General features: G+C 44.1%; 3 protein-coding genes across 3 annotated transcripts; all 3 read left to right on the top strand.

Moving 5' to 3' along the window:
• The first annotated feature begins 69,218 nt into the window (after positions 1 to 69,218).
• On the top strand, positions 69,219 to 73,798 carry NPVF (neuropeptide VF precursor). The gene is made up of 4 exons (XM_056118702.1): positions 69,219 to 69,356; positions 70,659 to 71,059; positions 71,821 to 71,884; positions 73,703 to 73,798. Exons 1-4 carry the CDS (start codon positions 69,219 to 69,221, stop codon positions 73,796 to 73,798), a joined length of 699 nt encoding a protein of 232 aa, XP_055974677.1.
• A 15,186-nt stretch (positions 73,799 to 88,984) lies between these two features.
• Positions 88,985 to 126,707, top strand: SPMIP4 (sperm microtubule inner protein 4). Its single transcript, XM_056118594.1, has 10 exons — positions 88,985 to 89,079; positions 90,104 to 90,261; positions 102,736 to 102,906; positions 107,558 to 107,629; positions 110,416 to 110,445; positions 119,309 to 119,493; positions 120,522 to 120,610; positions 125,041 to 125,215; positions 125,453 to 125,544; positions 125,877 to 126,707. Exons 2-10 carry the CDS (start codon positions 90,128 to 90,130, stop codon positions 126,705 to 126,707), a joined length of 1,779 nt encoding a protein of 592 aa, XP_055974569.1. The 5' UTR covers positions 88,985 to 89,079; positions 90,104 to 90,127.
• A 9,156-nt stretch (positions 126,708 to 135,863) lies between these two features.
• LOC130027497 (cytochrome c, somatic) lies at positions 135,864 to 138,316 on the top strand. The gene is made up of 3 exons (XM_056118312.1): positions 135,864 to 136,007; positions 137,050 to 137,226; positions 137,348 to 138,316. Exons 2-3 carry the CDS (start codon positions 137,058 to 137,060, stop codon positions 137,494 to 137,496), a joined length of 318 nt encoding a protein of 105 aa, XP_055974287.1. The 5' UTR covers positions 135,864 to 136,007; positions 137,050 to 137,057; the 3' UTR covers positions 137,497 to 138,316.
• Positions 138,317 to 144,179: the final 5,863 nt, after the last annotated feature.

The following is a 144,179-nucleotide window of genomic DNA, read 5'->3' as shown; positions in this document are numbered from 1 at the left end:
TAGGTCACATCTGTGAAAAACATTAAAAACTGGATCCTTTTTCTCTAAAATATCATCAACACTCCCCTACTCCCACCATTATTTCCACCATTATACCTAAAAATATTCTGACTCTTCTAGGAAAATATCACTTTTCAGATCTATATTACTATAAGCAATAGTCATTTCTTCTTTCTAATTTGGTAGAAGACAAGGAATTGAGACTATTCTCCAAAGACTGAAATCTCAGCTGTTTCTAGATAAATAGGTAATATGGAGACATATCGCATGTTCACATTTTGACTGGGAATCTAATAGAGAAGAAATTTTCTCAGTTTTAAAAAGAAATTCTCTTCCTGTTGATTGAGATTTATATATCTTGGTAGTAAAAGCACAGATAACAAATTTAGAAGCTGTAAGGACTGGCTGGATCTCTTCAGGAGAATGAGTTAATATCTCTGCATCTTAGATCTTGTCTCCCCAAGAAACCTCATGATGTTTCCCTGCATGAAGACAAGGTACAACAATGGTGACTCATCCCCGGAACATGAGTTCTGAACTCTTTCTAACATGATTAGAGCTGAGGAACCTCTGAGGATCTAATAAGCTAAATGACATCTTTAAGCTCATGTAGATTATGTACATGACATCTTTTGGTCTCCTCAATGGGTCTTCCATCCCAGCCCCATTCTTCTCACCTCTTTGCTCCACTTTCAGCTGAGTTATCTCTGCTCTCACAAAGTCTCTTTGGTGAACTGAATGCACAATTACAGAATGGCTGTTCGAGTTGGCTCCTGGCCTTGGCTTTGTTCTCCGGAAGTCAACCAGCTCCTATAGGACTGATTTGTGGCTCCCCAACTCATATTGCTTTTTTGTGTTGTTATACATTAAATGAAGTGCACGATCTCAGAGCTCAGATCCGTGAAGAATATCTGCCAGTTCATCTGGTAGCAGGTGTCCATGAGCTCCCGGGCCAGCTCCATGTGCTTCACGGGCAGGCCTTGCTGTGCGCCCAGCGCCAGAGTCCCTGGCAGTAAGCACACTAGGTGATCCTTGACATTCACGTCCTTCTGCATCTTCTGAGGGTACATGGTAATGGCTCGGGCTCCAGAGGGCAGAGTCAGAAGTGAGAGGGATTCAGGCTTGAGAGAGAGAAGCAGAAGGGGAGTGAAGATTGGAATAAACTACAATTGATATGGACCAGCCTGACCCTCGTTCCTTCCTTCACCTGCCCATCACCATCGACCTCCCCAGGGTGGGGGAAGCGGCACAAGACCACCAAATGCAGGTGGTAAGAGATATAGAGCACTGCTGGACTATTGAAAACACACAAAGTTCGATTCCTTCACCCCTCTTGGAGAGCCGGCAAGCTACCGAGAGTATCTCGCACACACAGCAAAGCCTGGCAAGCTACCTGTGACGTATAAGATATGTCAAACACAGTAACAGCAAGTCTCACAATGTTACTGGGTCTGCTCGAGCAAATCGATGAACAACAGGAGGACAGTGACAGTGACATACACTAAATAATTATTTTATTTTATTTTTATAAAGTTGTTTACAATATTTTATTACATTTAATATTTGAACACCAGTCCCACTACCATTACACCTTCCCACCACATTTCAGTCCCAAACTCCACACTCTGCACCCAAAGCAGAACTAAAATAATTTATTTTGTATTGTTTATTATGAATAATCAGCTAAAAATGAGACACAAAGGCTTTCTTAGAGGAAAGGGTGTGAAGATTGTTGTATTTCACCCAGGAGCCATTAAGCTCTTCTATTAGTAACATGTTGTATATGTAAAAATTTATTTCCCCCGAGATCGGTTGCCTTCTAATTTAAACCCCATCAAATGTGGTGTGGTACACTTGGTGTATCAGTGGTGTAAAGTATGAGATGTCCAGGAATAGATTGACTCATGGGTGAGGCCCGTCTGAGCATGTGGAGAGCAGCTATGAGCATGGTAGCAGTTGAGTTCTGGAGGTTTCAGCTGCCTGGGCTGACTCCACTGGGGCAGTCACTCATCAGCCCATCAGCCTCATCAGCCCATCAGCCTTATCAGCCCATCAGCTCATCAGCCTCATCTCCGGGTTACCCTGAATGAAATAGCCTAGCATGGGGTCTGGCAACATGGCTATGGTGCATCGTTTTATGCTCTCTTCAGAGAGATTTATAATGAGTCTCTGGAACATGACCATTGAAGATTAAATAATTTTAAATTTTTTTAAAAGACATAGATTAATCATCCACAAAATTCAACTCTAAGTCAAGTGAGTGCCAAATATACAGGCACGAAAGTTGACTTCTTTCTCTTTCCAGTAACACAGCTGAAAAGCTAAAATAATCTTGGGACTGCAAATATGTTTAAATGCTTTGTAAAGCAAATGCTTTGTATGTGAGGCCCTGGGTTCAATCCCTGGACTATGCCCCCCAAAAATAGCACTGTAGCACTCTAGCACTGTCCTCGAGTTGTTTATCGATTTGCTTGAGCGGGCAACAGTAACATCTCCATTGTGAGACTTGTTACTGTTTTGTTTTTGGCATATTGAATATGCCACAGGGAGCTTGCCAAGCTCTGCCGTGCAGGCAGAATACTCTTGGTAGCTTGCTATGCTTTCCGAGAGGGAGGGAAGAATCAAATCCAGGTCGGTTGTGTGCAAGGCAAACACCCTACCTGCTATACTATCTCACCGGTCCCAAAAATAAAATTAAATAATCTGAAAATATTTTGAACCATCCACCTACACCCTCACCTCAGTATTTCCATGAGATCAGAAGGGGTAGACAGAATTCAAATAAGGTTTTGCTATCTGAAATCATACCCAGACTGGAGAAGGTTTTGGAAGTCTGAGGAAGGGCAGCTGGGAAGGGTTCAGTCTGACCCTCTCTCTGGGCTATCTGCTCCATGCTGCATGTTCTGGTAGGAGTACACTTTGTTTTTTAAATATGTTTGAGTCTTTTCCTTTCTGCCACTTAGGGTTTTAAGTGCTTCCCCATACTTGTTTTTCAAAATAATCACCCTGTCTCTTCCAAAGCCAAAAAGCACATTTTCCCCTCTCTCCCCAAAGTGGCACTAACTTCTGGAAAAGTGCCAAGCAGAATGGCAGAGTTCTGCCAAAAGAGGCCATCCAAGCTATGTTGTGTCCCTAAAGGGAAGAAGGCTGTCACAGTCCCATCACCCCTGCCCGTTGAGAGAGTAAGTCTTTCCAGTTTTCCTAAAGTTGCCTTTCTGATCAAATATTTATTTGGGATGAGTGAGACGCAAGTGGTAGATCGTGTGCCTTGCATGTATAAGGCCCAGGGTTTGATCCCCACCACCTGGACTATCAGTCATACTGTGGGTCTCGCTACCACATGTGGAGCTGTGGTCTTTCCTGGGACTTTCTGTGTCTGAGAGTTGAAGCAACCAAAAAGGAGACCAACCACAGGGCAGAAGTTCACTCTTTCCTGAGGCCCACTCTTATCAATGGCCTCACTGATGGTTTGGTTCTCTAGCAGTCTCTGGCTTTTAGCCACCCCCACGCCCACCGCCCAAGTTTCTTGGAGGTCAGCAGTGGTGTTAGCTTACAGCAATAGCAGCAGTTTCTCAGGACCCCCTGCTCTCCCTGAACTGTCTCAGTCAACAGCTGGTCCTAGCAGCCTCCTCTGGCAGCAGCATCCTTGATGGACTGCTGTTCTGTCATGCTGTTCTATCTCTTACTGCTCTGCTGACCACTGTACTGCCTCACTCAGAGCAGCAAACTCCTCCACCATCCCTCTCTGGGCTTATCCCTGAGGGCAGCAGTTCTGAGTCCAGCCCCCAGCAATGCTCAGGCCTTACTACTGGGTCTGTGCTCAGGGATGACTCCAGACTTCCAGTGGTGCTCAAGGGATCAAAGGAGAATCTGTCATGTGCAAGGCAAGAGCCTTTGCTCACTATACCATCTCTCTGGCCCCTCCATACAGCTTTCTTTATGGTCCCTATTTGGAAGTCCTTCTGTTAGGCTCAAAGCTATGATCACTTTGGGGTTGGAGCGATAGCACAGCGGGTAGGGCATTTGCCTTGCAAGCAACAGAGCCAGGTTCAATTCCCAGCATCCCATATGGTCCCCTGAGCACCGCAAGGAATGATTCCTGAGTACAGAGCCAGGAGTGACCCCCGAGCATCGCCAGATATGACTCAAAAAGAAAAAAAAAAGCTATGATCACTTCGGCTTCCTCCCTGTCGTACAGCTCAGTGTTTTCAGATGGAGCACGAAAAAAAGGATGAGAGCAGTTCAGCAGTTGTCAGAAGGAAAGAACAGAACAGAAAAGGATAGTTCTTGTTCAGGGAGTAAAGCTAATAAAGCAAAAGATCCATCCCGAAGTCATACACCAGGTCTGGAACTGACCCCTCTTCCCTCTCACCTCCCACCTCATCCCACAGTTGTAAGAATGCCCACCTCCAGCAGTCTACAAATCCACACCAGTGAAACCACAAACAAAGGTCTTATGCGTTTTCATGCACAAAATTTTCATCTGTAAAATTAAGACATCAATAGTCAATGCTCTACCTGAGGATGCCAATCAATCTTTGCTTTTCCAGGCATTAGGATAGGAAGAGAAAATTTAGGGAATTTTTATCCTCCTACATAAAGGCAAGAGAACCTTGAAAATGATTTTGTTCTTTTTGTCATGCAATTAATTGCATGTATTCCAAAGATTCACCCCATGCACCAATTGTTTGGAACTCCAGTTCTTAGTTCTCTAGGTTTGACATTAGGCATAAGGAGTAAGTTCACAGGCTAATGCCTATGAAATAACATAGTTACAAAAAGAAGGTTATAAATATTAATCCTAACAATATAAGTAATTAAACAAAGAAAACTTAAATTAAATTGGGAGGTTAATTCTTTTGTTAATTTGCCCACAATTTCAGCTAGAGGAAAAATTGTTTTAATAAAAGCAAAATGATGAGGTAGAAAGGAGGATTTAGAAAAACTAGTAGGGGTTCTGGATATTTTCAAGGGCATTTGTGGTCAATTATCTTTAATTCCATTATGAATTTATGGATTTTTTTCTCCAAATGGGGTAATATTTTTATAGCTCTTTACTGCTTTCAATAGAATACTCACTTCAAACTTAAAACCCTAACCCTAAATTCCAGCTGCTTTCAACACCAACTTTCAATTGTGAGAACAGCAAATGAGTGGAGAGTTTATCAGGCAACCACACCAGATACATTCCAGCAACTGATAAATTAGCCTTTGGGAAGAGGCTATTACTGATCTCTCAGACCCTCCCCACTCACAGTGTGTTCTGAGCATCTGTATCACCTGGGAGCTTGTTAGAAATGCAGTAGCTCAGCTTGACCGGACTTCCTGGCATCCGAATCTTCCTTTTAACAAGAACCCCGGGGGATTCCCATGCACATCAGCATTTAAGAAGCAGTGCTTCTACCAACCAACGTATAGGTGTATCTTTCTAGCCAAGGGGAAATACCCATCAAGAGTGCAGATTTGATTTTCAGTTCCAGCAGCATTGCAAATTTGAGCTAAGATCCTCTTTCTCTTTACGAAACAGATACTGGCTAAATGACAATCATTTTTTAAGCCAACCCCAAAAGACAAAACAGGAAATTTCCAGTTTCCCAAACCACAAAGGAGCTGAGTTCAGCCCATGCATATAATACCCCAGGGAATAGCAGATTTACTGGAGGATCTGATGGAATACAGAGTCATAAAATCCCATGGTTATCAGAAATGAGACCTTGGATTCAAATAAGTGTGATGATAGAACTCAGAGTCCTACATGAACCTGCCCCCTGTAGGTAAGGGAATTAGGCGACTCCCTATGGGGAACTCAGAAAGTAACAAAGCCCTACTTTGTGCCAACAACAGAGACACAGCCCACATAAATATAATTAGCATGGTGGCAGAATCTCAAATTAACAAGTTACTGGCAAAGTTCATCCTGTCTAAGGTAAATCATTGAGAGAGTCAGCCATGCAAATAGAAAACTTTTCTATAAAATTCTCCTAGGAGCCAAGGCTCATGTGATTCACACAGTCACCCCACCTGAGAACAAGTTCACCATAAACTCAAACTACATAAGAAAGAATTTACTCTCTAATTTTTAAGGGAACACGAACAGAGAATTATCACTCCCATCCTCCCAAGCCCCCTGTCTTACCCCCACACAAGAATAAGAATAAGAGAATTATTCCAAAAGGGATCATGGTTTTATGTTAGCCTCAAAGCAATTTGCTAGATAAGAAGGATGAGAAAACTAGTGCAGGGAGCTTAGGGCTAATAAGCATTGGTAGTTTACATCGTCCCAGTGCTCTTTCTTCATCAATGTATATAACTAATTCAAACTCACGAGTTGAGTCAATTCTTACACTTGGAATGATTAGAAAGAACAGATTTCCTTATAGTGAGAAAAGCGAACTCTCATTCAGTTCATTTGAAGGCAAGCCGTCCTTGTAACACAGACAATGAAGTGAGTACTTAGGTGCTTGGGGATTCTTATTGAAAATGAAAAGGAAGTGACAAAGTTAGAATTTTGTCCATGTAAATTTCCAGAATGCTCAAAGGATAAGAATTTATACCTTGGCAATTGTCTTTATTTTTCCAAGGCAGGATGTTAAGTAATCACTAGGATTTAAACTAAGAGGCACTCCTGCTTTTATACCTGGAACATCGTTGTGGCATCCCTGAAAGGTTATAACACCAAACTTCATTTGAGATGCTGAAGAATGAGTATATAGCTCAGGCAATGCTGCAAAGCCATAATTTCTCATTTCATACCCCTTCACTAAATTACAATTTAAATTCCATCATTCAAAACTGCCTGATCTTGAGCCAAATGCATATATCATATGAAGGCATTAAAATCTGACCTTTTCTATCCCCAATAAGAAATGTCACGAGTTCATCACAGAATCATAACTCCATCTTGAATTAGAGCTAAGAAAGGTTTGAACTTCAGGAGGAACCTTCCAATTGTAGGCAAATCTGAGTACTTTCCTAGGGATGTCTTAAAATAGGGAATTCCAAAAGAAAAATAAAATGAGATGCAAAAGAAGGAGCACATTGTAGGCGTAAAAGGATGCTACATTCAGAAACAGGGGAGAGGCATTCAGAGCAGCTCTTGGGAGTCCGTCCTAAGATACTAGAAACTTGACAATCAGAAGCATTTCAGCAAAGGCCCTTAAACCCAAAACAATTATCCACTGGCTCTTTTGCTGGCTAAGATTTACATCCAGTGGCTTCATCAATATAGAGACCGGAGAGACTCTGCAAAGAGTATTGTGGGGTTTGGTGACTTCAGAGTTTGCACTCAGAATATTTATCATTTTAGCTCAGTAAATAGCCAATCCTTGGCCACTCGGGAGAGAAGCAGGCAGCCTTATCAGTCTTTCAAGAGGTTTTCATTGCACAGCACATGGTGGACCACTCTCCATTGACTATTTGTGCCTATGAAAGGGAAAAGTAGGCATTTAGATGTTTGAAAGTGGAAAGCAGGTGTTTAGCTGTTTATTTAAATAAGAAAAAATGCTTCACTGAATATTAAGAAAAGGTGACTTTGGAACAGGGAGTATTCAGAGACAGAGTCAAGAGGTGGTTCTGTTGGGGCTTGGAGGGTTGACTGGGAGGCAATTCTATTTGCAGAACTTAGAGGTCTGACACAGCTTCTCCTCTCTAGCCACACAACCTACTTAGTGTCTAAGGGCCAGTAAAGTAGGATGGATTTCCCAACTGTCATTCATGTCTGCATTTCATACCTATTTATTGAGCTCCAACTATGTGTGATTATATGTCAGAGATATAGCCTGCTATAAGAAGTAAAATAAGGGAAAGAAAGATGGCAGCCGCTTCAGAGCTTTATGGAAAGCCAGGTATGAGCCGGTCGTGATGGGGCGACTGAAACCTCTTGGGAAGGGAGGCATTCCCGGCTCGTCTTACACACCCTACCGAGGTCACGAGTTGCCCCCCATGAGCGGCTCTCCAGCATGGCCATAGCTCCAGAAGCACATGGACTTAATGCAGAGCCTGGCAGCTTGTGGCAGAAAAGTGAATGGACTATGTGTTAATCCACGCCACCATGCCTCCCCGGAGGGGAAAGGATGTTGCTCCCTTCTGCCTTTTTCCCTCTGGAAAGAAAGATGGCAGCCGCTTCGGAGCTTTATGGAAAGCCAGGTATGAGCCGGTCGGGACAGGGCGACTGAAACCTCATGGGAAGTGGGGGACATTCCCAGCTCGTCCTTCACGCCCTACTGAGGTCACGAGTTGCCCCCCACGAGGGGCTCTTCGGCACAGCCATGGCCCCAGAGCACAGAAACCAATCTTATAATTATCTGACTCTCAGCAGAAACACTTCCAGGCTTAATAAGTAAAATACCAGAAATCCAAAATCGCGCGGCTGCTATCGCGGCCGCGCAACATCATTTGATTCTTGTAACCAGCTGTAGAAAACAAATTATTTCACAATGCCTTTTCAGCATGTCTGATTTGGGGGGGTCTAAACTCTAAAGAATAATGGTGCATCTTTTGTCGAAACAATGAATCTAATCAAAGTAGATAGAATGTTAACTAGAATTCATCTGCCTCACAGGCATTGGGAGGGTTGGGAGGTGGGGTTTATTGGGGTTCTTGGTGGTGAAAAATAAGTATTGGTGAAGGAAAATGTGTTTGATAATTGCATGACTGAGACTTAAACCTGAAAGCTTTGTAACTTTTCCCACAGTGATTCAATAAATAAAATAAAATAAAAAATAATAAAGTGTGTGTTTGCTGGCTTAGAATGAAATAGCAGTGATTCAAAAGAAAAAGATATTCCAGTCAAGATCAGTACCAGGAGGATTACTCCATGGCTTAGAGGCCAGCCGGGCACTCTAGGGGAAAGGGTAGCTCAGATAGAGAAGGGAGCACCAAATAAAGGGTGTTTGGAGGATCCTCCCAGGAAGGGAGATACATGTTGAAAGTAGATTATGGACTGAACATGATTGCCACTCAATGCCTCTTTTGCAGACAACAACACCCAAAAGGAGAGAGAGAACAAAAGGGAATGCCCTGCCACAGAGGCAGGGTGGGAAGGGGGGATGGGTGTGGAAGGGATACTGGGATCCATGGTGGTGGAAAATGGGCACAGGTGGAGGGATGGGTACTTGATCACTGTATAATCGAAACCCAAGCACACAAATTTGTAAATCTACAAGTGTACCTCATGGTGTTTCACTAATAAAAAATTTTTAATTAAAAATAAATTAATTAATTAATTAAAAAAGATATTCTAATGATAGAACTATGGGGTTTTGTGAAGAACAAAATATTTGAGTCAGACCATAAAGAATAAGTTATATTTGAACACACTGATACACTTTTTTCTTCTTTTTGGGTCATACCCGGTGATGCACAGGGGTTAGTTCTGGCTTTGCACTCAGTAATTACTCCTGGTGGTGCTCAGGGGACCTTATGGGATGCTGGGAATTGAACTGGGTCAGCAGCGTGCAAGGCAAACACCCTACCTGCTTATCGCTCCAGCCCCACTGATACACTTTTGGAAGTACAGTTATCTTCTCTCTACCACAAACATGAAATTAATTGAATCACCCAGATAGCTGTTTTTCAGTCTCCCTATAAATCACCTGTGAAGGTTTCAAACATATTAATGTAGGAAGGCTGAAGCAATAGAACTGTGGGTAGGGTGTTTGCCTTGCACACAGATGACCGGGGTTCAATCCCCAGCACCACAGATGATATCTGCCAAGAGTGATCCCTGAGCACAGCGCTGGGAATAACCCTTGAGCACTGCCAGGTGTGGCCCACAAATAAAGAAAAAAAAGCAACCAAGGAGGGCAACAAGGCAATATGTTCATTTGGAGGCTAGAGCGATAGTACAGCGGGTAGAGCTCTTGCCTTGCATACAACCAACCCAAGTTCAATCCCCAGAATCCCCTATGGTTCCCTGAGCACTGCCAGGAGTAATTCCTGAGGTCATGGCCAGAGTAAATGGAGCCTTGCCAGGTGTGGCTCAAAACCAAAAATCAATAAAAATGAAAATGTGTGTGTGTTGGTGTCCCACCCCAGATTTTTATTTAATTAATCTGGGTATCTGATCGAATTGGGACTGGGGCCTCCTCCACCCAGATCCCCCATCTTCAGTATGTAGGCTTTACACCCACCAACTGCCCCAACGCTGTGTAATCCCATCAACGGCCAAGACCCAGAGACTATAAAACCCTGCTCCTGGAAGCTTATTATCTCTTATTATCTAGTTCTTACTCTGGAGAAACTGGCAGGCTACCAAAAGTATCCTGCCCACACGGCAGAGTCTGGCAAACTCCCCATGGCGTATTCAATATGCCAAAAACCAGTAACAATGATGGGTCTCATTCTCCTGACCCTGAAAGAGCCTTGAATGTGGCACTTTTTAAAATCTCAGGACTAGGATGAAGGAGATGTTACTGGGGCCTGCTCGAGGCAATTGATGAACAACAGGATAACAGTGATACCGTGATAATCTGGGTAAAGCCCAAGCATGAGTGGGTTTTTGTGGATTTGTCTATTTTAACATTTCCCAGATCATTCTAATATGAAGCAAGTGTTGAGAATGCTGAACTAGAACAGAGCAGGCATGGAGACTGGCATTTGGATTCAAAGTTTGTACCAAAGTTTTACAAGAATCCCACCTGCCAGTGTGCCATGACTCATGAGTTGATTGGTACAGCATTCCACAGGATGAGAAACCCAAATAAAATGGGATTCAGGGTAGTCATCATTATTTGAGACCATCCATTTACCAGGTGAAAACTCAATGGGAACATACAAATTTAATGGACATTATTGGATGTTCTGGTCAAGAAACTCTCAGAACTGCTTCCATAGGAGACACTCAGTAAGGAACTGCACACCTGGAATCATGAGTGTACAAGCTCAAATAATGTATAAAAAGTTGTCATAGAGTCTGGGCTTGACAAGAAACATTGGATTATTTTACCATGTGAGGATCTCTGTGACAATTTAATACAGCAAGCATAGGCTTCTCTCAGTGAGAAATTACCTTTAGAAGGTAGAATGTCTAAAAAAATGGGAATGGATTTATACATCTTTAGAGTGATCTGCTATGGTAAATAAATGGAGTAACTTGTGTCCCAATTATCTACTGCTATATAACAAACTACTCAAAAATCCAGAGACTTACCCAGACTGAGAACTCTGGCGTTCTTTTCTTTGGAGACAGGTGGATGGCCTCTCCCCAACAGCCCCAAGCCTCAGCAGCCAAGCCCACCTCACACAGATGCCACCATGTCAACTCATTGACCCAGACCATAGATCCTGAAGTCTCTGAACCATGAAGCCACATATGTGGTCATGTAACACCTAAAGCAACAAAAAGCTTAAGAAATTCTTAGACAAGGACTTAACAACCCTGAAATTATATATAAAATTTTTCACATAAATGTATTTTCTATATCTATTGATTTTGATATCGCAGCTTTGTTATATAATCAATTTTAATTCAAAAAAGAAAGAACTGTTTAAAAACTAAAAAAAAAAAATCCAGTGACATAAAACCATTTACTGTTCTCTTTATCTCTCTTTCTCTCTCTCTTTCTCTCTTACTCTCTCTCTCTCTCTCTCTCTAATAGCCATCAGTTGTCTGACTGAGTTGGCTGGTTCCTCTTTTGTTCTCTTATTTAGCTGTGGTCAGATAGCGTGGCTGAAACCAGTTGAAGGGTCAACCGGATTGAGTACCCAAGGTGGTGCACTGGCATGACTAGCAGGAAGTTCAGCTAGGACCTCTACTTTAGTGCCTACATATAGCATCTCTGTGTGGCTTGACTTACAGGCTGGTGACTGGGTTCCATGAAACAGGAGATAGAAACTGCCAATCTGGCAGTCCGCTCCTGAAACTGGCAAATGCCACTTTAACCATCCTGTTGTTCAAAGCAATCAAGAGTTTGCTCATGTCCACAGAGATATATTCAACATTCTATACTTGAGCTTAAAATAGATATTTTCACATTTATTTGACAGCAATTTCCACAGCAAAATTTTTCAAGGGATGTTATATTATACACTCCCAATGAAAAAGGGTAATACTATACCATACTTGGCTGCAGACTCATCACCTATAAGTTTGAGCTGTTTGTGGCCAACAGTCAGCATGAGTTTTTCCTACCATCTATCAGGCTGTCCCCTTGGTGACCAAAAGCATGTGTCTTCGAAGACTTCTGTAGAGACAGGGTGAGAAAGACCATCAGTAGACCAGGGCAAAGACTAAGGTCACATATAAAGATCAAGTCTATAATCGTGTCTTACAGTCACTCTAAATTTTTTCCCACAAATTGTGACTGCTGGAGTTCTGCCAACAGCAGCCCTAGGGTCCATAATGACCCGATGCCCAAGAGCTTCTGCATTGCTAAATGTTTGTGGGGCTTGGAAATCAATATCTAATCACACTTAGCTGGAGCCCACTATTCTGTACACTCAGCAATGCACGTTTTTGGATGTTGGGTATATAAAAGTTAACATGGGAAGCAGGACATTTGTTGGAATGAGCTACATTAAAAATATTACCTGCATGGTGCAAATCACTTAATGACATTTATCGAGTGCTCATTTTGTGAGGGTCTCACTCTACCAGCGGTTTTAAAAAATGACATACATAGGAAATAGAAGAAGACACCTATGTTGACCCCTGAAACTGATATTACTCTTCCCTGCCCCGAACACTTCACTAGAAACATTAGAGCGAGATTACTTCTCAAAATGCCTTTGTCAGCTTTAAATTCTGTTTAGAGAATGAGAATATTGGCTGTACTCGAATATAGGAGGTGATTCCTAATCTTTTTGCAGTGGCATATGTTGAGAAACCAAGTGGGCCTTTTTCATAAACTGTCATGGGCCCATATAGGGGCTGAGTCCCCACCATGCCTTTCTGTCCCTAAGCTGCCTCACTCACTAAATTCACAGCCAGATCCCTGATCAAGAGTCCAGGAAATGCGGTCCTTTTCATTCTCCATAAACTGCCTTCCTGTCACCTAAAGAAGCAGTGAGACTGAATGTGAATGCTTGTCACCTCTTCATTTGCACGTGACTGTCCCCAGGACATGTTGTCACCATCAGATTGTAAATCGGTGGTTCAAAATAGGTCTGAGATTCTGCATTTTTTAAAAAGCAACATGATCTACAAAGTTATTCATGTTTCAGTTTTATACATACTATGTAGCAGCACCCATTCCACCATCAGAGTCTTCTTCCCTCCACCATGATTCCCAGCTTCCCTCCCTCCCACTCATCCACCCACCCCACCTTCACCCCCAGCCTGTCACCTTAACAGGTACCTTTTTCAGTTTGTTTAAGTTTGGATGTCTTGTTTTCAGTGTTATTAACTCTGTAATTTGGATATTTAGCTACACCAATCCTTTTCCTGTACTCGAGTGTACTCAAATTCCCTTGATTCCTGCTCCCCGTTGCTTCCCATCTATCTCTTCTTTCTCCCTCAATTTCTTTTCTTCTCTGTCCTTCTCCTCCCTATACTCTGGGGCTAAGGGACATTGCATTCCCTTTTCCAGTTATCCTACACACCACATAAAAGTGAGATCAGCCTGTGTTTGTCTTTCTCCTGGCTTATTTTATTTAACATGGTATCTTCCAGTTCCATCCATGTTGCAGCAAATCTCATGATTTCAACTGTTCTTACAGCCCCTTGTGTATATATACCACATCTTCATGATCTACTTATCTACCCTTGGACACCTAGGGTTGATTCCATATCTTAGCCATTATACTAAGTGCTGCCATCAATAATGATGTGCATATTTCTTTTTAAATGAGTGTTTTTGTGTCCTGGGGGTAGACACCTAGAAGTGGAATTATTGAGTCCTGTGGCAACTCAATTCTTGGTTTGCTGAGATATTTTCATACTGTTCTCCATAGAGATTGAATCAAGCAACATTCACACCAGCAGTGAATGAGGGTTCCTCTTTCACCAAACTTCCTCCAACACAGATTGTTCCAAGTATTTTTCATACGTGCCATTCTCAATAGTGTGAGATGGTATCTCATTATCATCTTGTTTTAGATTTCCCTAATAATAAGTGATGGGGGCCAGAGCCATAGCACAGTGGGTTGGGCATTTGCCTTGCACATGGTCAACCTGGGTTCAATCCTCGGCATTCCATATGGTCCCCTGAGCACCACCAGGAGTGAGTCCTGAGTACAGAGTCAGGAGTAACCCTTGGGCATCACCAGGTGTGGCCCCAAAACAAACAAACAAAAAAAGTGATTGTGAGCATTTTTTCATGTGCATTGGTCTTCTTCAGAGAAGTCCCTGTTCATTTCCTCTACCCATTTTTAAGGGGATTTTTGCATTTTTTGATGTTGTTGTTGATCTTTGTATGCACTTTATATGTTCTAGATATCAATCCTTTATCTGATGTGTTTAATACAAATATTTTCTTCCATTCAGCTAGCTTTCTTTTAGTTTTAACTCATGTTTCATCTGCCAAGCAAAAACCGTTTAATTTGATGTAGTCCCATTTCTTTATTTTTGATTCTAATGCCTTTGCCAGTGGAATTGTAGATTTTGAACTTCTAAAATACTCCCAGGAATGTGACAGAACTGAGCCTCCAATCCTACCTCAAGTAGGCAGCATTCGGTGTGACCTTCAGCTGTTTCCCATGGTATTTAAAGATACAAATGCCCTACTGCTGTACTATCGCTCCAGCCTTGCACGTGGTCAAACCGGCAGACCCGAGTTTGATTCCTCTGCCCCTCTCGGAGAGCCCGGAAAGCTACCAAGCGTATCTCGCCCACACAGCAAAGCCTGGCAAGCTACCGGTAATGTACTCGATATGCCAAACACAGTAACAACAAGTCTCATGATGGAGACGTTACTGGGCCTGCTCGAGCAAATCGATGAACAACGGGAGGACCATGATGATGATGATGATGATGATGCCAAACACAGTAACAAGTCTCACAATGGAGACGTTACTGGGCCCACTGGAGCAAATCAATGGTAGGACAGTGCTACAGAATATCAGTAAGAACCTCAAAATTCTCTAAATTGGATACATAAATTTAATTCCAACAGTGACCTCAGGGTTAAAACATCAGCCCAGCTAACTGATATTTACAAACAGAAAAAGCAAAGTTTTGAAGCTCATAGTCCTGACAATCAGAAAATTCCTTCCAGTTAACTGTCTTTTTTTGAGGATACAAAGAAAAAAGGTGTGTGAGTGGGAAAGGGGTACATATTTGAATTCTTTATTGGTCCTCAAATGTGCATAAAGATTAGAAAGTAAGAACTGAAGTCTAAATTAACTATATTTTTTTAGAAGCTAAGGGGGCTATATTTTTTATTTATTTTGGTTTGAATGATCTCAATATTTGCCCTAGCTCCTCAAATCATGGCATCAACTTATATTGTTGTGTTTTTCCCCCAAGTCTTTTATATTCCTTCCCATATTTCATCTTCTGTCACCATGTCCCTTAAGATCTATAAAACCAGCTCAGCCTTCTGTTCCATACTCTCTGGAATGCCGGTCCAGGATGTGTTATGTTCTCTGGTCATTTAAAATTTGAGGTTTCTACCTCTAACAGTCTGAAAAATTCTCTTGAAGAAATTTTGTTCTCTATTTTGCACTTTTTAGCTATTCTGGGGGGAAGAACTTCTCCAGGATATTTTTTCTTCATGTTTGCTCCAAACTCAGTCCCTTCTCACCTTTATCTCAAGCAACAATACTACAGCATTCGAGCAAGAATATTACAGTATTGCAAGCAATAAACACTTCAGAGTTCTTTTATTTTGAAAAGCTTTTCCTGAAAGGTCACACCTAGTGGACTATATTGCTGCACTAACTAACAAATCTCAACTACATATGTCACATCATTGTTCTTGAACATTGTACCAGAAACTGTTCTCCATTATATTTCTGAACCTCTTATCTTCTTGCTGATTATTTCTTTTTCTCCTTCCTCCCATTTCTTCCCTTTCACCAATCTCCCCCCAAATATCTATAAGTAGTCCAATTTTATAGGACTTCATAACAGTTGATGCAGAGCAACTTGGCTCTGTGCACCATTCCAAAATTATGCCAAGTTCAGGTTTATTATCTCCAGCACCCAGCAGTGTAGGCAAGTGTTTGAAGATTCAGCTCCTGTATGTAAGAGTCACTAGCAGATTGTCACTGGTTTTCTTTATAGGGCTCCACTTTTTTGGAAATAGCATTTTGTGTGTTTGTTTATAAACATGATCTCAATTAGCCTACTAATGCAGAAATGGGAAAAGAAAATATTAGTATGATCATTTGGGACAAGGACACTTAAGTCTAAAAACTCATGTTTCTATAAAGCGTTTTTATTTTTATATGTAATATCTGTAACAAGTAGTCAGAGATATTTTAATGATGACACAATATTTTCTAAGAGAATCAACTTTAGTAAGGACACCAGGAGTTTAGTTGTGAGAAAAATTTTATTTTTCATTGACTGGATAATTTTTAAAGACAGATGAAGAGTAAGATACTGTTAACTATGAACAGCTTAGCTATTCACATTTTGGTCCTTACTATGTGAAAGTAGCTACTTTCACAGCCACAGTTACATGTACTGATATGGAACCAATGGGAGTGCACTCATTCTTAGAAACTGCAATGCAAAATGTTGTCTTTTCTCTATAAAGGACGTCCTGACATCCAAGGAGCTGACTGTTATCTGGCCTTGTTCTCCTGTTGAACACAAATAATTTCACACACACACACACACACACACACACACACACACACACGCACACACATCCATCAGACAAGAATATTCTGTGAACATGTAGAAACAAAACAAAAACAGGTCCACTTGATACCGTACCTAAACATGAAGTAAGAACATTGTCCCAGACACAACTGCTAAAACTTCAGTTCGTAGGAGAAATTACTGCTTCTTTGTAAATTGCAGCTCTAGCTTAGCTGTTATCAACAGAGATGAGATTTACTGAGATATTCAATCATAGGCTTGTCCTTGTTTTCAGATCACACCCAACCCAGAGTAAACTCCACCTCCTTTGCTCCTTTCCCAACTACCAAAAAAACCTACAAGTCCTTTCCAACATTCCTTGGATCCCCATGGTGTGTCTTTTCTCTGCCAAGTAACACAAACACTTGTTGAAATACAGATGTATTTCTAGAGTCACAGGCAACATGAAAAGGAAGAAGAGAGAGGTACAGTTTAGAGACATGGGACCATCAACTTCTTGTCTTTGGAAGAACAGGATATTAATAATAATGCAATAGAAGTGGAAAAGAGGGTGTGTGGCCACTTTCTTCCAGACCGCATAGCCATTTTGTGGCTACACAGAAACTTGTCTCCTATCACTGCCAGAAGACTGTCAATATCAACTACCTCGCTAGAATCTGCCTCCATACCTGAAAGTCAATTTTCTCTCCAGTCCAAGTTCACATATAATTCCCCCTCCCTTTCATACTATAATGTATTTTTATGCTCGAAGACTTCCACATTTTTCATTTTGAAAACACAATAACATCCAGACTCTCATTTGAAGAGAACTGGCAGGCTAGAGCACCACCTGTTCCTGACTTTTTTCTTCAACCAATGAAGCATTTAAATTGGTTCTCAATTAAATTTAATTTTCCTTTATTATTGTTTTTTTATCCTTTCTCCATTCTGCAACCATCAACTATATCTCGTAAACAATAGTTTAATGTCTAAGGAAACAAAAAATGGTCGTCAGTAGAGACAAGAGGTCGTAAGGAGCAGTGGTGAAGGAGAATTGGAACCTGGCACTAGAGCAGGGACTTACTGTGCCTGAGGTGATCCTAAAGAGTCACTTTACCTCTTTGTAACTTGGTTTTTCTCCTCCACAAAATGAAGTTGAGTTTCTCTAAACCCTTACAAAATAAAACTGTCACCATGTCCTCCCTACCAATCTTCTTTCTGAGACTCTTTTCCATTTGAAATTTGAGTTCTCCTTCCTGACTTCCAACAGAGTTCTTTGTCTTGAATCTTCCTGTTTTCCCATTAACTTATTCTCTTTTTCTACCAAAAGTCCTTCCCGCAATTCACTCTCACAAACCACTAATCAGTGACTTTATGGCTCCTTTCTCCACATTTCAATTAGTAGATTTCCCATGGATATCATACCCCTGTTTTTGCAATAAGTCTACTCTCAACCATCAATTTTTCAAAGGATATGAAAAATATGTAGGAGCGATTTGATGGCCCAATATACCCAATAATGGTACAGCACTCTGTTTTTAAAGGGTGATGTGCTAGAAATTGTTAACACCATACTACAAGTCCCAGCAATCTGTAGACAACTATATTTAATAATTTGTTTAAAACAGACCCTATTTCTATTTTCCTATGAAATTCATCAGAACTGCACACAAGAACCTTGACATAACACATGATTTACCTGAATGTAATTTTTACTGCATTAGCATTTACTACATTAGCAATTGAGCAAATGGCCTCGATTGTTTTCAGTGAACTACCAATTTATTTTCCTTGGCTATGGTTTAATTAATTTATCATCTATTTGTTAGACTAGAAAAATGTATAAGAAGTCAATTCTCCTCTAAAAAATGCTAGAGGGGCAGGGGACAGTGAGATAATAAAGAGCTTAAAGCATTAAAGCATGCCTTACATATGGACAACTTCAGTTTTATCCCCACCACCACATAAGGGCCCTTCCCAACCTTAAGCAGCACCAGGTGTGATTCCTGAGCATCACTGGATACGGCCCATAACGCCTCCCTCTCCTGCCTTCCACCCAAAGAACCTGCATTAAAGCTATGTGTTGATGAAATACAACCAAAAACCAGTTTCTGAAGCTCTCCTAGAGAGCTTAGCGTTAAGACACTCTTTTTCCCAAAATAGTAGTCAAGGATCCCTGGGCTGAGATCTCCAAGCCTGCTCAGACCGGGGCCGAGCATCCTCCACCCAGATCCTCCAAATTCCAGTAAACAGGGGTCACACCCACCAACTTGGCGCCGTGTAATTCCATCAGCGGCCAAGACCCAGAGACTATAAAACCAGCTCCCGGAAGCAAATGCGGCCGCTCGACACCTTATCATCTCATTCTTACTTTGGACAAAATGGCAGGCTACCGAATGTAAACTGCCCACACGGCAGAGCCTGGCAAACTCACCGTGGCGTACCCAATATGCCAAATACCAGTAACAATGATGGGTCTCATTCTCCTAACCCTGGAAGAGCTTTTAATATGGCATTTTTTAAAACATCTCAGGGCTAGGACAAAGAGAGAGACAGAGACAGAGAGACAGAGAGAGCACAGAGAGATCCCATGAAGGCAGGGATCCGGGCAATAACTTTAAAGCTACTGAACACCAAAGGTTTCCAGCAAACTGAGAAGCCCTCCCGCCGATCCCACCCCCTAACTCAGAACAAACCCAAATCCTCAACTCCTGCCAACACACCAATGGCTTCACCAAGATTTCAGGGAAGGCATTGTGCAAAGGGCATGGATGTCCCACCAAGGGAGACATGAGGCAGAGTCAGTGCCCTTTTCTGCAAGGACATAGCTGCTTCCTTCCCCACCACTCAGTCACAACAAGGGAAACAGCAGAACTGTTTCCCTGAGAGCACTCCGGGGTGTTAGGGGGATATAATGGTACCCCCAGAAGGAGTGCAGCCAAGTAGAAGGAAAGGGAAATCTGCCATTTGTCTGGGAAAGCGAGCAAGAGCCCCTACCCCCAGCCCAAGGGACTCCCATGAACACACTCGGGACCATTAGCAGGAGAACAATTCCCCCCAACAAGAAAAGCAGAAGTCACCAAAATGAGTTTCATCTGATCCACATTTTCATTAAGAAAATGACCCATAACTTTGAGTTCTCTGCTAGAATTGCTCTGTGTGCCTTGGGAGAAGCAGCATGCTAGTGCCTCCCCTGTCCTGAAGATGTCATGGTTAATCACTGTGTCTGTAGAACACAGTCATTGGGCAGGATAACCAGGAGGAAAGGAAGGAAGTGGATTCAGAAGACATTAGCCCCTCCAACCAGCAATTTTAACCAAGGGTCAAGTAGTGTTTAGGCCTCAATTACAAAGAGGAAAATGGAAAGTCAGATGAAGAAAGATAGGAGATGGACTCAGTGATTTTTTATTTTCTATGCAGCCTAAATCAGAGGTACATTTAATCACAAAATTTTTGTTGGATTACATAGAATCTTGTCCTTTTTACTAAGTCTGTTAGAGTCAGTCATATAAAGGGGTGCCAGAAAGATGAAGAAGGAAGTCATTTGCTATCTAAACACTATGTATATAATTTAGATTTCCCAAAATGGTGTCTTTATAGCAAGTTTCATGAAGAACCTAAGACTATTTGTTACAAAAGATACAAAAGAAAAGGTAGATCCTGTTACAAAATAGTATAGTATCTATAAAATAGTATTAAAAGTATAACATTACATAGTATCTATGAACTATATTAATTTAAAGGCTATTTCAAATTATGTAATTATAATTATATAATTAATTGAGCTAATTCACAAGTTAGCATCATTGATATTTTCATAATCCCGAATTAACAATTATAAATAAGTGTAAATTCTAGACAGTAGAAATATGTTAGGTGCATGTTTTCTATATATCTAGTACATATATACATATATATGCCATATGTTAGTTATTACTTGCCTTTTTCTGTTTCAAAAGTATTTCCATGACTGGAACTGAAGTGATAGTATAAGAGTAAAGGTATTTGCCTTTCACATGACTAACACCCTGTTCAGTCCTTAGTACCTGTGGTCACCTGAGCATTGCAAAGAGTGATTTTTGAGCAGAGAGCTAGGAGTAAGTCCTTAGAACTGATGAGTGTGGTCCAAAATAAGCAAACACACACACACACACACACACACACAACTTTAAGCATCTCCAGTTGAAAAAACAACAACACAAAAACATTTATCCAACAACTTAGCTGGCTATAGATCGGATATTAGCACACTGTGAATATGAACAAATGCTTTACACACTCTCTTTCTCTCTCAGAACTATTATCCCATCTACAAATTAAGATTCGTCGCTGTACAAGAATATGCAAGGATTAGATGCACAGTAAGTACAAGAATTTAGTGGTGATTATAAAAAGAGTTGTACTTTTACTCCTGCAAGATATTCTCTATGATATCTTTACTCCTGCAAGATCACGATCGCAATCATGATCATTCTGTTGTTTGTCGATTGCCTCGAGCAGGCACCAGTAACGTCTCCTTCACCCTAGCCCTGAGATTTTAAAAAGTACCATATTCAGGGTTAGGAGAATGAGACCCATCATTGTTACTGGTATTTGGCATATCGAGTACGCCACGGGGAGTTTGCCAGACTCTGCCATGTGGGCAGGTTAATTCGGTAGCCTGCCAGGTTGTCCAAAGTAAGAATGAGATAAAAAGATGTTGAGCTTCCGTGAGCTGGGTTTTGTAGTATCTGGGTCTTGGCCGTTGATGGGATTACACAGCGCCAGGGGGTCAGTTGGTGGGTGTGACCCATACCTACTGGAAGATGGAGGATCTGGGTGGAGGATGCTCAGCCCCGATTCGAGCAGGCTTGGATATCTCAGCCCCGGGACCCGCATGCCTTTGTTCCTCTGCTGGTAGCTTCATGCGTGTGGAGAGTGGTCTCAGCATGGTTATGGCTGGTTCTGGAGGTCTTCGGCTGCTGGGGCTCTGCTCGGGGCAGTGGGGGGGTGGGGTAACTGAGCCCACCCCCCTCCAAGGGGCCCCGGCGAAGACAGCCAGGCACGGGGGCAGGAGATTCTGCCTGCAAGATATTCTCTCTGATATCATTACTTTCGCAAGATACTCTCTCTGAGTTGTGATCTTCCAGAGCAATTATCAAAACTCTGATAAGGAAGTTGCCCCACTACCCCTCCCTGCCAGAATATTTTTTAATTCCCTGTTTTTAGGAAGTACAGAAAAGAATTTCTCTATAACCATCATCTTCAATCCTAGCTTGGTCTACATAGGCAGCTCTGAGGTGGGAGGAGGGGAGGTGGAGGGTTGGGGGCACACCCAGTTGTGCTCAGGGTTCACTCCTGGCTGGGCAAATGGGATTATATGGAGCACCAGGGATTGAACTGAGGTCAGCACATGCAAGGCTGTGCTGTGATATCTCTCCAGCCCCTAATTCAACTTCTGTCACTGTCACTGTCCTCCCGTTGTTCATCGGTTTGCTTGAGCGGGCCCATCTCCATCGAGAGACTTGTTGTTACTGTGTTCGGCATATTGAATACATCACGGGGAGCTTGCCAGGCTTTGCCAAGTGGGCGAGATACTCTTGGTAGCTTGCCGGGCTCTCCAAGAGGGGTGGAGGAATCTAACTCGAGTCGGCCATGTTGGCTGCGTGCAAGGCAAACACCTTACCCACTGTGCTATCGCTCCTAATACTTCTAATATTCTAATTCAACTAAGAATATTTTATTTATTTCTCCCTATCTTCCCCTCATCTCCAAAGCTTTTGTTTTCTGGATTAAAGTACTTTGAACTCTCTGCCTTCCTAAATGAGATCTAATTTTGTTCTCCTGCACCAAACTGATGAGTTTCTTCCAAGAATGCCTCTACTTAGGTTTAGCTTTTATTAAAATTTCAGTGGCTAAATTTGAGATTAGAGGACTCATCCCCTATCCTATATCTTGGTTCTAGATCATGGATGGGAAAATATTTAAAACAAAGGTGACATGTTTACCCACCAGAGAGCCTCTGAGCAATTACTGACTCTGACAGTTGTTGCACAGAAGTAGCTAAAAACACTGATTCAAAGAATGAACCTGGGGGTGGACAAATAGTTCAAAAGGCTAGTGTGAATGCTTTGCATAAGAGAGGCCTGGGTTTAATTCCCGGCACCACATGTTACAAACACAAAGCTGGCAATAGCTCTGAAGGCACTACTGGGTATAACTAAAAACCAAAGGTTGGGGACGGGGGGATTGGAGAATGGGCACGGTTGTGCACTGATAGAAACTTTTTTCTTTTTTCAAAATTTAACCAAAGAGATGGTAGCCAACAAGTCATAATTTGCTGGTCTCTGTTTAGATGATAGTCCACTAAAGGAAGACTTACTTTCTTTTTCATAACTTTTCTCCATGACTTCCCCTCTCTGTGAAGTCTTTATCACAGTGTCAGTAAGCAGTATTTTAAAGAATATAGCATAAGGACATTCCAACCACCCAACTCTTCTGCTTCACAACTAATCTCTGCAGAGACACCAAACCTATGAAAATTCCATGTTCACCATTTTTCAGGCTGAGAACTCTGGGGTCTTCTCAGAGGTAGGCAACCTCCCTCCACATTCCCATACTTCCAGTAGCCTCGGCAGCCACAGTCACATTGATGTGGGCAGGTAGATAGGGAAAGGCCTTGGCAATGAAACTCAGGTCAACAAAATGTCAGGGAGGAAAATTCTAAGTCTGATCCACCCTGTGGATATTGATAAGATCTCACCAGCAAAAGATCCTGAGGAGATTGGACTCCTCCCCATGAAGGAAATTCCTCTAATACCCTCGGACCTCTCCCTTAATCTGATTAACTTTAGTGATTCAGCCCAAAGAAGACCATCACTACTCCCAACCCTCCTATAACCTCCTTAGCAATGAACTTAGACCTAGGTAGAAGCCCCACATGGGGGCAGGTTGGAGAAACCCTATAAAGACCACCTTAAACAGAGGAAGGGTGGGCATATGCTGCCTGGGCCCATGTGCTGCTTGCGCCCATATGACTGAGCATATGTGGTGCCTGAGCACATGTGTCACCCGCATCTCTCCTCTTGAGATGTGTACTTTCATACTTTTGTGTCTAATGCTAGGATGTGTATAGGGGCTCTCTCCGCCCTTGGAAAAGCTGGTGTTCTCTCTTGAGTTTCTCTCTCTCTCTCTCTCTCTCTCTCTCTCTCTCTCTCTCTCTCTCCACACCTTCAAAAACCCTCCAAATAAAATCTATTTTACTGCACTACTTGTCTACTTCTGAAATTCCTTTCTGCGAGCAATTCAAGAACCAAATAACCCTGGGTCATGGGTAGCAGAGGCAGATCAGAAAAAAAATGATCATCTTCTCCTCCCCACTTCACATGAGTCACCCATGGTGACATCAACATCCCACAACCCAGCTCTACAAATTATTGGCTAAATTTCAGAAGAGATGAAAACCAAGCCACTAAAATTCATGGGTACACCAGTATTTCAGCTGCAAACTATGAAAACTCTCCCCTCAACAGGGGAGTAGACTAAGTCTCTGGCCTACCAAAGTCCCAGCAACAGCACCCACAGCCCACAGCTGCCACCATGTCAATGGCCCAACTCCATTGCTTTGTGCCTAATATCTGCAGAGATAGCAAACCAACAAAAATTCCAGGTACATGGGTTCCCAGGCTGAGAAATGTGGGGTCTTCTCAGAGTAGGAGCAGACAGCCTTCCCCCATTACTTCTTCTGGAAGTCCTGGTGTCCACATCCACATCCCAAAACCAAATGCTATGAAACCTCATCAGCCCAGTTCTACAGATCCTGGGCTCCTGGAGTGGATGGCCATGTACAAGGTCTTGCAACACCTCCAGATTCCACAGTACTACATCCCAGTAGGAGCACACCAGATTTAATGGAAAGTAACATCGAGCCAAACTAAACTCAATAAACAAAAATTACAGCACAGACAGCTCCACTAGCAACAAACACTGTAGTAAACCCTCAGAGAAGGACTTGATGGCATAATTTCCACAAATTTTCTTTCACTGAAGTATTTTTGATAATTCCATTAGCCATTTAGTTGTAACAAGCAATATAAAATAAATTAATTTGTGCCTGCTAAGAGATCAGGCTTGGTGGTTGGTTGGGAAAATAGGACAATGGTGGATTCGGAAGGTTACTGGTGGTGGGATTGGTGCTGAACACTGAATGCCCATACAGATGTATTACAAACAACTTTGTACACCACAGTGTTAAAATAAAGGGTTTTTTTGTTTGTTTGTTTGTTTTTGCTGTTGTTTTGGTCACACCCAGCGATGCTCAGGGGTTACTCCTGGCTCATGCACTCAGGAATTACCCCTGGCGGTGGCCAGGGGACCATATGGGATGCTGGAAACCAAACCTGGGTTGGTCGCGTGGAAGGCAAACACCCTACCTGCTGTGCTATTGCTCCAACCCCAAAATAGTTTTTAAGAAAAGAATATAGCATGAAATTGAATAGCATCCCAGGTGCAAAGATACAGACACAAGAAGAAAGTGTAGCCAGCCCATTCTTTGGGCATACAGCAGAGAGAAGCAGGTTGGAATACAGTGGAACAGATTCTTATTGCTACTTCCTGCATGGACAGCAACAACCAGTGTACTCATGCTCATTCAGGTGCCACTGGAACTGTGCTTGGCATGGAGAGAAGTTGATGTCTCTCTTGATGGAAAAATGTAAATTTTATACAGAAGCACAGCAGATTTAGATATCCCAAATGGAGCACTCTGCCTTTGTCTGCAGTTCATATTATCTTGAGAGATTTAGCTCACCTCTTCAACATGTTGGCTACTTTTTTGGCTTTTCGTTTTACTATTAAATGTGTAGAGTTACATCTGCTCTTTCCTTTGTTTTTAAATCATTTTCTCTTTTATTCATAAGATATTTGCATAATAAGGCATTTACATGGTAGAAATTAATTAGCTGCTAATGAGGCAGGAAAAAACTCGCAATTCCTTTCAATGGTGGTTTGATAATTCAGTCCAATATTTTTGGCTTATGCAGACTCAGGAATGACCTTAATTAAGATTTGTTGGAATTTCCTGCCTTGACACTTCCGTGTTGAGAGAGTCACCACGCTATTATCAGCACTAGATGAAAAGTGTGCGAATTTAAAAAGAATATTTGCTTTGAGTCAAAATGCAAATGTCCTATTTCTGTTACTTTTTAGTTTGAGAGCTTAACAAATAAATTTTCTTCTCTTTGTCTCTATTTTTTCATGCATAAAATAAAGAAAATGATACTTTCTCTTCCTACTTCATAAGGTTAATGTAATTGTCAAATACAAACATGAATTTAAAGGTCATTTTCTCTGTATATATAATACATTTAGAATATAAAATATATTCACAATATATTGTTAGCAAGAAAGCTTGTAAAAGAATATTATAACCTATAATCTCAGTTTTTCCGGAAGGAGCCCTACCAAAAAGTTAATATTAGAGTTATGAATGACACTTATTTTGCTTTGTATTGTTCATAGGTAGTTCCTGTTTTCTATAATAAACAAAGACTACTTGCATCCAGGGTGTGTTGCTTTCTTCTTTCCTCAGCTAGTAATCCACTTAGACAGTTGTAGTAAATCTACTTCTAATATTTCTAGCAATGTTATTCTGTATGAGCACAGTAAGAGATTATATCAACTAAAGTTTGGTTCTTCCTGAGGACATCTCACTATATATTCCAGACCACAGTCCTCAGACCAGGCTAGTCTTCCTAACCCCAGCATAGTCGTGATCTCATCGTTACTTCTGGATCACAACAGCATTTGTCCATGATCATGTTCTCAATTTATAGTTGAGTACTGTGGCACTTTGGCCTGACCCATTTCAATGCCAGAGTAGCTCACAACTTGCCCTAGGTCCATTCAGTTCCTTGTCAGGACTCTGTTTTGGGGGTGCTAGAAACCAAGGGCAACTGAGTCAAGAAAGCAGATTCCGAGGAGTAAATATTATTCAGAGTCAATCAACTCCCAAGTTACAAGAGCATAATATTAACTGTCTTCCTGTGTCCACACAGAAAGGACATTGCTTTAAGGTAAACTAAGTTCCCTGCGACAAGGCTGAAAAGGACAAACCCAATGTTACCCTACACATAATAACGTCACTGTCACTGTCACTCTCCTCCCGTTGTTCATTGACTTGCTCGAGCTGGCCAAGTAACGTCTCCATTGGAGACTTTGTTGTTACTGTGTTTGGCATATCGAATACATCACGGGTAGCTTGCCAGGCTCTGCCATGCGGGTGAGATACTCTCGGTAGCTTGCCGGGCTCTCCGAGAGGGGTGGAGGAATGGAACTCGGGTCGGCCATGTTGGCTGTGTGCAAGGCAAACGCCCTACCACTGTGCTATTGCTCCAGCTGTAGAGTCAAAAATTTTAATAGTTATTTATTTAATTACATATATGTTAATTCTAGAACACTTATAAATTCAAAGAGGTTGGGGGCAGGAAGGGGTTGTTTTTTGGGTTAGACCCAGTGGTGGTTAGAATTTGCTCCTATCACTGTCCTAGTGCTCAAGAGACCGTGTCAGAAATCAACTCAGGATTAGCCGTGTACAAGACAAATGCCTAAACCCCTGTACTATTTCTCCAGCCCCTACAAGGACGATTTTTTAATTCATATTCCTCTTTCTAGTCATTCATATACTGGTGAGCTTTATGGGGTAAGGGGCAAAAGGGATTGGGACCACACCAGTTGTGCTCAGGACTCACTTCTGGCTCTGTGAGTCTAGATGAAGTGCCAGAGATTGAATCAGGACCAGCAATGTACCAGGAAAACATCTTAACCCTTGTGCTATCTCTCTGGCCCTACAAAGAATATTTTTAAAGATCATGTACATTAAGACATTATTTACTGGGGTGCTATTACCCATAAGAAGAGTTAAAAAAAGAAAGAAAAGTTGCAATAAGGCATCTTAAGGTTGGGTTTATACATTTTGTGGATTCTTGGTACTCAAAGAATTCTAAAAAACAGCTGAATACCTCTATGTACAGGTAATATTTATGGCATGCAAGTTTACATGGCAATTAAAACAAGAATCAAAGTGTCTATAGTCTATGTAATTTGGGATGAATTATGAACAGCTCTTTCCATTGGCACTATTTAAACTTAAATGTGATATTTTAAAAAGTAACAAATAAAAAGATTGGTGAAATTCTGATTTTAAAATACCAGAGTAAATAAGATTTTTAATTCCTTTAAAGTGAAGTAAGTTAGAGAAAACCTTGGAATGGTCAAATCTTTCATTTTGCACTGGAACTCCTTCAAATGTCTTTCAACTCTGGAGCACAAAGTTCAGTTATTCCATAAAAGTCACTCTATATTAGCTTCTAAATTTTAAATATTAGGGGGAAAAGTAAGGATAATGTATAATATTAGGAACTTATATATTATATAAACAGATTTCCTTCTTCTCTTGCATTACCACCAAATGGGAAACAGAATGAAAATTGTGACTGAGTTTTTATACAATGAGCACATTTTTCATTCTTCCTAACATGAAGTTACATATAAAAACCCCTGGATAGGATTGCATAGATTTCATAAAAGCAGATTGCACCAAGCAATTTTTAAAATTCTTTTTGGAAGGCATTGTGCAATGGCTAAAACTGTTAAGTAAAAATAAACTCAGTAGTGGAAAATATTTACAAATTAAATATCTAAGAACAAATTTGCATTTAGGATATAAAAGAACATTTACAACTCAATAATGGAAGGATGAAGAATAACCCAAATACGAACAAAGAATATGAACAAATAGCTCTTTAAAATACATATAGCTGTCTAGACCGAACATGAATGCCACTCAATGCCTCTATTGCAAACCACAGCACCCAAAAGGGAGAGAGAACAAGTGGGAATGCTCTGCCACAGAGGCAGGGTGGGATGGTGGGGACGGGGGGGTGGGCGGGATACTGGGATCATTGGTGGTGGAGAATGGACACTGGTGGAGGGATGGGTACTCGATCATTGTATAACTGAAACCCAAGCACAAAAATTTGTAAATCTACAACTGTACCTCACAGTGTTTTACTAATAAAAATCTAAAAAAAAAAAAAAGTTTAAAAAAAATATATAGCTGGCCAGAAGTATGGTGCATAAGAAACTTGCATTGCAGCCAACCCTGACCCTATTCCTAGCACTATATATGATTCTCAGAGCCCAGCCAGGAGTGATCCCTGACTAAAGAGTCAATAGTAAGTCCTGAGTACTGCCAGCTCTGTCCCCAAAACAACAACAACAATAATAATCATAGATATAGAAATGGCCAGTATGCACATGAAAAAATGTTCAATATCAGTAGCCATCAAGAAAGTGCGTATGAGGAACTGGAGCAATAGTCGAGTGGGTAGGGCATTTGCCTCTTGTACCTGGCCAACCCTGGTTTGATCCCCAGCACCCCATATCTGTGCACTGCCAGGGGTAATTCCTGAGTACAGAACTAGGAGTAACCCCTGAGCATTGCTGGGTGTGACCCCCAAAACCAACGACTTGATCACTTGACTTCCTGTTAATCGTCGATTTGCTCGAGCGGACACCAATAACGTCTCCATTTGTCCCTGTTGCGTGCTAGTGTAGCCCAATGGCGTCTGTTCATTCTAGGAACACAAAGAGCCTCAAACTGATCATTCAGGATCTTGATGAAGAAGTCTGACCATCTGATAGGTGGGCGGCCAAGCAGTCTTTTGACGTCCTGTGGAATCCAGCTGGTAATGGCTCTAGTCCAGCGGTGGTCGGTCTCCAAATCTCATTATGTGTCCAGTCAATCTGATTTTTGACGCCTTGGCAAACGAGACAGCATCCCTGATTCTTGATCATCGGTGGAGGTCGGAACTCTGGATTCTTTCTCTCATTTGAGTGAAACGTGATACTCCAAGTATAGCTCTTTCAATTCCTCTTTGGGAGACTCGAATAGAGTTCTCATCCTGTTTTCGAATAGCGTTCTCATCCTGTTTTCGTAGGGCCCAGGTCTCTGAGGCATATGTTAATGCAGGAAGAACAGTGGAATCAAAGAGATGTGCCCAGAGCCGAAGGTTCTTCGTCCTCTTAGCTGTTTCTTCGACGCTCTTGAAGTTTTTTTTTTTCTCCCAAAACCAATAAATAAAAATGTTTAAATTTAAAAAAAAAAAAAAGAAAATGCAAATCAAAGCCCTAATGTGATACCACTTCATACTCACCAGGATGGTCATCATCAATACTGGAAAATAAGATGTTGGCAAGAATGCGGGAAAATCAGAACCTGTTCACACTAGTTAAGATGTAAAATGGAGCAGCCACACTGAAAAACAGTCTGTCCATTCCTCCAAACACTCAACATAGAGTTGCCAGATATGAATCAGCAATTCTACTTCTAGGTATATGCCTGACAGAGATGAAACTAGATCTCCACACGCAAATCTGATGTGTGGCCTGTAGCAATATAATAGGACTCATAATAGTCAAAAAGTGTAAGCAACTCAAATGGTCATCAGGTGATGACTAAATTAATAAATCATGTAGACATTCAATGTAATATTAGGTGAATATAAGAAAGAATGAATTACCAATACATGCTAAAGCCTGAATGAATGCTGAAACATGACACTAAGTGAGAGTCACCAGAGGTCACATACTATATGAGTCCATTTGCATGATATATTCAGGATAAACTCATCTGTTACAAAAAGTAAATTACTAGTGATTGCCTAGAGCTGGGAAAGCGTTGGGAGGGAAATAGGTATGCCTGCTGACAGTACCTGCCTCTTTTGACTTTTTGTTTGTTTTGCCTTTGTTTTCTTTTGAGGCCACACCCAGCTCTGTTCAGCGCTGACTTCTGGCTCAGTGCTCAGGGATCACTACAGGTGGGCTCGGGCAACCACATGGTGTGCTGGAGAGCCAAACCCAAGTTAGCCGAGTGCGAGGTAAGTACCCAAATACTTTCTTCCCAGTCCCACCTGATTCTTTTAAGAGTGACAGTGTTCTAAGACTGATTGTTGCAATAGTTCCACAGTTCCGTGATGTAAAAACATCATTCATTTATACACATTAAATTGTTGAATTGTAAGGTATGTGAATTGCATCTCAATATGACTAGAACAAAAAACAGATAGGCAGACAGGCAGACAGATGGAGATAGACTACCCCCAGACAGGGCTAGCGAATACTGGCTTCCAGATGTGGCTTAGGTCGCTGGAGTGGAGCAGAGAAGATAGTGAAGCCACTCCTGGCTGACAGTGTCTTTCTCTTGCTCTCTCTCTCTCTCTCTCTCTCTCTCTACAAGCCACCCAATCAATGAAAACTGAAATGCTTAAAACTTCTTCCACAACTCAACTCTGGCTTAAAAAATATCAACTACTTGTTAACAGATAGATACCATACCTTAAAAAAGTATCCAACGTTTTTAACTACTAGCCTTTATTTCCTTTATTTCTACCTCTATATTGAAAAGTTTCATCCTACTTACCAACTATGAAGACTTTAGGATTTAGGAAGCCAGGAGTAACCCCTGAATGATGCCAGGTAACACCCAAACAAACAAATATAACAAATCCAACTCGATCCACTCTGACTGAAAGTTGAATTGATACCTGAGCACTTCCCAAACTCTCCCTGTCTGACACTGATTTAGTGGTATGACCACAGGCAGCAACCATCCAAAGCAAATGGCAGTGATCTTAACTCACTGCCGCTCTGATGCCTGGAGATGCATTTCACATAGGCTCCCTGCCTTCACGCCCAGCGTTATGACCCAGTTGTCAACCTCTTCCTGCGGGACCTGAACTCCCACCCCGCCTCCAAGCAGCTCTCCCTTGCTTTGTTCTTCCCTCCATTGGAGCTTCTGAGGCTGACACTGGTCATCTTACCATGCAAACCTCCCCTGACACACTCCTGCCTCAAACCTCTTCCTCTTTCACCCTGGCCCTGGATAAAATCAAATCTCTTTACTATAATTTTCTAAGACCCGATAGCACAGCGGGTAGGGCATTTGCCTTGCATGCGGCCAACCCGGCTGACTCAGGTTCGATTCCTCCGCCCCTCTCGGAGCCCCGGCAAGCTACTGAGAGTATCTCGCCCACACAACAAAGCCTGGCAAGCTACCCATGACATATACGATACGCCAAAACACAGTAACAAGTGTCACAATGGAGACGTTACTGGGCCCGCTCGAGCAAATCCATGAACAACTGGAGTCCAGTGACAGTGACAATTTTTTCATTAAATCACAGTGAGATACATAGTTACAAAGTTGTTTATGATTGGATTTCAGTCATATCACATTCTAACACGTGTCCCTTCACTACTGTACATTTCCCACCACCAGTGTCCCCAGTTTCCCTCCTGCCACCCATCCCTCCACCTCTCTATGGCAGGCACGTTTTCTCCCCCCAGCCTCCTGCCTCTCTCTCTCTCTCTCTCTCTCTCTCTCTCTCTCTCTCTCTCTCTTCCCTATCTCTGTCTCTGTCTCTGTCTCTCTCTGTTTTCTCTCCCTTTCCTCTTTTGGGCATTATGCTTTGCAGTATAGATATTGAAAGGTTATCAAGTATATCCCTTCACCTACTTTCAACATTCAGGGAAAACAGGAGCCAGGAGGACTGGTCAGTGGATGAAAGCTTGCCACATTGGAGGGGGCGGGGGGGAGCACGAAGGGCAGTTAGGATAGACCAGTATGACAATAATGATTAGGTATGATCACTTTGGACAGGATCTGAATGTTAAAACCCTTTTTGGATGTGGGCTCTGCTGACCACACGGAGTTTAACTCCTGCTGCGTCCCTGTCCTCCCAGTCCCCAACCCCTGACATCACTGTACCCATCACCCTCCTCAAACCCGCCCCCCTGCTCTGAGCCCTGCAGCACCCAGCACATGGTTTGGGACAACGATCACTTCCTGAGGCATTCCTTTGCCTGAAATATGGTTCCTGGAGGTCTCCACGGGGCGAGATCTGGCACTGTCTGCCAGTTTCCACCTGAGGTGGTGGCTTCCCCACCCTCAGCCTAAGGCTGCTCTGCACCCCTGACTGGGTCCTAGAAGCATCTCAGAAGCACCCACACTGATGCGTTTGAATGCTGCTTCTTCATCAAGACTTTGCCCCTTTTTACTCATTTTTTTGCTTTTTTCTCGAGTGCTTTTTCGTAGATCCCAGTCCTGAAAATGGTTGTGAATAATTGAGGGAGGGAAGGAAGGAATGAATGAAGTGTGATGAGATCACCCCGGCAGGAACATTCCCCACAAGCCAGTGTGAGGGGAGAGATTTTATAGCCCTGGGGGTGTTGAAAGATGAAAAATATGGCCCTTCTCCCTGGTTACAGAGTGTTTTACATCAGAGCCTTTCTGAAGTGTTAAAAGTTAAATCCGTTTCCAGGAAAACATGAGGCCGATGTGAAATATGTGCTGAGGAGGGTATTTCCCCCTCCTAATACTTTCCACACCCATGGACCGGGCACCCACCCACAGGCCCGGGGGTGTCGTCTAGGAGATCGGCCTGCGTTCCTGGCCAGTGATCAGTCTGTGCATGGAGTTGGCTGTGTAACCAGGCCTCTCCCTGTCAAGAGTGTGGTGCCAGACCAGGAGAAACCAAAAGGATGCTGACCAGTGTGGGCTGAGGAGCATCCAGTCCACTCTGGCTGACAGAACAGGTTCTCAGAGCACCCAGGATGGCGCTAAAGGGGCCTGGAGCCTCCATCTAATAAGTCCCAATGTGAAGAAACATTGATGAGCCAGACATCTTGTGTACATTGGTGGAGCCCCTGGTGAAGGCACAGGCAGATGCCAAAGGCCGTGCAAAGGTCATGGTACAGGTTTCAACTGGACCCAAGGGAGCAGAAAGAGAAAAGAAAGCCATGTTACCATTTCCTATCTTAAAAAAAAAATTTTTTTAATTGACTGAGTTTCTATGATCTACAATACTGTGATGGTTTACCATGCACATAATCCCAACACCACATCCACCACATGTGTTCCCATCTCTCTCCCCGGGTTCAATTCCTGACACTCCGTATGGTCCCCTGAGCACTGCCAGGAGGGATCCCTGAGTACAGAGCGAGAAGAAAGCCCTGAGCATAGCTGGGTATGCACCCAACCCTCTAAAAGAAGAAGGTAAGTTTATGTTTTCCATCACTGCCATTATCTTTCCTCACCGTTCCCTATCCACATTCAGCCTTCTGGTCTACAAACAACAGCCATGAGGCTGCCAAGCACTAGAAGTCCTTCTCTGGGGTCCTCCTGTTTAGTGAAGGGGAAGGGCAACCAAGACCCAATTACCTGTCATTACAGAAGCTGACAGAGGCCTGACTTCCCTAGGGGTTTGTTCCCCCTTGAAACTCAAGCAGAGATGAAGCTCTACTTCAGCCTGCTCCCTGGGGGACCACATAATGGTCCTGTGTAATTAGCCTAAAGACATCCCCTGCTGTTCGCTTGTCACGAAAACAAGTGGAAAGTGCTACAAAGGGTTGTTATTTAGAGGTAAATAGCAAGGGAAGGTTGGAAATGTTTGATCTCATATATAGATATGGCCTTTGTGTTCCCCAAGTAATTACTTGAGTTTACTTTTTCCTAAAAGTGCATTGAGATTTGAAGGTTAGTAAGAAGGAGCAATAAAATTAGGTACTAAAAACAAAGGAGAATCTCAAGGGATAGAACCAAATAAGAAAAAAAAAAGTTTTGGTGGTTCACTTAATTGCAAAAAAAAAGACCCAGCACATTTTGTCAGCCCTTTGTAGCTATGAGACCTTCTCAATGACAACAATTAGCAGGAAATTGTAAAGTTGGAGTCAAAACTTTGGATTTTTGGATCAGAGAAATTTCAGAAGTCCTTATATTGTGTCATTATTAGATAAACCTTCTCCTACGTCTATATTGGTGAAAAAAAATTAATCGTGGCTTCTGTAGGGTACAAATGAATATTCCGGATAAAGAATGTGTCCAAGATTTCATTTAAAAATCTGATTAAACCACAGCAGTGGTGGCCAAACTGGAGAGGATGGTGATCCCCTCCCACCTTTTTACTGCTGCAAAGAGAGGGACCAACAGTAAATCACCCTTAATAGCCCTCTTTTTTAAAAAGAAATCATTTCAGAAGGCAGTTCCTTTCTGTGTGCTTTTCTTGCCAGGACTTCCTAACATCCGTATGCAGTTTGTGAAATCAAAAGAACAGAGCCCACATCCAGAAAGCATCACTCGGATACCCTGGTTGACCTGGTGGACCACTGCAAGGATGGGTGAAGTGAGTGTCCTGTTGGTTCAGAAGAAGTCCCATGATGCTGCCAAGATGCTGCTCTTCTCATAACAGAATTGCAGGCCTCTGCTGCAGAACAGCAGCTGTGCTTCATTACTGTCCCTCCTCCTCCTCCTCCTCCTCCTCCTCCTCCTCCTCCTCCTCCTCCTCCTCTTCCTCCTCCTCCTCCTCTTCCTCCTCCTCCGCTTCCTCCTCTTCCTTCTCCTTTTCTTCTACTTCTCCTCCTCCTCCTCCGACTTCTCCTTTTCCTTCTCCTCCTCCTCCTCCTACTTCTCCTTCTCCTTTTCCTCCTCCTCTTCCTCCTCTTCCTTCTCCTTTTCTTCTACTTCTCCTCCTCCTCCTCCTACTTCTCCTTCTCCTTTTCCTTCTACTCCTCCTCCTCCTCCTCCTCCTCCTCCTTCTCCTTCTTCTTCTTCTTCTTCTTCTTCTTCTTCTTCTTCTTCCCCTTCTTTTCCCTCTTTCTCTTCTCCCTCTTCTTCCTCTTCCTCATCTCCCTTTTTTCTCTTCTTCCTCTTCTTCCTCTTCCTTGTCTTTCTTCTTCCTCTTCCTTGTCTTCCTTTTTCCTCTTCCTTGTCTTCCTTTTTCCTCTTCCTCTTCCTCCTCCTCCTCCTCTTCTTCCTTTTTTTTTTGTTGTTGTTTTTTGGGGGGTTTTTTTGTCTTTTTGGTACAAATCCAGAAGTGCTTAGGCTGTACCCCTGACTCTTCACTCAGGGTTCACTCCCAGCAGGCTTGGGGCACCATATTTGATGCAAGCACCCTGCCTGTATTTCTTCTTGTGCCACCAAATTGACCAGACAATCTGAAGTAAATCTTGCATACCCACACATGCTGAATTTTATTGCTAACTGAAGCATTGAGAAAAGCAGAGGACTCACAGAGCCAGACTTTTCACAATTGTTCCATTTTGCGATACCTGGTGTTTTTGAAAAGGGTTTTGGGGTAAAAAGTACGGCAGCAAGGGCGCACACCTCATGCGGGTTCAATCCTGAGGAACATCTCCAGGTGCAGCTTGGGAGGTCCCCAGAGCATTCTGGGCTGTCGCTGGACTCACAGTCATGGGCACTCACATTGAACCTCCTGTGGGTGTCCAGGCATGACTCCTGGTCAACCTCTTGGAAGGCCCCTGCCCACAAACAAAATAATCATAGTATTACCTAGTATGATTTTACATTTAAAAAAATGTAAACGTTGTAGAATCACAAAGTTGCATTTTTTTTTCTCGACCCTCTTCAACCAGGAGAGAGAGTACAAAGTTCTTTAATATTCCTTTCCAACTTGCAGATGGGATTCGGGATCTCAGAGGCCCAATCACCATTTCAAAGACGATATTTTTTTAAGAGAGATTCTATTCTTAATTGACTACTTAGAAAGTCAATTTTGAAAATGCACACAGTCGCAGGCGTTAACTTGATCTATATGGTTCAAAAAAGGGCAAATCTGCCAGAAGGAAAACAGCGTGGGCAATGGAATTGCCAATAATATTTAACCACTTGGGGGCTGGAGGAAGTGGATCCCCTTTAATATCTCCGCTCAGGCTTCAGTCCCCTAGCGCTATGCGGGTCACATTATGTTCAGAGCAATCTGAAGAAAAAAGCGACAATGGCTTTTTAAGCACCACAGAACTAGCTGCGGTAATTTGGGTGGTTTCAACCATTCTCTAAACAAAAACATCCCCGTACACAAAAGTTAATGGATTTTTTTTAGTTTTTTTTTTTTTAGAAACTAAAAATTACAATTGCCATGCAATCTGTCACCTTATATTAAAAATAGAAGCAGGGAGGATCGAAAAGGAGCTGGAAGAAATTAAGAGCGTTTCCAATCTTTCGAAATGCCTAGAACAATAAAGTACATTTAATGTGCATGCCTGCCGTCATCCCGCGCGGTATGGAGAGAGAGAAGGCCTGCAGAAAAGTTGGGGGGGAGAGGGGGCGTTGCACATTTTAAATAATAAGGTGAGGTTCGTTAAATGAGGCGTTTGGGCGGCGTTTGGGAAGAGTCGACTTTTTGTTTCGTTCATTCACTGTATTGTCGTGCCCAGAGATAAGACTAAGGAGTCCCATGCCTGGGGTGCACAGTGAAGGATGCGCGCGGGACTCATCCCTCCGCCCACCCAGAAGATAGGTCACCTGGAGCCGCCGCAGACTCCTCTCTCGCGAGGAGAGGCTGCCCCCTCGTGGCGGAAACGCTAGGCTGCGCTTTCCTTCCAGAACCTCTTGCTGGTCCCTGGCTTCTCAAGTCCATAGGAAGGAATTTTAGCAGCTGGCTCTCCAGCACCATTCCCCCTTAAAACTGCTGTCCATTGCTTTTCTCCCCTATGTCCTCCTTCCCCCTTTCATTCTTTTTTTATCCGTCATATTGACTACTTTTTTGCTTCCCGGCTATTTACAGTTATTATTTAGCAGCTTGGTTGTAAGGGCTGAAACTAACGCAGACCCTCTCAGGAGAGAGGATCTAGACTCCGATTTAATGAATTCAGACACCGACTTTCATTGATAATGGAAGGTTAAATAAATAACCACCCTTGGGTCAGGGAGTAGGGCCAACGGACTGGAGTGCATGCTTGCACTGGATGGTGCTGGGAGCACCACACCCGGAGCACCACCCCAGCTCTGCCAGGTGTGGCCCCCCCAAAACATCACCACCCCCACCACCATCACCATCATCAACACCTTAAGAAGTAAAACCATGACATCAAGAAAGTTTTGTAAATACTGAAAGGGAGAGAAATGGGACTTGGTTTCTTTGGCCTTGACCTAGTCCCTTGAACATGAAGTGAATGTATTAAGTTTGTAGGAAAACCAAGAAATGTGTGGACATCTTCCTGGAAACTCAAGCATCACTAAGACAAACAGGATCTGGGGCAGAAGTGACAGTACAGTGGGTTGTCTTACATGCAGTCAACCTGGGATCGATCACTGGCACCCCATAGGGTTCCCTGAGCTCGCCAGTAGTGGTCCCAGAGCACAGAGCAGGAGTAAGCCCTTAATACCACCAGGTGTGGCCCCAAAAAACAAAGAAAAAAAGAAGATGACCAGGCTCTCTGGCCTCTGCAAAGAAAGGCAGAAAGGGACCCAGTTCCCCACAAGATCGCCCTAACTAATGCAACTAGAGTAACCAAAAGCAATGTGCATTTGTGGAGCAGCCTCAGGATAAAGCCCTTCATTCCTCTTATGGGGCACTATTCCAGCCTGCTTGCTTTGACCCTAGGACCATCTTGAGAAACCAACAATCCCGTATTTTCTTTCCTGGTATCACATCTATACACAGAGAGTCTGAGTGCTCTATTTCCTCAAATATACCTTCAAAGGTATCAATCCTCAAAGTCTATCTTATGCATTCAGGACAACCCTCTTATGCCCTCCACCCCCCCCCCCATCTTTCTCTTTCACACACACACACACACACACACACACCACACACACACACACACACACACACACACGTGCACGCACACGTACACACACCCCTTGACCTACTCTTACTACTCTTAGTTCTCTACCCCAATCATGGCTCTCCCCAGGGTGTTCACCAATACGCATCTTACTGTTGTAGTTTCATGTTTTTGCATTTGTGGTTCCCAGCCTAAGAAGACTGGACTCAAGATCCGCTGCCTTTTTCCCAAGTCCGTCTGGAAGGCCCATCATATTTTGCAAAACTGAAACTGCATAAGTGCACAGAGCAAGCCCTCACCTAGGGAGATGCAAGTTGAGGGGCATTTTCATACCCATATAAAAGCCTCATATGGAGACATAATGCATATATTTTAATAGAAGTGTAATTTACAGAGCTATTAATCTTCCACGGCAGGGGAGGACCTGGGGGGCAGGACAAAGTGTTCATAAACTAACAAGGTAGAATGCAAGTGGCTTATACTATTGCAAGAATCTTAGGATGGAATTATGGCCCCATAATTCAAAGTTTGATGGCTCTTTCCATTCTCTAATGGATGTATAGGAGACTTCAGTTCCCGCTCACTTCCCTGCTGGCTCTCTAGCTTCCATTCCTGTCAAGTGTCACCAACATCCCCTAACTGCCTTTGATCTGCCTCAGTAACCGCAAGAGTAACAAGTTCTTTGAGCTGTATCTTTACTGAGCAGATGCTATAGTCTCCCAATGTGAGGACCCTGACTACAGGAGCTGACCTCACACTGCACATAGAGAAATGCCATAGATGGGACTGGAGACATAGTATAGCAGAAAGGAATTTTGCCTTGCAAGTGGCCAACTCAAGTTTGAACCCCCGGCACCCATAGGGTGTGAGTTTGTCAGGAGTGATACCTGAGCACAGAACCAGGATTAAGTCCTGAGCACTGCTGGGTGTGGCCCAGAAAACAAACAAAATGCCATAAAACGCCACCCATGGCTCTCCAGTTGGCCAGCTTGGCTCACAATGCATTCAATACCCACAGGTAAAAGAACAGAACAGCATCCTAATGATGCCCCATTGGGAAGCTTTCAGGGGACAGTCTAGTCTGGTGGCAGGGGTGATCCCTAAGTCTTCTGCATCACAATCACCTGGCTTTCAGGGAAATGCAGCTGCAAGACAGCGTGCCCCACCTACACCCTCAGAAACCTTCTTGAGCCCTGTAATCCCGGGGTTTAATAAGTTATTGAAATCATTCTTCTCCAACCTCTCTACCAAGTATTGGCTTTTGTCATTGTTTGCTTTGTCTTGGGGTTACACCTGCAGTGCTCAGGACTTGATCCTGTCTCTGTGCTCAGGGGTAATTCCTGGTAAGATTCAAGGCATCATATGGCGTGTCAGGGACTGAACCAGGTCAGCTGCGTGCGAGGAAGGTGCCTTGTCTCTCGAACCTCGTGTCCTGATTTTTGTCCACTCTGCTGTATGATACAGACTGATCTTCAACAAAAACATGGACTAGATCAAAATTTTCCAAATTCCTGCTTTGTGGAGCGAGCTCAGCCCCTTTTGGCCTATTGTCCAAATCACAGCTTTCTCCAAATCTCAGCCTGAGAGATGGGTTTTTGCATTCTCCTGAATCCTAGTTCAGAAGAGATGGGAAGGCTGGGAAGAGATCTTAATAGTCAAAACTGACCCTTCTGAATAACTAAGAATGCCAACACCACATGTGGTAACATATTCAAGAGACTTTTCCACAGCCTATATTTCAAAATAAATGAGCTCAAGCCTTCACCCTCCAGACTACACGAGAACACTGAAGCAGACCCCCACGATAGCCCCTGGGTAGGAATCAGGCACCCCCTGGAATTTTAAGAAGTGCTAATTGAAATACAATGCACATATTCTTTGGCCTGAGCCAGGGAGAGAAATCTTCTCAGGACCGGACAATGCTGTCAAATAAATATGACGCACAATAACAACAGCGGCCATGTGTGCCCAGCCCCACAAATTTGAAAACCAAATCTGAGAACATTTGGTGGCGTGATTAATTTGTTTGGCCTATCTGCCATCTGTCGCCTCCAGGAGCCCGGATGGGCCGTGCTGCCTGGTGCTGCTGACCTGGGCCAGCTGGAAACGCTCCTGCATTCGGGACAGGAGGACAGGGGTCTATGAAAGAACAAAGGTGGCTGCCCCCCACCCCTCACGCAGGGCAGCTGGGATGTCAGGGATTGCACCCGTCACTCCGAAACCCTGGTAAACAGCCTTTCCTTGGCTGTCACAGCTGTGCCAACTCACAAGTTCACCTGTTCTCTGTCTTTCCGTGCTGATAGCTATGAGGTCACCTGGTGACAATCACGTGTTTGTTCCTGTTGAGCTGAGCCAGAGACTCACATTTGAGCAGTGGCTCCTCCCCCGTTTTTTTTGTTTTTTTTCTTTTTTGGTTTTTTGTTTGTTTTTTTTTGTTGTTGTTTGTTTTGTTTCTTTTTTCTTTCTTTTTTTACCCCTGGCTTTGCAGCTGGGATGTCAGGGATTACTCCTGGCAGTGCTCGGGGGACCATATGGGATGCTGGGAATCGAATCCTGGTAAGCCGCGTGCAAGGCAAATGTTCTACGCACTGTGCTATCGCTCCAGCCCTTCCTCCCCCGTTTTGTGAGGTGAGGTTGGTTCATTCACAGGAAAGCCTTCCATCAGGGTCTCACCCAGGCTGGATCTGCAGAGCCCTCAGAAAGCATCACGTGGCTTCTGAACTGAGCTAATGAGACTATCACTCATCCAAACCCACATCCTGCTCCTCCGAACTGGTTTTTCTTTCTTATTATTATGTTATTTTGTCCATCCCCTAAACACGCTGCCACTTTAATTCTGCCCTTCTGATCTGGGGGCCTCGGGCGTCCCTGAGCCCCAGACCCCAATCTCTCACTGACCAAATCAAGCTGGGACAGAGACCAGATAGATGCGAGCAGGGCCTTAAGCCCCCAGCCCAAGCCTTGTCTTCGCTTTTCTTTCTAAGCAGCCTTCAGCTGTGGCTTAACCAATGTCTTCTGTGCTGAAAATTCCTTAGAAGAATCATGTTTTTCTGGGGGAGGGGGGGGGGGGCAGGGGGGGGACCCATGCCCAGAGACACAGGCACTGAGGTCCTGCCTTTCTGCTGGGGCCGCAGGACTGCCTGCTTATCCCCTAGAGCACCACTTCCTCTGCCCAACAACCAAACAGGACTTTCTCTCCCGAAAGGGAGCAACATGACATTTGCCATAACCATGCCACCAGACCCCGCGCCATGCTGTTTCACTAGGGGCACCCCAGAGGCGGGGGCAGGTGAGACCCCACCCCGCCCCAAGGGACCCAGACCCAGCAGCCAAAAACCTGCAGAATTCAAACACTGCCCTGCTCACGGCCGTTCTCCACATGCTCGGGCCGAGCCTCACCCATAAGTGAAACTTTTCCTGAACTTCACAACACTTGACAGAACGCATCTTACCCATAGTCCAAAAGTACCGCACCACACTTGATAGAATTCAAAGTAGGAGGCAACCAACCTTAGAGGGAAATATTATATTATTTCAGTTCTGCTTTGGGGCAGGGATTGGGGTTCGGGATGGAAACACCCAAAATATGGTGCTGAAAAGGTGTAATGGTGGTGGGATTGGTTTTGAATATTAAATGTAATCAGATATTGTGAACTACTATATAAAATAAAAAAAATAAAAATCAAGCAGGAGTTGGTGGTTTATTTAGTCCTTTTTTTTTTTTTTTTGTCCTAAGAAACTCAGCTTCTCAGCGTTCATTTAACTTGGATGTATTACCCAGTAGGACAGAAGGACAGAGGGATATCCTTTATGGAGCCCCCCTGCTAAGCCCCTCCCACCCCAATGCTTCATCAAGAACATCTGGGACTGGAGCAATAACATGGTAGGAAGGGCACTTGCCTTGCATACAGCTGACCCAGATTCAATCCCCAGGATCTCATATCACCCCCAAGCCTCAAGGAGTAATCCCAAGTACTCAGTTTTGACCCACAAATATAATTGCATTGTAGCACTGTGATCCCATTGTTCATCAATTGGCTTGAGCAGGCACCAGTAACATCTCCATTCGTCCCTGTCTGCTCACTCCAGGAACACAAAGTGAGACTTGTTACTGTTTTTAGCATATCAAATACACCACGGGTAGCTTGCCAAGATCTGCCATGCGGGCAGGATACTCTCGGTAGCTTGCCAGGCTCTCTGAGAGGGACGAGGAATCGAACCCAAGTTGGCTGCCTGCAAGGCAAATGCCCTACCTGCTGTGCTATGGCTCCAGCCTCACAAATATAATATATTACATTATATATAGGTAAAGGTAAGGTAAAGGCCCTCCCGTTGATCGTCGATTTGCTCGAGCGGGCCCAGTAACGTCTCCATTGGAGACTTTGTTGTTACTGTGTCTGGCATATCCAATACTCTTGGTAGCTTGCCAGGCTCTCCGAGAGGGGCGGAGGAATCGAACTCGGGTCGGCCATGTTGGCCGCTTGTAAGGCGAACGCCCTACCCGCTGTGCTATACATATATACATATATATTAACCCCAAGAAGTATTCTCAGCTCTCTGAACCCAGTTCACAGAATACATCTGTCCTTCCTCTGCCAGAAGTCTCTGGAAGCATTGTCACAGCTGTGATTTGATTGTTCGTAAGCTATGAATTAACCTAAGCCAGTGCCGAAGATGCTTGAGAACTTGGGTCCACATATGTGAGTCCTCCCCACACAGCAGCCTCCTGAACTTCCTTTCATTCACAGACTTTCCCTTGCCCACAACTCACACCCCATTCTGTGAAGGCTGCGTAGACTCAGGATTCCTGCCTACGGAGTGGATTGTGTTATAGGAGAGGGGCCACCAATTTGTTTGCAAGAAGTAGGGACTCCTGCTCTTTGCTCAGAAGACACTGTCTCTTATTTCCAATCTGGCATAGAGAGGCTGGGGCCTTAGGCCTTCGCAGTAGCCAGCAAAACAATCAAAAGCATGAGAGAGCTGGAAAGGAGATTCTCCTGGTCCCAGTCAGTCTCTGAGGAAACGGTCATGATTTTAAAGGGACTGCATGTTACCGTGTGCCAGTCTCCTGATTTCAGTGGCCCCCTCCCCATGCTAGCTGCCCTCCAGCTGCTGCAACCTCGCTCATGTCAGAGCTGGGGGCTGGTGCACTGGCCTGTTTATTACAATGCTTGCTTGAATCCGCCACTGTGGGGATTGTCCTTATCTTTGTTTTTTTGTTTGGGGTGTTTTTTTTGTTTGTTTTTTTCGTTTTGGGTCACACTCGTGTTGCATAGGGGTTACTCCTGCCTCTGCACTCGGGAATTACTCCTGGCGGTGCTTAGGGGACCATATGGGATGCCAGGAATTGAACCTGGGTCAGCCATGTGCAAGGCAAATGCTCTGCCCACTGTGCTATTGCTCCAGCCCCAGCTAATTTTTTTTTTTTTGCTTTCTGTCCTTGTCTTTGGAATGGAGCTCTAAAGCTTATAACTTCATCTCACATACTACTGTTTCGAAATGTTTTCTTGCATAACAAATGTGTAGTATCAGCTCTTAATAGTGTTTGCATGACAGAACAAAAGCATCAGAACAACCTCTGAGCATCGTGAAATAATTTCAGGAGACGTTGAAAGGAGAAATCTTGGGTTATGATCATAGATAAAGCACAATACTGAGAACTGGGTGTGATAGCGCCCACTTCTGACTATTGACCCTCCCACATTCTTCATGTATCTTTAATAAGCCATTAAGCCACACCCATAAAAGCACATAAATCTGTGTTTCTAAATGTCTGAGTCAACTGTCTTATTCTCCTACATTTTTTTTTAAACAATACTATTTTTCCTGTTGCTGCTGCCTCACAACCTCTAGGGTGCAAAAACAAGATGGGCCCAAGAGATAGTACAGCAGCTAAGGCACTTGCTTTACATGAGCCCAACTTGAGTTTGATCCACTGCACCATATGTGTTCCCCTGAGCCTTGCCAGGAGGGATCCCTGAGAGCCAAGTCAGGAGTAACTCTAAAAACTACCAGGGGTGGCCCAAAAACAAAACCGGAAGTAACCTGCCTCACTTTACTCTCAGCAGCTAAAACAGTAAAGACATGAAAGATGCGATAAATATGCACAAGAAGCTGATTCTGGTTTCCTCTAATAGTTTGGGGGTAGTAGGGAGTAGTGAAAGGGTTAGGTCACTCCTGATGGTGTTCAGGAAACTATATGCAGTGCAGGGGATGGAACCAGGGTCGGCCACATGTAAGGCAAGAGAGTCCTGTTGTGCTCTGTACTATCTATCTCTCAAGCCCATCCTATTTTTGCATGGGCCTGGAACATATTCAAGGGTTAAAATTAACTCCTTGAACATATTCCAGAACATCTCACACCCCAGTCCTGCCATCACCTAATATGTGAAACCAAACAAGTCATTAAACCTTTCTATGCCCCAGTTTTCCCACCCAAAGTATTTTAGGATCTCTTAAGACTGCTGGCCGACTTTGACCGTGAATGTGGAAAGCGGCTTGGAACGCCTTCAAGAACGTCGAAGAAATAGCTAAGAGGACGGCACTTCTCTTTGATTCCATTGTTCTTCCTGCATTAACATACGCCTCAGAGACCTGGGCCCTACGCAAACAGGATGAGAACGCTATCAAACAGGATGAGAACGCTATTCGGGTCTCCCAAAGAGGAATTGAAAGAGCTATGCTTGGAATATCACGTTTCACTCAAATGAGAGAAAGAATCCGGAGTTCTGACATCCATCGACGATCAAGAATCAGGGACGCTGTCTCATTTGCCAACGTGTCAAAAATCAAATGGGCTGGTCACGTAATGAGATTTAAAGACGACTGCTGGACTAGAGCTGTTACCAACTGGATTCCACGGGATGTCAAAAGACCACGTGGCCGCCCACCTACCAGATGGTCAGACTTCTTCATCAAGATCATGAACGATTGGTTTGAGGCTCTTCATGTTCCTAGAGCAAACAGACGCCATTGTGCCACACTAGCACGCAACAGGGACAAATGGAGACGTTACTGGCGCCCACTCAAGCAAATCGACGATTAACGGGAAGTTAAGTGATTAAGTGATTAAGACTGTTGCCCTTCTCATTGTCTCTGGGGCCATGCGGGATGTATCGATGACACTGTGGGTCTGACTCTAATGCCTTCCTCCCCTGTGTAGAGGGGAATGACTGTTCTCTTACTTTTCTGTAACCTGTTGGGCTGATTCTGAAATTCTGAAGATTCTTTCAGGGCAATTTCTCGGCTCCTCCTTTACCAGGAATAAGACCGTGATTCCAACAAGTTTCCCAGACTCATCCTTCACCAAGATGTTTGTCATCTACCAAGCAGGGCTCATGCTGCCCACCGAGCTACAGAAATGATGAAAGCAGCTCCCCTGCATCAGTGGTCCTCCACGTATACTTCTTGGCCCTGTGGCCTCGGAAACACATACAGCCTGCTAGGAAAGCAGAGCGTTGTCCACACCAAGCCTGCAGAAGCAGATCAGTCCTGCCTGATCTTAACGCATCTTCCAGGCTCTTCTGATGCCCACTAAAGTTGGAGGATCACTGATAAACAGGAAAGCCACTGATGACTGTGGTCTGATGTCAGATGTCTGCTTTTCACTGATTTGTTTAGATTTCTTAGTCGCCTAAAGTCATCCCAGCTAGGCTGCCCATTTGGCAGATGCAAACAACAATGCAGAAGGCAGGGGAGATCGCTCTGCACCAAAACCCAACAGCCCTCAAGGACTTTTCAGCCTCCTCCCCACAATGACTGTATTTCACCAAGCAATCATCACACCCAGATAGATGCTCCAGTCCAAAAGTCTATTTATACCTTTTTTTTTCTTTCTTTCTTTCCTTCCTTCTTTCTTTCTTTCCTTCTTTCTTTTCTTTTCTCTCTCTTTCTCTCTCTTTCTTTCTGATTTTTTGGCTTTGTGGGTGGTTTTCAGGGGTTATTCCCGGTAGTGCTCAGGGGACCATATGGACTGCCAGGAATGGAACCTGGGTCAGCTACATGCATGCAAGGCAAATGCTCTCCCCTCTATATCACTCCAGCAACTATAACCATTTTTTTAAAGTTTCACTTAATGGTCACAGCTGACTTTTTTGAAAAACAATAACAAAATTCACATAAAATCTGCAATGGTGGGACTGGAGCAATAGCACAGCAGGTAGGGCGTTTGCCTTGCACACGGCCAACCTGGGTTTGATTCCCAGCATCCCATATGGTCCCCTGAGCACTGCCAGGGGTAATTCCTGAGTGCAGAGCCAGGAGTAACCCCTGTGCATCGCCGAGTGTGACCCAAAAAGAAAAAAAAAACAATCTGCAATGGTTGTATGATAAAGTGTGATATTGTTACTTAATGAAATTTTTCTCCTTGCATATATTTTTCTTTCTGTTTGTCCAGGATCTGTTTCAAGCAACCATTCTAAGTATGCATGAGTAACAAGATGGTCACCTGCCAGGGCAGATTCAAGGAGACCAGGAATGTTAGGTTGACAGAGGGAAGAGCAAAGACTTCAGGATCCTTCGGCCCTTGACCCCGCCATCTGGATGGCACAAGACAAGTTAGTCCTGGTGCAGTCAGAGTTTTTTGGTGGAAAATATATTTTTTAAAAAAAGAACAAAACTTCCCTTTATTGAGTGTTTTCTATGTGCTAGGCACTATATGTGACATTTAACATCTGATTTTTAGTTGTTCATTTAAGCCAAATACTTGGATTAGGTGTTTTCAAAAATACATATCCTATTTAAATATTTCTAACATTCTCAACACGATTTTACAACATTCAAGCCCCAGCATTTCCCTTGGCACTTTGAGGGGAAACATGACTTAGTTAATAATTAGCTTTTCAGAAAACTCTGTTCAAAAGTCTCAATCCCAGTCAGTGATAACAGTTAGAAAAAATGAGACCTATTTTGGTTTAAAGTAGAAACAACCTCTGAACAGTGTCGTGTCTCTGCTTTGCAGTGGAGGTTCTCAGTTCATACTTAATTGAAAAGGCAAGTTGCTGCTGAATTTTGAAAATCCTGGAAGTTTTTTTTAAGCAATTTAATGTAGCATTTTATGGTTGCTTTTGTAGTTTCGAATTCACGATGAATATCCAGGGATGTGTATGCCTTCTGATCCCTTAGATTTAATCAGACTTCTCGCTTGCTTGCATAATGGTTTATGGTACCTTTGATGATTTGCAGTCAACCTAGTACTTTTAATAATTTACTGTAAAAGCATTTAATTTTTAATGGACAAGAATGGGTTCGAGGTAACTTTTGCATTGGTAAGTGCTCTCCTGAAGACTGGGGAAAATGAACAGTATATTTAAATTCCAAACATTATTGAAAAACACGAATCCTTTATTACCAAAATCAAATGCATAATTGAAGAATATACCTAACCCCAAATTATTGTTCATGCTTTATTTAACCAGAAGATAGTACTGCTTTCATAATGCAGATCATTAGAACCTTTTTTTTAAATCTTCATTTTTTTTCTTTTCTTTAATGCTGTTTATTCCCCTAGATAGAGCTGACCTGCCGCAGGATGAGAATCCATGTCATCTTATTACATCTTACTAATCGGAAAAGCCCAACAAAAGAATGGTTTGTAATGTCTGCTACATAAAAGAAATATTTCCTTAGTTCTTTTTTCTATTTTCTTTAAGAGTTGTTCTTTTCTAAAATCTCCGATATAATGTGCATACCTACAAATGATTTCACAACGAGTCTTAAAAATAGCCATTTCCATTTGGAAAGAAAAATGGGAAAATGCCAGGATAAATATTTTCTAAGACTTGATGAAGGACAAAACATATCTTGCCTTCAGAGGCACATAAAACAAAAATGTTGCAATTGCCAAATAATCCCTTTTTCAGATATGCCATATGTAAAAATAAGAATGACTTCACAGGATTGCTTTCTGGGGAATCAACCAACAGCCTAGAGCCCTGGAAACTTCGTCTATTCTTCTAACATTCCACATCTGACTCTCCCAAACTTACCCTGAAATGGGCCACAGGGAGAATTCTGGTGGTCAAGGGGCCAAGTCTGAGCTCTGTGTTAAAGCACCTTTGGAATTCAGACATCAGAGCAGTTTCAGAGCATGCGATACTCATTCTCTTTGTTTGGGCTTTCAAGTAGTCTAGGGTATAAAGCATGCTACAAAGGATTGGTTCCCCGGAATCAAGGCTCTTTGGCCAAGGAGTTCATGCACGATAAGAACTCTTCTATTTGAAGGAGGATCTAATCACTACTTCCATGCTTGAGCTCCCCTTGCAGGTGCCAGACTGATGGACCAGGACTCTGAACTTAAGACTATCTTTTGGCTTCCTGGCAGGGGTGTACACAAAACAGCTCTTTTCTCTACTAGTCATATTCTTATCTCCACCCCAGCTAATGAAGGGATTCTGTCTAATCTGTGCCCTAGATTTGAGGATTGATCCTGGGCAGACAAATTCAGGGACTGCTGAGTCAGGTAAATTTTATGCTGTCCTCGCCCCCCCCCCATGCACACACACAGACACACACACACACACACACACACACCTTTCATTTTCTCCACCTCTCTCAAATTAGGGCGTTCGCCTTACAAGCGGCCAGCATGGTCGACCCGAGTTCGATTCCTCCGCCCCTCTCGGAGAGCCCGGCAAGCTACCGAGAGTATTCGATACGCCAAACACAGTAACAACAAAATCTCCAATGGAAACGTTACTGGGCCCGCTCGAGCAAATCGACGATCAACGGGAGGGCCTTTACCTTTACCTTTTATTTAGGGTCCACACCTGGCAATACTCGGGGGATACTCCTGGCTCTGCACTCAGGAATCAGTTCTGGTGGTGCTCAAGGCTCCATATGTGGTGTCAGGGATCGAACCCAGGTGGACTACGTGCAAGGCAAGAACCTTACCCACTATACTATCTCTCCAGCCCTTCTCTCAAATTCTTTATCTCACATCAGTAGCTCTAATTCACAGTGGTAGAGACCCCCTAGCCACCACCCAGCAATCTACAAACTTTTTATGGGAAGACACTTGAGCTAGAGAACTTACCCACAGTTGCACACAATTTGGAAATTTAAGTTTACTAAAATATGTGCTATAGGATTGGAATAATTTTAGAAATCCGTTTTCTAAGGTCAATGCTCTTCTCATGACATCCTATAGTCTCTTTCTTGTACGGTTGAATCCCATTCTCTACCCTCCCCCACTACTTTCATCCTGTTTTTTGTTGTTGTTTGTTTGTTGTTGTTTTGGTTTGGTTTTTTGGTCTTAGTCCTTCCCATGGTACCAGGGGCTTCCATGAGTGACACTTGCCTACACTGGTTAAACTAACCTTTATGGGACTGGAGCAATAGTACAATGAGAAGGGTATTTGCTTGCACTCAGGCGACTAGGGTTCAATCCCCAGTATCCCATATGGTTCCCCGATCACCGCCAGGAGTCATTTCTGAGTGCAGAGCCAGGGGCAACCCCTGATCAGCACCAAGACTGGTGTAACCCCAAAAAACAAAACAAAAATAAAATAAAATAGCCTTCATTGGAGCCAGAGAACTAGTACGGCAGTTAGGGCATTTTTCCTTACACGCAGCAGACCCAGGTCCTATTCCCAGTATCCCATATGGTCCCTAGAGCACCACCAGAAGTGATCCTGAGCACAGAACCGGGAATAACCTCTGTAGCCAAAAAACAAACAAACAAAAACAGCCTTCATTGGTTTGTTTAAAAAAAAGAGGCAGGGGTCCTGGGGATCAGGGTGAGCGGGAATTCCTAACAACCATTCTACTTGAACTCTTGTCCTCTACCTCATCTAACAGGTGTGCTGCCTCCTTGACAGAGTCTGATAGCCCTGCAGAATGAACTGACTTAATCCTAATATACCAGCACAGTTTCTATGTCAGAAACATAATTTTCTTGAGCATGTTAATTCCTCTTAATGGCCTTAGTAAATTGGGACTTAGTGAATCACCTTCAAAAGAGAGTAGACAAATGTGTTTTGAAGGCGGAGGAGGAGAAGGAGGTGGAGAAGAAAAAGGAGGAGGAGGAGGAGGAGGTTATAAACATATAGACGTAGCTTTTGAGCTTCTGGCCTGGTCTGGCTCACCATATTCCCCCCATATTTGTGCAACCTAAGGCATATGGTGATAGACTGCAGTGTGATGTCACCCATTTGTCCACTGCATGGGTAGGGAACTAGAGCGGGGGAAGCCAAGCAAGGGAGATCACTGTCTTTATTCTAATATCTCCTTTAAAGATCTTTTTTAATAATAAAGGAGGGAAGAGAGAGGGAGGAAAGCCTGTCTCATTCATAGTACAGTTTGTCTAAAACCAAGAATCAATCAGAAAAAAAGTCTCAACTATTATAAAGAGGCTAAAAGCATAATACAGTCTAATCTATAACAATGTTTTTAACATGTAATTATTTAAGACTCAAATGTTAGGGTTTTTTGTTAGCAGTTAAAAGATCTATTGATTCCATTATTTTTCTCTAGCAATTAAAAAAACCTTGGAAAATTCTGTGTTGTGGACTGATTATAAGTCTAGCTAAGAAAAATGTCTTTGCTATGACTGGCTGCTAGAAATTTTTTATATACACCATTTGTGTCTGTACAAAGGAGAAATCAACTGAGTAATAATAGTCAGCCTTGTGCTTTTGGCAGACTGAATGATTAACCATTTCATCTCAGAGTCAATCTCATTCCAATCAACGGTATGGAAATTAGTTGCTCTAATGGAAAAAATACTTAACTCAAAAGGGTTTGTTCATTAATCACGTATCAACACACCAGAAAGATAATTTTTCTGCTCAAGTTTCTAGGCCTTACTTATTCATTCCTTCAGCAGATATCACTGAACTCCTAGAATGAGCCAGGTACTCTGAAGTGCACCTAGATTTCAGAAGTCCAATGTTCTACCCAATGTGTCACAGAGTCATCTTCATCTAGTTTTTTTTTTAAATACTCCTTAACGGGGAGAACAGTGGACAATAAAAATAAATAAAAATAAAAACACTCTTAAGCCATGTCAGCTCATCCACCAGCCCTGCTGTACAGACTCATGACTAAATCTCCAAGGAGATGCAAGCCACACTACTAAAATTCATGGATACACCAGTATCCCGACTGCAAACTCTGTGATGCCCTCAGAATAAGGGCAGGCCAAGTCCCCGTCCTTCCAAAGCTGTGGCAGCCACGCCTAGACCTCACAGCTGCCACCATGTTAATGGCCTAACTCCACTGCCTCACGTTTAATTTCTGCAGAGACACAAAACTGTAAAGGTGGGGGCTGGAGTGGTAGCACAGTGGGTAGGGCATTTGCCTTACATGCGGCTGACCTGGGTTCAATTCCCAGCATCTCATATGGTCCCTGGAGCACCGCCAGGAGTAATTCCTGAGTGCAGAGCCAGTAATAACCCCCTTGCATTGCTGGATATAACCCAAAACAAACAAACAAAACTGCAAAGATTCCAGGTACATACATAATACATCACTCTTCAAGCTAAGAACTCTGGAGTCTTCTTGGAGGCTGCCTATCCCTACATCACCCAGTCCAACCTTCCAGATGTCCCGGTAGCCATGCCCACATCCCACAACTGCAGCCATGTAAACTCACGGTCACGGTCACGGTCCTCCCGTTGTTCATCGATTTGCTCGAGCAGGCCCAGTAACGTCTCCATCATGAGACTTGTTACTGTGTTTGGCATATCGAATACGTCACGGGTCGCTTGCCAGGCTCTGCCGTGCGGGCGAGATACTCTCGGTAGCTTGCCGGGCTCTCCAAGAGGGGTGGAGGAATCGAACTCGGGTCGGCCATGTTGGCCGCTTGTAAGGCAAACGCCCTACCACTGTGCTATCGCTCCAGCCCATGTAAACTCACAACCAAGTTAAATATTCTGGAGTTTCTTTGCTTTGTGTTGCTTATTGTTTGTTTGTTTGCTTGCTTGCTTGTTTGCAGGCCACATCCAGCAGTGCTTAGGGGTTACTTCTGGCTCTACACTCAAGAGTTACTCCTGGCAGTGCTCAGAGGATGATCTTGGATGCCAGAGATCGAACCTGGGTTGGTCATGTGAAAGGCAAAAGCTCTATCCGCTGGACTATCTCTCCAGTCCCAATATCCTGGAGTTTCTGGAGTGCTTGGCCGCATTCATGACTGAGTGACACCTCTGAATTCCACAACGCTGACATGTCAGTAGGAGCACACCAAATTAGATGGGAAAGTAACACGGAAACCAACTAAGCTCAACAAATAAATAAGAGTAACACAGAAGGCTCAACTAGCAGGAAATGCTTAGTCAATCCTCAGATAAGGACTTAATGATCCCATGGTGAAATATGTCAATTTTCAAATGTTTTCTTTTGCTGAAATATTTTTATAAATCTATTAGCCATTTAATTGTGACAAGCAATATATAAAAATTGTTGTGTGTCTGCTAAGGGGACAGGCTCGGAGGGTGGTTGGGAAAACGGGGACAATGGTGGAGGGAAGGATACTTTGTTGATACTTTGGTGATACTTTGGTGATGAGTTTGGTGTTTGGACGTTGAATGCCCAAGACAATCATATTATGAACAACTTTGTAAACCATGGTATTTAAATAAAGTTTAAATGGGGGTATGGTGCTGCCAGCAGGTCAATCTGTACCTGTGAGGCGAGTGCATCAGCAGCCTGATGGTGCCTTTAGACTTCCAGATACCCCAAAATTGCTGCTGTGCCTTTGGCCAGACCCCAAAAACTTGGGACAAAGTTCACCAAGAAAGTAAACAGCCAAAAGTTAGGTATGTGGGAGACACACCCACAAAACACCTCCGGCTCAGCTATATAATTGGAAGCATGGCTTCTCTGGTTCCTGATCGAACTGCTTAATAGCCATGATCCCAGAGACTCAGAAACAAATCTCAAAACTCAATGGCTTTTGGCAGAAATATGTCCAGTCTCTGCAGTAGATTACAGGTACTGGGCCACCCCAGGTGGGAATAGGTTTCATGCCTGGGCCTGTTCCCCCTGGCAGCCTCGAAACTCAGCAGCTTTTGACAGAAATGTGTCCATACCCACAGTAGGTTACTGTCACCAGGCCATTCCAGGGGGAAAGGGTGCTGTCCCTCCGCCTGCTCTCCCTTGGCTGCTCAGCGTCCGTCATCCTCCAGAGACCATTGGACAGTCAGGTTTGGAGCCTCAGTGATGAGACACGCAGGGCCTCATGGGATGGGAGTGGAGCAGGCCCTTTCCTCCCCATCCCAACGGGACACCGAGTCACTGTCCACGAACAGCCTCTCTGGCTTCTGATCAAGCTGCTTAACAGCCATGATCCCAGAGACTCAGGAACAAATCTCGGAACCCAGCAGGTTTCGGCAGAAATTCCTCCAGATTTAAGTGTTAAAACTTTGGAATTTCAAAATCGCACGGCCACTACTGCAGCCACGTGACATCATATGTTATTCATAACCAGCAATGGAAAACAAATTGTCTAAAGTTGCCTTTTCAGCAAATCTGAGTGTTGGGGTAAAATCCCAAATAAATAATGGTGGGTCTGGTGTCAAAATATTGAATGTAATCAAAGTAGAGAGAGAGTAATGTGGAAATCGTCTGCCCCACAGGTAGGGGAAAGGTGAGGAATGGGGGTATACTGGGGTTTTGGAGGGTGGAGAATGGGCACTGGTGAAGGTACAGGTGTTTCACTGCATGACTGAGACTTAAACCCAAAAGCTTTGTAACTGCTCTTGCAGTGATTCAATAAATAAAATTATAAAAAATGAAGAAAAAAAAATGTAAGTTGGAGTTCATGCCCAGTTCAATCAGCTAGTCAGTGGCTGAATAAATAGCAGTACTCCTACATAAAAATAAATAAATAAATAAATAAAGTTTAAAAATAAATAATTTTGAAAATACTACTAACACTAAAGGAGATTGTAGATTCAAAGAGGAAAATGGAAAATAAACTATTTTTGATCTAAATGGTAACATGAACTTGAAAAAATAAGTTATCAGGTCAGGAGCAGAAATTAATTTTTTAAAAAATGATATAGTCATTCTACAGTACATAGAGAAATCTTCCTGGAGGAAGTGATAGCTCAGCCAGGATTTGAAAGATGAGTTGGAGTTCATCACAAAGTTTCCAAAGAAAACCAAACCTTGGGCCAGCAAAATAGTACAGCAAATCTAGGGATTTGCTTTGGTGACTAAATTTGGTTTGGTTCCTGGCATCACATGAGTTTCCCCAAGCACCAGCAGGAATGATCCCTGAGCACAGAGTCAATAGTAATTCCTGTGAACAGCCAGGTGGAACTCAATATTCAAAAACAGACACCCCACCCAAACAGAATTTGACAATAGAAGTCTACAAATATCCCAAGTCAGTATTTCATACTGTGTTTATCGATCTTATTAGGAGGATTAGAAGAACTCAGTGTCCAAAATAAGATTTAGGAGATGTTAGAGTCTAAATTAAAGTTTTCATTACAGCAAGACTTCTCAGAACCTTCACACCTTTAGAATCTATGCCAACCATATACATGAAACATACACCAATGCGTGGCCATCAGTCACTTGAGACATGCAGAGCTGAAGTGGAAAGAGTCCGTGCCCATTATAAAACTTAGACATATACTTGGTGAGGAAAAATAAGAGAAACGCCCTCTTCTGCCTGGAAATTTGAGGTCTACTGATATGCTGATTTAAAATCTAGGTATTTTATGTCCCTGTGTGTGGTCCCTGCACATAGATCTATTATCCTCCATGTTTTAGTCTCAGGAAAAAGGTAATTATATACTCCACTAAGGTTCAAGTTGCTAAAACAGAAAATCAAATCAAACTAAAATTGGAATAAATGAGCAGATAATTTTTATCATTTATTACTACTGCTCTCAATATCACAAACCTTCTCATCCCTGAAAGCCTGTCTTTTAGAATTCTTGAGGGGCTAGCTAGCCCATTACTCTGTTTGATGTCAATGCTACAAAACAAGAAAACCCAGAGTGAGGTGGTTGGTTAGTACCCACACACATGGCTGATTAACTAAAAAGAAGATAACAAAACCGTATGCAACACACACATATCCCCAATTACTCTTCTTTGTGCCACAGGTTAATAATCTGCTCTTTCCTCTCCCCTCATCACAGGTAGATGGAAATAGTGTGTGTTGAATTACGTTTTTTTCTATTTATGAAAAAAGTACTACCTGGGTATACTTTAAGAAGCACTAAATATTAATAAAAAGGGGAGAAACTGCAAATGGCCTAGATAGCACAGTGAAAGATGGATGATGTCAGGGTCACTATTCCTAAGCACAGACCTTAAAAAACTGAAGCTAGAGAAAAGATTGCTGTCCTATGACTCTATTTAAAGCAGGTGATACCTTTGTAATAGGATGAAAAAGGACTATCCCATTGATGGAAGGAGATGTAGATTGATGACTCACATTATCGTGATAAATCCTATATTAATATTAAAGTTCTATCCATCACACTGGAAACTTCCCTACAGTTTTTAGCCTTTCCCACGGAGAGCCAGAATACGTCCTGAGAAAGCAGTGTGGAAGCTCAGCTTTGCTCGGTGACGTTACTCGCCACCACACACACACCCAATTTTATTTCTTAACAAAACTGAATCCCCTTTCGCCTTTAGAACAAAAGATTTTGCCTTGTCTTCTGATTACGTGTGCATTGTTCCACATCCCCCTGGTTCGACTGTTCCATGTTTGTGTCCTATTTCCCTTTTGGTTTCCTGATAGTAAAATTCACAGCCGTCTGCTCGTCAGACTTGGGAAACTTGGCTCAAGCAGTTAGCGCAAGCCATCCGTGCAGGCCAGCCTGTATTTCGTAGGCTGTAAAATGTTGGATGGTGTAGCTCAGATTCTTTGGTCCATGGCCACAGGCTGCAAATGTCACATTTCATCAAAATCACTTCAGCAACTGCTGGTCACAGGCCTGTCTGAAGCAGAGGTTGCGGGGGTGGCGGGGGATGAGGCAAAGGGCTCTCACGGGAACAGCGCTGCCCCAGATCTTCAGTTGTGACCAGAATCTTGGGGTCCTCTGAAGCCTAACTACAAGATGTTCCAAATGCAACTGCTTTGGAACTGGGGATAAGGAGGAGGGAAAAGAGTAATAAACTGAGCAAGAGTCATCTGTGGGGCCTGGTTCACTTTTCCATGAAGAAGAGAAACTTAGAAAAGGGATAAAAGGCTTCTTCCACCATACTTCTGAAACTGCTCTCCTCCCTTCCGCCCTGGGCTTCACTTCCTCCACCTCCAACCCCACTGTTCACTTTAGAAAACTCTGAGATGAGCAGCGGCAGGAGCTGCATCCAGCAACCGACACTTAGGCATGCTCTCTGGGCAAAGGATGCAGTCAGCCCCTCTACGGCCTCTCCAAAGGGGCCCTTGAGAAACGCTAACTGGGTCACTCAACCCAGAACACGGACACAGTTCATGACTGTCCTTCATCCCGCGGTTCTTTTTCCCCAGAATATAGTCAACCCCCACTACAATGTTTCACCAGTGTCCCCTCAGATGGTTTCCCTGATGGGAGGCTTGTGGCCTCTGCTCATGCTCATTTCCAAGGAGCATATGCCAAAGCATCCAGAAGCTTCTTTACCAATGTCTAGTGAGGGCCTAATCAGAGTTTGGTTTCTCCAGTGGAAAGCACCTACTGCTAGTGATGGGAGGGAGAAATTACCTGGCAGATTTTTCATTCGAAAAACTTTATAAATTTTTAAATCTTACTCTTTCAAAATGAGCCATAAATGGGTCAAATGATACAGAACAGTAAAATGGATATGATATGAATTCTTTATAATTATGGAAATGGCAGCATCCTTATTGGTTGCATGAGTCACGTAACATGTAATTCCCTGTCTTGGGTTATTAATAATGAATAAACAGTTATCAAATTGTTTTAATGAACACTTCTAAAATACTTTCTGTCATGGAAAGCAAACATTTTATCATATTCAGATATGCTAGTAGGACTGAATTAGAATGCCCCATTATTACTGCTTCTAATTTAGTGTAAATACTGTCAAAAAATGACAGAGAACAATGAAGATAATTACCAAAAGAATATATGCTTACATTTGGAATTATACACAAGAGTCTTATCTTTACTATCTCCAAAATAAACACTCCTAACTGATCTCTACACAGTTCATTATATAAGGAAAAGAAACATTGGGAATATTTCCAAGGAAGACTACCCAAATGTCCGGCAGAGATGGAATTCTGTCAACTTGTACAAAAATAAACTTTCTTGCTCAAAAGGCAATGAACCATCCCACTATGAATCAGAGAACTCACCCAGCCTTAGTAAACTCAGTGAGAAGAAAAGAGGCAAGCCAGAATCACTACAGCTAAATAAAGGGTGTGAAACATTTCAAAAAAGGCCCAAGTTCAAGAGTTTAGGGGCACTTCGGGACCAAACCACCTGGTCTTGAAAGTCTCAGGACAGCACTTCATATGCAGTCCTGAGCAAGTGCTGGAAACAGGACTACCTGCAAATGCCAAAGACAAACACGTGAGCCAGGACTCTCACCTGCCAGGGGCAAGAGGGAACCTTCCAGGCTCTCAAGGTTGGCACCACTTTCCATGGATATATGGAGAAAAGGCTGGGAATTGTGCCCTCAGCTGGCCCTAGGGAAGAAAGATCTAGAATTTGTTTTGTTTTGCTTTGCTTTGTTTTCACCAGCAAAGTTCCCCTTGAGCCACAAAAATATATACATATCAAACAAGAACACCTGCTTGCAAAAACAAAGACCCAGATGGCACAGATGTAAGCACTACCTACTGATCTCCCCCAGATGGGATAGAGATACCTTCCACATATTCAGGGAAAGAAAAGAGAAAGATCCAGACCACTAAGAATGATTAAGTCGCCCTCTTACTTAGCTTAGAAAAGAGTTTGTCTTTGAATAGGAATCTGGATTGAGGGAGAGAAAGGTCCCACTTCTCCATTCCTCTCCACCCAATTAGCTGTATCAGACATTTTTGCTCTTGTCGTCCCAGAAGTTCCCAGCTCCAACTCTTCTAAAGATTGTTCTTCTATGTCAGTACAATGTGAGTACCAATCAGGGTCCTTCCCTAATATTCTGAATCTGGAGCTGAGATGAGCCTGTTACTATAGGGTGCTTATAAATAACAGCAGGTAAACTCAGCAGGTGTTGACAAATGGATAGAGAAGCAGAAAAATCAAGATAGCAGTAGGAGGAGACTGAATATAAGACATAAGATTCATAAGAATATAGAGAAGACATGCAAATTCAGGAGAAAAATACTGGAGTAATTTGAGCTTCAATGAGCTAAATTCCAGGTATTCAGTAAACTCCAATCCCAGTCATGAGACATTCCAGGATCCATATACTGAAGTCCCTTTTTTACATATAAACATGAGAAATGTCAGCAACATGTAGTCAAGATGTCTGAGTCACACATATCGGATCAAGGGAAATCTAGATTTGCAAATGTGCTAGTAGTCTCAACTCCAAAAGCCTCAACTCTGAAACATTTACAAAAACAGGAAGTTTTTCAAAGGCACAAAGTCCTAGGTGTGTCCACTGTGATTTCTCTCTTACTCCATCACCCTGCTTACTGATCTGTACATCAGAGGCTGCCCACAATTCCAAATAGGACCATATTAGACATCAGGAGAACTTGTGATGTGGAAAATTTAAACAAATCAACCTAAAATAAATGAAAATTTAGGAAAAATTCCACTGCTCTTGACCAAGTCTTGGGGCCAAGGCATGGAGAGAAAAGTTGTCCACATAGTTCTGCTCCAGTGCTTCTAGATCACAAACTATTTGTTACTCCTACTAATAAATCATACAGGGCTCTGCTGGGGCTTATGAGTCAAAGACATCCCCCCTTTCGATTTCTCTGGGTTGTTCAAGCTTGTATATAACAGGCCATGGTCCCTAGATAAGGTATGCTAACTTGTGCATTTAAATATACTCTCAAACCTTCAATAGATTTGTCTGGATTTTTTTTATTATGGGTTTTCTAAAAAGAAATATCCAAAATGTACCTGGTATATAAAACTTAATATGAAATTAAATTATTTAGGTATTCAATAGAATTAAATTACATTTATTTAGCTCATTGAAGCTCAGTTAACATAGTTTTCTGTTCTAGATGGTACTCACCTTTTTAGAACAAGAAGATTACCAGAAAAGCCTCTCTCTTTTTTTTTTAATATTTTTTTCTTCCTTTTTTGTTTTTTGTATCACACTCGGCATTGCACAGGGGTTACTCCTGGCTCATACACTGAGGAATTACTCCTGGCGGTGCTTGGGGGACCATATGGAATGCTGGGAATCGAACCCAGATCAGCCTCATGCAAGGCAAACACCCTACCCGCTGTGCTATCACTCCAGCCCCAAAAGCCTCTCCTTTTAATTAAATTTATATTCAAGGTCACTGTAGATCAGAAATTGACTACATAGAAATCTTCAACAAGATGACTATAGCGACAAAGACAACAAAATTAACAAATGGTGCTACATCAAATTGAAAAGCTTTTGCATAGTAAAATTAATTCATGCTCTAACAAAAAAAAACACCTACTGAAAGGGAGAAAATATTTGCACACGATACATCAGATATCAATTTGATATATAAAGTACTCACAAAATCCAGCAATCAAAAATCCAGTAATGTCCCTTCATAAATGGTGTGAGGAAATAAAGACACTTCCCCAAAGAAGACATATATATGGTCAATGAGAATATGAAAAAGTGCTCATTGTCAACTCATCCTTGGGGTAATGCAAATCAAAACAATTATGTAACATCTCAAACCAGTGAGAATGTTATATCCAAAATATCCAAAGTCTGGAAACAGCCAGTGTTGCCAGAGTTGTGGTAAGAAAAGAACCCCCACCCACTGTTTGTAGGAATGTTGTCTATCTGGTTTAACCTTTATGGAAAGCAATATAGATATCTTTTTAAAAATAAACAGGAATAGAATTGCCATACAATCTGGCAATACCACCTATTGACATCTATACCCAAAACACAAAAATATTAATTTAAAGAATATAGGGGTTGGAGCAATAGCACAGCGAGTAGGGCATTTGCCTTGCACGTGGACGACCCAGGTTCAATTCCCAGCATCCCATATGGTCCCCCAAGCACTGCCAGGAGTGATTCCTGAGTGCATGAAACAGAAGTAACTCCTGTGCATCGCTGGGTGTGACCCAAAAAAGTAAAAAAAAAAAATATATATATATATAAGTGTATATGCATACCTATGTTCATCACCACTCTTAGTACAACAGCCAAGATATTGAAGCAACACAAATGCCCAATTACAGACAAAAGAATCAAGAAGTTGTGATATATGTGTGTGTGTGTGTGTGTGTGTGTGTGTGTGTGTATATATATATATATAATGAAATACTATGCAGCTCTAAGAAAGAACAAAACCATGCAAATCTCAACAACATGGATGGAACTAGAAGATATCATTCTGAGTAAAGCCAGTCAGAATGAATGAGATAGATACAGAATAATCTCTTCAAAAGCAACAAAATGGGAAAATTAATCCACACAACTGAGTTTGGGGAGGAAGGGAGGATTGAGAGGGAGAGACCTTGGGGTCCTTAGGAGAAAGAGGAGGTACACTGGTGATGAGTGTTGTTGGAAATAATTATGTATGTGAGAAAACATTATTAATAACATTGCAAATCACAGAACCTCAATAAAATTTTTTTTCTTTAAAGTCAGGATGGGGACCACATTAAACTAAGAAGCTTCAGCGCCTCGAAAGAAACAGTGACCAAAATACAGAGACAGTCCACTGAATGGGAAAGAATATTTACCCAATACCCATCTGATAAGGGTAATTGTAGAAGAAAAAAATTGTACAATAAAAAAACTCCAACCCCATCAAAAAATGGGGAGAAGAGTACCTCATGGTGTTTCACTAATAAAAATTTTAAAATAAATAAATATAAGAAAAATGGGGAGAAGAAAAGAACAGAAGCTTCCTCAAAAAAATAAGTACAAATGGCCAAAAGGCACATGATAAAATGTTCTACTTCACTAATCACCAGGGAGATGCATATCAAAACAACAATGAGATACCATCTCACACAACAGAGACTGACACACATCAAAAAGAACAACCAGTGCTGGCACAGATATGGGGAGAAAGGGACTCTCTTCCATTGTTGGTGGGAATGCCAAATGGTCCAGCCTTTTTGGAAAACAATATGGGCATTCCTTCAAAAAATAGAAATAGAGCTTCCATATAACCCCACATTACCATTTCTGGGAATATACCCCAAGGGTGCAAAAAAGCACAGTAGAAATGACATCTGCACCTGTATATTCATTGCAGCACTGTTCACAATAGCCAGAATCTGGAAACAACCCAAGTGCCAGAGAACAGACAACTGGTTAAAAAAAACTTTGATACATCTACACAATGAAATACTATGCAGCTATTAGGAAAGATGAAGTCATGAAATTTGCTTATAAGTGGATAGTCATGGAGAGTATCACATAAGTGAAATGAGTCAGAAAGAGAGGAACAAACATAGAATGACTGTACTCATTTGTGGAATATAAAATAACATAGTATGAGACTAATACCAAGGATAGTAGTGACAAGGGTTGGGAATATTGCTCCGTAGTTGGAAGCCTGTCTCATGAGCTGGGGGAGAAGGCAGCTAGAATAGAGATGGGATCTCTAAGTCAATGTTGGTTGGAAGGATCATTCAGGATGGGAGATGTGTGTTAAAAGTAGACAAAGGACCAAATGTGATAGCCTCTCAGTATCTATATTGCAAACCATAATGCCCTTTTGGTAGAGAGAGAGTATGGGGGAAATTGTCTGCCATAGAGGCAGGGGGAGGAATAGGTTGGGGGGGGGGATACCGGGGATAATGGTGGTGGAAAATGTGCACTGGTGGAGGGATGGGTACTCGACCATTGTATGACTGAAACACAAGCACAAAAGTTTGCAACTCTGTAACTGTACCTCATGGCGATTCACTGATTTAAAAAATTTAAAAAAAAAAAAAGAATGCAGTGTGCAAATGCAGAGTAGTCCAAGGTTGACCAACTAATGCACAGAACCAAGGCCAAGGCAACGGGTATGGCTGGTAGGGACCTTGGGTTTTTAAAATAAATAAGTTATTGGGCTGGAGTGATAGTACAGGGGCAGGGCTTTTGTCTGCACACAGCCAATCTGGGTTTGATCCCCAGAATCCCATATGGTCCCCTGAGCACTGCCAGGAGTAATTCCTGAGTGCAGAGTCAGAAGAAACACTGGGTGTGACCAAAAAACAAAATAAAATTTAAAAAAAGTTTTTCTTATTAACATCCTCCAAATGCACAGCTGTTTTTCGTTTAAGTAACAAATTTCCTCCCCAGGGACAGTATGATCTAGAAAAAACTTAGCCAAGAATTAGGCTCAATTCTTCCAAACTATTCCAGTTCTCCTGTTTTATTATTTGGAAACCAGGCATGCCATTTAAAGGGTGGGATACATGCCCAGCATGTGTGAGGCCCTGAGTCTGATCCCTAGTACCACATATCAACCCAACCTCACACTGCCAGAGTGGATCCAGTATCACCAGAGTGGCCTCTAAACCACTCTATCCCATGCCCCACTGCAGGACCAATGGTCATCAACCCTGTTGAAAAGAGATGATGAGGGGCTGCAGCGATAGCACAGTGGGTAGGGTATTTGCGTTGCATGCGACCAACCCGGGTTCAAGTCCCAGCATCCCATATGGTCCCCTGAGCACAGTCAAGAGTAATTCCTGAGTTCAAAGCCAGGAGTAACCACTATGCACCTCCAGGTATGACCCAAAAACAAGAAAAAAAAAAGAGAGAGATGATGATGATGATGATGATGATGATGATGATGATAATGATGATGATGATCATTATAAGGATGCCTTCCATGTTTTAGGGTAGAATTCTCAAAGCAGGGGCTGGAGAGATAGCACAGCAGGTAGGGGTGTTTGCCTTACACGCGGCCAACCCGGGTTCAATTCCCAGCATCCCATATGGTCCCCTGAGCACCGCCAGGAGTAATTCCTGAGTGCATGAGCCAGGAGTAACCCCTGTGAAATGGCAGGTGTGACCCAAAAACCAAAAAAAAAAAAAAAAAGAATTCTCAATGCAAAATGAAATAGAAAATCAAGTTACTGAATGCACACACACCTAACAAAAAATTTAGTTTTTCTGCTCAGGTTGGCATTATAAAGAGACTACTTGCTTATTTTTAAAATAAGGAAAGCAAGTCTGGACCAAGAGAAAGAGAAAAAAAATCCCAGAAAAGGTCTTGGTTTCTATTACTGATATTTATTTTAAAACTATGCATTATTTTAACAAAACATCTGGTCTTTGTCCCTCATGTAGAGAATTTTGGGTTTCCTTGACAGTTTGGCAAGAGGTAACAAAACTCCCTGCCAGGCCAGTAAAAATCACACATTTTTTCCTGCATGGAAAGAAAATGCCAATAAAAATGAAACATTAAAGACTATAAAAGCTCGAATTCGAAAGCTGTGTTGTAGAAACGCTGCTTCCTACTCAGCCTTGCACAATTATTTTAAGTAAATATTTAAAACATTGCCACTACATATCATGTGAAAGATCTAATACCGGTATTGAAAATACGTTCATTATATGATTGTAACATATGTCTTTTAGATTCAGGAACACTGTCAGTTCATCAACCTTCCAGAATAAATCAAGTGATTTAATTTTTATAAATATTTAATGGTTATTCTTATATTGTACAAATTGATTCTTTAAGTTATTTCAACTAGAATTGAATTCCAGCTACTGAATCTTCGTGAAAAAAAATCATCTTTGTTTCGTGTTCACATCAGTACCTTCCAAGGTCCTGACAATGTAATCTGTCATAGAAAAAAGCAGAGAAGTAAATACAATCCTGCAATCAAAATATGACAGGCTCATTATAACAAGCTACTCATAAATCTTGAAATAAAGGCATCATCACCACATCTTTAAAATAATAATCGCAGATAATTTGCATAGAAAGGTTTTATTTGGAACCAGGGCAGGTATTTCTTTCTCTTTGAACACATAATGCTGAAATAAATTATATTCTCAGCCCACTTCCCACCTCAAAAAACCTGACATTTGTGAACAAATGGTTCCAAAATACATTGCAATGAAAACAAGAGTAAACTGTCCATAAATTTTTCTGCAGAGCACAACAGTTAGACTATGCTTCACTGAAAGGAAAGTAAAAAAAAAACTTATAAAGGGCAAGCGATTAGGAATTAAGTATTGGATGGTAGGTGAAGAGAAGGCTCTAGAATGTGTAGCCACTGGGTGATGAAATTAATTATTCCTTGGAAGACCTCATCATGCCTCGAGAGAAGTTAATAGGTGGAGTGACAGGTCACTCTCCATAATACATAGAATAAAGACTATGTTGATTAAATTGAAAAAAAATAAAAAATAAAAACCAGACCAGAGCACAATTTTAACCTCTTATTTCAGACATTTTACCTGATACTGATACCTCTGGTCAACTTATTAGTTGAACCAGTGTCCGATGAAGTACTAACCCCAACTCCAGTCAGCTAAATTCCTGAGGGGTGGCAATGTTTTGCCTCCCATCTGTTACTGACTTCCAGGGGGTCATGTGCATTTAGTGTGCATGAGAAAGGAATAGTAATCAAAATAGCCTATACACAGGCTATGCCATCTGCCTGACAAGAGACCCCCAGGGCCTCATCAGACCATCCTTCTGGTATACCCTTCCCAACGTATGGACCATTGAAAAGGCAAGAACATCCAAGTAGATTAAACTTAACCAAGCTGCAGTGACATGCTAACAGAATAACTCCAAACTCACATTCATTCCACTTGAACTTGACTGTCTGGATCTGGGTCTTTTTAGGGGGTTATTGTCCTGTGGACAAAGAATTTCAGAGGATCAAGGAAAAGGTATAGGTGTGGGAAAATGATGAGAAAAATGGAGAGACGTGAGTAGACATCCACAGCCAAGCCCAGCAAGCTATCTGTGATGTAATCAATATGCCAAACACAGTAACAAGTGTCATAATGGAGACTTTACTGGGCCCGCTAGAGCAAAATCGATGAACAACAGAAGGACAGTGACAGTGACAGTGAGTAGACATCAGAATTATTAGAATTAAAGAAGCCTGGTGTGACTGAGCAGGCTGACGTAGTGAGTGCATGTTCAGACAGCTTGGGTTAAATCCAAGCCCTGCCCCTGATAGGGAGTGTAACTTAATCCTTTTGCACCTCTGTTTTCCTTCCTGTTGAATAGGAACAATAGCAGTCCCTGCTCATGGGATTGTTATTAAGACTAGAGAGAGAGTACAGTCTTGCCTTGTGTGCATTTAACCCTGGTTTGATCCAGGTACCACATATGGTTTCTTGAGTATTTCTGGGAGTGATTCCTGAGCACAGAGTCAGGAAGTAAGCCCTGACCACAGTCTGGTGTGACCCCAAAACTAAATAAACAAACAAATAAATTTTTTAAATGATGAATTTAATTCCCTAGGTCCTTATACCTGGGCTGGAGTGATAGCACAGCAGTAAGGCATTTGCCTTGCACGCAGCCAATATGACCGACCCGAGTTCGATTCCTCCGCCCCTCTTGGAGAGCCCGGCAAGCTACCGAGAGTATCTCACCCGCACGGTAGAGCCTGGCAAGCTGCCCATGATGTATTCGATATGCCTAACACAGTAACAACAAAGTCTCCAATGGAGACGTTACTGGGCCTGCTCAAGCAAATCGATGAACAACGGGAGGACCGTGATCATGGTGATGAGGTACTTATACCTATCCCTGACAAGGGCTCAAAAAATATTGGCCATTATTATTAGAATATGATGGTGGAAAACTAGAAACATAATTATTTACAACAGATTAGGGAAGGGACAGTGGGAGAAAAGTGTACAAAATTTTCAAGGATGTCACAAAGGATTCTGGCTCAGAAAAATAGTGATTGGGAGTAACTGTGCCAGTTATTTGCTTACTATTTCTCAGTTCCAAATCCTTCACTGCAAGTTCCGTGAGAATATAGATAGACCCACTGAGCTTCTCCCTTGCAGCTGGCACAATTTTCTGCTGTGTCAGTAGAAGACACTTGAATAGGACTGCCAGAGGAAAGAACTTCTGTTCCTGGCCCCCATGTGCTTCTGTTTGCTTCTCTATGGCTGCCAGCACCCCCAATAATGTTCTCCTGCATTGAGTTTCAGTGGCAGATTTCCCATATCAAAGATATCCATGTACCCATAAGTTGCTTGCTCATCTCAGTCCATCTGCATCCCTGAAGGATATATATCCCGCTTACCAAAACAGAAAGACTCTGATACAGCAAACTCCTGTACAGCAAACAGCCATCTGCACCTTCTCCAATACAGTCTGAAATCCAACCCTTGGCCCTTGTGTAATTTATGATGATAATAAATGATTATGCATATATAATTATATATAACAAATATTATATAATGGTTATAATAAATAATTTGGGGGGATGTTGGGCCACACCCAGTGGTACTTGGGAATTACTCCCAGCTCTGTGCTCAGGGATCACCCCCAGTGGTGTTGCGGGACCATATGCATATGTGATGTTGGAGATGGAACTGGGGCCAGTCGTATGCAAGGCAAGTGTTTCCACCCCTGGACTATCATTAGGACCTATAAAAAAATGCTTTCATCTTTTCTAGTTTAAATTTCTGTGTACTTTCTGTCTCCCTTTTAGACCCTGACCAATACAATACTATGCAGTGAAACAGGAAACTTAAGAGAAAGACATGGTGAGAAGTAAATTCCACAGTTGACCTACTGTGTTCAAGATATCTGTGGAACATTCACAGACTTAGTTCTGGTAGGGAGCTATGTCTCTGGGAAGCTACATTCAGAAGAAGTATCTAATCTGAAAGGATCAGCTCAGAAGTCAGCTGTCTTAGTCAATGAAGCAAGTATGTAAACATCACATGTCAGGGGGATAGATTTGGGGGAGGTTAATGAATTTTTTGTTTGTTTGTTTATTTGTTTGTTTGCTTTTGGTATGTCCTTACATCTCACCCAGATTCCTTAGATGTGCTCTATGGAGGCACATTTCACTAAAAGACACGGTGATTTCATACTGTACATGTTAGGTCATATATCTGTTCATGTTTTCAGTGATAACTGATGATATAGCTGAGGATAGCCAAGCCCTAAATTACCCAATCTAACTCTAATTACACACCAAACTTGGAAACTCTAAAATCATGTGGAGGCAGGGGAATAGTTAGATCAACTACTCCAAATTCTGTGTACAATCAAAAAAGAGCTAACAGATGTGGTAGCCCTGAAAACTGGAGGATGTTAGCACTCAGGGCAACTAGATCCAAACAGACTTTGAAGAAGCCCAGGCTGATGCTTCTGCTTTTTTTCCAGAGTATGAGCTGGGCCCACAAAATGTGCCCCTTGCCTCACCCATTTCTCAAAAGTTTGGATCTACTGACCACAAAAAAAGGAAGTTCCATCAGCAGTTTGCAAAAGAACAATTTAGAAGAGAAATGTATTAAATCCTCAGGGAAATTAAACCCAAATAATCCAATAACAGCCTTACAAAATTAACACTAGACTATGAGTTGAATTAATTGCCTCCTACTGTGGGGATTCTTGGCTACCACGGACTAAAACAAATGAGTCCAATGATGCCCATTGCCCTAAGAGAGGCCAGTGGCAAGTGTGATCTTGAGGTACCCAAAAGTTTACCCACTGTTTTTCAACTTCTTGATTTATTCTGTAGTTCTAATCATAGAGAAAAGTCTTGGCTTTGGCCCAACTCATACCTCAAATATTGCAGGTTGGTGAAAGAGGCTAGAGATGGTATCATTCTTGACACAAAGTTGTGTGACTTAATTTTCTGTGAATTCATCTCTACATTTATAGAAGTAGCTAGAGTGCTGGAAATTAATCAGGGCAAGGTCTTTTCTCTTGGAAAGGGAGGAATGAGCAATACTACTCTACATCCTAATATAGTCTAGACTTTGGGGGAAATTTTGGTACACTGCTCCTAACGAGACTCACTTTCGCTTTTCAGTGCATAAGCATTTATTTGTGTAGTTTCTCTTTTCAAGCCATGATATCAGGAGATGAACTAAATGATACAGGCTGGGAGAACAACCAAACTAATGCGTGCTCTGCCTCACAAAACTGCTGCTGCCTTCCAAAAGGCTTTCTGGAAAGAGGTAGGACTAGACACATCATGCAAATAAAATCCTGGAGCTTTTTAAAGTTTTGCCCAAAAAGGCCCCACAGGACAAACACAAAACCCAGTTGCCTCCAGCCTCTCCTTTGACAGCCAGATTGTCAGACTCAGATTGCAAATTCTTCCCCTCACCCTGCAGGTTACAGTTGATATTTACTTCCGAAGCTTTTAAGTAACCAAATGGCATTTCATAAAAACTTGATTCACAGCATTTTATTTGGAGACGATGTGACTTTTTCCCATCCTTAGTTTTGTTTGCCATTCTGAAGAAGCTGTATCTAACTCTTTTGTGTGAATAAAAAAATGTATGCATAGCTAGCATGTATCGAATAACATTTTCCCTTCTTCCAAGAATTGACGCAAACACTGAAAAAAACAATACTTTTTTGAGCGCAGAGAAATGAAGCTTTCTGTTTGTTTGGAATCTTAATTATTGCAGCCTCACATTTACCTAATTAGACTTCACAATAAAAAAAATATTTTCGAAGCTAATGTTAACAGTTAGAAAGAGTGCTGTCTTCTCAGAATGAGTTGTCCACATTCCTTACGTGCAGAATTTAAAGACCCTAATTAATAGTAGGATTTAAAGCTTGTGGTACTGATGTCAGTATTAAAGCAAACTTTTCTTTGTTTTTAGACAGTATAAAAGACCAAGATAGCCCTTCTTGTCAATTGACATCTTATTGCACATATAAATTTAATTCTGGATTTCAAGCAAGATGGAAGTTATTTCATCAAAACGGTACATTTTATTAGCTTTAGCCATGTTGAGCTTGTTGACATCAAACAGCTTTTGCGCAGATGAATTAATGATGCCCAGTCTTCACAGCAAGGAAAATTATCACAAATATTCTGAGGTAAGTTTTTCTAATTCTAATGGGACTGGCATATAACCATATAATATTTGTCTGAAATCTAATGTTCTTGTAAAGAGTGAGGAATATGTTTGCTGCTACTTTGCTTTTTGTCAAATCTCACAGCTCATTTTTCCCATGATGGCATATTCATGTTTTTTTGCAAACACCTGATTTTTTTTTAGCAAACCTTATTTTTTAACAAACACCTGGTGCCTGCTGGATAATTTTAGTACTCAGTATGATACTTAGCAATTATATGATGCATTAATAGTTTTCAATTGACTTTAGCATGTACAACAGTTATTACTAGTTGCAGAAATAAGTTCTGGATACATACTAGCTGTATATTTGAACCATCTTCAGCTACAAACAAATAATACAACATTTACATTTTTTACATAGAAATTATGAGACAGTAAGGTTGTTGTAAATATATATCTAAGTAAGATGTGTACCTTCCTCTAGATGATGAATTGCAAGTTTTTTTCTATCTGCTTCTATTACTGTTTTTTTATTTTAATATATATTTTCCAAATTTGCTGAAAGGATTATTGTACTGCTTTTACAATCTGAAAACAATTATGCAAAAATCTTCATACAGACAAACTTTTGTGGTAAAACTAAATCTAATTAAATCTTTAACAATGGTTTCTTTAAAGCTGGTATATGAGTGGGACTGTAAGCCACAAACCAATTGATCCTTTACTGAAAAAAAAAGTAATTTATGTCCTAATAAAAATAGTTTCTTGAGAAATGCTTTTGGAGTGGAACTCAGAATATGGGGGGGATAATAAATAAACTCTACGGCGCTTCCTCCAATTGTACCTGAAAATATAAGGTGCCTTTTTCTTCTCCTGAATCCCCCACATTGGTCTTCATTTAAAGAGAGGGAATGAGAGACACACCGGGAGCTTCCCCTAAAATAAAATATAAGAGTATAGAAAATATTTTATAAACAACATGCATCAAACACGGAAAGGGAATAACTGTGGTGAAAGAAACGTTTGCTTCATTTTAATACTTCATTATGTTCCTGCTGCTCAACTACATTGCTATATTCACTGCACATATTTTATTAATATCTTATAGTTGTCTTACAATAGTCCAGGGACAGAGAAACTAGATTGCTTTAAAGAAGCTTAATACAAATTATTTATTAAAAAATACTGCACATGATAATACAAACTTTGTTTATGGCTTTAACAATTCTGCAGATTAAAGTCTGAATTTAAGTTAATTTAGGGTTCAAATCTATGCCTTATAACAATGATAAATTATTTTAATGGTCATTTCTAATTATAGCCTACAAGAGCCCCTATGGGGGAGAAGGAAACAAATCACAACTTTGAACAATTAAAAGATTGGGGGCCAAAAAATGCCAACAAGATGAGTTCCCCAACTGTCAAGAAAATGCAACCCTCTGCAGCCAATTTGCCGTTGCGATTTGGGAGGACCACAGAAGAAGAAAGGAACGCAGGTGAAAGGGCCAACCTGCCTCTGAAATTTGGAAGGTACATGAAAGAAGGCATCTCAAGACGTGTTCCTAATATGCCCCAAAGGTTTGGCAGAACAACAACTCAAAGTGTCACCAAGACACTGAGTGATTTTCTCCAACACAAGCATTCACCATCTGCAGTTGAGTTGACACCCCTCGGGATCTGTCAGCCTCAACATATTCAGAATCCTGGTCAAAAGCACCCAAGGTAAATACCTGAATAGAAGTTACAGAGCATGAGTCCGGAATCCTCAAAAAGGATGGGTTGGGGTTTTGGGGGAGGGATATTGAGAAGGAGGTAAGGGATGATTCTAAAATAATGGCTTTCTTTCTCAAGTTTAAATCAGAACTTTATCTGAGTAGGGACAGGTGCTGGGAATCAAGCTCTGGGCCTCACACTCTGTGGGGTTGGAAGCTGACACCATCCCCAGAGGTACTTGGGGACCAGGTAGTGTCCATGCCAGGGATGGAACCAGGGCTGCACGCTAACTCTACTAGCTCTCCCCGGCCTTGAAGTATGTGCTTCACCAGTGAACTGCAGCTCCAGTCCTACGGATCTCATCTTATCAATAAGTTATATACTAATCTTCTCCACTCATAAGTCTTATCTACTACATGTAGGGAAAGAGTCTTTGATAAAAAGTTCAAAAATTAATAACCTATGCATTATTTTCTAGAAAAGAATATCTATTTAATTTTTTACATAGAGTAGAACACAGCACTCCCGTTAAGGCCTAATGGAAAGAAAGAAGCAACCCGGGACCCCTTATCAGTGAGACTTCAGATCACTCCAGATTCAGAGAAGCCATTGTGGTAGTTGGCCCATTTGGCATTTATCTAAGGTCCCTTCCCTTTTCTAGATTTTCAACCTTAGAAATCACATCACATGTGTGCCCTGTCTGCAATGCCTTGAACTCTGTGTGGTCCACAATAAGTCATTGGTCTTTCAGAGAATGAAAAATATTGCAGGACCGCCATTAATCAGATCCTAGGAGGAATTGATAAAGAGGCTGTTTCCCGGGCCAAAGAAACGGTACATAGGTTAAGGCATTCGCCTTACATACTACTGACCGGGGTGTGATCAGTACACATATCATTCTACAAACACAGCCAGGGGTCACTCTTGAGTAGAAAGCAAGGAATAGCCCCTAAGCTTCACTGGCTGTGGTCAAAAAAAAAAAAAATCAACATTTAAAAAAAGAGATTATTTTTCTCACGTGAGAATCCAGGTCATTTCCTCAGTGGGTCTTTGGAATTTTAATTCTATTTTGGACATTCAGAAACTGGTGGAAGGAGAGGGCTTCTTTTTCACACAAAACAAAAGAAGCCAAGAACAGACACAGTTCTATTTAGAGAAGAAAGGGCATGCAAAGAGGAGAGGAAAGAGGGCAGAAGAATGGGATCAGGACAGGTATTCAGGGCCACATAAAGATGTTAGACATCATGAATCAGAAAAACAAGATTCAATGACGTTTCTACAGTGAGCCTGAAATATTAAAAAGGTCGAATTTGGCAAGTCACCACATGCTGGCAGCAGGCAAGTGAAGAGAGAGAGCTGAGTCAGTGTGAGGTCTGGGAGTCAGAGCCCCTGCCAAATTCAAGGGCCCATCAGTTCCCCTGCATTCCAGGACCACATAACTCCACTCACACATAGTTAGGCGACTAGGAGCATGACTTGTTCTTAGATGTTCTCATATGCCATGGTTCTGAGGATATTTTTGCTTACATTTTAGGAGACTGGGATTCAGGAATAGAGATGAGGCAGAACTGAAACAAGAAAACTAAGGACTCCGGAACCTGAAAGATGATGCAAGATGGTGACCTGTAATGTGAAAACAGCTCAGTTGTCAAGACAGAGGTGAAAGAATAAACTTCTGCACTCTCTGACACAAACTTTTTCTGTCACTATAAAGTATGTTGAAAGTTATTTTTAAATTATTTTAGGAATATTTTAATGTAAATGAAATAGCTTTTGTCTAAATAAACTGAGTATTGCAAATAGTTAAGAAGACTCTGGCAGGGGCTAGAGCGATAGCACAGTGGCTAGAATGTTTGCGTTGCATGTAGCCAACCCGGGTTCTATTCCCAGTATTCCATATAGTTCCTTCCCCTCCCTCCCCTCCCTTCTGCCCAGTACTGCCAGGAGTAATTCCTGAGTGCAGAGCCAGAAGTAACCCCTGTGCATCGCTGGATGTGACCAAAAAAGCAAAACAAAACAAAACAAAACCAAAAAAAAAGAAGAAGAAGAAGAAGAAGAAGCTCTGGCAGTAGAGAGAGAGGCAGACAGACTAAAACCACATCTCTCCTATGTGATCACGGGCACAAGGCTGAGGGTGCACATACTATCCTCAGTAGGATCCCAGTGCTATATTGTCCTGTAAGCACCACCAGGTGTGACCCCTATATTGTTTTTAATTACAAACAATTTAAGTTAAGTAAAACTCAGTGAAAAGAGTCTGACAAATACAATGATAAAAAAAATTGGCAAAATAACATGCATAACAAATTAATATGAATAACACTTTTAAAAACATGTTTTTAAGGCCAATGAGATAGATCAAAGAGATAAGGTGCTTGCTCTATACATGGCCAACCCAGATTTGCATCCCTGGCGTCGCCTATGGTCCCTGAGTACTGCCAGGCGTCAGTCTTGGGCACAGAGTGAGGCACAGAGTGAGGCACAGCGTGTGGCCCAATGCTTCCACTACTGTGAATCTGACAGATGGAAATCTTTAGAACAAGAGAGAGAGAGAAAGAAAAAGGCAACTTACAAGGTGCCCCTTTATTGTTTCCTATTTATCTGGGAAGTCACCTTTATGTATGTCTCTTTTCTCCTCCTTCAATGTTTCAGGTATTTGATTTGCAGAAGCAGTATGGTCACTCTCAAATTCACTTTACAGACACAGCGCCCCACAACACAAATGCACAGGGACCCAGCTTTACATAGAAGAAATGAAGTCTTCAGTCCTATATAACTGGTTTCCTGCGCAGTCTCAATTCCACTGGGGGCAGCCCGGAAACAAGGCTATTTCTCTTCCGCCCTGGCCTCAGCTGGGTCGGGGTGACTCTCTGTGGCCTGCTGTGGAGAGATCCTTTAATAATCCCCTGAACAGACTCAGTAACATCCCTGGCCACTTCTTGATATTAAAAAGCTCCATCAGGCCCAGTTAAAAATGCCAACTCCACGTCCAAAACAGAGTTTGCCCTTCCCTGCCGCTGATCCGGCTGAGGGTGGGCAAGACCTGAAGTGGGCAAGGGGTTACGGCTGCTCTCTTCCTCCTGTCTCGCTTCAGAGGAGAGATCTCCTTCCCTACCTTCTCCAGCACAGTGGACAGTGAGCCAAAGAGTGATGGGATGGGGGGTCCAGAGTCGCTGCGCAGTCCTTTCTGTTGCTTCGTAAGTGGGTTCTCCCAGAAGTATCACACCAGCTCACTGGCCTAACATCCCAGATGCACTCTCATCTTTTTCAAGAGAGATGCGAGGAGCAGGATGCAAGGATACTTCTCAGTATCCCCTGGTCTAGAGCAAACACAAACATCCCTAACGATACGGAACATGGGGCTTCGGGCAACTCCACCACTGAACCCATTCATCTTCCAACCCTTGTGCCTGGCTGAGGAAGGGCAGCTTCAAAGTCGCAGGTTCACTGCCTTAATAACAGTCTGAAAGGAACCCTGGGCCCCCCCTTCCTGACCCCACTCTGTGGGTGATGTTCCAGGCACCATCCTTGCTTGGCCTCTGGGGGGGTTACAAAGGCCCATCCGGACCATTCTCTCATGTCCAGCTGAAGGGACGCAGAGCTCAGGAGATCAGGACTGAGCTGGCTCTTCATACCCCAGCGGGGTCTCTAGCCACCCCAATCCATGGATTTGTGGTATTCATCCTAATGTCAGGTACTTCCAGTTGTTGTTCATCATGATTATTCTGCACAAGAAGGTATCATGCATTACCTTGCTACACTAAAAGATGAATAAACACCCATTTTGTCCCTGAATGCTCTGTGATATGAGGAAATTTCTTTTTTTTTTCTTTTTTGGTTTTTGTTACTTGGTTTGGTTTAAGGACTTACCTGGAAATGCTCAGGCCTTACTCCTGGCTCTGCACACAGAGATCACTCCTGGAGGGGCTCAGCAGACCAGACGAGGTGCTAGGGATTGAACCCAGGTCAGCCACATGTGAGGCAAATGCCTTATCCACTGTACTCTCTCTCCAGACTCCTATAGGAGGACATTTCTAGCTGTCAAGCACAGGTTTTTTACCAAAATGCTTGAATGGCATGAAAAAACTTAGGGGGTGAGGGAAATTTCCCCATAAATGCAGGACCTAAAATATGAGAGGTATCCTGAAAGATCCTGTTAAAGAGATACAGACACTGGCTGCCAGCTTTACAGAGGCCTTAACAGAGACAGACCTGCAGAGAAAATTCTGCAGAGAGGAGCAGAGTAATTCCCTAGGCTCCGGGCCACTGCTGACCTATCCCACTTTTCCTTCAGCAGCTGCACTAACAATACCCCTTGGTTCTTTGTACCAACTCATTGCTACAGCGATGTGTGTCTTATGCGAGGTTGGGCTGCTACCTCATGGGCCACAATATCTCTCTCATTCTTTGCAACTGACAGCACGGGATGGGGATCAAAGGTGCCAATCTAATTGGACATTAAGCACAAGAGTAGACAGCCAGGGGTCAGCCTGGGGTTTACTCTCTTTGAACCGTCATTGGCTTCTCCATCAGCTTCCACTGGAAAAGCATTCACCTATGAGAGATAGTGGCTTTGCTAATGCACTTGAGAAGGGCACATCGTTTCATAACATTTCAGGGAGTCTCTAGCCTATACTCCCAAGTCCCCTCTAATTAGATCTCTAACACCCCTCAAATCTCTAAGTTGCCCCCTTACCAACTTCTGCTGCTCAAGCCAGGGCAGCTCCAAGGGCTTGTCCCCAGCCCCCGCAGTGAGGCAGAACCAAGTTCATGGGGAAATGCTTTGCTCTTGCTACCTTGAGAATTTTTTTGTCTTATTTGGGGGCTCACATCTGGAGTTCTCAGGGCTTGCTCCTCTCTCTGCACTCAGGAATTACTCCTGGCAGGCTCAGGGCATATTGAATGCCGGGGATCAAACTTAGTAGGTCAAGTGCAAGGCAAATGCCCTGCCTGCTATACTCTCTGACCCCATCTTAACATTTTTAACAACTTGGACAAGGAGTCTCACTTTTCCTTTAAGGGGGCAGGGGATTTGGGGCCACACCCAGCAGTGCTAAGGGCTTACTCCTGGCTCTGCACTTAAGGATCACTCCTGGCGATGTTCAGGGAACCATACGAAGTGCCAGGGATCAAACCTGGGTTGGTCGCAAGCAAGGCAAATGCTCACTCGCTGTACTATTGCTCAGGAGCCTCACATTTTTGCTTTGTTCCAAGCCCAACAGTCATGTGGCCTGTCCTGTTCCCCCTAACACTGGCCCTGCTTGTTCTTTTACCCACACTCCCAACATCCAATCCCTTAATGTGTTTAGTCATCAAAGAAGCTCCCATGTCTCTACAGGTGCACCAAAGGCCAGCTTGTCACACAGACTTGGGGCTGCTTATATCTGACAGCGGGTATAAAATACAGCTGCATCGGGCTGGGAAGTGGCTCCATGACAGAGTGCATGTCTTGCATGTATGAGGTCCTGGGCTGGATCCCCAGCAACAACAACAACAACAACAACAACACACACACACACACACACACACACACACACACACATACTCACTCCTGACTCGTGAGATATGATCAAACTGCACCTTTATTTTTGTATCCTACTCACTATGTAAAAGACACAGATGATATAGCTCAGCAATAAAGCACTTGTCTTGCTTGGGTTTGAATCCCATCACGGAAAATAAAGTAAATAGAGCAGCAATTTCTCTACCCGTAAATCCCAAATGTGGGGACAGGAAAAAGTTTTGTTTTATTAGATTCTCACCAGAAAGCAGTCTTTTAGGCATTTTTTTGAGGTGTGGCTAATTAAAAGAAGCTAAATCTCAGAAAGATAGTAAGTGCTGACCTTAAACACAGCTGACCTGGGATCCATCCCTGACACCACATACAGTGCCCCAAGCACCGCCAGGAGTGATCCCTGAACACAGAGCCCGGAGTAACCCTGAGTACTGCCAGGTGTGGCCCTCAAACTAAAAAACAAGCAAAAAATGTAAGGGACAGGAAAGGGCCTAGAGACCCTAGGGTAGAGAGCTGACCAGACTGCATGAACTTCACTGCTGTCCTTGAGTGACAGCAGATTTTTAGCTCTGTGACCATGAAATCTGCCTACAGTCGTTCACTCACTCACCCCAGCTGCTCCTGTGGAAGTCTGAGATCAGGGACAGTGACTGAGTTCTGCTCTCTTCAGCCACTCCTGTTACCCTGCTCTCTGTCTGCTTTGTTAAACTCTGTTCAGATGGAAGAAAACTTGAGTCGAGAGCCTGAAAGATAGGACAGTTCTCAGCAGGGTGCAAAAATCCCTTGGTCACAGCCGATGGTGGCCATCCATCATCCCCATGACTCATCTGTCTCTCACAAAACCTTTCCAGCCCCAGACTGGCCACCATCCTCCTCCTGGGTCCCAGGCATTTATCTGTAAACACCCATTTTTCTTGGGGGGGGGGGTCCTTTTAAGTAGGATTCAAAACAACTTCCACAGTCTCTCTTTCACAAGGCATAGATCTCGTCACCCAGTCTCTCCCGCCACACCTATGTGACCTCGAAACACCCCCTCTAACTTGCTGCCCCCAGCCTCTTCAACACTTGGCGTCGAGTTTCTCTGTCTCCCTCATGTACATGAATATCCTCATGCTATGGAAGCCCCTTCCTTGTAAAGACAAAATGACAGAGTGTCCCCAGTACCTGGACAGAAAAGGCCAGTCACAGCAAGAAAGCAGGGCGTGCCAAAAAGCTCATTGTTAACCCAAATCCTACCCTTTAAGAGGCAAGTGGGAAGGGAATTGAATTGAAGACTAGCAGAAATTCATTACAACTAATTCCTTCCAGAAGTCTGCACATAATGACCTTAATTAGATCCACATTCTTAGATGTTGGCGTTTGGGTTAGAACTACACTTTTGACAGCTCTTGTAGACTCTCCTTATAAGGCATACTGGCAGTTGCTAAAACTGATATTTTTCTTAAATCATTGTATGTATATGAGCATACATGCATTCTTTGGGGGAGAGTTCAGAGTTCTTGGGGGAAATTCTTGGAAGGGTTTATGATCCTGAAAAGTTTGAGAATTACTACACTAGAAAACTTTTTCTTTCTAAAACTATTTTAAATGGATGACAATTCATTTTGTAAGCGAATATGGTTCTCTGATGTCCATTCCCCAGCCTCTCATCGCAAATCCTCATCTATCCCAGTGGAGTCCAGCAAGGTCATATACAAGTGCTAAATCAGAACATAAAGCCAAACCAATCAGAATCACTCAAATGGTTTCACCCAATCTTCCTTCAAATACTGGCTTTGTACAGTCGCATAAAACAGATGCATGATCTTCACAAGGTACTTTCCCAGCCCCCTCCCCACAACATTACATTCCACGACCCCCTTCTCTCTTTTAACACTTTTGTCACCCAAAAAAATTTCATCAGGATCGCCCTCACTACATTTCAACCAATCTGCAAAACTAAACAGAGGGTGGGGACACCAGGGGGAAGCTGGGCATTTGGCACACATGTACCCTGGTTTTTATGAAAAAACAAGTTCCATCTCAGGTCCACCTTCTGTACACATCACTCAGTGGCAGTGACTATAAGAAATGCAAAGAGGAGAGAAGTGCACAGACTCGGGGACCCGCTTCTCAGCAGGAAAGATGAAAAATGAAGGGTTGGTATTCATCTAAGTGTGACCAATAAAATCCCATCTCCAGGAGAGAAGAGAGCCCTGGGCCCCAGTTATAACCTGTGTGGGCTTCTTTTATTTTCTTGAAGATCTTTCTGCACCCAGAGTGCCACAATCTTCCTGTGGAACAGATAACTTTTTTTTTTGCCTTTTTTTGGAGGTCACACCTGGTGACACACAGGGGTTACTCCTGGCTCTGTACCAGGAAATACTCCTGGCAGTACTAAGGGGACCATATGGGATGCTGGGAATTGAACCCAGGATGGCCGTGTGCAAAGCAAATGCCCTATCCACTGTGCTATCACTCCAGCCCCAACAGATAACTGTTTAAAAAACATAGGGGAGATCTTTACAGAACACAGCCACAGAGAAGAAAGGCCCACGTGGGGGGGAGGGGGGTGCGGGGGGGGCCTCCACAGCTACCGAGAATGCTCTGGGTCCCGAAGAGAGCCAAGATCCCCGGGAGTCCCTGATGGGGTAGGTGCTGCATCCCGCCTCCTCCAGAGGGAACCCCGGTGACCATGAGCCTCTACAAGCATAGCTCGCTTATGCAGGAACCAGGACTCTTGCTCCAAACCGTGCGGCCGCTTACACAACCGTGCAACATCTTCTTATATATAGAGTGGTCAATGGAAAGTAAATTCTCCAATGTTCCTCCCTGAAAATCAGGCTCCTCTTTTACAAACCACAACACTGAATAGGAAAGAGAGAACAAAAGGGAATGCCCTGCCACAGAGGCAGGGTGGGATGGGGATGGAATGGGGGGTGGGAGGGTTACTGGGATCCTTGGTGGTGGGAATTGGTTACTGGTGGAGGGATGGGTATTCAAAATAAATAAATAAATTTAATTAAAAAATAAAAGTGAAAAAAAGACATAGGGGAAGAGAGATAGTATAGTGGATAGGGCATTTGCCTTGTATGTGACCAATCGGGTTTGATCCCCAGCACTGATACTGGGGATCAAACCCGGTTGGTCACATACAAGGCACCACCAGGAGTAATACTGGGTGTAACCCAAAAGGGAAAAAAAAAAAGCCAAACTACATGTTATTCTCTAAAAACACACTCTCCATATTTCCATACCTTTGTTCATGCAAATAGAGTCTTCAGTTCAATGACCTCTTTTTCTATTTATCAAAACCCTACAGAAGGGCCTGGGGATCACTTGGCTGGAGAGTACCTGACTTGCAAGCTTGAAGGCAGTGAAGCCACAGGTTTGACCCTCTAGAACTACCCCGAAGACCATAGTGGAACCACAGAGGCTCTGTTGTTTGCGGTTCCTGATGCCACGACAAAATGTGCAATCTCTGTGCATGCACCATAGCCAAGTGTGGGGGCTCCAGTCATCGCAAAACAATGACAGAAGGGGAAAAAGTGGGGAGGTGAGATCCTTCAAGACCCAGTTAAAGTCAGGGTGCAACTGGAAGTCACAGAAAGCATAAATAATGGCACTTTGACCAAGAGAGACTTTTGTTCTCCCTCACAGAAAAATTTTGAAATTCACGGGAAATCTTAAACAGTCTGGAAAGAAGTGGTTCTGGGCTGTTGTGAGATTCCACAATCATGAAGGAGCCAGACTCCTGTCATCTTTCTGCTCCTCTTCTAAGCATGTTGTCCCTCTGTCCTTTTCCAGGGAGCAAAGACAAGGTCAAGACAAAGGAAAGTTCCCTTTCGAATGGGCCATTTCGGGTCATCATGCACATAAGATAAGGAAAGTGGAAAACAACTTTCTCTTTCATGTCATTGGCCACTGTGGTCTGCAAAAGAACCCAGAATATTTGCCATTTTTATTGAATACATTGTTCCAATACTATTATTAGGGGGCAAAGGTCTAAATATTGAGTAGCCATCTAGATAGAACTGTCTAGCTTCTACAAGCTTGCTTAATTCCCACATAAATAGCATATTCTAATACCTTCAAGAATTAAATTTTTGACCAGAAGTTAATGGAAATATAAATGATGTTAATGTTAGGCTGGAGCGACAGCACAGTGGGTAGGGCATTTGCCTTGCATGCAGCCGACCCAGGTTCGATTCCTCCATCCCTCTCAGGGAGCCCAGCAAGCTACCGAGAGTATCCCACCCGCACAGCAGAGCCTGGCAAGCTCCCCATGGCGTATTCAATATGCCAAAAACAGTAACAACAAATCTCACAATGGAGATGTTACTGGTACCTGCTCGAGCAAATCAATGAACAGCGGGAAGACAGTGCTAACAGTGCTAATAAATGATGTGTCACATTATATTCAGTTAAAAATGCAATAATTTTATATATGGGCATATTGCAAATAATAACCGCAATAAGTTTAGTCAACATCAATAACTCCACATAGTTACAAAGTTGTGTATGTGTGTGCATGTAGAATTGTGCTATTGTCAATGTCTTATTTTAGGTCTGCTAAAAATGATTTTATATATTTAAGCGCACCTATGTTGAATGCATATATATTTATGACAGTTAATCTTCTTGATGGATTGTCCCTCTGAGCCTTATATAGTGCCTATCTGTCTCTATGATTACCTTTTATATTGACTGAAAATATAATTAATCAGATATGAGAACAGCAGTTTCTTTTTTTTTATTTTTATTAGTGAAACACCATGAGGTACAGTTGTAGACTTACAAATTTTTGTGCTTGAGTTTCAGTTATACAATGATCAAGTACCCATCCCTCCACCAGTGCCCATTTTCTACCACCACTGGTCCCAGTATCCCTCCCACCCCCCATCCCCCCCTTCCCACCCTGCCTCTGCGGCAGGGCATTCCCTTTTGGAGAACAGCAGTTTCTGCGTCTGTCTTTTACCAGCTCAAAACCCCTCCTCCAGTCTTTCACTGAGTCTATGTTTTTCTTTAGATACACTGGGTCTCACACGCACAATAAATGGAGACTGCTTTTTCATCGAGTCAGCCACGATGGGCCTTTTGAGTGATAGGTTCAGAAAACTCATACTTAGGGTGATTACTGCTATACATGGCTTAATTATTGGTATTCTTTTTTTTCTTATTTCTGTTGTTTCTTTTTCTATTTGCCATTTCATTTGGTTTTCTCAATGATTCTCTCTATTTGTTTTATCTTCTAAGTGTATCTATTCCATGTTTTATTTTTGTGGTTATCATGAAGGTTGCAGCAAATGTCCTACATCTGAAATAATTGTTTGGGGGCCAGAGAGACAGTATTGGAGATGGAGCACTGAAACTCATATTGTACAAATACTTTCAACCACTAGAGGGCAGAAAATACTCAATTGTACATAGCTCATTTAAAATTCCACTGTACACTTAATACTCATTTCAAACATTAACTTTTTAAAAACTTTTTTATTAATGAATCGAACGATACACAGCGGTAGGGCTCGCAGCAGGCCTGGCCGAGCCGGGTTTGATTCCTCCGACCCTCTCGGAGAGCCCGGCAAGCTACTGAAAGTATATCGCACAGCAAAGCCTGGCAAGCTACCCGTGACATATTCAATATGCCAAACATAGTAACAACAAGTCTCATGATAGAGACGTTACTGAGCCCGCTCGAGCAAATTGATGAATAACGGGAGGCCGTTACCGTGATTAGTGAATCTCCATGAGGTACAATTACAGATTTATGTATTTTCATGCTTGAATACATTAACTTTTTAAATGAATATATAATCACATTCATTCTACAGTATATTATATGCAAGCTAATGCCGCATGTTTTGGCAGCCTAAGTCTAGCTAATAGTTAATGATATTTAGCACCAGGGAATCAATGCATACTCAAGGAAAGGCTAAGTACTTAAAATAAACAAAACAAACAGCGCCTATCGCAAACAGACAAAATTCTTTTTACATTCAAATATCTGTAACAGGGGCTGGAGCGATAGCACAGCGGGTAGAGCATTTGCCTTGCATGCGGCCAAACCAGGTTCAAATCCCAGCATCCCACATGGTCCCTGAGCACCGCCAGGTATGACCCAAAAAGAAAAATAAATAAATAAATAAATAAATATCTGTAATATGGGTCAGGGGCTTGGTCAAGAAAATGGAGCATGTGTTCTGCATGCAGATGGCTCTGAGTTTCATTCCTGGTACCACAGTGCCCCCATAAGCACCTCCATGGTGGTCCTTCAGGGCCCCAGAACACTGGGGAGGCCCCTTAAAAAATATTTGTAGTACAGGGCTGGAGAGGAGGTACAGTAGGTAAGGGGCTTTCTTTGCCTGTGTCTGACCCAGCTTCAAGCCCCAGAACCACATAAGGTTCCCTGAGCACATCCAGGAGTGATACCTGAAGCCAGAGCCAGAAGCCCTGAGCACCACCAGGTGAGACCTAAAGCCCAAGTGTGTGTGTGTGTGTGTGTGTGTGTGTGTGTGTGTGTGTGTGTGTGTGTGTGTGTGTGCGCGCGCGCGCACATGCGCGCGATGCACTGGAATGCCGTAGTTGTATTTATTATAAAATACATTCTATTTTAGAAAATCAAATCAGCTGCAGAATGAATTGTGGAAAAAAACGTTTTCAGTTTCTTCTTAATATATATCTTTTTTGCCCTAATTAACTTTGTTACCCTCCCAATTAAGCCATTTGCATTCCAGTAACCAAAGCATTACTTTCTTTGATTGCAAACCATAACCTTTTCACTTTTTCACTCTCGTTAATTAAAGTGCATGGTGGTAAATTAAGTTGTTTGGATGTCAGGCTGGATGGGTGACATTTTAACAACTGCCCTTCAGCCTTCTCTCTGTCAATCTCGGCTGTGTCCTGTAAGGGAAGGGCAGTGCTGAAGGGAGGAAGCAGGCACAGGGCCAGGGTTCTATACATCACCGCATTCGGCCATCTCTGACGCATGAGCCTGGCATGACGCATGAGCCTGCCAATCAAACCTGAGAAGCCCTCTCCCTTTCCGAAGACAGTAAATCATTTCTGAAGTATGGTTTCTCACCTATCCACACCATGTTTTGAATTGGTGGGCCCTGTTGACTTTTTTTAACATTTTTTTTAAAAGGTAGTTCACAATATTTGATTACATTTAATATTCAAACACCAAACCCACACCATTCCCACCACCAAATTTTGGATGTTTCCATCCCAATCCCCAATCCTTGTCCCAAAGCACAACCAAAATAATATATAATAATATATAATAATATATTTTGTATTATTTTTTATGAAAAACCACTGAAAATGCTACAAAAAAAGGTATCCATAGAGGAAACATAGAGGAAATAGTGTGAAGATTGTTCTATTTTGGCAGGGGCCATTAAGACATTCTTTAGGATATCATTAACATGTTGTTGAAGGTTGAGTGGTGTGAGCTTTCGTATATATATATATATATATATATATATGTATGTGTATATATATATATATGTGGGCTAGAGCGATAGCACAGCAGTAGGGCGTTTGCCTTGCATGCAGCCAACATGGCCAACCCAAGTTCGATTCCTCCACCCCTCTCAGAAGCCTGGCAAGCTACCAAGAGTATCTTGCCTGCACGGCAGAGCCTGGCAAGCTACCCGTGACATATTCGATATGCCAAATACAGTAACAACAAGTCTCACGATGGAGACATTACTGGGCCCACTTGAGCAAATCAATGAACAACGGGAGGACTCGAGAGTATCTCGCCCGCACGGCAAAGCCTGGCAAGCTACCCGTGATGTATTAGATATGCCAAACACAGTAGCAACAAAGTCTCCAAAGGAGACATTACTGGGCCCGCTCGAGCAAATCGATGAACAATGGGAGGACCGTGACTGTGACCATATATATATATATATATATATATACATATATATATATATTCCTTTTCATATATATATGAAAAGAGGTATAAATGCATATACAAATATATATATTTACCTCTATGATTTGTTGCCTACTATTTGAACCCTATCAAAAGTAGTATGGTACTTATGGAGAATGAGTAGGGAGTGTCTTATGATGTCCAGGAATAGGTTCACTCATATGTAAAGCTCGGCCGAGCGTGTGGGGAGTGGCCTTGAGTGAGGCAGCAGTTGGGTTCTGGAAGTTTTTGGTTTCCAGGGCTGGTCCCTTGGGATGGGGAGGCCTCTCACCCGCCCCCCTCTGAGGCACCCTGAGTGAAACAGCCTGGCGTAGAGTCTGGTGGCATGGCTATGGCAGGTGTCATGTTACTCCCTTTTGGGAGAAAAATCCATGTGATCTGGACAGAGGCCAATGATGAGATTATCTGGCGCCAGCAGGAGGTGGCTTATGGGTATGATCCCTGGGTCAATGGAGACTGAGAGAAACGGGCAGAGGATCTCCTCTCCCAGTCCCATTGAAATTCTAACACTAATCTACACTGCCCCTCTGGACAGGAAAACTGAAGAACAGGACACAGTAAAGGGACCCTGTTTTTACTAGCAGTGCACAGCTAAAATCAGGGCTAATGGCAAAGAAAGAGAGTTCCTGTATCATCGCTTATTGAAAAAGGTTAATAAATTGGCAAGTGTGGAAGAAACTTCTCAATATTCTAGCTGCTTCCCAGTAACTAACATGAACCATGTAAAGGTGTTTGGGCAAAAACTCTGCTCATGGACATAACTGACTTGTGTTAATTGACCTAACCAATTTCTAAAACCTCCTCGCTCCATTTTTAGATTAATTTTACTCTGAGCAGAGAAATGTTTTGAGTTTAAAACATTGAAACAGGCCAAAAGTTTAAAAAATTGAAAGAATCCTGCAAGAAAAACTACTGAACCAGGGCCAGAGAGATTATGCAGGGGTAAAGGCAGAGAGAGGCCTTGCATGTGTTCCATCCCTGGCAACACATGACCACCAAACACCTCTGGGTATGGCTCTAGAGGCTTCCCAGGGTGGCAGGTATGGAGCAAGGCAACAGACAACAGAGCAGATAAGACCCCACATTGCAAAGCAGCTCTGAAGTGAAGCCTCACGATAGGGAGTAACTGGGCAAAGTTAGCAAAACAGGGTGTCAGTACTAGGTGTTCAGCCTTGAGCCTCACTTGATCTCCTACTCACATATGCCAAAAATGCAGAAAACTGTCACGTACATTTAGCAAGTCATCCCAATCACAGCATCTAGCCTTGAATGGGATTGGACCGGGGCAAAGCAGAGTAGAAAAGGTAATAGGCCAACAATGCTAAACTTTATGTGATTGGAACTTCCTGTAAGACGAGACTCTCTATAAAAAAAATATATAAAACGTCTGTGTGCATTTGGCAATAAAGTGAGCCATCATCAACTGCTTCTTGAGGGTGTTTCTCCACTCCTCCCGTCATCCTTCGCCCCACATCCTAGCACTTGCCCTGACCCAGTGCACAACGGTTCCGGGCACCTTGGGGAAAAAACTGTTCCCCAACAGGCAGGGATATCCCCAACACGGCAAGGCCTGAGCAATACCACTTGCAATATATAACCTTTATTATGTCAAGGTACATTCTTTCTATATCTAAGAGTTTTTATCATGAGCTAATATTGAATTTTGACATATAATCGTGTGTGTGTGTGTGTGTGTGTGGTATCAGGTATTAAATCCAGGGCCCCTGCTAAACTGCATCTCCAGACCACTTATGCCTCTCATCTTTCATTTTCTTAATTTATTGCTTTTTGTTTGGAGCCACACACAGCTATTCTCTGGAGCTATTCCTACTTCTGTTCTCAGGAGTGATCCCTGGCAGTGCTCATCTGTGGTGCAGTAGACAGGCAGGGTCAGCCACATGCAAGTGCTTCACTCCCTGTACTATCTCTCTGGCGACTAGATTAAACAATTTTATTGATGTATGTTAACCCTTCCTTGCATCCAAGAAATGAAATTCATTTGATTGTGGTATATGATCTTTCTCATGTGTTGTTGAAATAGGCTTACTAGTCTTTTGTTGACAATTCTTGCATCTATATTTACAAGTGACATTAACCTGTAGTTTTGTTGTATCCTTGTCTGGCTTTGATATCAGGGTAATTGTGCCCCCATAAAATGAGTTTGGGAGAGTTCCCTCATCTTTAATCTTTCGGAAGAGTCTGAGACATCTTGATGTTGATGCTTTAAGGTTTCTAAAATAATTCACCAGTGAAACCTGGGCAGGTTTTGGTGGGAGATGGGGATCAGCCAGATCTTGACAAACAAATCTCCTTACTTTTTTTTTTTCATTAAGATTTGGTAGGCCACATATCTCTGGGATTTTGTCCCTTTCTGGCAATGTCCAATTTACTGGCATACGGTTGTTCACAGTAACTTCATATACTCCTTTGCATTTCTGTCGCAACAGGCATAATGTCTCCTCTCTCACCTATCATTTTATCTACTGTGTTTTCTCTTTTCTTGGTCAGTCTAGCTCAGTATTTTCTACAGTAGGTGATACCATGCCCCAAGCAGCACTGGAATTAAGGGTAGATTGTAATATTATGTGCAATTGGACTTGCTTAGAGGTAGATTTTTTTCGTTGTTGGATTACTAGTGCTACAGAAAATATGAAATACATGAAGATAAAGGAGATCATCAAAGATATAAAGCCAGGGACTGAAAGATAGTACAGCTGGTAGGGTGTTTGCCTTGCATGCAGCTAATCCGGGTTCGATTCCCGGCACCCTATATGGTCCCTTGAGCACTGCCTGGAGTAATTCCTGAGTGCAGAGCCAGGAGCAAGCCCTGAGTATGTCAGTAAAACATAAAGGTAACAAGTCAGCAGCAAATATCTGAGGCTACAAACCCCACTGTCAGTGAACACAACCTTTTTAGCCTAGGTGCTACTTTGTGTTGTTAGGTCACAAACCACCTGAGGGCTGATGCTCGAGCGGGCCCAGTAACATCTCCATTGGAGACTTTGTTGTTACTGTGTCTGGCATATCGAATACTCTCGGTAGCTTGCCGGGCTCTCCGAGAGGGGCGGAGGAATCGAACTCGGGTCGGCCATGTTGGCCGCGTGTAAGGCGAACGCCGCCCTACCCGCTGTGCTATCGCTCCGGCCCGCTGTGCTCCTACCCGCTGTGCTATCGCTCGAGGGCTGATAGTTGAGGCAATTTTAACTACAGCATAAGAGCTCAAGGCAGGAGTTACCGTGCTTGCTTTGCACTGAATACACCTCACCACCACCACCACCAGAGGTCACTCCTGAGCACAGTATCAGGAATAGCCCCCAGACAATGCTCTGTGGTTAGTCCAGTACTGCAGAGAGCGGCCCCTGGGGCCGTGAGCAGTTTGGGGTGGCGGGGGGGGGGGTCACTGGGTTACAGGCTGGCAAAGATAATGACCAACTCGGGCCGGTGGCAACAGTGTGTAGGAGGAGCGACTCTTCCCCGGGACTGCCACAGAGCTGGGGGAGAGGCGCAGGGACTAAGAAATGGACCCCCAAATACTAACCACCCGCTCCCACCGTGCCTATCTATGTCTTTCCCTCGTGCCGGAAAGCCACCGTCGAACTGAGCAGCCCGCACGCTCGTGGCAGATGCGTAACAGAGGGGTGGGAGGGGGGGTGGGGTCTCCCCTCTAGGCAGCCGCCCTCTGTGTTCCTGCAGGCCCAGCTCTGGTTTCTCCAGAACGTAACCTCCCCCTTTTCTCGGAGGCCAGCACAGAAATTCGTGTCCCACGGGGTGCAGACACGTGGGGTTCACGTTGGTCCCATGATAGGTAACCGAAGTGGGAATCTACCGTTAGGCGTTAAATAAAGCATCGGCTGGTTTACCGGGCCCGCGCCCCCACCCAAAGAGTGGAGGGGCAAGGGTGGTGCGGCCTCCCTTTGCCGCCAGCGTCTGCCCCGCGAGCAGACCAGGGCCAACACTGTTGCTGCGCCCGGTCCAAGGGGAGGAACTCCCGGGCTCAGCAGCCCGGTTCCCTGGCCAGCTAATGTCCGTCGCCCATTGGCGGGCTTTAGATAGACGGGCAGCCATCGATTGGCTGGCGGCCTCGATGGGCGGGCAGCCACCGTAGATGAGCGGCACGATAGGCTGGTAGCCTCGATGGGCGGGCGGCACGGTAGGCTGGCTGCCCAGCAGGGGGCGGGGCCACGGAGAAGGGGCGGGGCCGGAGACTGGTCCAGCCCCTTCCTCCTCCCACTGGTTTTAGCCTCCCAAGCCCTCACTTTGTGCCCTAGACTGATGCCTACTGACCGTGGGTTCCCGACCTGTCTACCCCGCCAAGTTTCTGGGCTCAGCCAGGGCGTGCCCCGGGTCGGGGGGGCCGCGCAGGGATGGATGTGTTACCTAGTGCTTGGGTCACGGTCGCCGTCACAGGCACCTGTAACCCCGCCCTGGCGCGCTCGCGTCTCTGTCCCTCTGCTCACCCGCACCTGCCAGCAAGCTCCCCGGGCCGCAGGTGCGGACGGCGGCGGGATCGCAGGCCCCGCCAGGCCCACCAGCTGGGGGAGGACAAGGGGCGCTGCGGTCAGTGCCGCCGCCGGGCTGATGTCCCAGGTGCGTCCGAGTCGGGGGGGTCCCAGCAGCGTGGAGGATTCTCGGCCTCGAGGGGCGGGGCAGCTCAGGCTGTACCTCTCATTCTCCGCCTTTCCGCCAGAGACCTCGCTCCAAGTCTGAGTTTGGACTCCCCTCGGGCTTCCCACCAGAACCCTCCTGTAGGACCCCCGACCCTAGAGTTGCTGATTCTGGTGGAGGATGAAGTTCCCCCTGCTTGTCTGAAAGATCCTGGAGGAGGAGGGAGGTGGGGAGCTAGCTGGAGGCGGGGTAGCGGGGGCAGAGAGCTGCGCAACATAATATTCTAGAGTATTCTAGATTTATGGCAATATGGAATATTCTAGGACAATTGTAAAAATTGAGGTAAGAATCTATAAGAGTGAGGGGAAATGCTCTGAGTTTTGGCAATGCAAGCCCACCCAGTCCCACATTCCCCCAGCACCTTCCCCGCTCTACACCCCCAACAGCTCTGGGTGTGGACCTATAACTTCTTTTTTTAAAGAATTGAATTTACATCAGTAATCCGCGGCTAAGTTATTTTGTGTGAACTTAACAGTGTTCAGACTCCGCTGCCGAAGATCTCCCGTTATATGGATTCAGTTCAACTGAAATGTATTGTTACCTAACTCATTCAGTTGCCATTGGTCACTGATGCCATTGATCATTGATGCTGGCATCTAAGGGTTCATAGGTGGGCACTGGGTGAGGGCTGAATGCCCTGATTTTGGGTGGGGGGGGGGGGTGGCAGGAGTGAGCCTAAAGCCTACTCCTGGTTCTGCACTCAGTAATTACTCCTGGCGTGCTGGGTGGGTACCATATGGGATTCTAGGGTTGTACCTGGGTTGTCTGTGTGCAAGGCAAGTGCCCTACCCGCTGTACTATCGCTTGAACCCCAAGCTCCTGATTTCTGTGCAATGTTGAGCAACTTAGTGAAATATAAAGCATACTTCCTCCCTGCTGGCATGCTAACAATGGAGACAGGTGCCTGGTCCCCAGCCCACAACCTGTTGTGTGCTGTTGTTTGCAGAGTGTGCCGTTTTAGCCGAGAAGCATGGAGGTGATCCACAGGAGACCACACTGCTGCAGGGAGCTAGAAGGAGCCGATGCGTTGTCCAACAACTTTTACTCGAATCAAGTGCACACCCCTTACCAAACAACTACTCGCCCAACCGCATCCCATGACAGGTAAATCACAAACTCAACAAGGCAGTGGGGGTGGGGGCAGACTCAGTGGTGTCTTTTGCTCGAGAGAGGAAATGAAGTATATGGTTCTGGAGCCTTCTGTTTGGCCCATCTTAGAAAAGGAGTGGCCTGGCGATGTGTGTTTTCAAAAGGGAACCAGATGTGTGTTTTCAAAAGGCCGGCAGCACTCTATCTCTTTTGCTGCCTGCCTTCGGTGGTCTCGGGCTGCTTCCCCCACTCCAGGGAGGCCAACAGTGAGGTACACAAAGGAACGAGGGCCAGGCTGGTTAGTGTCAATTGTAGTTTATTTCAATCTCCACCCCCTTCTGCTTTCTCTCTCTCTCTCTCTCTCTCTCTCTCTCTCTCTCTCTCTCTCTCTCTCTCTCTCTCAAGCCCCCTTTCATTCTCCTTCTTGCTTCCCCCCTCATTCTCCTTCCTGCCTCGATCTGACTCTGCCCCTCCGCTCTTATAGTCTTAGTTTATATAGCAATCACATAGGGTGGTGACACAAAGGTGGGTTGAACATTAACAAATCAACAAAGAGAGGTAAAACCATTCCTCTAGGAGATTAACTCAAGGATAAAATCTCATCTAAAGAGATTACTCCAGATTACTAGGAGATCCACTCAAGAGTGGGATCCCAACGAGGGTGTGTTCTTTCCTCAGCTAGTAATCCACTTAAATAGTTGTAGTAAATCTACTTCTAATATTTCTAGCAATGTCATTCTGTATGAACACAGTGAGAGAGAGAAACTTACAGTTTGGTTCTTCCTGAGGACATCTCACTATATATTCCGCAGTCCTCAGGCGAGGTTAGTCTTCCGAGCCCCAGCAGGGTCCTCGTCTCATCGTTACCTTTGGATCATGACAGTATTTGTCCATGATCATGCACTCAACTTATAGTTGAGTATTGTGGTGCTTTGGCCTGTTCCATTTCGATGCCAGGGTAGCTCACAGCTTGCCCTGGGTCCATTCAGTCCCTCGTCGGGACCCTGCTCTTAAGGTGCTAGGAACTAAGGGCAATTGAGTCAAGAAAGCAGATGCTTCTAGGGGAAAGGGCAGCTCAGATAGAGAAGGGAGCGCCAAATAAAGGGTGTTTGGAGGATCCTCCCAGGAGGGGAGATGCATGTTGAAAGTAGACTATGGACTGAACATGTTTGCCACTCAAAGCCTCTTTTACAGACCACAACACTCAAAAGGAGAGAGAGATCACAAGGGATTGCCCTGCCACAGATGCAGGGTGAGATGGGAGGGATGGGGGTGGGAGGGATATTATCCATGGTGGTGGAAAATGGGCACTGGTGGAGGGATGGGTATTTGATCATTGTATAATCGAAACCCAAGCACAAAAAATTGTAAATCTACAACTGTACCTCATTGTGTTTCACTAAAAATAAAAAAATTTAAAAATTTTAAAAAAATAAAAAATTTTTTAAAAATTTTTAAAAAATAAATTAAAAAAAAGAAAGCCCAGGAGTAAATATTATTCAACTCCCAAGTTACAAAGCATAATATTAACTGTCTTCCTGTGTCCATACAGAAAGGACATTGCTTTAAGGTAAACTATGTAAAAGACGGAGAAAAGCAATATTTAACTTACAACTCAACTTCAATGTCCTAAAAGGATCTGATCTTACAGAATCTGATTAGGGAAAAGGGTGATTAACTGGCTGGGGAGGAGAGCACAGAGAAGAGTTTACAGATAAACAGAGGAATGGGAGCACTGTGATGGGTGTAACCCGATAAACCTAAGCTCCCTGTGGCAAGGGAGAAAGGACAAACCAATGTTATTTTACAGCCTGACAGTGAACTGACCTCCCAGCAGCACTTCTGGGGCTCCAGGTGATAGCATGTGCCCTCCCTAGTCCCCAGTGTGGTCCTCTGCTTCCCTCTCCTCCACCCCTGCATGCCACCACTGGGTGCCCAGCCCAGCACAAACCCCACACCCCACATGGCTGCTGGCTCAGAGTGCACAAAAAACATAAATGAAAATAAAACATTCACATGTGAAGAAGGTGTAGAGAAGTAAATATGCATTTGTGTTAACGCAAACATTTTATATGTGCTAATTCTTTTCATCCTTATAGCACCCAATGAGATTGGCTTTTTACCCCCATTTTACATATAAAGGCACGGGTTCAAAGTGCAAGTTTTTTTGTATAGTTTGTTTATACTTCAAACACTTTTTTGGAGGGGTGGGGGTTAAGCCACACCTAGTAGGCATTACTTTTTGGGTGGGGGGACATGCTTTGCCAGAGATCAAACCCAGGGTTCCCATAGACAAAGCATGTGTTCCAACCCTTTGAATCGTGTCCTCAGCCCTATGTGGATTATTTGGAGAAAAAGATTCCCAAAATAACGGACAGTGGGAAAAAATAGCTGTATGATTTTCCGTGTGTGTGTGTGTGTGTGTGTGTGTGTGTGTGTGTGTTTTAATTTCACAAGTCTCATTTAGCAGATGGTCCCCTGGCACTGCCAGAAATAATCCATGAGCATAGACCTAGGAATAGCTCCTGACCACCATGGATGTGACCCAGCCACACCCTAAGTTAATAAATCATACGGGAATTACCTACTTTTGTGCTCTCTCTCTCTCTCTTTCTCTCTCTCTACTCTCTCTCTCTCTCTCTCTCTCTCTCTCTCTCTCTCTCATTTTTGGTTTGGGGGCCACACCCAGTGGTGCACAGGGCTCAGGGATCACTCCTGATGCAGCTTGAAGGACCATATGTCAGGGATTGAACCCTGGTGAGCTGCATGCAAGGCAAGTGCCTTAACCACTGTACTATTTCACTAGCTTCCATTTCAACACTTCTAAAATGGGGCATCCTAACCATACAATCACTGTGTTTACATGATCCTGATTTTTTTGTTTTGTTTTGCTTTGGTTTCTGGGCTACACCCAATGATGCTCAGGGATTATTCCTGGCTGTGCACTCAGGAATACTCCTGGCAGTGCTTAGGGAACCATAGTCATTCCAGGAATCAAATCCAGGTCAGTTGCATGCAAGGCACGAGCCCTACCTGCTATACTATCTCTCTAGCCCCAACATGATCCTGATATTAAAAGTTCTTTAGCTAATAGTCTATATTTTTTATTGCATCTAGGTTTCCTCCATCTTAACATATCTTATAAATATGCTCTTTATATGGGAAAAGAAAATTCTCCCTACAATCACGTATAATACACATGTTCATTATAAATAATTTAGAAGTCTTGGGTATCCATAAGGAAAAAAAAACTGTTTCAGAACATAAAAATTATAAAATTAAAGCCTTAGGGGGGTAAAAAACCCTCTATACATCCTTTATCCAGAAATAGTAACCACTGTTAACAACTCAATATATGTGCTCTCCTTCTTTTTTTTAATTTAAAGATCATATCCAGGATATTTTTAACTACAACTTTCATTTCATGGGGAAAAAAGTTTTTGTATTGCTCTGGTAAAGATCACATCTCCTTTCTACTTTCACCTCAAATTACTACTACCTGTTCACCATCTGTTACCAAATTCCCCAAAGTGCCTGTCATCCCTAATCTCTACTCTGCCCCAAACGCCACTACATTAGTTGCAGCTTCCCTTGACTCCAAGGAAACCATTGTCTTGGCTTGCTCACAGCCAATGTGGGTTCAGTCCCCGGCACTGTATCCCCAAAACCTGCCAGGAGTGATCCCTGAGTGCAGAGCCAGGAGTTAAGCCCTGAGCACTGCCAGGTGTGGCCCAAAACAAAACAAAACAGAAAAAAAAAAAAACAACAAAATTGCAAAAGTAACAGAATATCTGGACTAACCCAGTGATTTTAATAGCTAAGTAAAATCATTTTCTCACATTAGCTTACATTTAGTTTATTCTTTCCAGAAGAGGCAACACAGGCTAGCAGCATTGTGACCCAGCTTTGGCCTGCAGAGTACATCAAATCACATGAGCACTTTCTAAAATTAGAATTCCAACCTCTACTTTTTATACCTTCTGGTTCATGAGATCTGAGTAGGCCAGAAAAATCTGCCATTTTTAGAACTCTTTCAGCTTATTTTGAGAATCATTAGACTAAAAGAAAACCAGAATTACAGTTCCAGCTCGTGCACTTAATGAGGACAAGTTAATCTATATTTCAGCTACTTTCTTTACTGGTATGCTTTTAAGCAATTTATAGGTAGCCAATGCTTTATATATACTCTGACTTAATTTTCCCTAAAATTTTCAATAAGCAGATGGTATTCTTTTTTATTTCTTCCACTGAAAATTTAAAAATCAGAGGTATAGCTGTTCACTCATACCTTTTTCATTTTCCATTCAATGGACATCTTAAGTCTAAGCAAAACAGTAATTAAGAATGTGTCTTGAGGGGGCAGAGCAATAGTATAATGGGTGTGCCTTGCATTTGGTAAACCAGTGTTCAATACTCGGCATCCATGTGGCCCCATGAGCACCACCGGGAGCAATTCCTGAATGCAGAGCCAGGAGTAACCCCTGAGCATCGCCAAGTGTGACCCAGAAAAGAGAAAGGAAGGAAGGAAGGAAGGAAGGAAGGAAGGAAGGAAGGAAGGAAGGAAGGAAGGGAAAGAAAGTTTCTTGAGGGCCTGAGAGATAGTACAGTGGGGTAGGGCCTTGCATGTGGCCAACCTGGGTTTGGTTCCCAGTATATGGTCCTCCAAGTACTGCCAGGAGTGATTCCTGAGTACAGAACCAGGAGTAACCCCTGAACATCTCCAAGTATGGCCCTCAAAGCAAACAAGCAAAAAAGAGTGTGCCTTGAGAAATGCTTATGATTTATTTCTGAATTCCCTTGCTTTCTAATTCCTGAATTGTTATATATGTGATTATATATATATATATGTTTATATATTGATTTAGTTAGCTCATGCCAACCAAAAGTGAGACTATGCTTATTCTGAGGTCTCCTTTAATTATACTTTCCTTTAACAGATGGATATATTCAGTTCCTTTAGTTTGAATATAATGTTCAAAACTCTGTAAAGTGACTCCCAAACCAGAGAGATTGGGTCATTCATTGGGAATAAACCTTTCTCAAAAGCAAGTTTACACTCAATTTTATGTGGCTACAGGTTGCAATGATAATGGTTTATTTTTAATTTTTTTGTTCAATGATAATAGTTTATTGTTATTTTCTTTGTTATGGAGCCAAACATAATTTATCAGAGAGATGCCTTTGCCTAGAGGAAACTTAGATTCAATCTCTGGCATTGAACCATTGCCTGTAGCACATGGAGTGACCGCTGGGCACTAGCTGAGTAGCCACACACACTACCAGATGGTGCCCAAAGACAAATCAAGAAAATGAAACACTCAATCCTAATCCTTCAATAGTTATTTTCACTTGTTCTTTCTGTAAAACGTTCCTTTCAATTTACATTGAAACTAAGGGGAGAATGTAAGACCCTAAAATTGAGGAGAAATTGACTTATTTTTCTTTGCCTTTTATTTTCAATGGTTTTCTGCAACTTAACTGACTTTAGATAAATGCAGCCCAAATGATGGATTAGCATTCTCCACAGACTCATCTTCCTAGAACAGTGTAATCTATGGGGGGCTAGATGTGGAGAAATTGACTTGCCTAATTTATACATAACTCGTATAAACGTAGCTATCAAGGTTCATGTTGTCATTAATCACATGTGCTCAAATATTTTTCACTTGCCATTTCCCTCAGTGTCTGGATTATAGCCCAAGCTGGTGAAGGCCTTGTAAGTTTGACTTTTTTGGTTGGTTTCTGTTTTTTGGTTTGGGTTTTTCTTTTCAGCCATGCCCAGCAGTTCTCATGGCTTATCCCTGGTGGAGCTCAGAGGACCACATGTGGTGGCAGGGCTCCAACTGGAATCAGCCGCGTGCAGGGCAAGCACCCTCACCCCAGTCCAAAGTTTCCAGGTTCTCAGAGGTCTGCAAGCTGGTGCTAATCCCAGTTCTATGACACCCTAAATCAGTGGTCATCCAGATTCTCTGGACCCCTTAGTGCACTGGCTGACTAATCTCTGCAGAGAACTAGTCTGTGAACATTCAGGCTTTTTCAACTCTGATTCTGTAGGATAAAGTTGCCAGAGACGGCAAATAGGAGTGGCCGTGGCACTAATACATTACTTACAAAAGTAGGCAGAGGGTGGAATTGAGCCTGCCAACCAGAGTTTGCCACAGCCTTGATAGTGACTTTATGAGATGAAGATCCACATTGATAAGATAGGCATGCGTGTTCGCTCTCCCTCCCATCTAGCAGCGATTTATTCGGGAGGGTGGGAAGGGGCCCAACGCTGGACAGCGCGAAGAAAGAAGCTGCAGGTTTTTACTCTGAGACCTCCTTGCCCCGCTTCTGTGTCACCATGGCTCAGTGTGACCCGGAAGGGATTATTCTTATTTTCTCCTCTGGCTTGACCTCTCACCACACGCAGTTCTCTACCGTGCCTCAAATTCCTAAATTGTGTATCAATTCTACCACCGTGATCAGAAGTTCAGCTCGATGTTTTCAGTCCTTAAACTCTAAACATGCTCCACTTAGTCTTTTGTATGCCTCCTAGAACTCCAGAAACTTCCTCAAAATGTATCCACATTCCTAGTCATGACAGACTTTGGGTGCCTAGTTCCACTTAACACTCCCTCTGTTCACCAACATGCTGACTGCTGGGCCAAGACTCACACACCCTGGCAGGCCTGAGACCCTGAGTTTACCTGGTACCATCAAAAAAACAACAAACAAAAAAATGATGTTTAACAACACTTCTCAAAGTGTATTTTGATTTTTTTTTTCTTCTTGGGCCAAACTTGGTGATGCGCAGAGGTTACTCCTGGCTCTACACTCAGGAATTACTCCTGGTGGTGCTCAGGGGATCACATGGGATGCTGGGAATCGAACCCGGGTCGGCCGCCTGCAAGGCAAACACACTATCTGCTGTGCTATTCCTCCAGCCTCATCATAGTGTATTTTGAGCGTGTGTGAACTTTCACCAATCAGTTCAGTGAAGAATCACATCATACCAGACCAACACAAAACTTGGTCTCTCTTAACTTTAGAATTCTTAAAAGTTTGGTAACCAGTCAGTGAACAGGGTTTGTCTAAGTAGCTTTTCTTTATTTTTTTTTTAAATTTAACTGAATCACTGTGTGATACGCAGTCACAGTTATTCATGATTTGGTTTCAGTCATACAATGTTCTAACACCTGTCCCTTCACCAGTGTACATTTCCCAATGTCTCCAGTTTCCCTCCCCACTCATTCTGCCCCTGCCCTTCTCTCTCTTCTCTCTTTCTCTCTCTCTCTCTCTCTCTCTCTCTCTCTCTCTCTCTCTCTCTCTCTCTCTCTCTCCCCTTTTAAAGGCACTGTCACTGACAGGATGTCATGCATATTACTTTACCTCCTTTCAGCACTCAGTTCTTGTCCTGAATGATCATTTTCAATTGGATTGTACTCATTTGCAAGATAGAATAACGTTTTTAAAGTATGGGAATAATAACCAAAGACAGTAAAAACAATGTTGGGAGGAATCTTGGGGAATTGTGATCAAAGTTGAGTTCTAAAGGACGAGTAGGAATGTAGGTGGAAAAGGGAATATGCCTACCACAAGGACTGCTGGTCCATGGTAGGAAGCTTGTCTCTCTGACCTTTCATCCAGTGCAACCAACCTCCCCCACCATTCTGCCTTCTCTCTCCTCCCCCCGCCCCGCCACCATGCTGCCTCCTATCTCCTTCCTCTCTCTCCCCCTTTTCTCTCAACTTCATCTTGCACAAGTAAATCCTTACCCCCTTGATCTCACCATCCATTCCTGCCGCCCCAGTGACCTAAACAAATGGCCTAATACTGTAGCACTGTAGCACTGTTTCTCCATTGTTCATCGATTTTCTTGAGCGGGCACCAGTAACATCTCCATTGTGAAACTTGTTACTGTTTTTGGCATATCGAATACACCATGGGTATCTTGCCAGGCTTTGCCATGGGGGCGGAATACTCTCAGTAGCTTGCTGGACTCTCGGAGAGGGGCAGAGGAATCGAACCCTGGTCAGCCGCACCAAACAAAATATTCTTGTATCCTAAGAAGGATGCTGGAACCAGGAACGTTCAGTTCCCTAAGCTAAGTGAGACTTTTTCATGGCATTTCCCCTGTCAAGAATATTCCCTCTTCCACCTACATTCCTACTTATCCTTCATAACTCAGCTAAGACCATAATTCTCCCAAGATGCGTCCCTCCAGAAAGGAATCTTACTGGGCCTGTAAGGGGTTGGCATCTACCTGCACTGAATCCCCTAAACCCCAGACGGGCAGACAGGCACAGCTGGGTGAGGATGGAGTAAGCAGACTCATTTCCGAGGCACCTTTACCACGAGGGAACAGCCCCTGGGGCTTCCGACTTCTCCTCAGGATAGTCTCCCTCCGATTCCTCATCTGGATGATTAAAGGATGCTTCACCTGCAAAGTCCCTGAAATAAAGTCCCACAATGGGCACTGCCCTTTGAACAAAGGGACGCGTGGAGCTCTCCGAACTTTCGGCTTCCTCCTGGTGGGGCCCAGTCTCCCTTTCAAACTCATGAGCAGACACTTGCTTCTGTGATTGTGTTTTCCTGGTTTTGGAAACACTCAGCCATACTCAGGAGCTGTGTCCAGCTTAGGCGAGGTCACTCCTGTGGGTGCGGACAGACCGTGCAAGGGCAGGGCTCAAACCCAGATCTGCCACCTGGAAAGGATATGCTGCAGAGCTGGGGCCAGCTCTCTGGTCCCAACATATACTTGCTTTTAAGAAGGTGGATCTTTTTTTAAAAGCATATTTTATAGCTCGGGCTGGAGCGATAGCACAGCAGGTAGGGCGTTTGCCTTGCAAGCGGCCAACATGGATGACCCGAGTTTGATTCCTCCACCCCTCTCAGAGAGCCCGGCAAGCTACCGAGAGTATCTCGCCCACACAGCGAAGCCTGGCAAGCTACCCATGATGTAGTTGATATGCCAAACATAGCAACAATTGTCACAATGGAGACATTACTGGAGCCTGCTTGAGCAAATCGATGAACAACAAGAGGACAGTGGCAGTGACAGTGATTTTATAGCTTTAAATTTTTTTTGATTTTTCAATTGTGGTTCACAGTTTGCAATAGTATTGAAGTCGTTATTGAAGCATCAGGGTTCTACACCAATCCCTCCAGCAGTGTCTCAGGATTCCCTCCCCCTTTGCTCAGACCCCTTTCCCCTCCTCGCTCCCCTCAGCTCCCAGCCCCATTTATTATGTCTCAGGACCTGTTTCCATCAGGGATTTGTTTCGTCTTCTCCAGGAAAATGAATAGGTCAAATAGAATGAAAGTTCTGTGAGGAAATTCCACCCTTCCACCCACAGCCCCACTAGAGATCTGAGGTTATGAAAAGAAAGCTCTCAGCAGGGCGGTGTGGCCAAAGGGTTTCCATGCAGAGAATTCTAGAAGCACAACCCTGTGGTTCGCTGCTACTTGAATGGAACTGGAGAGCATAGTGCTGAAGGAAGTCAGTTGGAAGGAGAGGGACAGACACAGTGATTTCTCACGTCTGTTGAATATAAGGAAACACAGGAAAGGAGTAATAAATGACCATCGGTAACCCTGAGAGCCAACCTACAGAGCTGAGCTCACCGAAGGACTAGAGAGAGGGGTTAGGGGGACCCGGAGACGGTGGCAGAGGGACAGTTGCCACTAAGGCACAGCTATGATGCTGGAACATCATGTGCCTGAAGCGGAGCCTGCATCAGTATCGGTATTGTGATACATGGTGCCTTCACTGACAAATGGAGGAAAAAGAAAAAAGAATCCCCTGGAAGGCTGGTTAACACACACTACAGGGCTGACCAAAAATCTATCATGAACAACTTTGTAACTGTGTCTCTCATTGTGATTCAATTAAAAAAATCAATCTTTTTAAAAGCTGGGCGCTTAGGGCCAGAACAATAGCAAAGCAGGTTGGGCGTTTGCCTTGTACCTGACCAACCTGGGTTCAATCCCTGGAATCCCATATGGTCCTCCAAGCACTGCCAGGAGTAATTCCTGAGCATCTCTGGGTATGACCCCAAAAGCCAATAAATAAATAAAATTTTAAAATTTTTTTAAAAATATTTTTAAAAAACTGGGAGCACGGGGGCTCAAGCGATAGCACTGTGGGTAGCATGCTTTGCGTGCGGTGGACCCAGGTTCGATTCCCAGCATCCCATATGGTCCCCTGCATACTGCCAGAAGTAATTCCTGAGTGCAAAGCCAGGAGTAACCCTCGTGCATTTTGGTGTGACCCAAAAAGAAAAAAGAAAAAAAAACACAAAGAAACAAAACTGGGACCTCATTAAAAAATGCAGAATCTCAGGCTCTAACCCTATATCTTCTGAATTAAAGCCTTCAAGGTTGGGCTTCTCACCATGTTTAAAGAAATAAAAACCAAATTACAGGGGCCTGGAGTATTTGCTTTGTTTGCAGAAGGCCCTGGCTTGACCCCTAGCACCAGCGGGAGGGACTCTGGGCACTGAGCTTGGAGTCTTTTCCACAGCACCCAGTGTGCCAAAAATTAAAAAAAAAAAAATAGTTTACTGGGCCCAACACCCCGAAATTCTGATTCCTGAGTCTCATGTGGAGCTTGAGAATTTATATTCCTGATGTTTTGCCTCCTTTCTCTTCCTGTTGTTCATGATGATGGTGCTGTGACCTACACTCATACACGCACAGCTGTGTCCTCAAATGTTTGAGGCTGTGCACTCGCTGGGGGCTACACATCTGGCTGCAGAGCTGAAGCCTGAACGCTGCCACACTGCTCGTCCGGGCCTGCACCCTGGGCCTCTGTCCTTGCTCAAAGCTCTCACCCAGAACTGCTGATACTCACGGCGGGGGTGGGGGGGTCACATGTGCTGGCCATGGCACCCACACCTCTGTCTAGTGCTCTAGGCTCACTGAGGACTGTACCCCTTTTGGTTGTGGTCTCACACACCTGGTGGTGGTGTGACCTAAAATGGTTTGGAGCACTAGGAATCACCTACAGCAGAGCTGCCAGGATGAAGCTCAGAACATGTGGGAAGTCAGTGACTCGAACTCACGACCACATGCTGGCAGGGCAGGCGGTTTAAGCCACTCTGTTTTTCCTCCAGGCCAGGGAACTTCTGTTTCTCACAAACTGTTAGGAGAAGGCTATGCCTCTCCCTGTGGTTCACACTGTGAGAACCACTAGTAGGGCATCTCTAGGTGGACTCTGGAGCAAGTGCAGAGCTGGGGCCACTCCCAGTGACACCTGTGATACCTTTAAAGGTCCAGCCTTTAAAGCTAGGGCCGGGGCTGGAGTGATAGTACAGCAGGCAGAGCGTTTGCCTTGCACACGGCCGACCCATGCTCGATTCCCAGCATTCCATGTGGTCCCCCCAAGCACCACCAGGAGTAATTCCTGAGTGCATGAGCCAAAAGTAACCCCTGTTGCATCGCCAGGTGTGACCCAAAAGAAGAAGAAGAAAAAAAAATCTAGGGCCCCGGGAAGTGGTGCTGGTCAGGCCCAGAACAAGTGTGACTTTCCCCTGTACCCCCCTTTGTTGTTATGGCAAAAGATAATCTATGGGACCAGTTGGTCTTGCACACGGACCATGCCAGGGTCACTCCTGAGCACAGAGCCAGATACAGTCCCTGAGCACTGCCCGGTGGGACCCCAGCTTCCCCTGCCCTCAAATTTTTAACAAGTGCATATCCTACAACTGAGAAAAAAAAATTCATCCCAAGTCCTTAGACTTTTAACTGCATTTCTCTAACAGGTTGATGATGCCTAAGTAAGTCACCTGGTAGCTCTCAGAATTCACCCAGCCCTGAGAATGTAAATCTAAAAATAATTCTGAAGGCATTTCAGTTGCTTAACAGGCTGCTGTAACAAAACACCACAAACTGGGCAGCCGGTCAGTCACACTGATTTCTCACGACTCTGGAGGTTGGAGGCCCACCGATGCTGGCCCGAGCAGGGCCATGTTGGAGCAAGAGCCTTGTCCGTGGGTTCTTGTCTGATTGGGGTCCTTTGCTGAGTGCACTAATCCTGATACCTACTAGAGGCCCATCTTGTTTATATTTTGCTTGAGGAGAGGCACACCTGGCAGTGCTCAGAGACCACTCCTGTTGGTGCTCAGGGGGCTATCTGGGGGGCTAGGGATGGAACTTAGGCCGGCCACTGCAGTATATGCATCTTACCTTATCCCTATACTGTATCTCCAGTGCGAAGTTACCACCTTTTTTGTTTACTTGATTTGCGGCCACACGTGGCAATGTTCAGTGGTTACTCCTGACTCTACACTGAGGATTTACTCCTGGTAGTGCTCAGAGAACCATCTGGGATGCCGGGGATTGAACCTGGGTCAGCTACATGCAAGGCAAATGGCCTACCCACTGTTCTATCTCTCTGGCCCCTGGTCCCACCTCCTTATCCCATCACTTTGGGCTTTAGAATTTCAACAACTAGATCACAGTATTGTGTGCCAGAGCTCTTTCAAAGGCCTTGCTTTCTCCCCACAGGTATCAGGAACTAAGGGATTTGCACCATCGCTGTAAATATCCATGGGGTAATGAAAAGGAATATGGTAGGTTAATACCCATCTCACTCCCTGAAGAACGCAAGTCAAAATATGTCCCTCACTATATTAAGGGACACCAGCATTTTGGATACGGTGGAGACAACTGGCAAAGGTAAATCAGCTTTCTACTCCCTCATCTGTCTCCTTCCCTTCTTTATCTCAATTGTGAGTTCTTTGTTAACTTAAATCCACCTTCAAACTCACTCTACTATCTGTGAAAAAGACACAGATGGAAGAACTAATTATGTGATCTCTAATTGCGAAGCTGGTTTAAAAACCTTCGTATATGGATGTCTCCGCTGTCCTTGGAGATGTTTGAGTATTGTGATCAGAAATTCTGATTAATTGAATTCCCTTGCTAATCTAATCTTGCTGTCAGAAACAAAGTGGGAATATTCCTGAGAGAGATTAAATTTAAAAAATGCTTTTCCTTGAGCAATTAGCTAGACTAATTTGTACAGATGTTTTTGATTTGGAGAACTTTTTGATTTCTAATTTGTTCATCCATCTCATTGACTCTACTGGGCATTGTTTTCAAGGATTAAAATATTTCTGTAATCATTTCTGAAATCTTCAAGTCACTCAGCAACTTTATCAAACACACAAGCTAAAACAGAAGAGGAAGAAAAAGTCTGAGCGGCAAATTTACAAGTTATTAACAATTATGAAGTGTACTCAAAGCAGAGTCTCACTGGTCTTCACACAGAACCTATTTAGTCCTGACTTAGTTACCTAATTTACTAACTGTAGCACTGTAGCACTGTCCTCCCGTTGTTAATTGGTTTGCTCGAGTGGGCCCAGTAACATCTCCATTGTAAGACTTGTTGTTACTGTGTTTGGCATATCGAATATTCTCGATAGCTTGCCGGGCTCTCCGAGAGGGGCAGAGGAATTGAACTCGGGTCGGCCGGGTCGGCCGCATGCAAGGCAAATGCCCTACCTGCTGTGCTATCGCTCCAGCCCAGTTTACTAAAGTTTACTAACAATCCCATTTAACTAGATTTTAGTTCTAAGCAATGAAAAGAATGAAATTAGGTTAGAGAGGTCTCAACTAGAGTGAGAAAGATAATAATGGGAACATTATTATATAATGCCTGTTTCAACTGAAGTGTCAGTAAATAAAGTGTCAGTCCGTTGGAAAGATGCAAAGATCGACAGGTTAAAGACAATGAAGGGGGCTGGAGTGATAGCACAGCAGGTAGGGTGTTTTCCTTGCACGTGGCCAACCCAAGTTCGATTCCGAACACCCGATATGGTTCACCCCCCCCCCCCCCCGCCCCGTCCCAGCACTGCCAGGAGTGATTCCTGAGTGCAGAGCCAGGAGTAATCCCTGTGCATCGACCCCCCCAAAATTTTTTTAATTAATAAATGAAGATAATGAAGACCACAAGTTCATTCATTGATCCAACAGATTTTTAAGTCCACACTCTTATAAATCTTTCATTTAAATATAATAATATATATAATGGGCTGTAGCGATAGCACAGCGGGTAGGGCGTTTGCCTTGCACACAGCCAACATGGCCGACCCGAGTTCGATTCCTCCACCCCTCTCCGAGAGCCCGACAAGCTACCGAGAGTATCTTGCCGGCACAGCAGAGCCTGGCAAGCTCCCTGTGATGTATTCGATATGCCAAACACAGTAACAACAAAGTCTCCAATGGAGACGTTACTGGGCCCACTCGAGCAAATCGATGAACAACAGGAGGACTGTGAATATATATAATATATTTGTAAAGTGGATGTTGTCATTCCTAGTTTTATAATAGAGACCCAAGACTTTTGGTACTTCTTTTTGGGTCAGTTATGAAGTTGTAGAAAGAGATTTGAATTCACACTGTAGCACTGCCCTCCATTGTTCATCAATTTGCTTGAGCGGACCCAGTAACGTCTCCATTGTGAAACTTTGTTGTTACTGTGTTTGGCATATCGAATATGCCACGAGTAGCTTGCCAGGCTTTGCCGTGTGGGCGAGATACTCTCGGTAGTTTGCCAGGCTCTCTGAGAGGGGTGGAGGAATTGAACTCGGGCTGGCCGGGCTGGCCGATTGACTCCAAATTCCATGTTCTTTTTATCTGTTTGCTCATTCAGTTATTCTAGCCATTTATTTATCCCTTCAGTCATTCGAGCATAGCAACCCTTACTCTAGAACTAGGCATTTGGCTCCTTACATAGCTTACATCTGTTGTCCCAAAATGTACATGCTAAAACGATGCACAATATTCTAAAGGAATTGGAAGTATACTCAATTCTAGTGTATAGAAACAAAAGTCAAAATCTAGCTCCCTTTTGGTGGGGGAAGGGAAAGTCCCAAGGGCTGCTCAAGAACTACTCCTGGCTCTGTGCTCAGAGGGTGCTCCTGGCAAATCTGGGAAACCATCTCAGTACCAGGAATCAAACTTGGTCCCCCCATATGCATCCAGCCCTTTCAAGCCATCTCCCTGGGAGACTCGTCATGATTCTGTTGTCAGACCTCAAGTGCTGGATCTATGACTGACGAGCATGGGCATCAGAAACCAGCCAGTAGCTTCTTTGACCACAGAGCAACTGTCACTGTCACTGTCATCCCGTTAATCATCCATTACTTGAGCGGGCACCAGTAGCGTCTCCATTTGTCCCAGCCCTGAGAGTTTAGCATCGTAAACTTTATGCTCTCTCTCCACGGATGCGGCACACCAGCTGGATGTCCTTGGGCATAATGGTGACATGCTTGGTAGGGAATGTGCAGAGGTTGGTGTTCTTGAAGAGCCTCACCAGGTAGGCCTCCCACGCCTCCTGCAGCACCATGATGCCCGTGCTCTGGGAGCACAGGTCAGTCTTGTAGTCCTACAAGATCTCGCGCATTAGCTGCTGAATCTGCAGTTGGCGGATCTCGTGTGTGCGCCAGGGTGTCGGGCCAGTAGTGTTGTGGCTTCTTTACGCCACCTGCCCTTGGCTGGCGTGCTCTTGCAGGTTGCCTTGGTGGCCAGATGCTTGTGGGGCGCCTTCCCACCCATTGACATGGGTGCTGCCTGTTTAGTACAAGCCCTCTCGTTCTTCCCAACTCAGAGCAACTCAACCACAGAGCAAATAGACAATATATTATGGTAGGTCGTGTATCAACTTCTTGTTTGCAGTGGGAGGTTTAGGTCTTACAACCCTCTGCCGACCCAGTGCATCAAGCATTCCAAACTTCATTAGGTCCCTTCTTTCACTGGACTTGTCTCTGTCCTACTGAGTTTTTCATGGCTGGAGTATTCATGAGACTTTAACTGCCAGGTTATCTGATGGAATGGAGTGCCTTTTGAGAAAAAATCAGTGAAAACTGGATCTGCCTTCTGTTAATGAAGTTTTAAAGGCTGTAGCAATTGTTTGATAGAAAGTATGGAAAGGAGGAAAAGTAGTAGCAAAAAAGCATCTACTGAAGCACCAAGACGTGTAGTCCAGCTTGGACTGGCTTGTCTCCTTGGGGCCAGTGAGGCAAGTTCATTACCGCATTCTTCCTGCTCACCTCTGTGCTCAGGAATCACTCCTCCAGGTGCTCAGGGAACCATAAGGAGTGCCAGGGATCAAACCCAGGACTCTGCCAAATGTACACACTGTACTATAGCTCCAGCCCGTTTTTACTTTAAAAACAACAGGACGGAAGGCCTTATCTCGCATGCAGCTGCTTTGGCCAACCCTGGTTCAATCCCCAGCATCGCATTGGTCCCCTGAGCATCACCAGGGATCATTCCTGAGAACAGAGACAGGAATAGCCCCTGAGCACTCTAGGTAGAGCTCTAACCCCGCACCCCCAAAAGAAGCTTTTCTTAAAGGAGGGAAGCTAGTTCAAAGTGCTAGAGCATGTCCCTGTCATACAGCACCAGGTACAGAGCTAGTGACCAATGTCAGAACCACCGGGGACACATACGGACTTTCCTACCACCCTGGGAGAAGTTATTTACATTTTCTTTTTTTAATAGTTGTTTTCCCATTTCTTTAGACTGTTCATCTATTTGATATCATCTTTGTGAATGTATGAGTAGAAATTTATTCCTTTCAAAATGACTGTGATTTTTTTCCCCTGCATTAGTCTGGCAAACTCCCCGTGGCATACCCAATATGCCAAATACCAGTAACAATGATGGGTCTCATTCTCCTAAAGAGCCTTGAATATAATCTCAGGGCTAGGATGAAGGAGACGTTACTGGGGCCTGCTCGAGGCAATCGACGAATAACAGGATGGTCGTGATCGTGATTGCATTACTGAAAATTCTCTTCTCCTAAATTAAAATGCCACCATTGGGGCGGGAGTGATAGCACAGCGGGTAGGGCGTTTGCCTTGCACACAGCCCAACCCGGGTTCGATCCCCAGCATCCCATATGGTCCCCTGAGCACGGCAGGAGTAGTTCCTGAGTGCATGAACCAGGAGTAACCCCTGAGCATCGCCGGGTGTGACCCAAAAAGCAATAAATAAATAAATTAATTAATTAATTAAAATGTTACCATTCCAGGGCTGCTGGTAGAGCATTGGCCTTTCATGTGGCTGCCACAGGTTCAATCCCTGGCTTCCGTTATAGTCCCCTGAGCACTGCCAGGAGTAATTCCTGAGTGCAGAACCAGGAGTAACCCCTGAGCACCACCAGGTGTGGCCCAAAAAAAGAGAAGGGGGGGAAAAAACCACCATTCCACATACTAGATTTCCATATATAAACATTTGTATTGGCCTGTCTTTTGCTGTCTTACCATTACACCGTGTTAATCTGAAAAGATGTTCAATTTAATCTTTTCTTTCTTTTCAGAAAGCATCCTCTTGATCAATGCTATTACGTGACAAAGAACAAAAAGAGTGATGCCTTTGAAAATGACTCTTTGTAAGTTTGGGTTTCTTGTCCTTATGTGATTTTTAATATTTTTAAGCAGAAATGAGTTCTATGAGACATTATAAAGTTCCAAAGTGGGGGGAGGGGAGCGGGAGGGAGACAGAGAGATAGCGGTGGGTTTAAGGGGCTTGCCTTGCACAAAATACACCCAGCAGCTAATGTGGTCATGTCGGGCCCACAGGCTCCTTCCAGGACTGATCTCTAAGCTCAAAACCAGGAGGAAGGAGTAAATTTGAAAAGTCAAATTTATCTGTCAGAAAAATCTAAGATAATATGTTGGGGCCAGAGGGGCAGTAAAGTGGGGAGGGCACTTGCCTTACACCCAGCCGACACTCTTTCAATCTCCAGCATCGATATGGTCCCCTGAGCACCACCAAGGGTGATCCCTAATGCAGGAGTGGCCCAAAAACACGAAAAAAAACTCCAAAATGGTCATTTTTAGGAAAACAAGTTTTCCATTTTTCAACATAGATTATTATAAAATATCAAATATAAAAAAACAAGATAAATGAAATATAAAACAAATAAAATAAAACCCACAACTAGTCTGTGGCAGTTAACTGAGTGATGAAGAAAAAAAAGTGAGAAGCATAAGACATTTCATCTCGCTCTGATTTCCTGTCTTTGACCTAGTTACTCAGTCTAATAAGAAGCTTGACATTTATTAAAAGTTTCCAGAAAATTCTCCCAGCAACTTCAAGAGAATTTTAAATCAGAATTTTATCAGTTGAGTGATCTCTTTTTGGGTAAGAAAATCTTGTTAATCCTTTAAAGACTCAGAGCAATTATTTTCCAGTAACTTAAATTTTGAGTTGCTACTTGAAATATTTTTGTATATTTTAAAATAATAATTTCCAAATAACAATAAAATACTGACCACACTGAAGTAATAATGAAAGCATCAATTCTTTATTAAATTAGGTTCGTTTTTGGCTAAGAGTTTATATGGAGATTAGCCACAAGAGGGAGCCAAACACACGAAATTGGTTTCTGGTCATCTGCTGTCGCTCGGGGCTCAGAAATTAAAGTTAGCCAGGAATTAGTTCTGTAAAGGGGTTTCTTAGCATTGGTTATTTCACCTTTCCAAACTTTGAATTTTAAAAAAATTATGTTTTTTCCCCATTTTGAATCAAATTTTAGGCACAGAATGATTACGATGAGACCAGGGAGCTAGCTCAGTGCGGCAGCACATACTTTGGCTGCAGGAATCCTGGGTTCAGCCCCTGAGCACCTCTGGGAGTTGCTCCCACCTGAGCACTGGCCCGCCCCACAAGGACAGAACAACTGACTGAGGGGGCCGCAGAGTAAGGCTAGTGCAGCGGGGGAGGGTGTGTTCCTTATGTGCAGCCAGCTGGAGTTCAGTGGCCAGCACCTCATGTGGTTCCCCAGCATGGCCAGGAGTGACCCCCGAGTGTGGAGCCAGGAGTAAGCCCTGGAGCATTGCCGGCGTGTCACACACCCCTCAAAAGCAAAATACCAACAAAAAATAGTTAATATTGTAACTAAATTTTAGGAGAATGAGGAAATTTTCTCTTCATACTCTGCGATGCTCAGGGATCACTCCTGGCTCTGCACTTGAATTACTCCTGGCTGCATGTGGGGAACCATATGGGATGCCGGGGATTGAACCCAGGTCCGCAGCATGCAAGGCAAACGCCCTACCTGCGGTGCTATCACTCTGCTTGAGAATAAGAAAATTTTAGATTCTCATTTAACATTTTACATATAATAACCAATCTAGGCACTCTAAATCCCTTAACTTAAAATATAACTTAAGTTCCAAACCTACAAGCCAAGACTGCAAATAAAGTCATAAGCCTGCGATGGTTTGTGTGACTGGTGTGTTTAAAACATTTATAGATCAGGGGACTGGAGAGATAACACAGCGGGTAGGGCGTTTGCCGTGCACGCGGCCAACCCGGGTTCATTTCCCAGAATCCTATATGGCCCCCTGAGCACCACCAGGAGTAATTCCTGAGTGCAGAGTCAGGAACAACCCCTGTGCATTGCCGGGTGTGACCCAAAATCAAAAAAAAATTTATAGATCAAGAAAATTCATGATTTACATAACTACTTCCTAATATAAAAAAATATTGAATGGTTTCATTTCACTCATCTTGCTGGTCAACTGGTGACATTCTTTTCTTTTATGGTTCCTGAAATATTTCAGGAATATTTGCAAGGCTGAGCTGTGATTACAATCCATTGTAAGAATGATAAGCCTTCAGTAATGTGGACTCTGCCCCTCTGCCTCAGTTTACTCTCTGGCATGAGGGCATGATAAGTCAGCTCTCCTGCAGAGAAGAGGCATGCCTCGGTTTCTCCCCAGCCTCTCTGGAGGTTGCCTATATGTGGGAGGGGCAGGCCACACTCCAGGCTCCTCCCACATGCAGGCCTCCCTCTCCCTCGGGTCGCTTGAGGTCAAGTAATTGCATCACCCCCTGGTGTCAGGCTGCCTCAGAGCCCTGGCAACTGCCTGGGTCTGAGGGTCAATGTCACCAAGAACCAGAGCTCTATTGTCATTGGAAATTGTCCTGTGCACCGCAAATAAAAAATGCAAAACAAGTGGGACTAAAGTGAGAATAATAGGAATGTAAGAGGTCAACAGACAAGAGATATGCTACCCCTATCACTCTCAGCTCCCTAGGCCACCTCCCTGAAAGTCACTCAAGAGCATGAAAAATAGACTAGAACATTATTTTTATGTTTCTAATAAGACCGTAAACTTCCAAAAGTCCTTAATATAAATCAGAATTTATTTTCTTTCTTTATTTTAGGTTACCCAAACCACCTAATTCGACAGTAGAGTAAGTATACAACTTATATTTTACTTTCCTGTTGGAAAAACAAAACAATGGCAAGCTCTGTCTTTCAGTGTGAGGATATTAATGCAGTTTCTTATGAACCAGCAGGAGGAGCCAAAGTGCCAGCCTTCCTCCTTACCCCTTTTGCCCTCCCCAACTAATCTCCTCTCTAAGAGAACATTTTTACTTAGTTCAGTTTTAGATTCGCAGAAGTATTAGAGTTCCCATGTACCTGAGACCTCAGTTTTTCTTATGACTAACATCTCCCGTTTGTATATTACATCTGTCACCATTCATGAGCTACATTAAAGTACTACTATTTCCTGATCAGATCGCTTCCATTTTCCCCATGGGTCCTTTCATTCCAAGAGCCAGGTTACACTTAATATCATGTCTCTTTGTTTCTGTTATTGTTTCTCAGATTTTTCTTTTTTGTGACTGAAATCGATCTGAGTAGCACCCATCAAATATTGTAGAATGCATTCCCACTGGGATCGGCCTGGTATTTTTCTCATAATTTGACTGGGGTCAGGTGCTAGAGAAAACACAGATAAGTTTCATTTTCAGCACAGCCTATCAAGAGAACACGCTATCGGTGACTTACTCCTGTTGGCACTGCCCCGGGCCGTGTTCTTCAGGCTTACCGACTGTGCTGGCATCTTTTTCCCTCTCCTTTTCATACTGTGTTCTTTGAACCAAGGTCCACACGCAGGAGTCTGCATTCAAGCTCACCTCCTTGAAGACTGAGCCCTCCATAAATCTTTTCATCTCTGAGGAAGCTTTTCTGTTCTCCCCCATGGCTTTGTTCACTTATTCAGTCACTTGCTCATAGTATTATCGGCCCCTGGATCTTTATTTGGTACTTGAGTACTAATGGGCATATTACTTTACCGGTGTTACTCAGATTGACCAGTGGGAGTTCTTTCTCAGCTAATTCTTATATCCTACCTCTTTCCTTATCAAGTGTGTGTGTGTATGTGTGTGTGTGTGTGTGTGTTAGTGTTGAGTACTTTATCATATGTCATTATACTTCATCATTTTTATTTTTCACTTAATTTTTGGTACCACATGATACTCTAGGTTCAATTTATATATTTCCTACCCTACTCCTAGGATCAGCCGTTTCTCCAAGGAGCCCTGTTCCATCAGTGGAGAACTATTTTTTTTTCTTTTTGGATCATACCCGGCGATGCTCAAGGCTGACTCCTGGCTCTGCACTCAGAAATCACTCCTGGCGGTGCTCAGGGGACTATATGGGATGGTGGGAATCAAACCCTGGTCGGCCACGTGCAAGGCAAACTCCCTACCCTCTGTGCTGTTGCTCCAGCCCTGAGAACTATTTTTAAAACCACAACATGGGGCTGGAGAGAGACTACAATGGGTAAGGCACTTGCCTTGCTTGTGCCCAACCTCGTTTTGATCCTCAGCACCTGCGCCTCAAAGCCCGCCAGGAGCGACCGCTCAGTAGAAAGCCTGTAGGAAGTCCTGAGCACAGTTGGGTGTGGGCCAAAGCCAAAAAATAAAAACCAAGGTCAGGGGCTGGAGAGAATACAGGGGATAGGGCACTTGCCTTACACATTCCAAATCCAGGTTCAATCCTCGGAACCCCACTAGGTCTGCAGAGCCATACCAGGAATGATTATCTGAGTGCAGAGCCAAGAATAAGTTGAGCACCTCTAGGTGTGGCTGAAAACACAAAACAAAACACAACAAAAAACAAGATCTAAGCTGTGGGTATACTTGGTGCTACTTGTCACTCCACCAATATTAACTGAAAATATGAAGCTGACAATTTAAAATCATTTCACTTAATGCAAGGGCTACTCAAAAGCTATTAAAAATTAAATTTCTAGAGAGATTGTACAGAGGGTAAGGCGCTTGTCTTACATGCCCCTAACCTGGGTTCAATCCCTGGCATCCTGTATGGTCCCCCTGAGCCCACTAGGAATAATTCTTTAGTAGAGCTAAAAGTACAGCCCCTGAGCATTACCAGGTGTGGCCTAAAAACAAAACCAAAATGTTTTTCTAAACCCAGTTTGATAATGTGTTGAATATGTAACAAAGGACAGAAAACCAATCTTATAAAACCTGAGCTCATTGGACCCATACTTGACTTTTTCCTGAAGTCCAAATTCTTCTCTAGAATCTTAATTTCTTGTGATATCTACGAGAGATGATGAGCACCTTAGTAAAAAATCTTGTACTGCTTGGGCCAGAGTGATAGCATAGTGGGTAGGGCGTTTGCCTTGCATGAAGACCTTATGGTACAAGCACGAAAGATCAAGTACGACATCATTGGTCTGACCGAAACAAGAAGACATCAATCCCATCATGCTGTTTTCGACACTGGAGAAGAACTGTTCCTTGGAACATGTGATAAAAGAGGCGTTGGTGGTGTCGGTATCCTTGTCAACACAAACTTAGTCACAAGCATTGATTCATTTGAATGCCTAACAACCCGAATCGGACGATTACACTTGAATAAATGTGGCTCACTACCGGCAGTTTCTATCTTTGTTGTCTATGCACCAACATCCAGTTATGGTGAAAAAGAAACTGAGAAATTCTACATGGAGCTGGAGAAATTCTATAAAGAAGATCACACCTTCTACAAGATCATTGTCAGTGATTTTAATGCCAAGATAGGACCAAGAAGATCAGTCGATGAACTCCACATCGGAACCCATGGCCTGGAATGGAACGAACAGGGTGACAGACTGTCTGAGTTCATCATGTCAACCAAAACCTTCCATGGTAACTCACAATTCCAAAAGGCTGAATCTAAACGTTGGACATGGGAGTCTCCCGATGGACGGTTCCACAATGAAATAGACCACATCATATTCAATCGGCGGTTTTGCCTAACCGATGTTGCTGTTGTCCCAAAATTCCAAACGGGATCAGACCACCGTCTTCTTCGTGCAAAATTCTACCTCACAGAACGAGGAGAAAAGAATGCAAGGTTTAAGAAGAGGACTCCCAGAACAACCACCAACTGGGAACTCTTTGGCTCTGTTGCAGCAACATGGGAAGATGCCGTCATTGACAACATTGATGAGGAATATGATCGAATGATTCAGCACCTCCATGATTGTGCAAGGAATGCCAAGAGAGAGATAACCACAAAAAACCGTCTTTCTTCGAACACTCTTGAACTTATTCGCCAACGTGGCTTGGCACGTGCCTCAGGCAACCACAAGCAAACGTCCGAACTGGCAAAACAGTGCAGAAAAGCCATCAAGGATGACCTCAAAAACAGGAAAGCAGCAGTACTGGTAGATGCAGCAGAAGCTGGGAAAAACATTCGTAATGCCCGCCTGTCCTTCACCAACTACAAAACCAAGATGACTGCCCTCCGACATCATGATGGATCTATCACATCTTCCAGAAGGGCAATGGAGAAGATTATTCATGACTTCTACTCAGATCTCTTTAATAGCCACATCCACATGCCCACATACCACATACCACATGATGGATATGTCGTTCCCAATGTTCTCCCTTCCGAAATCCAACATGCCATCTCGTTGGTAAAGAAACAAAAAGCACCTGGCCCAGACAAGATCAGACCTGAACACCTGAAGAACTTACCATCAGTACTCATCAATACATTGGCTCGACTCTTCACACGCTACCTGTCTGAATGCAAGGTTCCATCCCAATGGAAAACCAGCAAGACTGTACTACTATACAAGAAAGGAGACATCCACGATATTGGCAACTATCGCCCAATCTGCCTATTGTCTGTCATCTACAAACTATTCACTCGAGTCATCCTGAATAGGATTAGCAGAACACTAGATGAAGGACAACCATGTGAACAAGCTGGATTCCGAAAAGGATTCAGTACCATTGACCATATCCACACAATAACCAAGCTCATTGAGGTATCTCAGGAGTTCAAGATGCCGCTCTGTCTAACGTTCATTGATTTAAAGAAGGCCTTTGATTCTGTTGAGACAGAAGCGGTCATGGAAGCCCTAGCCAATCAGGGCGTACAAACTCAATACATCAGGATCCTTCGTGAGCTCTATTGTGGATTCACTACCAAGATCTCACCATTCTACAAAGAAGTAATCATCCATATCAAGAGAGGGGTTCGGCAGGGTGATACCATTTCACCAAAACTCTTCAGTGCCACCCTCGAGAACATCATGCGACGACTAGAATGGGAAAACATGGGAGTGAAGATAGATGGTCGGCAACTACACCACCTCCGCTTTGCTGATGACATCGTTCTAATAACACCAAACATCAGCCGAGCGGCACAAATGCTGGCGGACTTTGACCGTGAGTGTGGAAAGGTAGGACTACAGCTGAATCTTACGAAGACAATGTTTATGAGAAACAGCCTTGTTCCTGACGCTCCATTCGCTCTCAACGGAACCACCATCTCCGAATGCAACAGTTATATATACCTAGGTCGAGAAATCAACATGATGAATGACCTGGCACCTGAGTTGCGCAGGAGGAAGAGAGCGGCTTGGAATGCCTTCAAGAGCATTGAAGAAATAACTAAAAGGACAAAGAACCTCCAGCTACGAGCACATCTCTTTGATTCCACTATTCTTCCTGCATTAACATATGCCTCAGAGACCTGGACCCTACGAAAACAGTATGAGAACGCTATTCGGGTCTCTCAAAGAGGAATCGAAAGAACTATGCTTGGAATATCACGATTCACTCAAATGAGAGATAGAATCCGGAGTTCTGATCTTCGTCAACGCTCAAGAATCAGGGACGCTGTCTCATTTGCCAAGACATCAAAAATCAGGTGGGCTGGACACGTAATGAGGTTTACAGACAACCGCTGGACTAGAGCCATTACTGATTGGGTTCCACGAGACATCAAAAGATCACGTGGACGCCCACCTATAAGATGGTCAGACTTCTTCGTCAAGACCCTAAATGATCGGTTTGAGGCTCTACATGTTCCTAAAACGAACAGATACCATTGGGCTACGCTAGCACGCAACCGGGATGAATGGAGACGTTACTGGCGCCCGCTCGAATAAATCGATGAATAACGGGGATTAAGTGATTAAGTGATAAGAGGCCCACCCGGGTTCGATCCCGGCATCCCATAAGGTCCCTCGAGCACCGCCAGGAGTAATTCCTGAGTGCAGAGCCAGGAGTAACCCCTGAGCATCGCTGGGTGTGACCCAAAAAGCAAAAAAAAATCTTGCACTGCTGGCTAAGTAGTCCGACTGTGGCTGTCGGAGTCCGGGCAGAGCAGTTCACTCATATAACCACCAGAGGGGGAGAGACTGAGATCTAGGTTTGAAACTGCAGCTTTCGGATAGAGCTCTAGTTACTTCCACTCATTCCCATTTTAGCCGTTTAGCTGCTGGTCTTTGAAGCTCTTTCTTCCTGAAACTGATTCAGAAACCACTGAGAATATGTTTGGTTGGAAAAAAAAACAACCAAAAATTCTGGCCATTAAAAAATATCCTACGTGGTGTGGGAATGATGTATGCATAAAACTGTCCTGAACAGTACTGTAAATCACAATCTGTAATTAAAGTTTTTTTTTAAATAAGGCCTTAAGGCGAGCTGGAGCAATAGCACAGTGGGTAGGTGTTTGCCTTGCACGCAGCCATCGTGGGTTCGATTCCCAACATCTCATATGGTCCCCCAGCACCACCAGGAGTAATTCCTGAGTGCAGAGCCAGGAATAACCCCTGAGCATCGCTGGGTGTGACCCAAAAAAGCAAAAATAAATAAATAAGGCCATAGGGGCTGGAGAGATAGTACAGGAGGTAGGATGTTTGCCTTGCACACGGCCTACCAGGGTTCAATCCCTGGCACCCCATAGGGTCCCCCAACATCTCCAAGAGTAATTTTGAGTGCAGAGCCAGGAGTAACCCTGGAGCATTGCCAGGTGTGATCCAAAAAAGTCAAAAAAATAAATTAAGGTCATAAAATATTTAAGGTCATAAAATGTTGATATATTTTAAAATATGTAAATTACTCTGGGCCTCCAGACCTCCTAAGCACCACTTGGATGGCAACATTTAAGTTAATATATGCTAACCCTATGATTGAGAAGCAATGAGATACTTTAAATGCTTCCTACAGAAATTATTCTCATCATTTCATAGTCATAGCCTCCATAGTTACTTGAAGAAATGATTCTACAAGGAAACACTATGCACTGTAGCACTGTTCTCCCATTGTTCATCGATTTGCTCGAGCGGGCACCAGTAACGTCTCCATTGTGAGACTTGTTGTTACTGTTTTTTGGCATATCAAATACGCCACTGGGAGCTTGCCAGGCTTTGCCCTGCGGGCGGGATACTCTCAGTAGCTTGCTGGGCTCTCCAAGAGGGACGGAGGAATCGAACCCGGGTTGGCTGCATGCAAGGAAAATGTCCTATCTGCTGTGCTATCTGTTCTGCCAATCCCTTGATAGAAAATGGTGTCAGGAGGGGTAAGGCACCCCAGCTGATCCCCAAACCTCACCCGGAGTGATCCCTGAGCACAGAGCTAGCACCAAAAAAAATCCAAAGGAAACGGTGACAGGCCGATGTCTGTAACAGACTCCGGGAGTCTGTTGGTAACGCCAACTGGCCCGTCTCTTCCCACCTGGCAGCTGCAGACCTGACACCACTTGCCCGTGGTTTCAAGGCTGTGCTTGCTGGCAGGTCAATCAGTTCGCCTCTGGGCTCTGTGCAGCTGCTTTCCTAGAACTTCCGGTACAAGTTTGCTCCTTGGTTCTATCTGCAGGGGCTGCGGGGGCAGGAATATCCCAGCTCAGAGTTCTGGGGGCTCTGGAAGAGCTGGTTCCTCTGGCACCCTCTGCCAGGAGCATGCTGGCACACCCCCCCGCCCCGTGCCCCCAGGCTGGCAGCCAGCCCTCCGTGCCTCTGCCTTCGTCCTCACGCCATCTTCCCAGGATGTGCCACTGTGTCCGCATTTCCCCTTTTTGTTGTTGTTGTTGTTTTGTGGCTGACCTGGGTTCGATTCCTCTGTCCCTCTCAGAGAGCCCGGCAAGCTACCAAGAGTATCCCGCCCACTTGACAAAGCCTGACAAGCTCCCCGTGACATATTTGATATGCCAAAAACCAGTAACAATGGAGACGTTACTGGTGCCCGCTCAAGCAAATCGAGCAAATCTATGAACAACGGGAGGACAGTGCTACAGTGCTACAGTTGTTTTGTGGCTGTTTATAGTAGTCGGGGGGGGGTGCAGAATTGTATGAGGGGTCTCATCCATGGAAAGGCATGTGCTACCGCTAGAGTCACATCCTGGGCCCCAGTTTCTCTCTCTCATAGGGAACAGTCCTACTGGATGAGCCCCTCACCCACTCCAGTATGGCCTCATCTTAACTGATTACCTCCACTCTGAGACTGTTTCCAAAGAAGGTCATGTTCTGAGGGTCTGTGTGTTAAAGCTTTACCATAGCATGGGGGTGGGGGAGGTAAGAATTCAAGCCATTCATCTGGCCATTTTCTACTTTATTTTCCAATCACGTGTAATACTTCTCTATTCTATGGGCTTCCTAATCTTGGTTTTCATTGATTTATTTGGGTGGGGTTTAGTTTGGGGATCACACTTACCTAGCAGTGCTAAGGGGTTACTCCTGACTCTGCACTCAGGAGTCACTCCTCGTGGGCTCCGGAGACCATATAGGTGCCTGGGATCAAATCAGGGTTGGCAGCATGCAAGGCAAGTGCCCTACTCACTGTACTAGTGCTCTGGCCCAGATTTTCATTTAATTTAGACAATTTTCGTGAGTTCTTTGTTTTATAGCCTCGCTAGTTCTTCAAATGATAGGGAAAATGTAATCTTTTTGACACATATTTATTTTCCTTCAGGGAATTAGCTATTTTTGCTTTCTGATTCCTAAGCAGCACTACATACAAAAACACGCCATAGGTTGTTGGTTGATTGGCTGCTTTAAAGAAACATGGACTGGATTGAAACTTCAATCCAAGACGGTTAGAAATTATTTTGCATACTGAAAGTGAAAGCAAAAATGATTCATTAAGTACTGGAACCCACTCAAAAAGAAGCTGGAGGCTCCAAAGAGGTAGTATAATGAATAAAAGCACTGGCCTTGCACACAGCTGACCTGGGTTCAATCCCCAGCACTACATATGGTTTACTGAGCCCTGCCAGGAAATGATCTATGAGGACAGGGCAAGGAGTAAGCCTGGAGCACTGGAGCACTGCAGGGTGTGGCCCAAAATAAAAAAAAAAAAAAGGAGCAGGAATTGAGAGCAACTAGAGATTCTTCTCATAGCATTCTAAAAACTACAAAATTCTTGGGGCTAGAGAGATAGTACAGCAGATAGGGTGTTGGCCTTGCATGCAGGTGACCTGGGTTCAGTTTTCGGCATCCCATATGGTCCCCCAAGCACCATGTATGGTCCCCCTGAGCATCATGAAAATTGCTGATAAAGATTTTGGTTTGATTTTTATTTTATTTATTTATTTATTTATTGCTTTTTGGGTTACACCCAGCAATGCTCAGGGGTTACTCCTGGCTTTGCACTCAGAAATTACTCCTGGCGGTGCTTGGGGGACCATAATGGATGCCGGGGATAGAACCCAGGTTGGCCGCGTGCAAGGCAAACGCCCTACCCACTGTGCTATCACTCCGGCCCCTGGTTTGATTTTTAAAAAGAAAAATAAATGTACATTTTATATGTCTAGAAAAATTAAGAGAATGTGATGTTTTATGGTATGTACCCCAGCAACGTGCTAACTCCCTGGAACAAAGCAAAGAAATGTTTGGCTTACTGCCCCATCCTCGGGTAGGACACTACCTGTCACAAAGAGGGACCCAGCAAATATTTGATGATTCACATTCTTCATTTGTGCTTCTTTCTATTCCCTTTTGTGTGTTCACCCAACTCTCAGAGAAATATGTTCCCCGTATCCGATGGAACACCCCTACCACACCCACATCTCCCGGGGAGCTATGTTCCCGACCTTCACATCACCTAAGGACCAGTACACTGGCCTGAAAGCCCGGAATCGGCTGCCGTTTCCTCCTACTATTCCCACCAAGCACTATGACACCACGAAGATCATGAAGACACGAGGTAAGAACGGTATTCAGGCTTAGAAAGCAGTGCCCAGGATTCAGTCACAAAAGTGTGGCCCATAAGTAGATGAGAGCCGTTGTTGGCAACCTCGCTGCCCTTCAGAACCACTCAGATCCTGCCAGAGAGCTCTTACATCCCATTTTCCATATGTGCATCTAACTTCTCTCCCTTTAAATTTTTTTTTCCTTTTTGGGGCCACACCCAGCGATACTAAGGGTTTACTCCAGGCTCTGCACTCAGGAATTACTCCTGGGGATGCTCAGGACCATGTGGGATGCTGGGGACCAAATCTGGATCTGCTGTGGGGAAGGCAAATGCCGTCCCTGCCGTGCATCTCTCTGGCCCCAACTTTTCTTCTTTATCCAGAGCCTCCCATGGTAGACCGAGAAACCAAGCATTGAACATTGGTTATTTTTTATTCTGCTTCTATGTTCTATTTTTCTCTGACTTTCTTGTATGGCTAGTTTCTGTTTTTTTGCAATGGTAGGGGTCAAACCCAGGGTCTTTTGTATGCAAGACGAATGCTCTGCTGCAGAGTTTATCTCTGGATTAGATCATTTCCAAAATCCCATGAAGTATATAGAGTAGCAAGAATTCACAGAAATGAGCAATTGAATGTATAAAATACTTAGGCACAATTGTATATACAGGAAATTAAAAAAAATCGGTTAGCACCCTAAATTTCTGCTCTTCCAAGCATCTGTCAATTCATGACTAATAAAAAATGTCACATGGGGCACAGTAGGTAGGGCATTTGCCTTGCATGAGGTCGACCTGGGTTTGATTCCCAGCATCCCATATGGTCCCCCGATCACCACCAGTAGTAATTCCTAAGTGCAAAGCCAGGAGTAACCCCTGTGCATCACCAAGTATGATCCAAAAAGAAAAAAAAATTCAGATCAAAGCAGCTGGAGCGAGAATGTGTGCCCCGTCCCCCTCTGCCTCGTCTTATTTGGGTTCTGTCCACTACACCCATAAATGCCATTGCCGAGAAGGCTAACACAGTTTTTCCTTAAAAACTTCAGGTAATCCTTACAGATATGAACAGATTGAGTATCCCATGGATTCAAAGAAGAGAGCTTTGACGTGGCCAGGTCAGAATGCCTATTATGATGTAAGTATCTTTGAAAAAATTAGTGTTTAAAACAAAGCAAAGAAATGTTTTCACTCTGTGTATATTTATAAAAAATCCAAAATGGATTTGTTCCTTTTTCCTATATGAATGAAAATGTTGAGATTTTCACGAATTGCAGTTTTCTGTTTTGGTCCCTTAGCTAATTTCCTTTAGCAGTTAGTAGCATTTCCACGGTTACAAAGAAGTTAGAAAAGAAGCTGGAGGAGGACAATATTTCATTCATTATGTGTCCCCCAACTTTATTTTGTTTTGGTTTTGGGGCCACACCTGGTGATGCTCAGGGTTACTCCTGGCTCTGCACTCAGAAATTACTCCCGGCGGTGCTCAGGGGACCGTGTGGGATACTGGGGATTGAACCCACTGTACTATCACTACGGGCCCCCAATTCAACTTTTGTTAATAAATTTTCACTGAGGTAGCTCATTGGTTTATAACATTATACACGTTCCAGGTATAGAGCTTTATAATTGGACATCTGTGTGCACTACTTTATAATCACTATCAAAAGTCTAGTTTTCATCTGTCACCAAACATTTTGACATGCAGTTTGATGCGCTCTGAGCTAATTGCATAACCTCCCCCCACACACTCACATCTCACCCCCAGCAAAGTGTAAGAGCTGGCAATATGACTCAAGGAGAGAGCACAAGCCTAGCAGATGTGAGACCCCAAGTTCAACCCCGAGCACTAGATGGCTGCAGCACCCCAGGGTGAAATTTCCTGGGCAGAGATCACACGCCCCTGCAGTACCACTGCTGTGGTCCTTATAAAATACATATTTATGCAGACTTGAGAAAAAATAAAATACCCACTTTTACCAAGAAATTGCCATACACTTGTATATTTATTGGTGAAGTATATCATTCATCCCCTCCAAAGGTATCATTCTCAATTTACAGATAAGTAAACTAAGTCTCAAAGCATTTTGTGGGGGGATGCCCTAGTCATAGAGCTCAGGTCTGTAAGGCTCAGTCTCTGCTGGTCACATCCATAACATGATTCCACAGAGGTATATAAGGAAAATATTGTTCTTGTTTTTAAACTTTTTTCATTAATTTATGATACTATGTAAATTCTGGGCGGTACTCTGGGGACCATATGGGATGCTGGGCACCAAACCCGGGTCGGGCACGTGCAAGGCAAACGCTCTACCCTCTGTGCTACTGCTCCAGCCCCAGGCATTGTCATCTCTTTCCTCTTATTTCTCCCTAAGCCCAATAGAAGGAAGAGGACATTAATAACTTTAAAAATAATTCCAAAAATGTGTCTCCTAGCTATACATCCAGGATCCCTGTTTTATTCACTTCCATCCAGGCCAATAAGAAAATTTTACAATATACTGGCAAATAAAGTGAATTAGAGGGCTAGAGAGAAAGTACAGTGGGTTGGGCACTTGCCCTACACGTGGCTGAACCTGGTTCAATCCTGGCACCACATATGGTTCCCCAAGCCCCATCAGGAGTGATCCCTAAGCACAGAGCCAGGAGTCAACACTGAGTCCTCCACCCTGACCCCCAAAAGTGAATTTTAAAATGGTTCAGCTACTGGTTCTAAAATCATGCCAATTCTGTGACCTTACAGTACCTTTCAGTACAGAGTTTCCTCACAGATAAAACAGAATAATAACAATTTACCTGATAAGGTCGTCTTAAAAATGATATGCATGAAAAAGCACTCAGCAGGTAACTAAGCTCATAGTAAAAATTAGCTTTGGGCTAGACCCATATGGACCCCAGAGACCCTCCCACTCCAGGCATGATTCCTGAGCATCACCAGTTATGACCACAGTCCCCAACAAAAATAAAGAGCTTTATCAGTATTCCATTTTTTTTTTTTACTAAGCTAACCAAAGGGATAGCTAAGTAAGTAGACACCTATTTTCTGAAACTGGAGGTACCTCCTAATTTGGGATGGAACTGGGAGTAGGAATATGGAACTGGGAGTAGGAATGTCCCAGCGTAGACATCCCAACTGAGCAGCGTTCCTCAGTCTTCTACAGCTCTGGACGGGCACCTGTCCTACACGCCTGTGTGCAGTCAAGTAGTTAGAACCCAGCCCACCCTTTCTACACTGGCAGACGTGCTTTGGTCTGTGATCAATGGTTGGCATCCACTGATCTAGGAGTCTAAGTCTGAACTTGGTCTCCCTTATCCCAAAGATTGAAGGTACTTTGCTAAAGTAGGAAAATGGTATTTACTTAACAGCTTAGTTGGGGAATTTATAAATTAAACACTGTGACTAGTGGGACTAATAAGACGACTGGCCCTCATTATACTCTAGGCTAGGACCTGCAGGCATTAAGGATAAGCCCAACTGTGAGGACAAGGGGCAGAAAGTGTCCAACTCCACCTTCCCATCACCATCTAACCCCTGCTCTCACTGCTGCTCTGGCTTTGCCATCCTGCATATCATTCAAGGCCCAAGGCCTCCCATCCCCTCCTTCTCCCAGCTTACCTTCCTTTTCAGCTGTAATCTCTTCCTCCTGAGCTTGCCTATCACTTTGTCACCATCTCATTTATAACCAAGGATTCCCTCTCATATAATTGTGAATGTGTTCGTGTCTTATCTCCCCTCTAGTCAATATACCCCTGGATAGTAAGATCTGCAGCTGATCCATCTGTTTCCTCCACTACCTTGCTACTTGATGCTTAATAAATATGAATTGAGATTCAGAGAGAGAGAGAGAGAGAGCGCGCTCAATGGGCTAAGCGCAGACTTTGTATGTGGGAGGTCAAGGATAGATCTTTAGCAACCCATGGTCCCTCAGCACCACCAACAGTGGTCTCCATGAGGACTGGGTGTGGCCCAAACTGCTGGGTGTGGCCCAAACTAAATAAACATTTACTTACCAAATATGTCAATCAAAAAAAAAAAAAGCAAACTTGGGGCTGGAGCAATAGCACAGTGAGTAGGGTGTTTGCCTTGCACGCGGCCAACCTGGGTTTGATTCCCAGCATCCCATATGGTACCCCAAGCACCGCCAGGAGTAATTCCTGAGTGCATGAGCCAGAAGTAACCCTGTACAACACCAGGCGTGACCCAAAAAATAAAAAAATTTAAAAAACAATTGGGGCTGGAGCGATAGCACAGTGGGTAGGACGTTTGCCATGCACGCAGCCGACCCGGGTTCAAATCCCTGCATCCCATATGGTCCCCTGAACACCGCCAGGAGTAATTCCTGAGTGCAGAGCCAGGAGTAACACCTGTGCATCGCCAGGTGTGACCCAAAAACCAAAATAAATAAATAAATAAATAAATAAAAACTCATAAATAGCCAGGGAACTGTCTACAATTAACAAGTAACCATATTGTTATTCACTTTCACACATACACCTCCTTTATAAAATACAAATAAAACTCCAGGAAGCTGTTATGTCTATAGAATGAAATTTTTTAATTTGAACATCAATGACTTAAACTTCATCAGAAATAAAAATCTATCACACGGTGTCATTTCAGGCAGGAAAGAGAAGGGGTGGTACACAATGTTAACTCTGCTTAACAAATGGTGCAGCTCAGGGCCCTCTATATTTCCTTTTATTATTTATTTGGGTTTTAGGCCATACCCTGCAATGCTCAGAGCTTGCTCCTGGCTTTGCACTCAGGAATCATTCCCGGCAGGCTTGAGGAACCATATGGGATGCCGGGGGTCAAACCTGGTTGGCTGAATGCAAGGCAAGCGCCCTACCAACTGTACCATCTCTCCAGCCCCCAGAGTTCTTTATATTTCTAATATAAGTTCTCTAGGAGTAGAGTATTTTCAGGGACATTTCTCTAATATTTTTGAAAAGGGTCTTTCCTGGGACTGGAGCGCTAGCACAGCGGGTAGGGCGTTTGCCTTGCATGCAGCCAACCCAGGTTCGATTCCCAACATCCCATATGGTCCCCGGAGCACCACCAGGAGTAATTCCTGAGTGCAGAGCCAGGAGTAATCCATGAGCATTGCGGGTGTGACTCAAAAAGAAAGGCAGGCAGGCAGGCAGGAAGGAAGGAAGGAAGGGGAGGAAAGGAGGGAAGACAGACAGAAAGACAGAGAGAAAGAAAGAAAGAAAGAAAGAAAGAAAGAAAGAAAGATAAAAAAAAAAAGATCTTAGGAACTCACCATTCCCTTGGGGTCTAAGTACTTGTACACAGCCAACCCAGGTTCAATTCGAAGCATCCCATTTGGTCTGCCCCCCTTACCGAGCACCTGCCAGGAGTAACCTCTGAGCACTGCCAGTTGTGACCAAAACAAAAACAAAAACAAAAAAAACCCTCACCATTCCCTTGTGGCAGAATGTTAGTAATAAATGAAGAAAAAGGAGTGTTCATCTGGCATTTTCTTTGTCTTCTTCCATATCAGAGTGACTCACCCCTGATTCTGCTGGATGGTGGTTAAAAGCAAATATTTTTGTTCCTATTCTGTCTAGCTTCCTAAATGTGCAATGAAAAGCAAGCCAGTGTTCTACCCCAAACCTCCTAAAACCTTTGCTCCTAATTCAACTTTAAATTCATGGGACCCAGTTAACTCTTCAAAAGAAGCCAACATCCAAAGGAATATTGAGAAGTCCCACTGGATCTCTTCACACAATCATGATTATACAGGTATGAGTTCGCCTGAATATAGTAATTTTTCACAAAATCGAGAAGAACAAAATTGGGATCTCTGGCAAATGCTACAGGCTTTTATCTTCTAATATTTCTCTGTTTCCTTATCCTAATACTAACGGAAATTAAGGTCGGTAGTTTCTTTTCATGGGTAATGGGGAGGTAAAGATGATTGTCACTTTATTGGTCATTGTTCTTTTACTCTTAATAAAATAATAAAATGTTTTCATGAAGGTCTGGGGCCCATGAACCCTCTAGAAATGGATGATTACCAGGAAAAGGCAGCAGCAGAGTTAACTGGACAGACTGGATTTGATCCAGAACCTGTAAGTAATCATAGTCCAGTCAGCTATTAAGAGTGAATTGAGGGCCTGGGTGATAGTCCAGTGGGGCAGGCATTTGTCTTGCATTAGCTGACCTGGGTTCTATCCCCTCCATCCCATATGATCCCTCCAGTAAGTACCACCAGGAGTAATTCCTGAGTGCAGAACCAGGAATAACCCCTGAGCATCGCCGGGTGCAACCCAAAAAAGCAAAAAAAAAAAAAAAAAAAAAAAAATTAATTAATTAAACAAAAGGGAATTGATCCAGCGCAGAATCCTTACAAGACCAGATTTATTCACTAATTAATTTTCTCCTTTTTATCTCATGTCTGCAGCAAGAAAAATTCCATTCGGTCATAAAACCCGCTCGACCCTTGGAAGGACGAATTGCCCGACTGATGCAAAGCCGACGTTGCCGAGAGCCAGCTGCTGTCCATCAAAAGCTACCTCCCTGTCCAGACTGTACCCCTAAAGTTCCATGCACCTTCCACACCTTTATACCCCGTTCTGCAGAACTGATGGCCTTTCAGAACAGCACACCATTGAGCATTATTCATAAAACCCCGGATGTTGAAGATAGGATAAAGGAAGAACAAAACCTGCTCTCTCCCTATACGCGTCTACCTTCCTGCACAACCAAAGATATGAGTAGAATTTGTGGCATAAAAAAATTCCCCAAAATCACTGATACGAAAAAGATGGAAGAGTTGTACTGGAGGCAGGCCTTACTCAGACCCCAAACTGTGTCCTACGGTAACCCTGACCTGAGTTACATTCCTTATGACCATTTTAAATCCTCCTTACGTGACCAGTTTGCTCCATGTCAAAACGCTGCTGCTAGCACCAGTAAGTCTAGTATTTCACAGAATAAACTAGACTCAGATGCTTTCAATTTGGAGAAGTATTTAAATAAGTCAGAAGATCCACTGAACACGAACATGGAAAACTGCGAAGAAACGGGAAGTTTTGTGGGTTGGATTCCCAGGGCAAGAGACTCCAAGCCACATAGGGACCTGCTGGAGCTTAAGAACTCTTTTTCAAAATCCAGTGCACATAAACAGTTCCATAAATCTTACCTACAAGATCATAAAGACCTCAGGGACAAGGACCGTTCTGGTATGAGACACCAATTCTACGGGCATAATTCTCATTATTTCTATAATTGAATGATGCATTCTTCCCTTTCACAATCTAGCATCTTGCAAGAAAAGAAAAAAAATACAACATTTTCATCCTCGTTGCTGGATTCTGTTTTCTAGAGGAGCCATAATGACCTTATTAAGAAGGCTGACATCTTCAGGAATTTAAGTTAGGATCTTTTCAGAGGAACCCAAAAAGGTGGTGTTCTGAAAGATACCAGCTCAGCAATAAAATATTAGAACTGGGAAAGTTTCTGGTCTTCTTTCTTCTTTTAATTGGGGATTACATAATTCAGATGCGCTCACACACTTGGCTGAAGTGCAGCAACAATCATACAGTTCACTGTGACGTTTGGGGTAGCACCCAAAACAGGTGCTCCCAGGACTGTGACTGGTGGGCTGTTGCTGTGGGTAGGGGCAGGGGCAGGGACAGGGATGACCAACTTAGCATCCCAATGTTAAAGGCTGACAAGCAGATGCTAAGCTGTAGAGCTATTCCCAGGTCCAGGCATTTACCATCTTTAATCTCACTCTAATACTATATTCCAAGGACATTTCTCAAAATCATAAAAAAAAAAGTACATGGCAAAATTTACATCACCAATTTGCATACTTTGAAAACCTAACTTTTGACTCCCCCAAAACAACTATTAATAGTCCACAGTCTTCCATATCAATAAGAAGGTCAATTAACACAGCCTTTATATGATACATGTATTATTGTATTCTATTCATATAATGAAGTAGCACTGTAGCATGGTAGTACAGTCCTCCTGTTGTTCACTGATTTGCTCGAGCGGGCACCAGTAACGTCTCCATTGTGAGACTTGTTGGTACTGTTTTTGGCATATCTACTATGCCATGAGGAGCTTGCCAACCTTTGCCGAGCAGGCGGGATACTCTCGGTAGCTCGCCGGGCTCTCCGAGAAGGATGGAGGAATCGAACCCGGGTCGGCTGCATGCAAGGTAAACGCCCTACCCGCTGTGCTATTGCTCCAGCACCATATAATGAAGTAGAGAAACATTTTTATTAAGAAACTTAAAAGTGCTACTGACCCTGGTTCAATTCCCAGCATCGCATATGGTACCCCAAGCACTGCCATGGGTCACTCGAGCAGAGAGCCAGGAAGAGCCCCTGACTACCACAGACGTGACCCGAAAAGGAGATGGGTGAAAGATGAATCCTAATGGACTGAAGATGAAAATCCTAAATTGGCAGTGGGGGGAAAGGCTTGACTTGCACAGCAAAACCTTCAACAGGCCCTTGAGGAAGCAGGAAGAAGAGTGTGTATGCCTGGGGCAGGAGCCACTACAATGAGATTGTGTGAAAGCTAGAACACAACTGGCTCCATGCATCACCCCCTGCCCCACCCCACGCCCTGGTGCTTGGCAATGGCCTTCTCTCCCCTGACTCACATCCTAAGGACGGGGCTGGCCAGGGAAATGGCTCAAGGGGCTGGGGGACAAGCTCTCCAGCAGGAGGCCTGCTTTCATCCCAAGACCACAGGAGCGCTCCGCAGTACTAGGAGCCGCTGCTGAGCACTCAGCTGGGAGTAGCTCCCAAGGGCTGCCAAAAACAAAAGTCTTAAAGATTCCTAAATTTTGCACACACACACACACACACACACACACACACACACACACACCCTCCCCCCAGCCTCGCCCCAATTCAGACATGTGAAGCATACACAAGCATAAAAGAGATTCAAGTTCAGGGTCTTGAGAGTACAGAAGGTAAGGTACTTATCTTGCAGGCAGCCAACCCCATTCAATCTCTGGCATCACATAACCCCCGAAAAACAAAAGCTGTTGACCAGATTCCACAATTTCTGTAAGCTCTGAATTGATTTAAATAATCAGACTTCTGCATATGTACATATCTATACACAAATGGGCGTGCAGATGAAGACCCAATTTATATTCTTATGACTCCCACCTTCTCTTAACTGTGATCAATAAAGGAGTGATAATGCTACTTGCAACGTTTTTGCAGGACTGGTTTCTATCTTGGATTCTCTCTCCTCTCTTTCTCTCTCCCCCTCCCCCTCCTCTTGGATTGAATTGTCTCCTCTCCCTCTCTCCTCCCCTCTGTCTCTCTCAAACTTCCATATTTTTAGTAGTCCCATCTAAAGAAGGACACCAGTCAGTACCCAATAATAAATGTACGCGGTTTTTTCCCCCTTTTTTTGGGTCACACCCAGTGATGCACAGAGGCTGCTCCTGGCTCATGCACTCAGGAATTACTCCTGACGGTGCTTGGGAGTCCATATGGGACGCTGGGAATTGAACTCAGGTTGGCCGTGTGCAAGGCAAACGATCTACCCACTGTGCTATCGCTCCAGGTCCAGCTCCAAATGTACGTGCTTTAAGCTAGTTTTCTGACTGACTTGTTAGGCAGCAAGCAGCTAACTAATGACTCCGGTTGTTTTATTTTGGGGGGGCACATCGGCAATGTTCAGAGGTTACTCCTGGCTCTGCACTCAGGAATTATTCCCAGCAGTGCTCGGGGGACAAAGTGGGGTGTCAGGGATTGAACCTAGGTTGGCCATATACAAGGCAAAAACCCTACCCACTGTACTGTCTCTCAGTCCCTTCCTGACTTATTTTTAATGATCTCTTTTACTTACAGGTATTTCATATTTTCTGCCTCATTAGTAATCCAGTAACAAAAAAAAAATCTACCTCTAAGCAAGCAAAGCACCCTCCAATTGCACATAATGTTACAATCTGCCCTTCATTCCAGTGCTGCTTGGGGCGTGGTATCACCTATTGTAGAAAATACTGAGCTAGACTTAACAAGAAAAGAGAAGACACAGTAAATAAAATGATGGGTAAGAGAGGAGACATTATGCCTGGTGCGACAGAAATGCAGAGTATATGAGGCTACTGTGAGCAACTGTATGCCAGTAAACTGGGCATTGCCAGAAAGAAACGAAATCCCAGAGACATGAAACTTACCAAATCTTAATAATGAAAAAAATAGAAGATAGTATCATTTGTCAAGACCTGCACCCCTCCAATCTTACCCCCTACCCTGCAATACTCAGGTTTTACTGGTGAATGTTTCTAGAAAGCATCAACATCATGACGTCTAAGACTTTTCCAAAAGATTGATTTTCTTTTTCTTTTTGGGTCACACCTGGCAATGCACAGGGGTTACTCCTGGCTCTGCACTCAGGAGTTACTCCTGGCGGTGCTCAGGGGACCATATGGGATGCTGGGAATCGAACCCGGGTCGGCCGTGTGCAAGGCAAACGCCCTACCCGCTGTGCTATCTCTCCAGCCCCCCAAAAGATTGTTTATGAGGAAATTCTCCCAAATTCATTTTGTGAGGGCAGTTACCCTGATATCAAAGTCAGACAAGGATACCACAATAAAACTACAGGTCAATGTCCCTTGTAAATATACATGCGAATTTTTTCAACAAAAGACTAGCAAGCAAAATTCAACAACACATTAAAAAGATCATAAACTACAACCAAATGAGCTTTATTCCTTGGATGCAAAGGAGGGTTAGCTGCTAGGTTCTTTGCTATCTCCACTGCTCAGGGCTTGCTTTTGCCTAATTTTCATTTCTGCAGTTTATCATTGGCTTTTAAAAAAATCTGCCTAATTTATTTCAATAGCACCTTGTTCACAGACTTTGCTTTTGTTCCAATTCACCTAAATGTTTTAAGTGTCCTGTATTTATTACATATTATAAAGATAAAAGATAACTTGGTCTTTTAAAACACATGATTAGTTCCCCCCAAAGAAGCCAGTTTTTAAAGGAAAAAGAAACCATTTCCTTTTATCTTCCTCCTAAGAATATTTCCTAGAAAAATATAAAGGATCTGAGATGCCATTGAAACCTTTTGGAATATAAATGAGTTTCTTAGGAAGTCTGGGCATCATCCCTTTTGAAATGTAAACATATCACCTTGGGGTCTTAATGTAAATTAGGCATTACCTTTTCAAGAACAAAATAATTCCATCCTCCTTCTGAAAGAACTCCTTAAACAAAAAGCTAGCCCAATCACTAAGGATTTAGGTTGAAAGAAAGGTTAAAAAAAATGCTCTGACTACAAACTGTGAAGTCAAATCCTCCAGAGAGCAGTTTACCAGTAGCCCAGCCCATCTAACAAGTGATAATGGTTCTAACGGGGGAGGGGGGGGAGGGGAGGGGGGGGCGGGAGGAATGAGGAGCTGCCAGTCCTAGAGTCTCATTTTATAAGCTATCTAAACGTAGCACGGAAGAGAAGGATTCTAAGTAGTACATGTACAAACTGTGAGTTTTTTTTTTTTTTTTTTGCTTTTTGGGTCACACCCGGGGATGCACAGGGGTTCCTCCTGGCTCATATACTCAGGAATTACTCCTGACGGAGCTCAGGGGACCATATGGGATTCTGGGAATCGAACCCGGGTCGGCCGTGCGCAAGGCAAATGCCCTACCCGCTGTTCTATTGCTCCAGCCCTCTCTGTGAGGTTTTGTCCTGACTTGCTAGTGAGCGAGCTCTGGAGACTCCCTTTTTCTCTCCACCTAAGTATTCCCAGTGGCTTCTCACTCTTCTCCACACCTTGGCCTTTGCCCAGTCTTCCAACCCCTCTGGTCTCAGGCATTGTATCTTTATCACCAAACCAAGTCCGGTCTGCCCAGGACAGAGCAGGCTTTATGGAAGATTCCAGAAGGCTATCAGGCAGACAACCCCACCCCCACCCCCTACACACCAGGTATTGTTTCAAGGGAGTTATCTTAAGAATTTTACTAGGGGTAAACTATCAGCCCTGGGGGACTCTTGAAACCAAGGACACCAAGGGCTGCCTGAAGACTGGACCCCTTCTCTCCCCCTGGCCTCTCACTGGCTCTGTAGAGGCAAGTGCCCACGTTTAGATTGGGAAGTAACTTCCTATGATTAGGACAATGACAACATTGTGCTTCCGCAATAATGCACATGCTTACTTTCTTTCCCATTAGTGGTAAGAAGAGTTCCCTCTTTGAGTAATATTTCCCTGCCAAGAATTTCTCATCATTTCAATACCTTGGCCCTTTGGGGGTACCTTTGCTCTTTGCTCTATTTTCATTTTTTTTTAGTTTGGGGGCCACACCCAGCTGTGCCTAATTAGGTCTTACCCTGGCTTAGAATCACTGGGATGACATGGGGTGTGGGAGATCCAACCCGGGATGGCTGAGTGCAAAGCAAGTGTCCTACCCACTGTACTATCGCTCTGGCCCCATCTTTTGCTTATTTTTAGTTATTATTTCAAGCTTGACATTTATTTTTCCTCTTCTTTGGGGCTTTGGGGCAGGGTGTGCAAGCGGGTGCTCCTGCCAGCATGTGCTGCAGCTCTCGGAGTCATCTCTCCAGTGCAAGCTGCCATTTATTCCGAGTATGGGAATCTTGAAAGGCTGAGGCTCAGCTGTCCCCTCCGCACACTGCGATCAGGCAAGTCAGAGCAGCACCGCCATAGGATCCCTCTGAACGTGCTTGCTGTTGCCAGACACCAGTATGTTGTGCTGGCGAGAGCTCAGGACTGGAGAGTGAGTTTATTAGAAGCTCAGCGCTGAGGACCCCAAGTCAGAAGAGAAAGAGACTTGGAGCCCCATTTGCTGAGTGGGTACAATCTCACCCCAAGGTGATGTGTTTACATTTCAAAAGGGATGATGCCCAGACTTCCTAAGAAACTCATTTCCAAAAGTGGGCTACAATCTCTGTACATTCTTATCAGTGAAACAGGGGATACGGAGGTAATAAACAAAGAAAAACACTCAATGCATGTTCCCACATGGTATGGCCTTTAGGTACTCAAAAGAAAAACAGTGTCAATATATTTTACCCATTTGGCGTGGCATTCGTGCGCCGCCTCCCATGCATTTGGTCTGGTGGGCTGGCGGGCCCTTAATGCGGTTGATTGGGGTCATAAAAGGGAATGTCTCTTCTTCCCTTCTCTTGTTTTACTTAGGGGGTCAGTTTCAGTTTCCCAGTCCCCATTATTTTAATTCTCATTACAGTTTCATAATTCTCATTACATACAGCTTCTTTTCATTTCACAGGACACACAACCCATCCAACTACTCTGTTCATTTTTCAGTTAGCTATTTCTCTGACCACAGCCAGAACAGAACCAAACTGCCAGCAGAGTGAAGGAAGATGATAAATTCTGTGGCTATAAATTCTTGGGGAATATTTTCTTTTCCTGCCCAGTGCTTAAGGCCAAGCCAAACGAGACAGACTAGTTCTTCCCTTGCCTGAGAGCAGATATTATCCCTTAGAGTTAATTGTTCCAACAATGGAGGCGTTACTGCCCGCCCCTCGAGCAAACCAATGAAAAACCAATGAAAAACGGGAGGACAGTGCTACAGTGCTAATCTAGGGGGTTTCTCCCCAGAACCCCTGCTGCCATTTTGCATAAGTTTTACTTCCTGTTGAGCTGCTTCCGAAGTACTTGACTTTTTGTAAAATTTCTATTTCTTTTTGGGTCACACTCGGCAATACACAGGGGTTACTCTTGGCAGTGCTCGGGGCACCATCCGGAATGCTGGGGATTGAACCCGGGTCAGCCGCATGCAAGGCAAATGCCCTACTCGCTGTGCTATGGCTCCAGCCCCAGTACTTGACTTTTACTACAACAAGTCACTAAAGTGGCCTTCAAGTCAGTTTATGCTTATCACATTAGTTTTCATCTAGCATTTCCCAAGTAGTCCCTGTGTTCCCCGAATTTCTTGCAACCTCAGTTACACATTCTGATTTGGTGGGGGAGCATTTAACTGTATTTAGTACAGGGTTTTTATTTTCCTTAGGGAGGAGGGTTTTGGGTTCATACCCACTTGTGCTTAGGGGGATTACATGTGGTGCCAGGTATTAAATCAGGGTTGGGGCTTCCAGAGTAACCGGTGCCTTACCTTCTGTTATCTTTCCAGCCATAAAGACAGTTTTTGGGTGGGTGTGTATGTCTTGGCAGGAGAGTTTGAGGCCACACCCAGCACTGCTCATGATTTATTCCTACCTCTGAGCTAAGGGGTTACTCTTGGTAGGAGCTGGGAAACAAACCTTAGGTTGGCTGTATGCATGGCACCTTATCCACTGTACTATCTCTCTGGCTCAAAGAGAGGGTCTTTTAAATGTTGTCTAGTGGCTAGGGAGATAGTTCAAACGACTGGAGCCAAGCATGTTTCAGAGGTCTGCGTTTGATTCCCAGTACCACATGGGCTCTGAGCACTAGGGTAGGAGTCACACCTACCCCTCCCAGGCGAGCACCACATGGTGTGACCCAAAGAACAAACAAAATGTCACCCATTATACTGTCCGAAGAAATCTAAGCAAATTTGATTGATCACAGTTATTCTCACTATAGGGTATTTTCCATTCTATGGGATAAGATAAAAACAGAGGAAACAGATATTACCAGATACAAATATGAAACAGAGCCTGAATACTGTTGTTCTCATCTAACAAAGATTTTAGTATAACAATAACCTAAAATAAGACCACATTAATATCTGGAGGAATGTGAATACTAATATCAGGAATTAGCTACCATAGCGCAGGATGAATTTACATGGTGTGCTGAGCTTGGTCTTTGATTATTATTATTATCTTTGATTATTATTATTACTTTGGGTTTGGGGGCCAAAGCCCATGGTACTGGAGGGAGCGCATGGGGGGTCGGCTATCCACTGTCTTATCTCTCCCACTCTAAGCCTGATGTTTGCAACATTAGATTAGTGCCGGTTTGCTGAGCCTTAACCTTGCTGAGTGTCCCATCAAGGTACAGCCTGGTCCCCCGGAGTGCTGCGGGGGGGGGGGGGGGGACGTGGGGGGGAGCGGGCAGACCTAGACGAGGTTGCCCTGGGGTATGGACCAAACCAAACGATGCCAAGCACTGCTGTTTAGTTCGCGCAAAGAGCCGACTTAAGGCTCTTTCTATCCACCTGACTGCTCACCAGTTGGCTCCCTCCAACCACAGGTGAGATGGCTGTTCCCCACCCCCCCACCCCCCACCCGCCCCAGTCCACTCAGGAGGCAGGAATGGGTAAGAGCTGATGGACTGAGCAAAATCAGAGACCGGGTGTTTGGAAGCAGCTTGGACAGAGCAGCCAGGGCGGATGCTGCATAGGGTGCCCTAGTGTGACTACTCCAAGGGCCCTCGACAGCCCTGGGTACACAACACACATCCAAAACACAACCGAGAGATAAGAACAGAAAGAAAAACTGGGGAGCCGGGGGGGATGGAGAGTAGAAAAGAAACTTCCCCAGAATCAGGACAGGCAGGGAAAGCTGCTAGCAGCTGTAAAGTCTAATGGCCAAACCTGTCATTTCTCCAATGACGCCCCCCACCCCCGCACCTACACTGGGCGGTGGGGGGTGGGAATGATCCTCGCCAGGCCGCGTGAGGAACACCTCCCATCCCCTCCGTGCCCTTCCCTTCCGTACGCCCACCGCGAGGGGCAGACCCGGACTGTCACTCGAGGCCCCCCTGCCGCGGTAGCATCTCCGGTTTGTTGGGCACGTGGTCCCCGAGGTGGGGTAGCTGGAAGATGCCTTCAACTTAGCAGGGGGCGGGGGGGTGGGTAGGGGTCCCCAAGCAGAGCAAGGTCAGGAGCTGGGGTGCAACAAGAAGATGCCTTGGCAGGGGGCAGGAGGTGGCACAAGCAGAGCAAGGTCAGGAGCTGGGGTGCAACTCTCAGCACGCCGCGATCGGGGCTCGCTCGCTCTCTCCAGAGCTCAGCTGGCGCGGGCCGTGCAAGTTCGATCCAGTCCGGGTAAAGGTCGCCAGCTGCAGGAATGGTAGCTAGGAGACCGCGAGGTACGTCAAAGCACGGGAGGCTCCCTCCTCTGCGCGGGCCAAAGGCTGCCCGAGGAACGAGTACGTCAGCGAGCACCAAGAGCGTTACCTTGGCGCGATAACGCCCTCGCCCCACCCTCCCGGAGCCTCGCGCATGCACCCAATAGACCGGAGGGGCTGATGTCAGCGCCTCCCGCTCCTAAGTCCCCCAAGGCCTGTCGTAACTGCGGGGCAAGAGCGGCTGGGCCCGGAAGGGCACCGGCGCCGCGCAGCCTACCCTGCTAGCCGGCGTGCGCGCGCAGGCGCCGTGGCTGCGACCTTGGAGCCAATGAGAGGCGTCTACGTCACCACGCAGGCCGCCGTCGCGGCTCTAGAGCCAATGAGAGGCGTCTACGTCACCACGCAGCCGCCCGTCCGGGCCGCACGTCGGGCCGCGCCGGGGTGGGGCGAGTGCGGTTGCGCCGACACCGGTACATAGGCGCGGGCCGGCGTGTCCTTGGACTTAAAGAGCGGGACGTCGGACTCGCGGAGCGGACTCTCTGTGTCACGTGAGACGAAAGCGAGGTGGGCGCGGGACACGGGGCTGCAGCGGGGTGGGAGGCCGAGGTGGGGGGTGGGGTGCGGGCTGCAGGGGCCGCTTGGACCGCTTGGGCGGGGGCGAGCCTGGCCCGGCGCCCTGCAGCGCCTCGAGGTGTAGCCCGCCCGGGACTGGCGGGATTGGTCGCGCTCTGGGCCCCGCCAGGACCCCCAGCGGCCGCTGATGCTGCAGCTGCTTGAGGGGCTGCGGAGAGACGGAGGCGGAAGCCGGGAGGCGCCGGCCCCCCGCCAACGGGCCCCGCGTGGCGTGCGTCTCCGAGGGCGATCTCGGCGCCTCCGCCGCGGGCTCCGGTCCAGGCGCGGCTCCCCATCCTCCTGCCGCATCGCGGGAACTCTGCGCGGCCTGCGTGCTCCGGGAATCCCCGGGGCCCATCATCACGAGGTCACCACACCAAGGCTTGGAATACCCTGAGCAGGCTCAGCCCGCCGCCGCCTTTTGGGGTTGTTGCTTTTCCATATCCGAGAACTGCCTTCCAGTTGCAGTGCGAGTGGATAATTACTCTTAAAGGATGGCATTTTGATGGTTGTATGGGGGGGGGGGAGGGAAACGACACATTTTGTGGTATTCAGGGGTTGCTCCTAGCTCTATGCTCAGGGGTTGGGCCGGCAAGGGGGGTAGTGCCTTAGGGTCGCGCTTAGAGTCAGCGCCTAATCCATGCCCTACCATCTCCTCAAAGAGCTGGGATTTTTGGTGGTTTGTGCTTAGGGTAGTCGCCGGTCAATATCCCTCTGGTTGTGACTTTGTGTGACCTTGACCTTATCCTTGAAAAGGCTTTTGAACTAAGTTTCCCCCGTGGACTTGAACGTCCTGGTGGCTGCAGGTGTTTTTTTTTTTTTTTTTTTTTTATAAAGGAAGCCCTTCCCGCGTTGTGCTTTCACTACTAACAACTCACTCTACTGCAACACTTAAGCCCAATGACTTTGTTATGTGGGGGGCTGGAGTGGTCATTGGTTTCTGTCTGATTTTTTACTTAGAACAAGAAAGAAATTAATTGAGTTATATTTTTAGATTCAAAGATGGGTGATATTGAGAAGGGCAAGAAGATTTTTGTCCAGAAGTGCGCTCAGTGCCATACCGTGGAGAAGGGAGGCAAGCACAAGACCGGGCCCAATCTCCATGGTCTGTTTGGGCGGAAGACGGGGCAGGCCGCTGGATTCTCTTACACCGATGCCAACAAGAACAAAGGTAAGGGGGCAAGGGCTGGACAGTTAAATAACTGTAGCCAATGCACCGGTTGGGTGAATGTCACCTATAATAGACTCTCCATCTGGAGTATGAAATACTCACTACATCTCTGCTTGCTCAGGCATCACCTGGAATGAGGACACGCTGATGGAGTATTTGGAGAACCCCAAGAAGTACATCCCTGGAACAAAAATGATCTTCGCTGGCATTAAGAAGAAGACCGAGCGGGCAGAGTTGATAGCTTACCTCAAAAAAGCTACTAATGAGTAATAGTTGGCACCGCCTTATTTATTACAAAACAAATGTCTCATGACTTTTTTATGTGTACCATATTTAAATCCATCTCGTTCACCAGAATTCAGATCATGAGTGACCGATAACGTATTTTTGTTGGGCAGCCCTGATTTAAATAAGATTGGCTTGTGTTTTAAATGAGTATGATCAGTTTTTTTGAATTAATGATAATTCCAGGTCAGCAAGTGCAATCACTGTCCCTTTCCAAAGATATGATTGAACTTAATTCGTCACATTCACCTTTCCAAGGGATGGAGATGGCCATCTCAAACCTGTGGGAGAATAGTTTTCTATTCAGATTTATAGAACCGGCTATATTAATATATCTAAAGATTGAGGATATCACTGTCTCCTTAGGTTGTTTCTTAGCCTGATGAGATTAGTTGGCAGTGACCTTATATCTTTTTCTTAATTGTGGTAATTAAAAATTCCCTATATCTAAAAATGTTGCCTTTCACTTACTGAAAAGTATTTTAATGTGATGTATGTATAACATTGAATAAAAAATACCACTTCTCACAACTTTTAGATGATCTTAAAGTCAGATGCTTTTAAATTTTAGCCTGGTGAGTTAAGAGTGGCAAGTTTTGCTGCTTCTTTACTAAAGTCAGACTATGATGTAGTTCAGGATTGTCTTAAGCAGCTATTCAGAAATGCACACTTAGAAAACTAACCCTGTGTATGTAATTGATAACGGTGCTTTTGCCAACTCATTAGTAGAGGAGATATCATTAGCACAAGTTTGTAAATTATGTGATCATAAGAATTAAGATGATTAAAACAAAGTCACAGATGATGGTTTTTTCTAATGTGCTTGATTTGACTGCTACCAAAATTGGAAAGTTGGAAAGGTTCAAGTGATAGCTTCTGATGGTGTTTCTTGGTCTTTTTTTTTTTTTTTCCTTTTTTGGGACACAGCGATGGTCAGGGGTAATACATACTCCTATCTCAGGAATTACTCCTGGTGGACCCAGGGAACCAAATGGAATGCCAGGGATTGAACCCTGGTCAGCTGAATGCAAGGCAAATGCCCTACCCACTGTACTATGGCTCCAGCCACTGTTCCTTGGTCTTGACTAATGGGAACTCATTGTGTTCATTATGTAGTTGAATTAATCTTTGGCCTTTGCATGTTTAGAAAGCTTTTACTGTTGGGGTTTGGGGTTGGACTGTTGCCAGGTTGCCACAGTTTAGAAGCGCAGGCACTAAGACAAACTGGCAACCCTTCCTGATGGTCAGGATGAGCATTGCAGCATGTTTTAGATGTTCATAGAAAAATCTATTTGGGCCAGAGGCAGAGCAGGGGTTAAGGCACACGCCTGGTATGTAGCCCGCCCTGGTTCAGTCACCTTGTGGTCCTAGTTGACAAAGTCTATCTTAGCACATGAATGGCAGCAAGAAGCTGGTGGAGACATGAGCTTGAATTAAACTGAAAAGAACGAGAAATCCTCAAATCTATGTGAGTGTACATAGGCTGGAAAGAGTCCTCATTATTGGTTTCATAGGATGACTAGGGATCCAGAGATAGTACAGCAGGTAGGGTGTTTGCCTTGCACATGGCCAGCCCTGGCTTGATCTGGCACCTCATGGCTGGAGAAAGTGCAGGGATTAAGACACATGTTTTCCAGCAGGACTTGGTAACTGCCTAATTCGTGGTGTACAGAGTTAGTGTGGCAATTATCTGGGAAGATTTGAAGCCAAGCAAGCAGTTGGTTTATTTCAGTACCTGCTTTATCACCAAAGGTTCATGTTGGCAGATAGTGATTCTGTGTTATGCGCCAGACCAGTTCTAGATTTACTCAGGTGGTGTACAGAGGGACCCTGTTGAAAGGCACTCCCATCCTTGTGAGGAAGTGAGGACAGAAGGGCACCAGCACCGGTCCCCTCGGCTCTCATTCCGAGTGCCTGTGCGCCAAAAGGCAGACGGGTGTGATGGCATGTTTCTCTTGAGCACTGCATACAGAGTACTTTTGTCCTGAGCAGCACTGTTCTGGAGAGCCTCTGGAATTGATGGGTAGGTCCAGGCTTGCGAATTTGTTAATCCCTGCCCATTCATTTCTGGTTAATGGGTAACTAGTGCCACTGAGAGTGCTGAGTCTATTTTCTAATCTGCTATGCCAACTCTATCTGCTACCTAATGCATCTGTTAACTGCTGAATTATTATAGGTAAGTGTCATTCTGGTAGTTGAGCATCCTGTCCCTGCAGTTTTCTCTGAGTTTTTAATTTTATATTTGGTTCCTTGAACTACACCCAGCAGTGCCCAGGGACTTGCTTTCCTTGACTGCTCAGGAATCAGATCAGGGTCAGCAGCAAGCAGGCAAAGGCAAATTTTCTGTACCGTCTTTCTGGCCCCTCTTGATTTTCTTTGTAGACAGTGTACACTTTCATGTAACCCCTGAAGATTGTAAGTCCAAAAAAAATGTGTTGGAATTTACATGCTGTTTAGGGAAGAGACCCTCTCAGGGCCGACTCCGACTATTTACATACCCTCAGCACTTTCAGTTGGGCTCAGAAAAGAAGTACTTAAAAATGATGAGTATTCACTTTAGTGATGGACTCTCAGCTTCCCTTTATCTGATCAAGAAAAGAAAGTAAAACCTTGCTGATGAAGGAATGACCTTTGTCTCACCTGGGCAAATTGTTGCATGCAGCTTGACCCACGGTGGCCAGAGTTTCTCTTTCAGAGCAGGTCTAAGCAGCCTTAGCCATGCTTTGTACCCTGCACTGACCATTGCCCAGATCTTCAGATAGCTAGAACAGAACTCCAGGTTTCTGTTTGCTTAGTAACACTTGAGAGTCCCATTTATTTTGTTTCAATCATGATTCTCAGAGTGCTAACCAGACTTTATTTCTCAAAGGGTGAATGTACTGGGCCCCCTGTTTATCACCTACGATATATTCCACATAGAAATACAGAGGGTGGGGCTGGAGTAAAAAGCACAGTGGGTAGGGTGTTGCATGCGACCAACCCGGGTTTGATTTCCAGCATCCCATATAGTCCCCTGAGCACCGCCAGGAGTAATTCTTGAGTGCATGAGCCAGGAGTAACCCTGTGCATCGCCAGGCGTGACCCAAAAAGCAAGAAATTGATTTGCTCGAGTAAGATTCTAATTGGGGCCCACGAGGTTCAGGGGTTATAGTGCTTGCCTTGTATTTTGCTAGGTTCAATCCCCAGCATCACCTATGGTCCACTCACCCCAGTAGCACAAGCCAGGTGTGACCCAGAGAAGAAAGGGATAACTACGTATATCTATCTGCCCACCACAGAATCTGAGCAAGGCTCAACAGTGGGGTAGACATTTGGTAGCTTATCCCAAGGAGGAGGCAAGAGAGGAGCCCTTTCTGGGCTTCTGTTTCCTTCCCCGCTATAAAGAGTCCTGCGTGGGAGCTTGTTTGGGGAGCTGAGCCACAGTCCCATGCTCCCACTGCACCCTGCTCTCCTCAGGGTTTACGCTAGGCTCTCGCCTCAGGGGCCATTGAAGATGGAACCCTGTTTGGTTGTACACCTGTGCTCCACACTCCAGCCATTTTCATTATAAGGGGTCACATTCCTAGTGGTTGGGGGCAGAAGTGGGGGGGCGGGGAGACATGTGGAGAGGATCATGCAGTGCCATAGGTCAAACAGCCTCACGTACATTGTACATGCTTTGCATATTCACCAGTTCCTGTTTGCACACATCATGCCTACCAATAAAGATTGTCTACACTAAAGGGTCCCAAAGTTAGTTAATTGGCTTATCACCTCCTTTTCGGAAAAAGAAAAAGTCACTGTACCCCTCCTAAGCCTGAAAGAGCCTTGAATATGGCACTTTTAAAAAATCTCGGTGCTAGGATGAAGGAGACTGGGGCCTGCTCGAGGCAATCTGACGAACAACAGAATGGCCGTGATCGTGGTCGTGACCCCTCTGGAAATCTACCCTCTTTAAGGCATCTGAAAGCACCCTCCAATTTCACCCTGGCTACAAGGGTCACTTTTGGGGCATCAGTGTCTCTAAGGGAGGGGTAGGGTGTGGCTCACTTTGGGAAGTGCTGGTTTACACTGAAAGGATCTTAAGGATCTAGTGATAAAGATACCTACATATACGTGCAGTCCAGAATCAGACCCAGAAGCTGACACATGCAAGGCAAGTGCTCGCCACTGAGCCACATCCCCAGCCCACTAACAAATGTATTTGTGTGGATGTGGAGGTTTACACCTGGCGATGCTCAAGGTCACTCCTTGCTGTATGCTCAGGGATCACTCCTGGCAGTGCTCCATGTGTTGTGAGATAGAAACAGCTGTGTGCCTTACCCCCTGTACTATCTGACCCACACTTAAGGCATCAAGATTTGCAATACTGTTTTCTGGATTTGGCTTACACCAGACTCTGTTTAGGCTTACTCCTAAATCTGTACTCAGGAATCACTCTTGGTGGGGCCCAGGCGACCATATGGGATGCCAGCGATCAAACCCGAGTTGGCCACATGGAAGGCAAGGACTTAACTCCTGTACTAGCTATATCATTCAGGCCCCTAATTTGCAACACTGTTAATGATAGGGGGTCATGCAGAAAACATTTCAGCACTCAACACTTTTTAAGTTGGGAGGAGGGTTCCAGGGGAGATAAAGTGGGTAAGGTGGTAAGGTATTTGCTAACCCTGAGCACTACCAGAAGTGACCCCTGAGGACAGCTGGATATGACCCCCAAACTTAAACTAATAATAAAGGGGCCAGAAGATAACTCTGTGATAGAGCAACTGCCTTACAGGCATGAGGACACAAGTTCAATCCCCAGTACTGCCACACCCCTGAGTATAGCCCAGGGGCATTGCCATAGGCTCCAGAAGAGTGGGATGGATCTTGGCACATAGCAGCAGCCTTGAGCACACACTGCACGTGCCCATCGTGGCAGTTCTTGGAGGGGAAGCAGAAAAGGGCCAATTCAAGTGCTACACAGCCTCAAAGACCCAGGTCAGAGGGTCCTGGTTTCTCAGAGGCTTTGGGGGGCAAGGGAGGAGGGGCACACCCTCAGCAGCACTCAGGGTTGGCGCCTGGCTCTTTGCTCAGGATCACTCCTGGCAGGGATCAGAGGCCACATGGAGTGCCGGGGTCAGACCTGGCTTAGCTCAATTGGAGGTGAGTACCTGCGCACTGTCCTGTCGCTCTTGCGCCTCTCCAAGGCGCTTCATGACAATGCTAGGTCCATTGTGGGCCGACTGGTCCTCACAGGACTCCCTCTCTTCCGGCCATGGTGCGCATCAGCTTTGGACTGGCTTCTTCCCTTTCTCAAGTTCTGATGACTGAAAGCAGAGACTTGACTCGATCATCTTCGAACCCTCGAACCTAGGTCATGTTTTTTACATTTTGGAATTACACCTGGTGGTGCTCATGGGCTACTTCTAGGTTAATGCTCAGGGATCATCCTGGCAGTGGTCAGGGAAAAAAACCCCTGGCCTCTGGTATGCAAAGCATGTGCTCCTAGAACTGAGAACGTTTTTATAAACCAAACTATAATATTTTTAGCCTGGATGATGGATGAGTATCCATTATTTTCATTATTCGCGTCATGAAGTTAACTCTGAGATGGTTAAAATGGGGCAGCTAGAGCTGGACTCTAATTTTTATTACATCATATCAAAGAATAAAGGGATGTTTAACTGCCCCCAGAACTCAATAAAGGGCCCAGTCAGAGGTCATTTATTCTTTCACTATCATATGTACTGGGAAACAGATTATGTAAAGAAAAATCAAACAAACCTCTCTAGCTGAGAGCCTAGCTAATCACAACCAGGTAGTCTTACTCCAATTTGTCTTAGTCTAAATCTCCCAGGTCATACTGAGATTTTTTCCCTTTCCCGTTTCTCCCTCTGCTCATTAGAAATTGAATATCACTGAATATCTGTCTACCACTTCAGAATAAACTTCCTAAAAGAACCATTGGACCAGTTTATAGTCTGTGTCATCATACAGAAAAGGTTGGGTTGGGGATTTAAATATTGTACTTGGGCCAGAGATAGTACAGCAGGTAAGACTCTTGCCTTGGATGTACTGGATCTGGGTTCTATCTCTGTCACCTATTATGGTACCCCGGCCCTGCCAAGAGTGATACTTGAGGGGCTGGAACGATAGCACAGCAGGTAGGGCATTTGCTGTGAACGCGGCCAACCCAGGTTCGATTCCCAGCATCCCATATGGTCCCCTGAGTACCACCAGGAGTAATTCCCATGTGCAGAGCCAAGAGTAACCCCTGTACATCACCGGGTGTGATGCAAAAAAAGAAAAAAGTGATCCCTGAGTGCAGAGCCAGGAGTAAGCCCTGAGCACTTCTGGGTGTGGCTCTCAAACAAACAAAACAATTCTGTTGGGAGTCATCAGCCTATAGCTCCATCGTTAGAGCCGCTGTGTGTCTATTACTGGATTCCTGCCAAGCACATTAGTTTCGCTGCGGTCAGGCTGCTGTTCCGTGTGGTGTCTGGGAAGGCCATCTTCTTGCAAGTCCATTTGAGATGACCTTCCTGTCTCGGTTGCAGCTACTTTGTGGAAAGAACATCAAGTCTGAAGCGCTCACAGGCAGGCACAGGAAGTCCTGGTTTGGAGCTTTGCGGGATCTCATTTTTTGCCATCTGGAGAATAAGAATATTTACCTCACCAGATTCCCGCTGAGCATTGACTGGAAG

This window comes from Sorex fumeus, unplaced genomic scaffold (assembly GCF_029834395.1).
Source record: "Sorex fumeus unplaced genomic scaffold, SorFum_2.1 ptg000037l, whole genome shotgun sequence".
Taxonomy (NCBI): domain Eukaryota; kingdom Metazoa; phylum Chordata; class Mammalia; order Eulipotyphla; family Soricidae; genus Sorex; species Sorex fumeus.
The sequence above is the reverse complement of the archived record's forward strand: the minus strand, read 5'-3'. Positions and strand labels throughout refer to the sequence as shown.

Coding starts and splice junctions, on each gene's coding strand:
- SPMIP4 (XM_056118594.1), top strand. CDS start 90,128: ATGGAGGTGATCCACAGGAGACCACACTGCTGCAGGGAGCTAGAAGGA. Junction 102,907..107,557: donor GGTGGAGACAACTGGCAAAG/GTAAATCAGCTT, acceptor CTTTCTTTTCAG/AAAGCATCCTCTTGATCAAT. Junction 125,216..125,452: donor ACACAATCATGATTATACAG/GTATGAGTTCGC, acceptor GTTTTCATGAAG/GTCTGGGGCCCATGAACCCT.
- LOC130027497 (XM_056118312.1), top strand. CDS start 137,058: ATGGGTGATATTGAGAAGGGCAAGAAGATTTTTGTCCAGAAGTGCGCT. Junction 137,227..137,347: donor CGATGCCAACAAGAACAAAG/GTAAGGGGGCAA, acceptor CTGCTTGCTCAG/GCATCACCTGGAATGAGGAC.
- NPVF (XM_056118702.1), top strand. CDS start 69,219: ATGGAAGTTATTTCATCAAAACGGTACATTTTATTAGCTTTAGCCATG. Junction 69,357..70,658: donor ATTATCACAAATATTCTGAG/GTAAGTTTTTCT, acceptor TTCTAATTATAG/CCTACAAGAGCCCCTATGGG. Junction 71,060..71,820: donor CCTGGTCAAAAGCACCCAAG/GTAAATACCTGA, acceptor AAAATATTGCAG/GACCGCCATTAATCAGATCC.